The 144,179-nt window shown below is 45.5% G+C and overlaps 4 protein-coding genes across 5 annotated transcripts in view; 1 reads left to right on the top strand and 3 right to left on the bottom strand.

Moving 5' to 3' along the window:
- Positions 1 to 34,089: 34,089 nt before the first annotated feature.
- On the bottom strand, positions 34,090 to 45,992 carry LOC139050867 (tubulin beta chain-like). Of its 2 annotated transcripts, none has more exons than XM_070527667.1 (6): positions 45,834 to 45,992; positions 41,605 to 41,713; positions 40,707 to 40,814; positions 37,697 to 38,141; positions 36,813 to 37,249; positions 34,090 to 34,402 (listed from the first exon to the last, which is right to left on the bottom strand). In XM_070527667.1, exons 1-6 carry the CDS (start codon positions 45,888 to 45,890, stop codon positions 34,221 to 34,223), a joined length of 1,338 nt encoding a protein of 445 aa, XP_070383768.1. In that variant the 5' UTR covers positions 45,891 to 45,992; the 3' UTR covers positions 34,090 to 34,220. The 2 variants fall into 2 exon arrangements, with proteins under 2 accessions (XP_070383768.1, XP_070383767.1); XM_070527666.1 differs by having other exon boundaries at positions 40,707 to 40,817.
- Positions 45,993 to 46,837: 845 nt separating this feature from the next.
- On the top strand, positions 46,838 to 104,770 carry Arp6 (Actin-related protein 6). Its single transcript, XM_070527736.1, has 11 exons — positions 46,838 to 46,959; positions 48,542 to 48,659; positions 54,339 to 54,407; positions 58,760 to 58,883; positions 62,985 to 63,120; positions 78,726 to 78,881; positions 82,010 to 82,130; positions 84,434 to 84,557; positions 89,566 to 89,641; positions 101,257 to 101,319; positions 104,487 to 104,770. The coding sequence occupies exons 1-11, from the start codon at positions 46,883 to 46,885 to the stop codon at positions 104,614 to 104,616; spliced, it is 1,194 nt and encodes a 397-aa protein (XP_070383837.1). The 5' UTR covers positions 46,838 to 46,882; the 3' UTR covers positions 104,617 to 104,770.
- Positions 104,771 to 106,485: 1,715 nt separating this feature from the next.
- Positions 106,486 to 112,604, bottom strand: LOC139050904 (mitochondrial inner membrane protein Mpv17-like). Its single transcript, XM_070527737.1, has 2 exons — positions 111,973 to 112,604; positions 106,486 to 107,571 (listed from the first exon to the last, which is right to left on the bottom strand). The coding sequence occupies exons 1-2, from the start codon at positions 112,125 to 112,127 to the stop codon at positions 107,196 to 107,198; spliced, it is 531 nt and encodes a 176-aa protein (XP_070383838.1). The 5' UTR covers positions 112,128 to 112,604; the 3' UTR covers positions 106,486 to 107,195.
- Positions 112,605 to 141,900: 29,296 nt separating this feature from the next.
- Positions 141,901 to 144,179, bottom strand: part of LOC139050467 (mitochondrial inner membrane protein Mpv17-like) — an 8,218-nt gene continuing 5,939 nt past the window's right edge. Inside the window, exon 2 of the mRNA XM_070526884.1 lies at positions 141,901 to 144,179. This exon is cut by the window's right edge and continues 30 nt beyond it. Within this exon, the coding sequence (XP_070382985.1) occupies positions 143,762 to 144,179 (418 nt within the window). The 3' untranslated portion in view covers positions 141,901 to 143,761.

Consider the following 144,179-nt stretch of genomic DNA (forward strand, 5'->3'; position numbering starts at 1 on the left):
TTTGCCGCAAGATGGCTCTCCGTGTGCGGAAAGCGCAGAAGAAATGCAGCGAAACGCACTTCGCTACTCGTGTAATTGCGACTTCTGTAAGTTACATGTTCATAATTACCGATATACACCACAGTATAACTTTCCACGGCTCGTTTCGAAGGCAACACCGCATTCACTAGAGGCGCGTTTGTACCTCTTGGAAGCATCGAAATCGTGGCTGAGTGGTAGCGTCTCCGTCTCACACTCCGGAGACCCTGGTTCGATTCCCATCCAGCCCATCTTGGAAGTTGCTTTTTATTTATGGAGTGCCTGCCGTGATTTATTGCTCACGGTCAACGCCGCAAAACGCCGACACCGACGCCGACACCGACACCGACGCCGACGACACCGGCTTTTCTGCGACACGAGCTCCTTAACGCTATCGCGTTAAAACGAAGCCGAGTTGATGCAGCGTCGACGAAGCCAGGGCAGCGTTCCACTGCTGCGCGTGGGCGTTGGGCGCAGGCCACTACAAACACACTAGCGTTCCTGCTGAGCTGCTCTCTATGTACTAATCTGAATGGAACGAGCCGCAAACGTCAAGCTAACTTCCCCAAATATTTCAATCGGCAAGACTATAATGCGGATGGTCTCCCGTCGGTCTCATCTCGAGCTCCACCGAGGTGCAAAGCCTGCAAGGCCGCTGGCGATTATGTGATCGAACTAGTCACATTACTCCACCTTGCAGAGACCGCAGGCGATATCCAAAGACCCAACTTCAAGAGCCCGCTGTCATAGGACATATTACAACATCCTTTGAAACGCCACCTAGGGGTCGAAATTTAAAAAGTTCTACTTTTTCCTCATCGCGCCAGCGTTCCGAGATGCCTTGAGGTGGCTACTGCCAATGGCGCCCCGGACTAAGGTCCCCCACCTTCGAGGCACAACTGGTATCCAAGATTGTGCAATAAAGTTTATTCAAATCAAGCCTGAGGTGCCTTCAGCGCAACGCTTGAACTTGTTATCACTTTCAATGCTACGTCATCCGTCGAACTATTCGCCCACAATCCCTAGCAGATCTATAGCAAATTATTGAGCACTTGTACTTACTGGCCCGCCTTAATTGGGTTGTGCAAGTAAACACGTCTCAATGAAAGTCGCACGCCACAGGTGAAACGCTTTCGTTTGCTTTAACAGCTGCATAGTCCTCACGTAATTTTTGAGGAAATAATTCTCAATAACGTCAAGTATTCAAGCAGCCATTGCGTAGACTGCATGAATGCACTATGGGTGTAAATCGAAGCATATGGCACATGCCGCCACGAAGGGTAAACAAGGCGAAATTGGTTTATATCGTGCAGCAACATTGTGAAGATGGCGCAGGCATCGCAGTCCCGAGCAGGACTGGGAATTCGACTGGATTCGAATACCTGCGTCTCAGCAATATATCACGCTGGGGAGTTGTTCCAAACAACCGCTGCGGTAAATGTGACAGAAAGGAGAACACACGGCATGCGATGTTCCAGTGCTCAGTACATAAGGGAGGCAGGTACTCTGTACAACGTCACTTTGGCATCCGTGCTTGCGGGTGGAAATTGAGCGAGGGTTCTTTGCCCAACTCTTGATAACGGTTACCTTGTGTGGTCTGTAGCGGTGAGTCCACGACCAACCTCAACGAGCGGCTTACCCCGCACTCCAGCAAGTGCAGCTAACGGTGTCTAACTATACCTCGAAGGGCAGCTCGAACAAGAAGAAGCATTTTTGTGACTGTGGCACAGCCGGTTATCGACTAAGGAATGAATAGCTGGAGTTCCCAGTAGCTCCACACGAAGGCTCTCAGGAAAAGCTGACGCCATGACTTCCTGGCTGAATATTAGCAGCTCAAGCTAGCTAGCGTTCTATGTTTAGGAAAGATATTGTCTGCAACCTCTGCGACACCTAACCGGTCTCCCCTGTTTATGACCACCCTCAGCATGCAAACCATTCCGCTCCGGTTTCTAGTGTTGATAAATGTTGTGTGCTTATAGATGCGCAGTTTTGTACCACATTATTATTTGTAAAGTCATTTCTACAGTAAACCTTCCCTTTTGTTGGGTTTTTGGCGTTTTGGGACTTCTCTTTTCACTTCCTTGGCCCTGTAAAAAAATCGTAGCTTGGCTATTTGGTTCATAATCCTTCGGGAAAAAGTACTGCGCGAAACAGGCAAGGACGAGAAGGTAGAGACACGTACTAGCGTTAACATCGAGGTAATTTTATTTCCGTCAGAGTGGTCGATATAAGCGCTTTACCCCTTATGCACGATGAGGCGGTACACATTCACTGTGGCAAAAAAAAAACAGGAAGGTGAAATATTTACAAAATGTTTGCGGCACCGGTGACATACTTCGCAAGAACCTCTCCTGGCTAGCAGACAAATAAATTCACTTAGCACTCAACCGTTTTTTGTGGCCTTTATAGGCGATGGAAAACGTTTCCATCAACTCTCTCGCAGTGGCACATTTGATTCCACCAAGAATATTGATCCTCCGAAGTCGGCGGAGTGCACATGCAGATTCGACAATGCGCAGGCAAGTGTGCAATACCGTTTTTTATTACGATAGCAGGACGCCCCAGCTAACTTTAGCCAGGCTTTTCAACGCAAAAACAATGGATTGAAACAAAGAAACACTGCGCAAAACACGATTTTAAGACCTATAGCGTTCGGTCGCCAGAAGTCTGACGACCAAACACCTTGGGTCTTACAATAGTATCTTGCATCATGTTATTTTAATTTTTTTTCTTTCGTTGAACACTTAAAGTTACTTTGGTCACCCTATACGGACGCTGTAGGTGCATTTGTGCCGTCGCCGACAGCGTTGTTGTGCTGTCCTGCTATCGACTACGCATGCTCGGTCGTGGTCCACGCACGATGTTTAGGCCTCCAGTGACGAGCAGTGAGTTGGGCTGAAAAAAGACGACGAATCCAAGTGGACCAACCATCGCGCTTCGCTCACTTGGCTCTGCCACAGCCGTGCCAGCGTACCGGCTTGCATCGCTGTCACGAGCACTGTGCGCACACATTAGCCTTACTGCTCAGCAGTTGTATGCGTACCATACCGCGGCACACCCGCTGGTCTGAGCGGAATGGACCGTAAATGTCAAGCTAAATTTATGTTATCCTTCCTTTGGGCGCTGACAAACACCTATAGTTCTTCTTTGGTCTCATCTCGCACATCCACGAAATCAGACGCCGGCAACGGCAACAGCCATGCTCCAGATCGAAGGTATAGCCTCTGACTCCATCACACTTGGACGCAGAGGCACTCCCCAAGGCTCGGTCTCGTCCCCACTCTTCTTTAACATTACGCTCCTAGGCCTTCCGGAGCGGCTGGAGTATATACCCAACCTACGCCATGCTACACACCGATTATGTGACGCTCTCGATGGGCACTAATACGCTCGGGGGCCTGCAAGGCACCCTGAAATTGCAAGCGGAGACGGCAAACAAATATGCAGAGCAGAGCGGACTTGTCTGCTCGCCTCAGGAGTCAGAGCTCCTTGTAGTCCGGCGGCGCCGCACCAAGAAGGTAGCGCACAGGGCACCCTACAGAGACAGGTTATAAAGCGCTGCAAAACCCTCAGAATCCCGGGACTCCACATACAAGCTGATGCAAAGTGCAGCCAGATGTTCCAACGCATCTCCGTAATGGCAGAGCAGGTCTTACACATTATTCCAAGAGTAGCAAACAGACTGCAGGGCATGAAAAGGAACGGCATGGTCGGCCTCGTTCAAGCCTTCATCCTCTCTAAGTTGACGTTTGTAGCGCCGTACATGGTATTGACAAAAACCGACAAAGACAAACTAAACACCCTCCTTCCAAAAGCCACAAAGCAAGCCCTTCATCTCCCTATGCCTATAGACAGACTTCGCCGTATGAAGGACTAAAGAAGGCCGCCTCTCCAGCCAGAAAATGCGCCTGGCCATGACCCAAACCGGTCAGAAAGTTCCTAGGCAAATGAGGTGGAACTCCCCTACTGATGCTAAACCACCCATACAACTCCCATAAGAGTGACGAAGTTACGTCAAGCTCCACTCCTTACCGGAAAATACGCACCCTTGCCGACACCAAGGGCTGTGCGGAGCAAGAGCCAAGACCCTGGGCAAAACTTACGCGTCCTTCCTGGAGGTGGTCTACAGAGATGCAGCCGCATACCGTGGCAGAAGAGCCAAGACCTTCGTGGTAATGACAGAGACGGACCTCCCAGTCGGCGCCTCCATGCCAGATGCAACAACCCAGGAAGCAGAGAAACTAGCCGTAGCAAAGCCCTCACCCAGTCTAAGAACACAGTCATTAGAACTGACACGGTAGTGTACAGTGTCAGTTCTAAGTGTACAGGAGCTTTACGTGTGGCAGGGGAGGTATTCTGTAGGAGTCGACCTAGTGGACTGTCCATTTCGGCCGCTGCTGATCGGCTGGGTCCGCTCGTCTCCTCCTATCTCGTACAGCTGCATCCAGTCAGCAGCGGCCGAAATGGACAGTCTACTAGGTGGACCCCTACAGAATGCCTCCCCTGGATGGCAGCGACGACTCGCCTCATACTAACAGCCAGGCTCGCTCACGCCTCCCTGGAGGGCAACAAGCTCGCCCACTGCAAGACCCGGGAACTCATCGACCAGGCCACGGAGGACACAGAAGAGCTCACTTCACTCACAACACACCCGGAACTCACTCAAAACTACAGACTCAATCGCCGAACACTACCACCACCGCACCCAACTTCGCGAAGACGCAAGAGACAACTCTCAGATTGTTGCAATCCAACACGTTCCCACACCCAACGTGGCTACACCTTTCCTGTTACCAACACAATATACCGAACAACGTCAATACTGCCAACAGCTAGAAACACTCCGGCACATCGTCATAAAGTGTAAGAAAAACCCAGGCTTGCCTCCTCTACTTCCTACCCCCCAACCCTTATAGGAGCACTCACAGGCGCTGCTGCCCAGCCTCCACCTATCGGACTAGATCGTGTTGATTGAGAGGGCAATCGTATCCGTGACGGCGCATGGATTCCTGTAAAGAGGGAGCCATGCGCACTCATGCAAATCCAGTTATCCTGGTGCTCACTAAAATATTTGCTCGCTCTTTCTCAGTGCTCTGTCTTCAGCTAATCGTTCGAAGGCGAAGCATTCGTGCTCGCTGCCAAATAATCACAAGGGGAGCTACAGTAAATTATTGAGAACTCCTCCTTATTTACCCGCCTTAGTTGAACTGTAGGCGCCAACACGTTTAAATAAAGGACACACGACAAAGGTAAAACTCCTTCGTTTTCTTTCTCTGTTTCATAGTTTTCATTTAACCAGAGGAAAGACTCTCAAATAATTTCAAGTATTTTTGCAGCAACTATACCTAGGCTCTATGAAATGTTGTATTGATGTAAGTCGATATTTGCGGCGCCTCGCTAAGAATTCTTGGGCTTTATTCATGAATGTTGCGTTAAGTGTTAGTGTTATTAATGCCGACGCAGTGGAGGAAATAAATAGAACATTTGCATCTCTAGCACTTACGTTATCACACTACGTATTGCTTGAATAAACTTTCCTTTACCACCAACAGTAAAATGTAGCTCTTCGTGTGCAATGCGCATAGGTGAACTGCTCCAGTCTAGAAGTAAACTGAGTCGCCGCACCTTTTCGTGTTGTGCTAATGTTCTAATGCCCAGAGAGGAACGCGAGGTGGCGTTGCCGGGTGTGAACGTGTCTCGTCGGCTCCGTGAGTTTTTAGTTGTAACGCCTGTCTTTCTTTTGTTATATCATAGTGGCTCTTTCACGCGACATGCGTGAAGATTTCCGCAACCTTTCAAGAGTATTCTTGAAGATCGAGGTCTGTGCACTATTTTATAGAACGCACGTTATTGTGACTTTCCTGGTTCCTCGCCTACGAGGGCTTGGTGGCTCTCCGATGCCGTAGTAGTTCGCACGCTTCGTGCGGGCCTTATGAACCAGTTTGAGATATTGGAATAGGAAGATCTTTCTCCGGGGAAGACGCTCAAGCGGCGGCAAACGCACATATGCGACGCCGCATGTCAAGATTCACTCCGTAAGGGCGCCATCGACGCCATGGCCAAGGCTGCCGTATGGAAACAGATAATCTCCAGGAATAACAAAGTGAGGCCTCCCAAGTTACCCGTAGGATCATACAAGGCTATCTTTCGCATTCAAGGAGGTTGCGACGCTTCTCGCTTCAGCCACTTCCAACTGGCCAAGCTTCCCTCTACGGCAGCCGCTTTTCCAGCCACTGGGGAGCTGCGCCAAGACGTCCGACACCATCAACCCCACCACCAACACAGTTACCTCCAAAACGGAAAGCTACGATCGCCTGACGAAATATCTCGCCATCAAGTCGCTCATGGCCGACGGCCAAAAGCACGAAGTCGCGTCTTGCAGCGTTCAACACTCCGAGACGTGCAGAGGCATTATCTACATCGACAGAGTATGCCTCCAAGAAGTTATCTACGAAAGAGACATTCTGCCCATGCTTCCTGAGTGGGACCCACAAATGCATTTTTATGCGAAGCATATTACTAGAGCTCAACCCAGCTCCTCAGGCGCGGCGGTGTCGCCTTCAATACCACGTGACACCGTGACGTCACGACAGAGGAGAAACGGGGCTCCAACTCGCGCCGTCGCTCGCGGCGTCGCGGCGGTATATAAGCAGCTGCGCTTGCCTCTGCTAGACACTCACGAGGTGAGATGCCTCCTGGAGACAGAGCTGCTCGTTGGAATGAGAAGCGAAGGTTGCGGCGTGCTACAGAGGCTGTTTCTAGGTGGCTTTGCTACGGCGCAGCGACTACGCGCCCCGCATCGGACGCGGTGAGCGTCGAGCAACGCAGCGTTCGGCGCGACAACGAAATGTGCGCCTGAGCCGACGCCGACGACACCGGCTTTTCTGCGACACGAGCTCCTTAACGCTGTCGCGTTAAAATAAAGGCTAGTATGCTTCGCATCCTGGGCTTAACCTTAGCTAAGCCACAGCCATTTTTTAAAAGCCAGACGAATGCGAAATACTTCCGACTCGTGACTTTCTTGGGAACTAAAGTTCCTTTTTTGGGTGAAATATGAAATGCCGATGTCCCGGTGCAAAACTTTCCGACAAGGAATGGAGGCTTGCACACGCTGTTGGAGAGTTGGACATCTACCGGACGTGTGCCCTGCGGCCACTGAGGATACTTGCCATAGATGCGGAACTGTGAATCCTCTGGCTGGTCACGAGCGCATTCCCAAGTGTGGAATGGCCGACAGCCCTACTTGTGACACCTTCGACTGTGAGGGCACGATTGAGCACCTCCTTTGTGACTGTCCCCGTTACAAAGCGCCAAGAAAAGTACTCGTGACCGCGCTTGAAAATCTGGACAATCGCCCCTTTACAGAGGAAAAAGCTCTAGGACACTGGTCCAGACGGGCTTCGGTGCTCAAGGCCTTAAGGGCTTTGCTGAAGTTTTTAAGGACATGGGAATTGTGCGACCACCATTGAATGTTGTAGCACGTAGTATCGCGTTACTGTGCGATTTTTCTGGTTTCCACTTTTTTTCTCTCCTTCTTCTTTCTCCTTTTATTCCCTTTACCCCCTTCCCCAGCACAGGGCAGCCAGCCGGTACTTACACTGACTAACCTCCCTGTCTTTCCTCCCCTTTGTCTCCTCCTCCTCCCAAGTGTGTACTGTGTAGCGGAAGTGATGAGACAGGATCCGTTCAGTGTGCACTACGACATAATTCCAATATCTCACTCCCCAAGGCTGACAAGAGTCCTCCTCCATCCAGGACCAAGTCTCCTCCTTCGCCCGAGAAGCAGGGACCTCTTCCAAAGAAAAAGCAAGATGTAGATTAGCCAGAGAATACCTTAATAACTTGAGATTCGCTGATGATATTGCCTTGCTTAGTAACTCAGGAGACCAATTGCAATGCATGCTCACTGACCTGGAGAGGCAAAGCAAAAGGGTGGGTCTGAAAATTAATCTGCAAAAAACTAATGTTTAACAGTCTCGGAAGAGAACAGCAGTTTACGATAGGTAGCGAGGCACTGGAAGTGGTAAGGGAATACATCTACTTAGGGCAGGTAGTGACCACGGATCCGGATCATGAGACTGAAATAACCAGAAGAATAAGAATGGGCTGGGGCGCGTTTGGCAAGCATTCTCAAATCATGAACAGCAGGTTGCCACTATCCCTCAAGAGAAACGTGTATAACAGCTGTGTCTTACCAGTACTCACGTATGGGGCAGAAACCTGGAGGCTTACGAAAAGGGTTCTGCTGAAATTGGGGACGACGCAACGAGCTATGGAAAGAATAATGATGGGTGTAACGTTAAGGGATAAGAAAAGCTTGATCTGAAGCTTGAATACCTGTTCAGCGGTGGCGTAGAGGTAGAACACCCGCCTCGCGTGCAAGAGGTCCGTGGTTCGAATCCCGGTGCCGGCAATTTTCCACCGGATTAATAAAAAAATGCGCGTGTTGATAAAATTGCATAAACAGGCCTGGAGTGTGGCCTGATACCGGTGACCAGAACCGGTAACGCACTCCCTCACCAGAGCAGGATTGGCCACCCTGGTGCAGTACTTGGCCACAACCTCCTATATGAACAACACAATCAAACCCCGGCCCTCAGTGCCCTGCAGCTGCGAAGCAACTGACCACGGCGGCGGTCAGACCTGCGACGCTGCAGAGGGTGCTAAGAATCACTGGCTCCGGACAGGCCGCCATTGGAATATGAACCTGGCAACGTTTAACGCTAGAACGTTATCTAGTGAGGCGAGTCTAGCAGTGCTATTGGAGGAATTAGAGGGCAGTAAATGGGATATAATAGGGCTCAGTGAAGGGTAAGGAAACAAACGCGGGTAAATGACATCCAAGTTGAAATCAAGAAAAAGAAATGGGCCGGACATGTAATGAGGGGGGAAGATAACCGATAGTCATTAGGGGTTATGGACTGGATTCCAAGGAAAGGGAAGCGTAGCAGAGGGCGGCAGAAAGTTAGGTGGGCGGATGACATTAAGACGTTTGCAAGGGCAACATGGCCACAATTAGTACATGACCGCAGTAGTTGGAGAAGTGTGGGAGAGGCCTTTGCCCTGCAGTGGGCGTAACCAGGCTGATGATGATGATCGGCTGCTCCCTCCAACCACAAATCAAGCTTTCCTCAGGTAAGCTGCGCATCGGTAGCTTCCCACAGATTATGTAAACCAAGGCATCCTGGAGCCCCCATCTATGCCCTCCTACAGCAGTTTGAGGAAGAAAATCGTGTTCTGCGTAAACAAATTCTCGACCTCCTAACCCCTTCACTATGTACAACTACTACCACTCCATCTCAACCCTCTACTGACCTCTACTAAACCCTCAACGCAGGCTTAATCGGCAATGAAGCGGCACAACTAAGTGCTCGAGCTTTCACGAACCGAGCGCAGGCTAGGGGATGACTCAGACGCCAATAATCTCCCTCCAGCATTCACCTCCTAAGATCCCTTACAGATCCCTAAGATCCCTTACATACCACGGCATTGGCGGGCATTACCACCTAGGTCGCCGAACCCTCCCACCTTTAAGGATTCGGTCGTCACGCATATACGAGGTACTATGGCGTAAACTACAGGCTCGCATTTTTCTATATACTGCGTTACGTCCCAAAATTCACTCGGGAATGTACTCTACCTCAACCTGCAAGTTTTATCCTGCTAGCAGAGCGGACCTTCCCCACATTATGTGGCAATGCAAGAACCACTCCCCTCCCCCATACATTTGTAGAGTTTCAAGTAGTACGGAGCTGTGGTAGGCTGTCATGAGCAGCTACAACCCCGAACTTCAGGAAGCTATCGTGAGGTGGTAGAGGAGGCCTATACCGCGAGTAGGATAACCTCCCTCGCGTTCTCCTGGCAACCCCTTTCCCTTTAAGATGAGATAAATAAACTTGTTTCTCTCTCTCTCATGTCCAAGAAAATTTCCCTTTTTCCACAGTTTTTCAAGGGAGAATTCGTGTCTGCATGGTGTAGAACTTCTAAGGGAGCAGTTCATTCTCTTTGTAACCTTCGGAGAGTTGATTTTCATATTTCCCGGTGCCACTTGTAAATCGTATTGGTGTTTGTGGCGCGCCTCCAAGAACTCTTCATCCTCGACCTTAATGTTGACTCCAACCATAAAAAATTTATATACGCTTTTTTGTGTTGCTATCTATTGAGACCTATCTATTCACTTCCTTTGTCATTTCCACAAAATAAGTCGCTGGGCTATTTGATGTATAGCGCTTAGCAAAAAAAAAAGAAAGATACTACTCAAAACAGACAGCTAAGAGAAAGTGCAGACACGAACAAGCGCAAACACTGAGCTAATTTTAATTTAATTTTAATTCAATCAGACTCGTCAATATGAGCATTTTTGCTTAGCGCACATGCAGCTGAGGCAGCACAATCCCAATGAAAAAGAAAAAAAGAAATACAATTCGCGAAACAGGGACTAGACGATTTCGTCGTTGCGACATGTCGCGCAGGGTTTCCTCTACATCACTGGCGCTTACAGAATTCCGACCAACACGTACGTGCGCGGGAGCTGCCGCCTACGCCAAGACCGGTCTTCGACTCATTTCCATCGAGGTGCCCGACGCCAGTACGTGCTCAACCAAAGCCAAACTTGCGCCGTGCGTCTTCCGAACGGGGTGACTGTCGTTCTTGCGTACGTTGCACCGCACGCGTCTGAGACTGAGGACGTCGATTTCGCGACCAAGGGGTTGCTTCACGTAGGCCACATATGGCCGCTCGTCACGCTCGGCGATTGCGACAAAGATCCAGAGAGACACCCTGACTTTGCAAACGCGTTGCAACGCGGCCTAAACTAGTTGCTTGCAGATACCAACAAAATGCTAACGACACAGTGGGAGAGTTGCGTAGATATCGTCTTCCGAAACTGCTAATCTCGTCGGGTACATCAAAGTCACGGCCAATCGCTATACGGACATCAAAACGGTGTTTGTGCAAATCGGCAATCTTCCTCCTCCTGCGTCCACCCAGTAACCCTGTGCGCATTCTGCAGCCCAGTGTGCATGACTACACATGTCATGTCTGCAATAAAACAACGGTTTAAGAACGCCATCGCTGATGCGATGGATTGGATTAGCAACGGGTAAGAAAACGCCCTAGCAAGGCGTATCTTGGTGCCAGAAAATGGCCAATTCGGTGCAAGAAAATGCGCTTTCGCAAGATAATTACGTGGTTGGTGCAGCCAGACCGCCTGTAATTGTTTATCGAAGGCTTTCACGATCATTAACGAAACGTCCAGTTTGCCCGAAACATATGTCGCATAGCCAATTTAGAGCGACAGCTTGCTTTGGCTCTTTTGTGGGACTTTCGACGTGATAGCCGTACGTTTTACACGTACACGGAAATGCATGTGTACAGTAAAGTGAATTACATTTAACGCATTCACTTTGATTTCACCGCTCACTATCTGCCGATTAGTTCTTGGCCAGTTCTCCAGAATGGTAAAGTGCCACTACCTACGATACCAACACAAGATATTAATGTGTAATGTCCGCTCACAGAATGATTAATTACGTTTCACGAATTTTTCATTTACTTTATTTTCTTTGATGTAACTTTTCGGTATGCGCCGCTGAGGGTATGCCCGTTGTTGACCAATCCTCCAGAACCGGTATGTCCCACTTTGACACGAGACGTACGGAATCCCTAAATGTTGCTTAATTGATACGTGTGGTGCTTTTCTGTGCGCGCACCTATCGTCACCAAATCGTACGAATCGATGTCAGCTGCAAGGGATTTAGTGAACCGATTTACTTGGCTCTAACGATCCAGTAGCCTTTATCCCAGCCTGAGAATGCAGCGCTTTCAGCATGTGCAGTCTTTGTAACACGCTTCCAAACCTCTCGACGAGTGACAATGTATGTACCACTGAGCCCTAGCACCTGACTTCTATATCACTAGGCTCAGGAGTCTGAGCAGCACACAGTTGTACTGGTAATATTGCCCTTGGTTAAAACAAGTCACAGTTTCGCCGACAGACGAAGCATTGATTGCGATAGCAAATTATTAGACAGCTATACGAAGTAAAGTAAGTCCTTTTACCAGCGGCGTAACCTGCTTTAAAGATTTGCTTAGTAACTGAATTAATAGGCACGTTTCCACAAGCGCACGAACACATCTCACTCGATTTCCGCGGACACTAGTTATCAGAACGCTGGCGTGATGAAGAGCGGCAACAGCACCGAGTGAATTCCATTCTTCATGGCGCCTCTCTCTGTGACGCGAACTATGCGCGCGAGAACGCAGTGCACCCAAAGCCATCAGTTCGCCCAGGCCGGTCAGCCTGCGAACCCAGCGCAGATTGCCTCCAAGATTGGACGCGCGCGGCCGCACTCCGCCGTCGCAGTTCGAACAGAAGAGGAGATGCGCTCTGACCTGCGCACTTATCCCGCCCCCACCTAGCGCGCACATGTCCCCGTTTCCTTCCATTGCTTGCGTGAGAAGACGACGCGCACCTTCCCCGCTTTCCTATATTGCGATCGTGAGAAGACACCGCCGCATTCAATTTTTCATTGGGACGTCCTCCAGAGAACGCTGAAAAAAGATTTGCCCCTCACACCATATGGAATTAACTTTCTTGCGGTTAACAATGACGGGGGTGTGCCCTATGACATGTTCGTGGTATTAAGCATGCATAGCATGTGGAAAACAAGAATGGCTGTCAGACATGCAGATCCTATTGCAAGATCGGTAAGAGAAAACTTCATTGAAAGCATTGCCTATATCCGAGATGTGTACCAGTCCCAGGGCGAACAGCCAACATGGTATCCTGTACTTATGGACCTAGTGTCATTAAAACGTTTTTAGCAATGTCGCGTCACCAAGCTACTGGTTGGCGCTTTTAACATTTTTGTGTTGGTTTCTCTGTTTTGTGTTGTCACATTGGAAATAAAGAAAAAAAAATCGAGCCACCGTCCTCCTCGGCTCACCCTCGCAAGCTTTCGCTCGCACCTACAGCATGTGGCGCTCGGCCGCGATGTTACCTAACTTGGGCTTTATACAGAACATCACGGCGACGCCGGCGGTAATTTACCTGGAGTGTCCCGATAATTGCTATCGCAACAGAAAAAACAGGAACTGTTTCTTAGCAGCAGCTAATGTCAGATGAAAGAGGCAAAAAGCGCACAATATGCGGAGTCACGTCTTGAGCGCCGGTTTCCTGGGGCAGGACTGTATGCAAATATGTATATAAAAGAACTCGCCATTGTATTTAGCGCCAAATATGCGAAGAAAACCTTGAAAAGAAATATAAACGACAACCAAGTGCCGTATAACTTCCCATTTTTGTTCGAAAAATGACTGATACGCCAAAACGATTTACGCTAAAACGATAAAATCAATCCACGCTGCAAATGTTATTATACGAAATTATCATAAAGCAAACACGTGATAAACTAGCATTAACAAAATCCCACGGCGGCCACCATGTAAGCAGGCCGGCCCTCGAGGTAGGAAAGAAAATGAGGCTAGGAACAGATATGTACAATATAAGGCAGTAACATGACGTGAAGGGCCATGAGATCTACTGTTGAGACATTGACTACCGGTGGCTGTCCTGCTACAATATAATACAAGGGTATACGGCTGCAATACAGGTATATAAGAGTATATATAGTAGATAGGCCTATATATATATATATATATATATATATATAATATTCACAGTGAAATAGACGCGCGTATACAGCGGTTTATTGACGTTTCGGCCGGGGTCCGGCCTTCGTCAGAATACATTGCATGGCGTCTGCACAGTTAATATACATGTGCCTATCAACCAAATTATATATATATATATATATATATATATATATATATATATATATATATATATATATATATATATATATATATATATATATATAGTCTTTATTGTCGATTACTAGTTGTTTATGTCTAGCCGTTTATAAGTCATTATGACTAATAAAACTTGAGCCCCTCGGTTTCATTTCTTCTCGTTCACATATACAGGGCGTCCCAACTAGCGCGTACCAAGATTTTAATATATGCAAATGCCGCATGGCTGGACAGAACCAAGGTCATGTTGTTTGCCGTCGCTTGGAGATACCCAGGTTACGTTTTCAATCCGCCTATTTAGATAATTAGCCTTAATTATTTATCAACTTCTGAAATATTACAGTTAGATTAAACGTGTCAATGAGACAGTTGTAGAGCAGCATGAAAAATCTCCCGATACAGCTTTCTGTTGCTCAATACGTGCTACACCCGCCGTGGTTGCTTAGTGGCTATGGTGTTGGGCTGCTAAGCACGAGGTCGCGGGATCGAATCCCGGCCACGGCGGCTGCATTTCGGTGGGGGCTAAATGCGAAATTACCCGTGTACTAGATTTACGTGCACGTTAAAGAACCCCAGGTGGTCGAAATTTCCGGAGTCCCCCACTACGGCGTGCCTCATAATCAGAAAGTGGTTTTGGCACGTAAATCCCCATTATTTAATGTAGCGTTCCTAACTAGAACAGCAACAGAAATGACATCATCTAAGTGAGACGGGTGTCGTCCGCCATTTTATTCCAACTTCTTTCTTCTCACTTCTCCCCTAGCACCTTCCTTCGTCTTCTTTCATGCGTCCAGCGCAGACCGCTTCACTCTTCCGGATTTCTTTTAATTACACCTCCTGGGGTAATACTTGAATACGTTTCCAATAGCGGCGCACTCCGTTTGGCCCGAGGCTCCGGTGTACCAGACATTCTTCAATATTCCATGCTGGCATGCAGTCTTAATAACTTGAAATGGTCCGCAATATTTTGAATTTGAGGGCACAGCTCCTTTCCTTACAAGGACATAGTCTCCAGGCTGTATGTCCGGTATCTGGCTACTGTGCCTTTTATCAAAGTTTCGCTTCATGCGGCGCTTGTAGATCTCCTGTTCTTTGACAGTTTTCTTTACTTCCGCAAGTTCGAGGTTCTCTAGGAGACCTAGCTCACGATCTGCAGGAAGTATGGGCGCTGTACCTGAAGTTACAAAATGAGGGCTGCAGCCTAAACTCGTGGTGTATGATCTGTTGTGATGCTTCACAGCGGCCTCGAGACAGCACTTCCAGCCACCGGCAAAGTCTGGATACATCTTCAGATACTGAAGTCGAGGTTTTGACGGAAGCCCGTCTGGTCGGGAGGCATCATGAAGAAGGGTAAAAAAGAAGGACACCGACCACTGAATGAATACAAGAAAAGACGTTTCGGCTCCCCTGACGGGAGCCTTGTTCACAATCTGTTCACAGATTGTGAACAATCACAATCTGTGATTGTTCGGGAGCCTTCTGTGATTGTGACGGGAGCCTTGTTCACAATCTGTTCACAGATTGTGAACAAGGCTCCCGTCAGGGGAGCCGAAACGTCTTTTCTTGTATTCATTCAGTGGTCGGTGTCCTTCTTTTTTACCCTTCTTCATCTTCAGATACTGTTTGATGTCTCGTATGGCACGTTCCGCTAGGCCGTTTGCTGCCGGGTGGTATGGAGAAGAATACTTTATCATGATGCCGTGCTCCTGGGCCCACTTTGATAATTTGGCACTCCGAAAAGCCGGCCCGTTGTCGCAGACGAGCGTCTTTGTGTGTTTAAAACACTCAGCTTTGAGGAGGTCTATTACGCTGTTTGCGTCTTCATTGCCAGCTTTAGCCGCAATCGTCCGTGTGCACTCATCTATGGAGAGCAAGAAAGCTTGCGTTCGCTTGACTCCTTCCCCCTTCTTTTTGAGCTCCGCGAAGTCCAAATGAATTACTTCGAACGGGATGCTTGAATATTCAGGGTTTGTCATAACGTCTGTCGATTGCTTGAATTTAACTTTGTTCACCTGGCAGAGGTGGCATGTGCGGATGTAATGGCTGATGTCGTTTTTCATGCCCGGCCATGTGAATCTCATGAGCAATTTCTTATAAGTGCGCCAGAAGCCATCATGTCCACCCGATCCAGGGGTGTCGTGGTATAGATGAAGAATCCTTGGAATCATAGTTGGTGGTACGTGATACCTTCCATTGATAAACTGGAGCTCTTCTGTACCTTCCCATAGCTTAATATGATTGATGGTATCTGGATTATTGCTTGATTCCTGTACAAGTAATCTTGATAGTGCGTCAGCGTCAGTGAGGAGTGGGCCAGGACGGTGCGAAATTACGAAATCAAATTGTTGCAGATAGTTCACCCATCTAGCAATGCGGCCTCTTGGCTGGGCCATGCTCAGAAGTTGAGTCAATGCTTGATGGTCCGTGAAAAGTATGAATTTGGCACCTTCCAGGTAAGTACGAAAGTACTGCACAGCTTTTAAGACGGCCAGAGCTTCCTTTTCTGTGGTACAGTAATTGATTTCGGCGGGTTTCAGGGTATAGCTGTAGTACCCCACGACGTAGTGTTTGGTTTGATCAGCTTGTTTGGATGGCTTCTGGTATAGAACTGCACCGGTAGCATAATGTGATGCGTCCGTGTTCAGCACGAAAGGCAAGGAAAAATCCGGTATTCGCAAGATGGGGTCCGACGATATTAGTTTTACAAGCTCACGATAGACAGCTTCGCACTTCTCGTCCCAATGAAAAGGCACGTCTTTCTGAGTTAAACGTGTGAGGCACCTTGTTCTCAGTGCGTAGTCTTTGATAAACGCCCGGAAGTGTCCTGCAAGGCCAAGAAAAACGCGCAGGGAGTGCACATCATAAGGCTTTACCAGCTTGGAGATTCTCTCTACCGATTCTTGCTTGGTGCTTTTAGTCTGTCCATCAAACACCCTGCCAAGAAATACTACGGTATCTTGAAAGAACGCACTTTTCTTGAAGTTGACTTTGAGTTGGGCAAGACTGAGGGCATGAAGAACTTTTGAAAGATGACTACGGTGTTCGTCCTTTGTCTTTGAGTAGATGATGATGTCGTCGATGTACACATTGCAAAATGTGCCCAGGTAAGGTTTCAGAATGTCCGTCATAATCTTCTGAAACCACGCAGGGGAGTTTTTCCAACCAAATGGTAGGCGGTTGTACTCAAACAAGTCAAATGGGGTTATGAACGCGGTGTACTTCTTCGTTTCTTCACTTAGTGGAATCTGCCAAAAGCCCTTGCAGAGATCTATTCGTGAAAACCAATGGCAACCACCGGTTTCGTCAATGATGTCGTCGATTCTCGGCATTGGATAAGGTATCAATTCAGTTTGACGATTGAGAGCCCGGTAGTCTGTGCAGAGGCGGAATGTCCCGTCTTCTTTAGGTGCAATAGTGATAGGAGAAGCAAATGGGGATACAGAAGGCCGGATGATACCTGCGTCTAACATTTCTTGCAACTCCTTTTTCAGCCACACCTTTTTATCTCTGGACATATTATAGGGGGTTCTACGAACCACTGTTTTATCTGCGAGCTCGAAAGGAACGACATGGGATTTCATTGCTGGAGGGTAGCTTCCTATGCATATAAGCTCTGGGTACTTAGTCTTGATGTCTTCGTGGTGAAAAATTAGCCTTGATACACTAGGTTCTTCACCAGGGTCTTCTGTTCTTATCGTGTCTTCGGCCATTACCTTGTCATCCCAATAGAGGTTCATCTTAAGTTTTTTCATGTCTGGACGGGACAAAAGAAAATCGTAGGTGACATTGGGAATGGCCAATACGTCACTGGTAATAGCATTTCCTTGAAATTCAATAGCCAGGGTTACCCATTCGCTATGCATGGTCACTGACCCATCGTAGGCTTGGACACGCAATGTTCTACCAGCGTGCAGACGACTGGCATCCACTCGAGTCTTGTTGATAATAGATACCGAAGCTCCACTGTCAACGAGAGCCTTCACTTCAATGCCATCTACCTTAATGGGGGCGTACAATAAGCTTGACGACACCAAATATACTGTCTCACTGAAGCTCTTTTTCTGGGGCTTGTGATGCACGGTAGACAGATTATGTGGAAGTAGGTTGCCGTGAACTGCGGTAATTGGTTCTTCACCATCCTCACAGTCATGATTTACGCTTCCCAGAGATTTGTTTATGAAGCTGTGTTCACATTCAGTTGACGGCAACGACTCTAGATTGGAATCAAGTTGCTCTGTTCTACCATCTGGCTGTCTTCTCGATGTAATTCTTGGCACTGAGGTCTGTAGAAAGTTCAGAAGGTCATCAAACGTTCTTGGACCTTTGAGCTGGACATGACAACGGATCTCGATACACAACCCTTGCGTTATCAAAGCTACAACAGCAGAAGACGACAGCTTCGGTTCTGCAGAATACAACAGGCGACGCTTCTCAAGACAGTACTCAAGCAGAGAGCCACCTGTATAACTGAACCGCAGTGCCGCATCCCATCTTTCTACTGCGTTGCCTTCGAAAGCCCCTAAAAAGTTGCTTTTCCACAGTTCCCAACATGTTGTTCCATAATCCATGAGTTGCACGTCATACCATTTTCTGGCTATACCGCCCAAATAGCGGCGCATATGCAAAATCTTTGTGTCGTCGGAGTGCCACAGATTCTTGTCACAGGCGTACTCGAAAAAACACAGCCAGTAGTGTGCATTTTGCGATTTTCCTTCAAAAACATCTGGTTCAACAATACTTCGTGCTGACTGCTCTCGACTAAGCGCTTGGACGAAAGTTCTCATTATTTCGATCTGTTGTATAATGTTCCTTTGCAGTTCCATAACACTCAAGTCTAGGCTCACCTTCCCGGCAGGCGTTTCCTCTTTGAGGGTGCCACGTCGTATGGGTTCCAGAACGAGTTCGCTCAGTGTCTGCAGTTGTAGATTCACTGTCACCGATCCTGTTTGCACGAGGGCTTGGCGGCTGATTGCAGCTTGTTGCAGTACCACGTTGATCAGCGCGGTAGAACTAACTTCAAGAGGAAGGTCCGTCGCTGGCTCACCGTGCACTTGGTATCGGGTGAACACAACAGACTCTGATGACGCCTGGTCGACGAAAAACGTCACCCGCATCGCTGGTCTTCGAAAACTGTCGGCTGCGCCAAAATGTAGCGTTCCTAACTAGAACGGCAACAGAAATGACATCATCTAAGTGAGACGGGTGTCGTCCGCCATTTTATTCCAACTTCTTTCTTCTCACTTCTCCCCTAGCACCTTCCTTCGTCTTCTTTCATGCGTCCAGCGCAGACCGCTTCATTTAATACGTGCTACATAAAAGTGTTTTTCCGAGCGGGAAAGAATCCCGCGAATACACGCAAAGTGCCACGCAACTGGCCGCTCTGTAAATCGACATAGGAAAAGCAGCGCTCCACAATATCTAATAGGCAGTTTGCGAAACGCTGGCCCGGGAAGAGTTAAAGTAGCGAGCAACACGTATCAAATCAGTAGTAAATTCCATGATGGTCTCCACGCTTCAGCGCGATGTGTTGCGCTGAGCGCTTGCTCTCATTGTGGCGGGTCGTCTGCGAACGGCCATTCATGGCTATCGTAGCTGTCACTGTGTGACGTCTCCGAAAAGCTGATGCAGCTGACACCTGTCGTCCAAAGTTATTGCGTCAGTGGTCCGGCGTGGCTACGATTAAGCTAAGCGTCTGCTCTTCAACGCCGGTGTGTCGGAACGGAACGAAAACAAAAACGATATTTTTGACCGCAACGAAAACGTAACCGAAACGTTATTTTCATTGGTTTTCGGTTCAACGGGAATGGCGGCAATCCGAAACAACCGATGTCAGGCAACGTCAGCATCTCTGGGCTCCGCATATCTCAGACAGGGTTAGTGTGGGCAATAGCCGGTCGAGCACCCCACTTATATAAGCTATACCGCCCGCTGCGGTAGCAGATCCGCATGGTAGCAAAATCCAGGGCTTGCGCGCTGAAAAGCTTATCGTTTCGTTTTCTGCGGGCACAACGCTTTGTTAGCGAAGTTTTATCGTTCGTTTAAGTTCGTTTTATCGCAACAGCGGTCTCGCATTTAGGCGACTACAATCGATGACGTTCTACTTCTAAGATCATGCTCAGTGCCTTGAGACAAGGCACTGAGCATGATCATCGAGAACAATCAATACTATTTTTCGTCGCTACTCTGATTTGAAAAGCTTTGCATGCAAACAAAAACCGTTATGAACCAGTGCGGTTCATTTTATTATCTTTTATGCGAAGCATACTAGCCGCACAACCACGCTCTTCCTTGCAGCGCCGCGCGCGGCCGCGTAGCTACCATGTTCCCGATGCTCGACGAGCGTTCGGGCTGGCATGGGCCGCGTGCGTTCGTAGACGGCGCCGTCGTTTTCGCTGCTGGCCGCGTCTGCATCCGCACGCTCGTCGCTGCGTGTCTGTGCAGGAGTCGCGGGGGGGCGTCGACTGCGGATGGACGCCAGGCCAGGCGCAGGTACTTGCCAAAATACCAAAAAAATGTGTTAAAAGGTGTAGGTTTAACTACCCTTTATGGCCGATGCCCTGTACTAAAGTGTTGACTCCGATGATTGGCCCCGAAAAGACTTGATCCTGCACAGAAATGTGGCGAGAAAATACGAGATAAGCGATGTTCAAACAAAGAGCCACTACTTTACTGATCACCACAGCGTATTTATTGGTTTGAAAATAAAGGAATAAGCAGAGTAACGCATGAGTTGTTTCTTCGTCTAGCCGAACCAAATATAGCCAAGCAACAGCAGTTCACCAGGCTAAACAGTGGTTCAACAACTAAAATAAAGGCTAGTATGCTTCGCATCCTGGGCTTAACCTTAGCTAAGCCACAGCCATTTCTTTTTTTTTTCGTTCTGGAGCAGAACCGGAACGGAACTTTCTTCAATTGAACTAAACCAAAACCAGAACGAAAAACATTTCTTTCCGACACCCTGGGGCCGAATCTTATAACGGTTCGGTTGGGGAACCGTTCCTTTGGCCTCACCTGATTGGCCAAAATTTTTATTACGTCACAGGTCGTCAGAGGCAGCGGGGCGGTATCGCAATTTTCGAATACGCCACGCATCTGTCAATCATCTTCAAAGCGAACCGGTCGTAGGAACCGGCGAAGGGGTAGTCCGCTTTGGGTTCCGTTGCTGTGGCTTGGCTTTGGCTTGTGACCCTGGCCGCACGCGCCGGCCGCGCGACCCCGGAGACACGCGGGCGTCGCGCGCGCGTGCGTTGGTTGCTTCGGAGGCTATTACTTGCCTTCGTCGTCTGCTTGGCGTTCCTCTTTCGGTGTCGACCACGGCTGGAAGCGCGATACGCGTTCGAAGAAGTGACGGATAATGAGTTGCACCGCCCTTGCTGGCTTTCTAAGTAAACCTTTTGCAGGCTACGCTATCAAATGTAGGGGACTCAGGTGCAAGCGTACGAGTGGCCATTCCACGCAGAGGAAGGAATATTGCGCGCTGCGGTTCATCGCCACTGGCCTGCACCTCCCAGAGGTCGGTCGGACGTGAAGCATTCATCGGAATGACCTAGATCTCTGCTGCCGTCACCGTCCACAAAGTTGCTCTCGCAATTACTGTGTTGGCCGGTTGAAGGGCTGGGTCAGCTTTCCCGTGACCTCAGCTTCAAAGCCAATGCCAAGGAGATATTTGCATGGTGAGATCGAATTCTCAGTGCTATCGCCAGCGTGAATAGCTTGCAGATCGCCGTTCAGCAGTCAGAAGGGTTCAACCTAGGCTGGTTCAGCGCTTCCTTCGTTCGGCTGATAAAACTATACAGTCAGGACGGGAAGATATTGTGGAGATCTCTTATTTGGCTGCCTTTTTTTCTCTGGTTCGGGAGTGCCGCACTTTGTTACTCAATTTTACGGCGCAGCGCGCACCGTCAGCACCACACTTGTTCGATTTGACTTCGCGCAGGCAATGCAGGGCCCGGGTATCGTAATGTTCGATTTCAAGTTCCATTGCTTTTATCACGCGACGCGCCGTGGGGCTTATCGCAGGGACAGCGGCAACGCGGCGGCGAGCGAGTCATGTCCGAGCCGATGACGAAAGGCGAAAAAAGATGGAAAATTGATATAGTCGGCTAGTAAAGGTGTCCCTAAGAACCAGTTCACGGTTTTGTCGCGCTCGCTACTTGAGAAGTGCCGGCAGTGCGTTCCTGTTGCATGCATCCTGCGAGCTCCTGGTAGCAGACGACATAGCGCTGCGCTCTGCCAACTCATTTACGCTTGCGATACCGCCTGTCGGCTGAGAATAAAAAAGAATGACATTAACAAATTACTTCTGCATTGCGTAAACGCCCGGCACCACACGTTTATACTTCAGAACTTGGCGTATAATATCAAATTTATATTTTACATTTATTTAGCAAGCGGAAACATTCTGCAATTCCTCGATTAGCTCGTCATATAATGACGTACACTTCAGAGGTGGCACCCTCTCATCTATTGGTCGCGTCCTCCCCTTCTACCACCGCCGGCTTGGGAGTGGCACATCTAGTGACGTAAGCGGCGAAGCGAACGGTTCGTATTCCGAACCGTTATAAGATTCGGCCCCTGTTCACTGATTTCGTTCACCGGCATGCCTTGCGCGCCTTCCCCGGTGGTGCCACGGCCGCTCAATGGAAACGCACTTGTGCGTTCCATTGAGCGGCCGTGGTGGTGCACTGCTCGTGATGTCACACGAACGTCATACGTCATCTTTCGGTTTCATTCTTGTGGCCTTTTTTTTTGGTTATTCAAAGTTATTTTCAAATTTGAGAAACAATTCTACTATCATACACGTGGCTGATAGTAGAATTGTTTCTCAAATTCGAAAATAATTTGAAATAAGCAAGAAACCTAAACCGGGAACCTAAAGATTCCATCACCTTGACATGGTAAAAAAAAATCGCCGGAGTTGCCCTTTACTAGCTTTAGCACGCCGTGTAGGGTCTGTAATGTAACTGGGTGCTGTTTCTGGTGCTCTTTCTCTCCCCCTACTTTCATTCCCTACCCCCTGTGCAGCGCGGTTGAGGTGTCCTCTGCTGAGAGACAGTTACTGCGCTGCACTTTACCCCAACCTTTCCTTCCCATCATCAAGAATCTCCTTCTCTCTCTCTGTAATGTCATTGCACAGGCGCGGTTACGAAACTGCGAGACAACTACACTTCCCGTACAGAGACGCACGAGTAAAGTTAAATCACTTTCAGATTTGGGCACTGATATTGTTTCGCACTTTTATTCTTTAAGATTCTGAGAGCGTTTAAGATAAAGGCCATGGGCTGTGAATGTTATATTTTGTGGCTTATGTTTGCGAGCCGTCATTCAAAATATTCTAACGAATAATTTAGTTAAGAGCGCAATATCCTGCTTGAACAGCCTGGTGGTTGAATAGTCATATATGACATATGTACTGCTGGAAAAAAACAACATACATATTCTTAGTATTATGCCGTCGCCGGATGACAACTGTGCCTTTCCGTGGGTATATGTGTTTATATGTTGGTGCGTGAGGACTGGGACATTACTTCCGTTGAAAACGTGCTGTGTTTCGTTTCTTACATGTTACCGTCCCGGAGGAATTGTGTCGTGATTATGACTCAGTGTTCGTATCGTCTCTTGTCGAAATAAACTTTTTCTAAACACAACGAAATTTCGCCTGGAGTGTTCGTAAAACTGATATCGCAATGAAAGGACTTTCATGCGAGCCGCATCAAGTTGTAGCACGACGAGTTCTCTAATGATTCGCGACGCTGGCTTTATCACTCGCCAAATTGCGACGCGGCGGCTGCTTATACGCACTCCGATTTATTGATTGATTCATGGGATCCAAAGCGATAAAGCGCTATGAGAGATGCCGTTGCTCCTGATTAAATTTGGCCAAGCAGGGGTCTACGCATAGAAATGCACACTCGGCAACAAAAGTTTGCAAGACACGGCGAGATTTGCCAAAAAAGAGCTCCTACGCAGCCGTGGCACATAACCTGGAATTCAAGGTTTCCAAGCATATTATTTCCACTCGTTCTAGGCAGCGACCCATCAACTACCAAGCGCCGCATCTTAACAGAGCACAATGGAACATTTGTATGGGAACTTAATATTGGGTAACGTGAACGTTTTAATCAAACTGCAGAGTATGCCGTTCTGAAAACTGCACGGTGGATTACGAGGGACGGCACAGGGGAGAGTTGCAGATTAATCTTGACACCTCAAGTTCTCTACCATGCCCGTAAAATGTAAATATACGCAAACGTTTTTCTTTTTTTCTCTTTTAATTTCGCCCCCATCGAAACGCGGTCGCTGCGGGCGGGAATCGATCCCGCGACCTCTTGCGGAACGCGATATATATATAGCCACTGCAATGGCGGGTCCCGAAAATTTTTCTGGCTAACGGACGGTTTGCAAAATAGTGAGCGCCACCTGGCGCACAACAGGCAAAGCTGCAGTGCTCTGCGTGCGAGAGTATGTGGTTAGAGAGTGAGTTTCGTTTCTCGGCTGCTGCCTGGCCTCTGCCGCGGCAACCGCGTGTGTTCATGACGTCAAAAATCATTGAAGACGCCATCACTCCGTTCCAGTTTTCGTGCATGTCATAGACCTCCGACTTCTCGAAGCGTACCACACAAACTGATCGCGTGTGGAAATATCTGCTTTGTATAACTGCCACTATTCTCCAGGCTCATCGAGGCTCGGCACTGAATGACAATTAGGTTAAAGATATCGTATATTTGGGGCTGCTGATGCCAGCACGGGACTGACGCGTGCGAAATACACTCCTTCAACAAAGAGCAGAGTGCGCGTCGTCGAAACACGCTGCCGATGTGTCGCCGAGTGTCCACATTTGGTTTCGCAGACTGGCCGCGCGCAGCGACCACCGTGCAAGGCGGCTAGCCTTATTTGCTCTTTGCTGCCGACAGAGTATAGAGAACCAACTCTGCGTTCATTTAACCGCGACATAATCTTCCAGACGCTAAAATACTCATGAAAATAAACACTTTATGGCCCGCTCCGTTTTCATTACAAGCGCCGTCGGCTGCTGCTTCGACAACCGGGAGCTAGGCCTGCCGGCTCGAGCGTTCGGCGGCTGCCGACAAAGTCAGCGCGCCGAGTGGGATGTTCCGCTTAGGAGAGTTTATCCTACTAATATGGCCCATCTGGAACAAAGCAAAGCTTCACGGAGCTGCTTGACTTGTTACGACGGTCCTTTTTTTCGCGCACGACAAATACGGGAATGTCTCAAACGACGCGCCGTTCTTTCGACGCACTAATTGCCATCGATGAAGACGGTAGGCCTCGCTCGCTGGCCGTGGGTATCGCCGGTTGCGAAGAAGCTTCTGCTAGGAAGTGAACGCATAGTTTTTTGCTAGCTCTTTACCTCATGCATCGGTATTAAAAGGCTAAATGGGAAATACATTTGCCTATCTGTACACCGTCGGCAGAAAAGAGCAAACCAGCCGAACTCCGTCGCGGTGGTCGCTCCGCGCTGCCCGTCGGTCACACCAACTGCCCTCGAATGGTGTGTTTCGATCACTTCAGTGGCGTAGTACTAGGCGCTGATTGTCATATGAGGCGCACTTTCGACGTCACTTTATAATATTTAGTATAATAACATGTCAGCGACAACTGAGTGACACCACGGCGCGTTCGCAAGCGCTGTCCGTCCCCGTCCATCTTGAACTTTCCCTATTCCGGCAAAATGCGGCTGCGTTTAAGGGTGTCTCGAAGCTTGCAGGCCGAAATAACTTCGCAGCTCTGGCATATGACAATTCAGTAGCAGATAATAGCGCGATGAGAACCGGCTCTGCGAGGAGCGAGCAAGTTGTGTGCTGTGATGGCATCTCCGGCCGTCGCTTATCCATGCTGCTTTCCTCGCCGGATAGCTCTTCTCGGACGGAAACCGAAATACACACGTGCTCCGTTTGCTAGTGAAACACTTTGTGCACAATACGCAACACAACGAGCCGTCCTTTTCACGAAAATACCGCGATCAAAACCACCACAAACCGTCGTCTCAAGGCGCGCTATAGCTGCGTTGGTTGTTCGTCTGCTTCTCGTACCTAACCATGTATAGGGCGCTCGTGACAGCCGTGTTCGCGCATGCGCAACAGTATTTTTGCAAATTTTTTTTTTAAATTCTACAGTCATTGTAATGCGGCGACAGGCGCCGCGGTAATCAATCTTGCTGCGCGTCGTGCTCCCCTGCTGAACCATGGCGGGGACCGTGAAACTTTTCCCGAGGCGTAAATCACGTGACAACCAGACGGCCGGAGGTGCTTTACGCCTCGTTGGACCGTCGGCGAGACATCACGTTGACATAGTTTCCTTTTGGCTAAACGTCTATACACGCTCTGCAATTCCCGAGCTAGTTCTTGCAAGCGTCTTTCATCGACGCCGTAGTGCTTCACCTGCTCATCAAGTATTCGTCTCGGGTGCGTAAAGCGAACGAATGATAAATGCAGTACGAGCGTCCGGCCACCGCCCGCAGGGGGGGAGTGCGTCATCGCCAGCCTTGCGAGCTGCCCGTTTCACAAGCTCTGTGCGAAAATGACGTTCCCTTTATATCGCCCGGCGCCACGGGGTGCTTTCCCGCGATGATGCTGATGATGAAACTCTACCATGGCTCCTACCCACTAAAGGGGATAGGCCAAAAATCGGGCGGCAGTATAGGCAGCTAACTCTTAATTGAAAATGAGAAACGCGAAGTAAAATAAAAATGCCAAAGAAGGTTTTGGAGTAGCTAGACTAGTATGCCAGCGAGTAACCAGACTAACGGAAGAGCGAACTTTAAAAGAGGATACAATCAAGGAGAGAATAAATATAATGTTAATAAAGAATTTAGAGAAATTAATGTCAGTGAGATGAATGCTGATCTGATAGGCAGAATAAAGCTACAATAATTAGCCGGGTAATCGTTTGTTTCAGTTAAAAAAAATCAAACACTGCGCAACAAACGTTTCCGCGGCTGTAGCACACGGTCGAGGCCACAAATGATAATGTTACCGGTATGCTTAATCCTAATCCAATTTTGTAGAGCAGGGCTTTGACTAATACCTTTCTCTAGTCTGAATACCTCTGGCATGATAAAAAGTAGTAGTGGTCAATTGATTCAGTTTTCATACAATTGTGGCATAGAGAGGACATCGTCTGACCAGCTCTATATAAGTAGAAATTCAATTGCGGGATGCGACAACGTAGTCTCGTGTACGTGACTTCCAAGTGCCAAGACAGACACCAATGTTTATTCCAGCGAAAACCAAGATGCTGAAAGTCTGGAGATGGTATCAGGGATAATTTGCTTAATTCATTTTGTAGGTGATAGCTTTCAGTACCTCGATGCAGAGAGATAATTAAGTTGTATGCAGTATAATAGGAATCAAAGGTGCACTTAAAGACGTTCTGGCTAATAAATCTGCCATTTCATTTAAGTATAAACCGCGTTGTCCAGGAACCCACAGCAAATTAATTTGTTTTTTTTTGCAATGTTGTAGGAACTAAATTTTGTAACACATTTAAGTAGTTGTATTCGTTGACAAGGAAAGCGACGTACAAGTCGACAGAGAATCTGTAACTATGACAGCTGACAATTGATCAGTGGGAAGCTTGTGCAGCGCTAGAACAATAGCCAATGATTCTACAATGAAAATAGACGCGCAATCCAGAAGGCGAATACAAAAGTGCCGTGTAAGAGAAAGAGAGAAAATGCCTACGCCAGCCCTCTTGTGTGACAGTGAAGCATCAGTGGCTATTATATTACTCGTTTCCAGATGAGAAAGGCAATCTTGTAACTGGGCATTTAAATATTGGAATGGCACTCGTTTAGCATTTGATGGAAAAATATTGTCAGCATTCAATCTGGAGGCTTTCTTTGGATTATATCATTGGTTGAACATGTTGAATTTGCACATTCAATGGTTTTAGCTGAGCCTGTACAAATACAACCTGAGGTGTACGTAGTCGTGACCAATGGTTATTAAAAAATGAATTTATTTCATTATTGAAAACATACATTTATTTTCTTTGAGGAGAATCGTAAATTTTTAGGTACGTTTGGATTGTACGTACCGTGAATCTACTATTTAAACGTGGTGCTCGCGCTTCCATATATAGAACGATGTTTGCAACAAACTCAGGGAGTCTAAAGCACAATCACAGAGCTTTATTCCCTTTCTAATAGTATCAGAAGCTGAATTTTATAAGCTGGGCAGCCGAAAGCTAGACGCGCCTTAATTCCATGATAGGTCTGACATTCATTTTATGTATAATAATTATAGTATGTCTTCGCAACCCGTACATTCGGTTACTGAACTTATACAACCATCCCACGGCACGAGTTGCCTTAGATGCGTCTTTTTCAATGTGGCTTTTCCTGTTTGGTGTCGCATCATACGTGATCCCCACGTATTTAAGAGAATCCACCTGGGGAATGAACATTTGACGATGTGTGAGCGAAATGTGAACGGGAATATTTAAAGGAAAGAGGAGTAGTGCACTTTTAGTGACGTTCAGAGACATATGTACATTCGCTATCGAAGATTCAAGAGTACATAAGTAGTTTTGTAACGACTGATAAAGTGAATGTAGATCATAATTAGATACAAAAAAGCGATGTCATTGGCATAAATGTATACATGAATGTCCTGAAAGAGAGGGCTGGAGCTTAAAAATATATTAAATAAAACAGAAGATAACACTGACCTTTGTGGTACTCTGTGTTGCTGCTTATATCTAGACGATGAACGTCCACTTTGAAAACAGTAGAAGTATGTGTCCCTTCAATATTTCAAAAGCCATGCCTTCATGTATTTCGGAAACCTGTAATTCTCTAATTGTTTTTTCAGTATGCCATATTCCACGGAATCATAAGCTTTAGCAATATCTAGGGTCGATAATACTGAATATTCCTTTCGGCAACGAGCAAGTTGTATGCGACACTCTTAAGTCTACGTGCGCATGCCATATCGAGCACCCAGATCTAGGCATTTTTACTGGGGCTGAGTATTAGGTTTTCAGAAATATAGGTCATCATTCAGTAATTCAAAATTCTTTCTATTAGTTTAACCAAATTAAATGTGAGAGAAATTGGTCTAACAATATCTAAATCATATCCACTTCCCTGTTTTTGAAGTATCGGAATTACCTTAGCAAATTTCCATTCTGGAGGTATCCAGGCATTTTTAAACAGTAATTTACGATATTCAAAATTTCTGGCGGGGGCAATTCATACAGAATTCTTATCATGGCTGCGGTAACTCCATCTGGACCTGGCGCTGAAGAAGGCAGAGAGCAAAGAACAGCCACCAATTCTTGTAATGTGACGTTGCTAAATTCCTGCAGCGGTAATGGATTCAAAAGGTATGGTGGAACTATTGAAGCGAATCTATTTTCCAGTCCCTTTCCAATATTTCCCAGTAATTCTGAAAATTCCCATGGCGAATGGACAAAAGAGTAAATATTTGCTGGAACTGGAATCATCTTTCGAGAGAGTGAAAATCTAAAAAAGGGTTTTTTTGGTTTTTGGTTTAGACAGGTAAGTATTCATATCATACTCATCTTTGGCTTTAGCTATCATGTGCTTGAAAGGTGCAGCAACAAATTGATAGTCAATCCAATTGTTTGGACATTGATTACAAAGAAGTTGCTTCCAGGCAGCTTTTTGTGTCCAGTGAGCCCCTGTGCATTCTGAATTCCACGACGGACTGAAAGTTCTACCTATTTTGGAGTTTACATTAATAGCTGCATTCTTCAAGGAGGCCTCACTACACAGAGGCCTCATTGCTCTAGTATCTTCTTGCATAATTGTATGGGAAAGCATCATAGACTTGAAGTACTTTTGAAACTTGTCAAAATTTACAAATGTGGTATTTTTTTATTCTGAAATAAACCAGAGGGAAATCAACCTAAAAAATAATAGGAAGGTGGTCGCTGTTTGTAGCACAGTCTATAATTTTCCACGGGGATATAGTTGGAGATGAGCTGCAAAAAGTGACATCTATGGGTGCCATTTAGACTGGCCGTGAACAAACGCAGCAACTCTTAAATTTGCACCAGACAGATTATTATCAAGAGCCCATTTGCGCAGGCGTTTTCCACATAGATCACCTTTAAAAACCCCCAAGACACATGGTGATCGAATTCACCAGTGAGTACTACGTATTTTCTACAAGAAGGTGATGCACTTTCTAGAGATTGGGCGTCTTGCATTTCAGGCTGGGATGTATAAGGTAACCAAGGAAAAAAGGGAGCAGTCTGGAAGTGTTATGCCTAATGCCAATATTTCGCATTGAGTAGACATACAGTGATATGATATCGTGGCCCTGTGAATAAATTTACTTGAAGTCAAGAAAGCAATGCCAGCATCTCTGGCAGGTTGATCCGGAAACGAAACAATCAATAATTTTCTAGCAAATATTTTTTAGCATTTGAAACCCATGTTTCCGGTAAGATAATTATGTCTGGGGAAAAATGAGAAGAAACATACGACGGATCTGTAGCAGCAGGAACAATCGAACGATAATTTCACCGTAAGATTTTTAAAGAGCGTATGTTGAAGATAGAACGGTAGCGGAAACTCCTGATCCAAAATACTCTCTTTCAAGGAGCGTTTCTTGAAAAGGTTTTATTATTTTTCGCTTTTTCACTTAGAAGAAATGTTAACCCTTCACTGCCATTCCCGAGATAACGTGTTCAACTGTAATGTCAGTCAAAGATCTAATCACATGACTGATAAAAAAAACTACATTTCTCCAATGGTGTGCTTATATGGGATAGTTCATTTTTTAAAGTCGCATGTAGCACATAGCCCAGTTTGGCCTGTTCCGTTGGGTTACTTGCACGATAAATTTCAACATCCAGGCAGGCAATTAAAAAACATTCATTTGACTACTGGCCACAAGTCCCGTCCCCATATCTACGCAGAAGCGGTTTGATGACCAGAGTTGAAATGCAATGGAATTATTTGAAGCCATAGACAATCAACACTTTATTGTAACAGGACGTGTTGCACCAGAGCTCAACTAGAAAAAAGCAAAGGCGAGCACATGCACACAACTTTTGAACCCATGGTTATTGATGGGACCAAGAACGTAGTTAATCAGTGCACCAGCAATACTACTGAAAACTTGTCTGCCAGCCTAAGAAACGGAGTATCGGCATGGCGGAAAAAAACATTCACGCACAAGCTCCCCTGGAAGTTGTCTAAGTATGCGTAAGCTTTGTGCGAATTGCTCATCTCCATGCAGCCCGCTGTCATTATCAATGCTATGAAACTTGATCGGACCAGTACAAACCCTTATCAACCCTCAACAATCGTCATCAACCTTATCGAACATGATCCGACACTTATCAACTCTTATTGGCCCTTATCAACGTGGATGTCCAGTGAAGCTGTTGCAAAACCACCACATTTACTGAGGGGTGTATTCTATGCTTTATTGATGGTTCGAATGCTTATCTTGAGCTTGTTCTTTATTGAAACATATGAGGTTGTGTGTTATATGGGTGATTTCAATGAATGTATGCACTGTTCACTTTGATGAGCACTTGTAACCCCTGCCTTACTTGGGTATGAGCCATTAAATTTTTTCCTTGCTTTAGGGGGTGTCTGAGCTATTGCATTCATCTTATGTGACGGATGGACAGGATTTTCATTGCATGGGCATAGAAATGCCCACGCATTAAAAGGTACTGCATTGGTTGTATTGAGCTATACGAAATGTCAACGAATAACAAACGTGCAGTCACTAGTCCAGCGGTGTGTCTCCTTTCGTTCTGTCCGAGTCAGTAGTTTGTGCTTGCCACCTTTCTTGTCTCGCTCTAGACGCCTTGGCATGTCAAAGATGCAAAGAGCAAGTGAATTACGACAAATACCGCACACAAACCAAAGTTGTCGGTCACAGAAACTTCGAAATGCAAGCGAAACGAGAGTAACCAACCCTGGAGTAGCCCTCGATTCGAATCATTGCGACTCTGCCTGCCACATGTCTCCCTTGCATGACGTGCAAGTGTCCATATTGCTCCATGTTATTTACAAGTTGGCGTCTCATAGTTGCCAAGTCTGCTCAGCTTGCTGACTGAGTCATTGCGCAGAGTCATCATAGCCTCCGTAATCGGGCATTGCTCAGTCTGCTCTCGAAGGCAACGGCTACAGCTGTATGCTTATAACAGTTACCGCGTAGTGGCAACTTGTGCGTCATGTGCTTACAGCCGTGCAATGATAGGTTCGTGATGTAGTACTCACGAGACCTCGCCCCCCCCCCCCCCCCCAAGCTTGGTGAGGTGTTTATCCTTTCCAACCTTCTAGTGCAAGGAATTATTTTGACGAACTCCATGGAAATGTGGCCAGCATGTCTTGTGGCGACTCCCCAGGGTGTGCTTAGTACCTGGTACAGTTAATGCCACTAGTTAGACATGTGGGGCCGGCATTATTGTCATAGCATTTGTAATTACGAGTATGAATAGTTTATCAGGCGATGCTTCTACATGCCACTGTAACAAGTACCATAAATGTTTTAGGGGGGCCGCGCAAAAGCCTTGTGCTCGTGACTGGCAGGTCCTTGGTTCGAATCACAACATTCATCTAACAATAAGTGCATCTAACAATCTATGCATTGAAGCGTGGCTGATTGACTACACCGACAGAACACAACTGTTTGAAGCTGAAAATATTGCGACGGTCCACAGAGTAGGCAAGCGACTGGCGATAAAACTTCTTGGTCACAAGCCATTACAAAGCACAGAACATCTACTTTTAAAGCGTTGTGCGTGGCAACAAAAGATCTAGTGCAATTGCACATCCGCGAGCGATGTGCAATTGTGCAAAAAAATGTGCAAAAAATGTGCAAAATAATCAGATGGCCACCATGCCAAGGGACGTTACCGAGTCGGAAACACGACTTCGAAGTGATCGGCAAATAAAGACGAGAATTAACACACTGCTAAAGATGAGAAGGCACCGATCTTGTTTGAATTCAGAAGTGGAAAGTTTGGACAGCATGGAACGCATATCTAGCCCCACTTCTAGTACAAGCACTGTATACGCTGGTCGCGCAGTCTGGACAAGGCATAATGAGCTCGAATGGTGGTTACACACCCACTGAAGCGGTGGCCAAAGCACGACAATCGCATAATACAACCAGCCACCTTCTTAGGGATATCTGCACTGAAAGATGTTCATGCATGGCCAATAGAGTGGGCATAAATTAGAGCCAGTCGTGGTGAATCGGTGTACACAACATGCGAGAACCTTGCTATGTCAGCAAGGGCCATATACTCCTTTAATCACTGCAACGAGCGCTACTTGCTCCGGTTAAGGTTAGGGCGTTGAAGTCTTGTCTTCGGAGGTTAGAAATACAATGCTGGCACACAAGTGCCTTTTTTTTATCCTCGAGGAAAGCCAGGCAACACAAAGGGCCGGCAACACCGGCAGACCATGTGCTGCAGTGGTCTGCAAACTTGGCCACTCAGATTCATTCAATGCCTCGACGTGCTAGTCGTTACTTTTCCTGCCTACAGCACACATTTTCCCTCAACCATTACACATTTGCAGCAGGAATGCAGCATGGTGCATTAGGAATTGCCCAGTTGCATTTCTAAGAGCTGATCGCACAGTAGAGCGTTCTGGTTTCATTCATGCTTTTTTGCTTGAGATGAAGTACAGCACCCAGGCTAAAGAGCCACCTCGTCTGTCTAGCAAACTGCGAAAAGGGTCTGAACTTCACAGGTCTACCTATTTCAGCAAATATGGCCGAATACATTGTAGATCTTCACCTGCTCAGCAATTTTAGTGCCAGACAGTCTCTCCAATAAGTGAGAAACTAAAGCACTTTACATCCACACTAACAGGGCAATCTTGCCATAAGTGTAATTCATCAGTACGAAGGTTTTTTTAAAGTAGTTTAGTATACCTGGGGCACTCTGTGCTCCTACTGGGGCTACCGGTTGCATTTTCACAGCCATAGATCCTAATTAAAAGCCATAAAATAACCAAATTAACTGCTTGCGCAGCAGCCAGCCCTACAAAGCATTGCAAATTGAATTTGCATGGCAAACTGGCACGTAGCACTTTCTTACAGGGCCATTTTCAGCAGACAAGCGTGGTGCATAGCAGGCACGCTCATGATCGTGCCTGGCAAGAATTTTATTGGTACATGCCTTGGAAAGAGCTCAAATTTCCAGACTCCTTCGAGACTGCAGTAGCAGTTGAGGCTGAAGCCAGTGACAGCAAAATGTGCCGAAACAGGCGAACACAACGGCGCAACACTGCAGTAGGCTTGAACAAAATAATTTATTGAACATGAATGAAGCAAAAAAAAAAATCACTGGGAGAAATGAACAGGGGGTGGGGGATGCCGGACACCGGCGAAAAGAAAGGTAAACACAGAACAAAAAAATTGCGCTTAAGCTTCGGCATCGGCCTCTGGCTCGTCGTCGAACTCTCCCTCCTCGTCTGCGGTTGCCTCTTGGTACTGCTGGTACTCGGACACCAGGTCGTTCATGTTGGACTCTGCCTCCGTGAACTCCATCTCGTCCATGCCCTCGCCAGTGTACCAGTGGAGGAAAGCTTTGCGGCGGAACATGGCTGCACAGAGAGGGGGTGTACAAAATGGCACAATGAATGCAAGTCCGCATGGGTCAATACACTGCTAGTTAATCAAGGCGAGGAGAACCAACGGCAAATGTAAGCATGCATTGGATTTTGGGAGAATCAACTTTGCTGTGCCAAATTGTCATTCGTTTGGAGCCCGCACTCCGAAAAGTGCTACATTGCAAGTGTAAAGAACACGACGAGAATTCACACAACGCAGAAATAAACCAACTGGCTTTTGGAATCAAGCGCGGCTAGTATATAGCCAAGGGTCAAACCCACAATACACAGTTCAGGAAATTGTGTAGGCAGTGTACTAATACAGCAGGGCTACAGGGAAAGTTTTTTTTTAAATGGAAGGTTAGTACAGCTGGAACCACTCCTAATGCAACTACTTGTGCAGAAACATGCATGCAGTCTCTCCACACTCGCATTTAACTCCCCACCAAACTATCAGTAAAACCTTGTTCGTCCACTTTGGAAGAAAAAAAAAAAAAAACCACGGAAAAAACTACACTAACCGGAGAAACGTACGAACCAAAGTAGCTAAAAAATTTGTCAAACTATTGATAACATCTACGTCGTGCCGAGCGTTGCACAGACGTGTGGCACGAGATGCCGACGCACATGAAGCTGGTGGTGCCCAGGCGGCCCAAGACCGTTTTGCTTTGCTATCAAGTGGCATTTTAAGAGGGCGACGGGAACCGATAATGAACTAAATTGAGCTGGTGGGAGACGCCAGACGACGCCGAAACAAAACGCCCGCATGCAGCAGGGGACAGCAGCACGTTTGGATTATCGATTACTAAAAGCATGCAATACAGATAGGTGGAGATGCTTATCCAGATAGGTTTTTGGCAGCGATAGCTGTGAATGCTGCGTGCGACAAACCTGGTGGAGATTTGCTGGTACCGAGTGCAGGCGAGTACCTGCACTCTGTACTCGTCTGCGTATTGAGTACCAGTACCGATACTCAGTACTCACCTGAGTACCGAGGGGCAGGCGAGTATTGGGGTGAAGCTGTCGCATTAGACCGCTATATACTGTTCGATCACACACACATTTTCTTTACAGGGGATCTAGCGGTCGGAAAACACGATCGCAGCTTGGCAACGTATGCATACTGAACGTTGGCCAAGAAATGTTTTCGCAATATGTATGAACCAGTAAAACATGAGCATAGTTATTGAGTCATTTATACGTCCTCGATTGTGAATGTTGGCACTGGGAAAGCCTACACGCTTAATGGGAATGCATGAACGGAGTTCTACTGCATATGCTTGTAGTGCAGCTATGCCATACAAAATGCAGATTATGCAGCTGCCAGAAAATGCAGCAGACAAAGCACGGCAGCAAGTGAAGTTCCCTGCATCAATAATCGGGCCGCACACCCATTTTGAGAAGAGCGAGCGAACAAGCAAGGGAGGGAAAGAAAAGTGCTGCAGCACGCTAGCCCAGCAGATTATCTTCCGTTTCTACTTTAGTACTACATACCTTCTACACACAAACGAATTTTCCGACACCGATGTGGTCACAAAAATGCCTGCATGTTGGGCTGGCTGACAAACCGCAGCACCACAAAATGAAAAGGAAGGAAAGAAGCCGGTCCAGGTGAGAAGTGCATTCGTCCGTCGCAAAGTTCACAAATTCACTCCGCAATGCAGCCAGGTGGAACTGTTCACGTAAGAGCCTTTGTCGTACCTACCAGAATGCGCATTTAACTGCAGCCTGGGTGTGTCATCTGGTGCCAGATATGCATTTGTCTATGGGTACGATACCAAGGACGAGCACCTAGCCACACCTGCCGGCTAGGAGTAACTACTTCTATCTCAGCAAATGCTGGGGGTTGGTGCAGCCAACAATATGACTCGGTGGCCGTACAGCATTCGTACGATGGGGCTACTACTCCCCAAATGAAAATCCAGACAAGTCCGGTCGTGTGCTTCAACTACTGGAGACGTGCAGCTGCTTGAGAGCCGTTGAGCAATCTTGTTTTGGTTATTGTGGTACCACTTCCAGTGGAGAAATTAGCAATCCGGCGATTTACACAAGCAGTCTATGCTGTATGGTCAGAAACTGCACACCCAAACCGGCTACACATGGTAAAAAACCCACAAATGTTCTTGCCAGTTACCTTTAAACAAATCAAGCACACAGGTTCAGACGTGCACCAGCTATTCATCAAACACTGTATAGTTGCACAAGAGCAATAAGTCATCCAGCACACATTGTGCCAGTAGCGACAGCAACCTATGACGGCATACGATGAAAATTTTACTGCCACAGAACACAAAAACAAAGCTTACAGTGGAATTGCGCTAAATGTGGCAGCACAGCTGGTACTGTCACGGCAACCCTCAGTAGACTGCACTACACTGTAGGGAGCCTGAAGCCTCACACCCACCTGTGAACTGTTCAGAGATTCGCTTGAAGAGCTCCTGGATGGCGGTGCTGTTTCCAATGAATGTGGCAGACATCTTGAGACCACGGGGCGGAATGTCGCAGACAGCAGTCTTGACGTTGTTCGGGATCCACTCGACGAAGTAGGAGGAGTTCTTGTTCTGCACGTTGAGCATCTGCTCATCAACCTCGCGCATGCTCATGCGGCCGCGGAAGATGGCTGCCACCGTGAGGTACCGGCCGTGCCTGGGGTCGCAGGCGGCCATCATGTTCTTGGCGTCGAACATCTGCTGGGTCAGCTCGGGCACCGTCAGAGCGCGGTACTGCTGCGAGCCACGGGCGGTGAGGGGCGCGAAGCCAGGCATGAAAAAGTGCAGACGAGGGAAGGGAACCATGTTGACTGCAAGCTTGCGCAGGTCAGCATTCAGCTGGCCTGGGAACCTGAGGGGATAAAAGACCAAACAGTGATTGGTTAGTGAGATCGAGGTGTTGAGAGAGACCAAAGAATAAAGCCAACAAAAGTAGACCTCCAAATACAAGCTTTGCCTGGAAAAAATATTGCTAAGCAACCATTTTGCACAGTAATGAGGACAATAATGCCATTTAAATAAGTTGGAATTAAACGACGAGTTGGCACCCATCCATGCATCTTGTATTGCTGTGCCTCGCGGCTAAAACTTAACAGGACCAGAATGAAAGATGGCCACACCAAATGACCTCTGCACCATCCAGTTATCTTTTTAGTGCAGTGCTGGTAGGCTAATTCAGAATAGTTGTCTCCTCGATTTACTATCCCAAACCTTTTGTCTACAGTTCCTATTTCTCCGAGATAAATAATGTATGGTACCAGTCACCAAGTAGTCTTGGTGAGATTACTAATGGACCCACCTAAGGCAGGTTGTGACGCCAGACATGGTTGCAGACACGAGGTGGTTGAGGTCTCCGTATGTGGGCGTGGTCAGCTTCAGCGTGCGGAAGCAGATGTCATACAGAGCCTCGTTGTCGATGCAGAAGGTCTCGTCTGTGTTCTCCACCAGCTGGTGGACCGAGAGGGTTGCATTGTAGGGCTCGACCACCGTGTCGGAGACCTTTGGCGAGGGGACAACCGAGAAAGTGTTCATGATCCGATCCGGGTACTCCTCGCGGATCTTTGAGATGAGCAGGGTGCCCATGCCCGAGCCGGTGCCCCCTCCGAGCGAGTGTGTTAACTGGAAGCCCTGCAGGCAGTCGCAGCCCTCGGCTTCCTTGCGGACAACGTCCAGCACGGAGTCGACGAGCTCGGCACCCTCTGTGTAGTGGCCCTTGGCCCAGTTGTTTCCCGCGCCGCTCTGGCCTGGAAGAACAGTGGAGGTTAGACAAATACAATGGGAACAGAAACTTGCAGCATAGATGTATGTGCGTACAGTAAAACCTCGGGCAATTCCAAATGCACGGGACTGAGTAAAATGTCCGAATGAACCAAATGTTGAAATATCGAGGGTATCAAGAAAACAATAAGCAAATGCTTACTAAATCAACCCGCTTTTATTTACTGGATAGATCAGCAAATGCTGTTTCTACTTCCCACAAAAGCAGTGCAGAAACTGCAATTGCCGTCATGTCGCGACTGATGGGCGCTTGCGGCGGCCTCACAATTTCCTTCACAGCGTGGCATTTCACTACACTACACATATATATATATATACACATATATATGAAGCGAGTCTGGTACCAGACTTATGCGTTTCTGCTCTAAACAAAGAAATGACGATTGCTGCACATCACAACAGAGTTCTGAACCTGAAACTCGCAAAAGCAAGAGTAAATCTAACTATTTCGGCCTGCCTAATGCTTCATACGTTGTTTAGAGGTACAAGGCAACGTATTATTGTTCTCGGCCTACTTCATAGAATGCCGATTTTGCAGGGCAAATGTTAAATTTGGTTTTAGAGCTGCAAAGGTATGTTCGGCAGCTTTTCTTTACGGATGTTCAGATAGAGTGATGATCAGTTATAACCAACATATTTTTCCTTGCTGACAGCGTATTCGAAGCCTCATCCTGCAAACCCAAAAATCAGTACTATTTTACATAAATATCATGCAAAATGCTTTTATCGTATTTTGCCGACGAGCAGTCCCACTGACCAAAGGGGACTAGTGCGGTTTAGAGGGGCTCTAGCTATTGATGCATTTCAGGCCTGGGTTGCCTTTAACATCTTTCACAAGGTTCAAAAGAGTTGTGCTCAAAACGAGATTTTGTGCCACCTATGTAATGCAAACCTTGAATTTTCAGGCTCATTGCACAGAAATGTGCGACAAACTAGGTCAAAAGAAACCGACGCAATACGTTTGCATTTACGAAATGAGGTTCAAATTTTTGTTCACTTTATGCAGGTTTTTGGACATTACTTCCCCAAAATTATTTGCATTGCATTTTTCCTGGGTCATTGCTTAGGTCACGTAGACTACATAAGTGACAAAGCTTTATTCAATTCAGTATTTAGTTGTCATTGTTGTTGCTGCTAGAACCTTTACCACATTTGATAACAAGAAAATAAGTGACCATGTTTTGCAGCATAAGTAGCTGAGTAAGTTAAATAAGACATGCTGATTGAGAAAAAATAAGCACTTAAATGCTGGTAAAAAGAAATAAATGCTACCACCTGAAATGCACTCAATTTCAAACCCCTTTATACCTGAACACAAGAGTTCATGTGCTTCATGAGTTCATGAGCTTATATCCTCAAATGAATCACTGAAGAGGGGATGGCACCAAACAAGCATTGGAAACAATGCTGTCACAGCAAAGAGCCACTGGACAAATGAGCACGGAGTCAATGGAGTTTCTGGCTTGCCTTTAGCGCACTGTTTTATCCACACTGCGTTATCTCGCAAACACCACACACTGAAGTAAAGCAATGGGGCATAGTCTACGCCAAGAATATGCTACCAGCTGTGATGCACAAAACCATGCCAGTTGGAACAGCGAAGGGATACTATTTAATCACACTTAACTTCGTGGTTGTATTTACAGTCTTGAGAAACTCAAAGTCCTTCCATGTTGCAGTAATAACTAGATTATTAGAAGACCAAATGAAAGTCACCGCTCCCTTTATTTGAGAGACTGCGGAATTTACAGGATGCTCGTCACTAACTAACGGCTATCTAGAACAGGGTACTCAAAACCTATGTCACGGCAGGATGGCAGGGGTCATCCCCCGCCTCATATGTCTGCGTTTTCAAGCTTACCAAGCCTCTCATCCCAGGGTACTATGTTTGGGGGGCAGATGCGCAACTAAAATGTGGCGCAATATAAAGCTACCTCAAGAGAGAAAAAAGGAGAAAACAGAAGGAGTGTTCTTTCCAACGTCTCCTTTTTTTCATCCGCATGTCATTTCACACTACGCCAGCATTACCTCCATTAACTCTTCATAGGAAGACTCGTTACTTAGATGGGCAATGTACCAGCACATGTTTGCCTTCATTCAAGCTAGGATCATTTCGTAGGTTGGATCTGCTGAACATAACAGTTGTGTTATCGATCACTGCACATTCCGATTGTTTTATCAACCGTTATCAGTGGTGTGAGCACACATTGTTCTTTATTGCAGCACTGATATGTACTTGAAGGACAAGGCATGTAGGACCAGACGATTTGTTGGCTCATGCTGAACTTTCTACCTCGAGCTTTGCCAAAGACATCTATTACCAATGACAGTTGAAGCGTATGAACTGCAGTCTGGGCATGATCACTGCGACTGTGGTATATTGTAATGCCCAAAGCTAAAATGCAACTCCCTCAAATTTAATTGACACTCATTACCTCATCTTGTCACAGAGCAAGGTCACGTACAACTTGCACTAAAATTCAGGGCGGCGTGATGGCCACCTTTGACAGCGCCAAATGAAGAGTACGTACCGAAGACGAAGTTGTCTGGCCTGAAGAGCTGACCGAAAGGTCCAGACCGCACGGAGTCCATGGTTCCGGGCTCCAGATCCACGAGGATGGCGCGCGGCACGTATTTGCCTCCTCCACCGAGAAAGCAGATAGACAAACTCACAAACCAGGCACGAGAAACATAGCACAGAGCAAGAGTACGTTAGGACTGGCCAGAATAGAGTACCTGCACTCTCAAGAGCTTGACACAAAAATTCAGGGGGAGCTGCAAGGTGTCGGAGTATTTTGGCTACGCAAGCAGCAGCATACAGTAGTACTAACGAGGTTGCCAACTCAAGAGGGAATCGGTCATTCCCAAGAGCCACAAGCAGTACAACAAAGTTGCACAATCGTTGGTTACCTCGTATCCCCATTCATATAGGAAGAGTGCAGTAGTCTCTTGGCTACTCTAGTTCTGGTTGATGCCAGAAGCCGAGGGGATCAGCGAGAGGAGCACAGTACGTTGGCAGTAGTTAACATTGTCGGCAAAAGCATTTACTACCGTGCAGCTACAACTACCAGCACAGCATGTGCTATGCGGGGATGCAGGATGCATGGAGAAATGAGAACTGTGCAGGGAAATACGTTGGGGGACACGAGGGTAGCATCCCCACACACTCTGGCACCAGCACCTATGGCAGCTGCAAGCATAACACTTGGGCCAGCATGGGAATGATGGGATGGTGCATTTGCCTAAACCTCTGCCTGCTGGTAACGAATGACACTTTGCAGCAATTATGCCACGTGCACAGACTGAACTGCACAGAAAACCAAGTGGCGGAAAAATGTAATACAAAGTGTAAGAAATGGGGGTATGCAAATCGCAAGGTGATCTATGCTGAGCAAGCAAGCAGGCTATCAAACAAGCCACAAGGCTCACCGGAAGCCTCATTGTAGTAGACATTGATGCGTTCCAGCTGCAAGTCCGAGTCCCCGTGGTAGCTTCCAGTGGGATCGATGCCGTGCTCATCGGAGATCACTTCCCAAAACTGCAATAAAGTCATTTCGTATACAAGTCTTGCATTGAGAAGAAATCAAAGTTGAACACTTCTTGCAGTTCGTGCTACAGATTTGAGAAGAGGCGTGATCGCTACATTACGTGCAAACCAATACAGTAACAGCTCAGCATGGTTTATAATCTAGAATGCGAGAAAGCTCTAAATGCCAACATTTAAATCATTAAGATATTGAAGAAAATTATTGCAGCAACGCCCCCCCCCCCCCCAAACACACACCTGAAGTGGGGGACAATGCAAGCCAAATATGGAAACGGGGCAAACGTGCCAGCGGTGCTTCGTACCTGATGATTCAGTTACACGGTATGCAGACCTTGCAGGCTGATAGCAAGCTAGGCACTCAAGTGCAACGAGAGGCAGCAGAAGTACAGAGATACGTGAAAAACAAGCTGCCTTACTAACCCCGAGAAGAGGCAGCTATGTCAGCAACAGTGTCGACACAGTTTCCTTGAACACGAGTGCTACACGGCAATCTAATCAGTAGTCGCTATCTGCACAGAGGACTACCAAGCTAGATTCACAGAGCCTTGCCCGTAGCTCACTGGCCGACTATGCATCGTATTCAAGCACACTGCTATGATTCATTGGGAAGCCCCTTGTGCAAGCCAACCTTGATACGTTCAGCGTGAGCAGCTATTTAGTTCATTCAGGGCAGAAAGAAGGGACACGCAACACTTGCGCGAGACAGAAAAGTTTAATAAGCACAGTTAAAGGAGTACAAAGATGAAATTTGCAACTTAATTTTATTGCGCTTAATGAAGGCGTCAGACTTCGAAAGCATACAAGAAATACTGTCAAGGCTCTTATTGCCAAGTAGCTTTTCTACAGCTGCTATCAGTTCCTAGGTGGTGCATGTTTTGATGGGCGGGCTGAGCAAGCTAGCTGGTGCCGATTCAAGGCAAAATGTGTGAACGGACAAATATGCCAGGAAGAAAGCACAACATGAGCGTTACCGTCAGCTGAAGGTTCATTTTATAAAAGATGGAAAAAAAGAAGCCGGCGGGCCCTCCCTCTCACTTCAGGAGAAAGCTTCTGGAGCAAGGTTACAGCCATACAGGATATGTCTGGCAGTCACGCTGCTCCAAAACAGTAGTCGTGAAGTGCTAATAAACAGGGTTGTCTTTTTCTAGTTTAACAGAAATTTCTTGACAAACATTTGCGACACAGTATCTAGCTGCCTATGTCTTTGCAACTCCCAGGGTTGCTTCGTTAACTTGGCATGTACGGCAAGAGTGAGGAACATAAATGATTGGTCATGGGATAAGTATTATGATGTGCCTGTCATGTAGGTCATGAAACGGCTGCCCAAGTCTAGGTGCTCTTGTGGTCCCCACACAATGCTGTCCGTAACATCAATTCCTATAAGGCGTGGGATCTGCCTGCTTTTTTTCGGTGCAGGGTTCTTCGCATGTAGCGGGGAGTCTTAGTACATAAAAAATCATTAACAAAATGAAACTTCAGTTGATGATGGCATGCCCACTGTTCTTTCCTCTAGGTCTGGCTTTGAGACAAATTATCACGAGGTAGGCATCACCACAATGCAGCAATGAAAATGGGACAGGCTTTGGCATGTATTCAGATGTGCTTTCTTCTGGGCTGAACGAGTATAACAACATAGCACAAGCAAGCTGGAGCAAGTGTGAAGTTGTTTGACAGTAAAATTCCCTCACAAAGTGGTTTGGATTATAGAAGTTTCCTATGTCATGCTTAACTGCAAATGTGCTGGCTTGCACTTTACTTTCAATTTGTGCATACTTGAGCCCAGTTTACAAAACGCCCTTGAATTTTTCGAAAAATTTGCACTTTGAAAGGAAACAGCCACATTCAGCTGCATATTGCCCTCGAGGTGCATAACTCAAAAGGTCCCACCAAGGTAAATAAGATGGAACATTGTTATCATTTGCATTTAATGCTTACTGAGCATAGCAAGGGCTGCAAAGTAAACAGCATAAATTGACAATGTGCTGAACCTGACAGATGCCTTGCAAGTGGAGACATTTGAAATGAAGTACCAAGAAATAATTTCATACTGTGCATTATCTATCCAATATAAAGTTGAAGGCAATAAAGAGATTACCCGAGCTGTAAATCCATTAGTTGGCACTTTGGGGCATGTTTCATAGGGCCATATTTATCTTGAAGAGAACCGATCAAGTGCTACGAGTCAGGAAAGAACATAATGCGAGCCTGAATTTTTCAAAAATTCAGTAATGCTTCCAGATTTTGTGTTGCCAAATTGAAATAGAGGACTGCACCAGAAAATTTAACGTGAGCAACGTTCTGGACGCGTGCCACGCCCGCTAATAGTTGCAAACTCCAACGTGACGCCTGAAGTCTGCATCTACAACCCTCTCCGCTGGCGTTAGTACGACAGTATGAACAGCCGTTTTTGTTCTCAAAAAACGTCGAACGTCGATCAACGGCTGCTTTGTTGATGGAACTTGACGGGTAATTAGACAATCGATCGGATATTGCGACACCCCTCGGAGGCGGAGCACGTCAAAAAAGTCCCATGGCATTTAGGGCCATGTAAGCCGAGCAGGTATCTGAAGCAGCAGCAAAGCGCGATACCGCCTACAATTGGAAACTGTAAGCCGTATCAGCGGCAAAACAATGGCTATCAAGACCTAAAATGAAATTGGTATACAGCACGGCACAGGTTTACGCAACATTTACGTGCACAGGACGAAATGGAAAGCACGAGAAACATGTGAAAGGTGTTCATGAAATGAACTAGTTAACCGCTTCATTCACGACACGCGTCATAAACTTTTACACCGCTGTATCCTAATAATGCTATTCCAACTACCACGCCCAGCCTTGCAACACCACTGAGCTCGTAAATGAGCTTCTGCGCAATTTTTTTGGTGTGGTTAAAAGCAAAATTCGCACCGTTAAGTACACAGGTGGCGGTTAGACACGAATTCCCGCGCAAGGAAGACTAACGGTCAAGCGGCGGGAAGCCGATTTCAATATCTGCAAGACCGCGACGCCATTGGTCAAAGAGCCAATTCACGGAGCCAATCAACGGCACGCAATTTGAAACATGCCGGCCGGGGCGGTAACAGCGCGCGTTTTCTTGGCAGCAGACGAGATTTTTTTCGCTGCAGGAAGCATCCGAGAGCCCCTTATAAAACGGCGCAACGCCAAACCAGCTGCCTACGCATCGCCTTGTAAGGAGACAGACCGGCGTTACTAATTTAGCAGTCGCAGCCAGACAAAATGGACGCCAAACAAGGAAATACGCCGGGCGGCCGCAATGGCCGATAGGTACTGGTAGAAAAGGATGGCTCTACGAAACGTAACCGGTTTAAAGAAGCGAACGAGCAGACTTGAAAGAGAAAAGTTAACGACGCAAAGAAAGCTGAAGTTAAAGATCGTTCCGCATGAACAGTAAATGGGGTGCTCTGGCGATAGAGTGAGATCGCCACTCGAGAAAACTTGCACGATACACCTATCTTAAAAGCAATCGCAAATCGAAAGGCGGACCCTTTACGCACGGCAAAACGGGCGTGTCAGTTACACTAATGGGGACGTACACGAGCCTGTCACGGACTGTGCATACGCCTGAGCAAGATCTGGCTCCATGCATGCGCCTAGGAGTCAGGCCTACGCATGAAAATTGCAATTTCACGCGGCATGCCGCTTTTTTTCGTGAACGATAGACCGGCGCTGTCCCCAATTAGACGGGAGCGAACACCGCAGGGGAACTGCCGAGGCCTAAACCAACTAGGCACGAAGGTCGTTCCTCTCTTGCACCGAGTCACGACGATGAGCGCGGCTGCAACGGTCACCCACACAACCAGGTCATCGCGCCGGCATTGTCAGCGGGTGGGGTTTCCGCTCGTTGCTTTGGCAGTTTAAGCACAATACACCGCACACAGCCGATTGCTGGAATATTTGCACTAGGCATGAAAAAGCTTGAAAATACACCTCGAGGCACACTAGCAATAAGACCCCATCCGGTCTCGATCGTGAGGCACGGCATGGTTTTAAAAGGAGGGGCGCTTTTGACGTACCGCTAGGCCTAACCGCGCCCACACCCGGTGCACCTGCCCACTCATAGAACTGAATTGGTAAAAGCTGCTGGTACCTTGGCGCCGATTTGGTTTCCGCACTGGCCGGCTTGGATGTGAACAATTTCCCGCATCTTGTTGTCAGATGGAGGGCAAGGAAGAAAGAACTGATGCTCCACGTAGTCTACCCGAACGTATAGACTGAGTGCACTGGGTCTCAATGGCCCAACTGGCTTTTATTGGTTCGACTAGTCTCGGCAGCCAGTCAGCGAGCTCAGATAAAAAATGCGCTTTGTGATTGGCGGAAATATTTCGCATGACGAGGCCGCGACATGTCGCGTGGTGGTGCGTGGTGGCTGCTGTTTCGTTTCGGTTTCGAAAATGAAAGAGCGCTTTTCGCGCGTACCTCTGCGCTGTAAATAGAGGTTCATGGCGAATTTGGCAAATCCCACCGGGGCGCCCTGGGACAACGATGATTGGATGAACTGGCGAACTGATATTAACTGTATGGCAAACTGGGACGGCACCGGTGCGATTTAGTGAATTCACCATATGATCGGGGGACGCAAGCTCCATCGTGGGTCTTTTGTGCTCACTTTGGGTTCTTTTGTACAACCCACGGTGTGCGTTTCCCAACCTAAAACTCTCAAATCTTCAAAACAGTATTTTTTCGTTCATAGGTGGCTTTTTCTTTTTGCATTTTCAACGTTAGGCGCTGCCGTTCAGCCACCTTCTCATACAAGCAAGGTTCGCCTAATAAAATGTACTCGATGTGTTCACTGTGTAAAATGCGCACAGTATATTTTTTTTTATCCAGTATGACAGTTTGTGACGGATTATGAATTAATGTTTATAACGAGACAAGCAAATCATGCTCTTTTGAGCAAGTACGGTGAAACTATGGTATAAGGTATAATACATACTATGGTATAATATATAATATGGTATAAGGTATAATACTTTTGACAAGTTAAACGATGCACATTTAATTCCTAGTTGTCATACGTCAAGTTTTACGTGTAAAGTAATTCTGACGAGTGTATGGTAAAATGTTTTTATGTGGCTCGTCAGTTTCGGCAGTGTCTCAACTGGCAAGCAGGCAACGCTGTGGTTCACGCATGTCACAATGGCCGCGCACTGTTTGGTTGTTGACAACGGTGGTGGGTCTATAAAAGCCGGTTTCACGACGCAAAATGTTCCCAGGTTAGTGGCCAGGCTAGCCGTTACAAAAATGGAACGTGTAAACCTATATTCTCTGTGTATTAATGTGCGGTTGACGCCTTCAGCATGGCCATTTTGGCTCTGTTACCCCTAGTATCCCGACCGAAGGGCAAAAGCATCGCTTATCCATTACTATTCGGCGATATTTCTTCTAATCAAGCGCCTGAAAACAAGCGATCTGCGCTTGCTATTTACCTCGCTTCTAAGTAACTGAAGCGCGCAGTTTGCTCAACAATTGTCTGCTGGTCACCAAGCACCAGAGCTGCCACTTTCGCATCAATATGCAGTTTGCGATTGAGCTACGGTCGCCCATCCATTCTACTTTGTCTGGGCTTGTTTGACTGCATTGAAATCATCCGCACCACTTCACAGCAATGTCACGGGCTGGGGTGTTGTCACCGTACGCTGCCAGCCGCTAAGCATGAATTTCTGTCGCATTGTGCCTATTGAAAATAAAAACTTTTTTTTTTTTTACGGGCGCTGTCATTTTTGTTTTTATTTTGGGGGGGAGGGGGGATGTTATATGCGATACTGGATAGAACACAATTTTTATATTCCACTAAAACTAGAGAGGCGCACACTCATTTCAGTGCCTATTGTGTAAGCCTGTCCCGAATGTATGGTAGCAAAAATATAAGCTTTATAAAGGCCCCATGTACATTAGGAGGTAGACGTCCCCAGCCAAAATTTGATTATTGGCCCAACATTTTGAAGCCAGCTCAACACCTTTAGGGCTGACGACAGTTAAACATCTCCTATCTATAGTTACTTCTATAGAAGCAGACAAGCTGGCTTCAAAATGGCACATACAATAAAATCAACGAGAGGAAGATGGGGAACTGAGGGGCCCAATTTTTTTGTTAAATGCAACCATACGAAACCAATGAAAACATAAGAGAAATTAATTGCAGCTTTAATTGGAGTGTAGAAATGATAAGCTGAAGGGAAATGAAAGTGTGCAAAAAAGAACAACTTGCCGCCGGGTAGAGCCGAACTCCCCTGTTTCGCGTAATGCTAGGTATCTGGTACAAAACAAGTTTTGGTTGAGGACTCCTAATTCTAGTACTCGGTCAATGCATTTGTTGTCACAAGATGTCAGACCTGTCGTCATCCGCGTTCTCTCGGCACCATGATGCAGAGCAAGGTTTGCCAATGTCGTATAGCAGTAAGGTTGCGTCTGAATGTGTGTTGCTCATAAGAAAACATGAGTGCTGTGCACATTTCCTCTAGCTGTGCTCACAAGTAGCAGCTGCAGTAATATCGGGAGCAGTGCGAGTCACTGCGTCATGACATCATGACTCATCCATCTCCCGGGTGCTGAAATTGGTTTCTAGGAGTAAGACATCAGGAGTATATTTATCGCACAAGCACCCTAATGTACATAAGTGGTATTACAGGGAGCAGTAAATAACTTTTTATTAGTAGATTCTTCATGGCGCTTTGACACTTGCCAGTACTTTTTCTAAAGTTTAGAGTGTTTAGACTTGCATATAAAAAACAAAGTTCTAAAATTTAATCTCGCCGCTCTTTTAACCTCGTTTGTGCATGCAAAACCTGCTTGCAGGGTGCTTCCAAACTGCATCACTAAAGCCAAGAGTGAGCGTCGACGCCAGTTCATTGCCGATCAGTTGGATGACTGCAAGGACATGTCGGGCCTCTTCTACCTGCTGCCATTCCAGAAGGTTTGCATGGCTTGGTTACGCCATCTCATGTGCATGCTCCGATGGAGTCCTTATGCCGGTGTCACACACGGGCATTTTCGATCGGCACCGATCGCAATCTGCATCGAATGCGGCTACGCGGGCACCTTCTGTCACCATCTTCCCCACTCTGGATCGAGTGATGCTGCACAGGATCTTTTGATCACCGTGAAACCCTGTCTAGATCAAGTGCTCCTACACAAGCACTTTCGATCACAATTGAGCATGATCTGGATTGAGCTCGATAGTGCTGCTACAAGGGAATCTTTTCTTGCAAATGAGTCTGATCTAGATTAAGCTTAGTATGGATTGATAACTGCTACGCAGGCACTTTCAATTGCAACGTTGTTGCATCTGGACTCAGTCAATAACGATTCACACATTGTAATCAAGGTTGTCTATTGCGATCAAAGGCCGGCATCCGCATTATGTTTTATATTGCATATTTGGCAAATTTGTTGAATGCTTTGGGCCCACTTAGCAACACATGGTATGCCAGAGCTCACCAAACCGGAACCGAACTGAAACAATATGTTTTCTGCCACCCTGAACCCGATCTGCAACATTTTAGAGGAACTGTTCTAAACCGGTTCAACCACCGGTTCAACCCAGGGTAACTTTTGATTGGATGACCATGTGGTACACTGCATTGATGAGAGTAAGGGACGTCTGTTGTGTCAATTCAACACAGTGCACGGAGTGTTATGTCTGTAACAGTCGTGTTGCTCACCACTGTGATCTCATTGTCTAACTCAACTAGACGCATTGTCGGGACCTATTAGCGGCATATTTACATTTCACACTTCAGTAGAGATAGTATAGGGGCAAATTTCTCGACTCCTGGTTTTACGAATGTCATCATTGCAGTTTATGCACAGCCTCATGCTCTGCTTGAACCATTGCTTGAAGAAATTGAAGTTTGCACCTGCACCATGTACTGATTTGTAAATATTGCTGGCGGCTTCCGTATGAAACGCTAGCTTTAGGGCCTAGTTGACACAGGTATGCATGGTGCATAGCTATCACAATTTGCATTCGCCCATAATCTCAAAGCACTCGATAACACTCGATCCCTACCTATATTTCAATTAAAGATTGCTCACAAATGGATGGATGGTGCGTTAGCATCTCTTGCTCTCACCTCGTGTGGCTATGACTGGTTTGTTAGAGATTCCAAAGCTCTTACTATCAAAATATTCAAGTGCCTTTTTTTTTTTCTCTCAGAACAAGGCTCAACTGATATTCCTTACAAAATTTATAAACACAAAACATTCTGGCATCGCTCTGTAATTCTAATTGCTTCCAATTCGTTCAGCTAACTCCCCTTTATTCAAAAGGAGGTCTAAAGATTCCCGTTAAATTCAACATTCATTTCAGACACTTGCGTGAAACTCATTTACGACCAGTTGTTCCACGATCAGGTGGGAGCAACTTCTAGTGGACACCAGATTTAACAATTGAGCGTGAATGCATCACCAATGCATAGGCGTTTTCGCAATATAACAGAACCCCAACTCGGGGACTTTTGCAAGTCTCCACACTATGAAGCTTTTGCCAAAGTCCATCGACCTCCAAGGGGATTTGCATGTCATTAAGACAGCAACATATATTTGGCCTCCCATTACGAATCTTGTTTGGAAAACAATAACTTTCATCATTTCACATCCGCGCGGTGGTTGCGTAACAAGTGTTCTACGCTCCGCTAGTCTGCTAACCACACTAATTTCTGTAGATTCACTGCCGATGATTGTTTCACTAGGCTCCAGCAATTAATGGCTGACCACAGTCAAACTAATGACATGCCTTTCACCATTGGAGAGATCAAAAACCCTGGGTAACACCCGTTCTACTCAGGGGTGGGACAGGCTCACTCTCCGCATGTTAGTCTTTTTTCATACGCAACCAGCATTTCCTTTTCCATGCTTAATTCTTGTTTAAAACTAATACCCGTGTCACACGGGCGTTTGGAAGGCCTTCCAACCGATAGTCAGTTGACTCAAAGGTCAAGTTCGAGCTGCCACATGGGCCGTTTCGAAGGCCGCCGAGTCGATAGTCTATCGAGTCAACGGAGCACCTTACAACTCTATCGAAATCTCGATGGCCTTTGAGCAACGGAAGCGGAAACAGCGCGAACATGCCTTCTCGTTCACATTGTGCTCGTACTCACGGTTAGAAAGAACAAATCAAACCAAATGCTCTTAAAATACTATATATGATTGTTGTTCATTATTCAATAAACTGTTTTTGTCACTTGACATGTGCGAACACACACCAGAACGGCAGCCGCAACGAGCGGCGCAGACGTTGCCGCAGTTTCGCTACTCAACAACTTAAAAACCAAACATATATGTATGGCAATTAATAAAAAAAATTTTTTTAATGTATAACCAAATATAAAAGAAATTAAAGTGCTTTTAAATGGTTTTAATGTTGTTTAACTTTTCGTGACATGAAAACGAAAATAAAGATCCGCAGCGCCACAGAATTTTCCGAGAAACGCCTGAACCACTCAACGGCCTTTCAAAAGTGCCGTGTAGCAGCGTGACAACTCCTTTGAGTCGATAGAGTTCTGGCGTTTCAAAGGCCGTTGACTGGAAGGCCTTCCAAATGTGCCCGTGTGACACAGGTATAATGCACTTCCCTATTTGTCGACGAGAAGGCAGCATTATTCTTGCAGCAAAACGTGACCCGACCCCGAATTCACTCTCATCGTGCTGGCCTAATCTAATGGTTTTCATTTCTGGCAAAAATTTTCGGACTGCTTTCAAATTCCAGTAAATATTATTTTATACACTCTAATCATGTACCCCAGCTTAAACAATTTGGTTTTACACATGGGAAGAGTCTACCCCTTGCCATAAGAACACTTGGCGAAATTAAAGGGGAGAAGTTACACACTTCACTCATTTCTCTCAACTTCAAATGTGTCTCGACAGCATTTCGCATCCCACGGTAGTACTATAACAGTTTTTCAAATCTCGTAACTACTATAAAAACATCTGCCATCAGTTAGGAAAGTGTTTCCCGAACTGTCGTTTGCTGCTCTAGCGCCAGGTGTAAACCACACCTTCCAATTGAAGGTGTCGTTTACACCTTCAATTGGAAGTCCTGAGGGCTCACCAATAAGTCATCTGCTATGGAATATTTATTATTCATTGACCTTCAAAGCTCCCCTTACCACCCGCTGTGTCAACGCAGGAACATGCTGGCACAGGTAGTTGTGATTTCCACTACCAACCACTCGGATCAAGAAGCAAGGGCACTTGTGTTATCTCCAGCTGGGCGCGCAGTGTAGGATTCACCAGCACAGAAAAATCATGCTTCCTATACTTACCCAAAAGTCACGCCAATGCTTCTACCCAAATTTGCAAACCTACTGTTCCTTCAAATAGCATCACCCTCAAATGTCAACAAAGAAACAAAGATCCTCGGCATTATTTTTTATTCAAACCTAACCCCTACAGAAAACGGAAACTACCTCCTAAAAGAATCGGAAATTCTTTGCTCCTGTTTAATTGTTATTTTCAAAATGCGCTACTCCATATCCCCAGTAGACGTCTGTGTTGCCCCTTTGGCGGCCGACATTTCTGATCTCTTGCTTCACCTGAAATCTTGCCTCCGTACAACCCACACTCCTAATCACTATCACAGGTGTACAACCCGTGCGGAGTGCAACCATTTGTGAGTCGAGTCCCATCGCCTCAGTCGTGTCCTGCCTTGTTTTCTTTTTTTTTTTCATGCTCAGTTTTCAGTTACTTGCGAACTAGCCCAGCAGCCCGATTAACTATGATGTGACATGTTCTCTTACAACTACATGTAGGTGCCTTATTAAAATAAAATGAACATAATACATGGCTAGTTAACAGCAGAATAGATATTCATTTTGCATGCTATGGACAACGAGTGCGGACAACTTCAAGAACTTCACCTGCCATAGTGACTGTGGCATTGTGCTAACAAGCCCGAGAGTGCAGGATTGAATCCCGGCTACGGCGGGCGCATTTCGACGAGGGTGAAATGCGAAAAATGCCCATGTACTAGGCCTTGGGGGCACGTTTAAGAACTTCAGGTGTTCAAAATAAATCCGGACTCCCTCACTGTGGCATGCCTCATAATCAAATCACGGTTTTGGCATGTAAAACCCCAGAAATTCATTTTTAATGCCCCTTCAGGAATCCAATGAAGGAAAAAATTTGGAAGACTGATATCGGGGTAAACCACTGAATAGACACACAGGGTGCTACAAAGCTCACTGAACGTACAAATTCCAACCCCGACATGCAGCTATGTATCGCACATCATTTTTGTGATAACATTTGCAAGTTAATGCCTGTGCGAAGGAAAACGGTCTTACACAGCTAGTAGCCAAAGGTCTCTCTAAAAGCATTGCACTTTCCTCAACAGGAGGCATGCAAATGCCTTTTTCTTTCTTCGAACCCGTTTGATCCCAAATGAACTGGTTTAGTATGCTCTGAATCAATTCAGGCCATTTTTTTTTTATCGAGAGCCAAACTTAAATCGAACTGAAAAGCGTGAACTCAAACGGAGCCCGAGTTCAGTCCAACACCCTGAGTAGCAGTGATTTTTGCCGATTGCAGTAGAAAAGTTAAATCATGACCAGGCTCGATCGGGATTGAAAGTGCCCATGTGACATTGGTATTGGGCCAGCATCAGACTTGGTACCTTGTCTTGCATATGAGCACATCAGTAGGGTCTGTTGATGTGCTCATAGATTTCTTGTAACTAGGACTGTGTGAATATTCGAAACATTTGAATAACAACTCAAATTACACTCTATTCGATTCACTCTCCGAGTTGAATAGCCACTGTTCGTAAATACGAATAGCTTTTTAAATATTTTAAATTGTCAAGTGAACACTGTTGAACATGAAATTGGAGTAAAAGGGCAACACATTTCATATCGGTGGCCATAGTAGGCATAAAAATGATATGTTACATAGTTAAACACGCTATGTCTCTCAGGAGCCTGACTTTTCCTTCTGAAATGATATCACTCACACTCCGCAAGGAGCCCCGGGTTTGTGAACAATCTGCTAATTTGTGCGCCTAGGGCTCCATTTCTGCTTTTATTAAACACTTCATAACGTGAAGTGTGCCCCTCATTAAGAGAAACTTTCTAACTAATTTCTAAATGGCAGGTACGACTTTTCATTATTCAAAAACTATTCGATTCAGTCCCAAAAACTGCCGTTTGCACACCCCCTACTTGCAACCTTCAACTCTTCCACATCCTTGCAAAAATTGTGGACTGATCCCAAAGGTGGTGTGATCTAAAATGTGGGCCATTCACTCTGGCATGTACCACTGGGAATGCGTAGACATTGCAATGTCATGTGTCATACATGACACGTTTCGGTTGTTCATTGTAGATGAGTTCTGTCTGAATATTTTGTTCCTTATATCATATTTGACACCTTCGAATGGCGAATTCTCCAGCTGAGTACGAATCGAACAGAGGGGAGCGTTCGATTTGTATCCAAAATTCCGAATATTCACGCAACCCTAGTTACCTTTATTGTAGCTTGGCAGGCCTCTTCCAGATGGATGACAATCTCGCGCTTTCTTTCACCTCTTGTGGTTCAGCGTATCCTTTCCGAATTCGTTTGTTTGACCATCCTCTCGTTTTCGTCTCTCCTGCAGGGATACCTGGTCAACTGGGAAGTGGAGAAGCAGGTGTGGGACTACATGTTTGGGAAGGACGTCTTCAATGTAAGCACCACCACTTCGCAGCTGTATCACTCAGGGCAGCTGGGGAACTCGTTGAGCAAACCCACCTCGGCGGCTTGGTAGCCGTGCCATTTTTGTTGCGGAGCGTCAGGTTGCGGGTTCAAACCCCAGCTGCCGTGGCCGCATTCTCTGGGAAGGTGCGCCAGAGCTTTATTACTACAATTACCAGAGGTGAATTCTGGCACTGCGATAAACTTCAGTTGGCATGGGTGTAATGGTTAGTACTTTGTTACTGCTTGTAATTTCTAATGTTCCTGCACCTTTGTTTGGAGTACTTTATCTGCCTCTATAGGCCTAAATGTTGAAGCAATCCATCTTCAAATGGAGAAGCCAGTAATAATAACAATATTATTACTATTAATAATAAGTAATAATAATTCTGCACATGCAGAATTAATATTAATTGTATTTACAACGTGAAATATGGTTGAAAATGACCAATTTGCAAAGTCACATTAGAAAGTTTAGAAAAATACGTGTACTAACCATTCCTCCCATGCTGTCTGAAACACCCTGCTTCCAGCTCCCATAGACACTAGTGCCACTCCTCCCTCAAGTCACTTTTGTAGGAAAGTATGTGGGATGCCGGATGTGAAATGCTGGAATTATGGTGCCCATTAAAGGACCCCAGGCGGTGAAAATTCATCAGGACCGCCCCCCCACTACGGCTTCTCTCGTACGCCAAGAGTTGCAGTACACCAAAAAATTATTTGAGGTTATTGTTAATCGAAAGTAAAAGTGAATACAATTGATTTCGATCAGCGATAACTGGATTCCATCTTCGAAGTGTGGCCTAACTGATTACTTGATATACTTGCTGGAAAATTTTCCTAGAGGAGGCCGGACGTAGGCGTTTTCGGTGGGAAATAAGGAATCCTTGACACATTCACTGTCCCCTTAGTGCTGCCCTGCAGTTATTGTGGTCGTGATTACATACGGTTGAATCGAGATATGATGATGTCACCTGCAGCAAACTGTGGGCCACTATTTATGGTTTCTCAGCAACCAAAATGTTTTGCCAGTAGTCTTTGAGAGAACAGTCTGCTTATAACAACTTGTGTCCTGCTCAGTTCGGCTTCAGCTAACGGGATCAACTGTAGGGTGGCAGCATTCTGATGAGCTAGGAAAGAACAAGCCAGGGTCATCAGTGGTCTCAGTGGTCTTGACATCATCTTCTTTGAACTTAATAGTAGTTGATCCAAGCATGTTGTATGTGATGCAGGCTTTACCAACAGCCATGATGGCGGCTTGACGAATTCGTAGAGTTTTATTCAGAGAATAATTAACACTCAATCACCAATTTCTGCCACTGAACATACTGCAGATCATTTTTAGAAATAAAGCATCTTTTCTTGGCCTTTGTTGAGTGCTGTATCAGTAATTTTGAGGGCAAGTCCAACTGTAATGATCTTCTTATATATACAGTAGCGAACACATTTTTTGCAATGAAGGCATTAGTTGTATCCGGGCTGAACTCTGCATGTCAACTCTCCCAAATAATTCACAATGTTTACAAATCTGGGCTGGTTGTGCAATTTCACGGGTGTTGAAAAAGTAAATCCTGTTCACGAAAAAGTCTCACTCATCAGTTTCTTAACCTTCTGTCGACTGTCTTCTGATGGTGAAAGAATGCAAGAGGGCGATCGCTTCAAGCAAGTTTATACATATGCAGTCAATGAGAAATTTTTTGGACATGCCAGATAATTCGGACGCCTTTGTGGCACTGCCTCATACCCCACGGAGGCAATGTTTAAAGACGACTGAAACTTCTGATGCTGAAACTTTTCGCTGTCTGATTTTTCGCACTTTTCGCTGTGACCACAGGCCTGAAATGATAATCAAAACCACCACCAGCCGTAGCTGTAGCCACCACAGCAATGCTACACCTAGCTGCTTTGACATGCACTACCAAGCTTCTTGCGGTTTGGTATCATGTTGGTCATTGAAAGAATTCGCTGCCATCAGCAATGGCACTGACTCTGGATTTTTCGTCCCCATCAATGGCTTCGAAACACAGAAAGTACTGCAAGAGTAAACGTAGCACACTGCAGGGTCCTGAAAGTCAGCTTTGCCGCAATACAGCGGTGTTGTGCAGTCAAGCACACTTAATGTATTGCAATGAAACGTACCAAGAGCAGGAAGGGGCCACTGTCATGAGGTGCCGTATGTATTCTTTAATTGAACGCGCCAGCACTCGCCGTCTTGTGTCGCAGTACGAGCACCGATATGCCTTGTAAGTGTACTGGCAGGGCTTGTTTGGATGTGCTTGTGGGGATATGAGCCCTTGGGGGCAGCAAGAGGCATGCATTTATTTTTTCGTGCTGCGCGATTTTTTGGACGTTTTCGCGGCCGCTAGAAGGCCCATAAAATCGGCCATTGGCTGTATGCCAACAAGTTCCTGAAGCAGGCGAAATCAGCAGCAAGGTCGCTTGAAAAGTCACTGGGATCGAAGCACAATATTTCATTAGCAGTGTCTACTGTTCGATAATTGTCGATGGTTGTGTGCTGTGTTCCCCCCATGCCCCCCTCTCCCTGGTTGTGTCATCAGGGTTTTGCAAATTGTAATGTTCCCAGGTTGTCAAATATGCAATTAGGGCCACCATTTGCAACATACGCGCTCGTGCTTACCAAATCAAGTTATAATTATTCACTGAGGGCCAGTTTCAGGATTGAAAACCTTGCACCAACACAAATGTATGGCCGCCAGCCGAGACCTTAGGTCACGATCTAATTATCTGGAAAATTGAATTAGCCAGAGTCAAATGAATGAAAATGTGCTGTAGTAGCATCAGGAACTGGGTAGCAGCCATGTTGCATAGGCTATCATAAAAGATGTAACAGTTTTCTGTCAAAGCCACTGGCGAGCTACTAGGCAGCACTGCAGAGTGGTGTCTCACAAAGGAGGCGCTTGATGTAATGCAAATATATATTTAGAGTACAGCTCCCAATGGCCCGTTCTAGCGGCAGCGGTGGCATAAACGTGCGAACAAGCACGACATTAAAAGATGAACGAACGTGGAGCGGCAGATGAAAGGCACGAGCCGTGAATGGGAGCGGCCCCTTCAACCACCTGACTGCTCTATGCATATCTGCTCTAAGCCAGACAGCTCCTTTCATTCTATCGTCTGCTCACGTCAGCTCTTGCTCGCACTTGTTTGGTTTGCTTGGTTTAGTTTCTTTCACGCTTATTTCAGTTGTCAGGTTTTGCTATTGTTCTGTAATCTGACTGTGTGCGCGATGCAAATTGTGTACTACCTACTTTCGGGAAGCCAAGTGGCACCAGCGATTGCACTGGAACCTTCGATGAGTCCTGTATAAAAGCTGACGCACTCGACCTGCACATCAAATTTTCGACGATTGCCGGCTCTGCTACATGTCTCTCCCAAATTCTTTGTCTCAATATATCACGCAACGAAAACTGTATAGAGCTGCTCTCAAATTGCGCATCAGGGAGTATCATAACTGTTGGTGAACTTCTTTTTTGCTTCTCTGCTTCACTGCAGCACAAGATTCATTCTACATGTATTATCTTGCAGAATAATGTATGCTGTCGTGAGAGATTGAAGGAAGGCCCAAAAAATGAGGGGGCACATTGAAAAGAATAGAAAAAGTAAACACCAGTTGGTGTAAGGCATTCAGTGTTACAGTGAATAGACAAATTAAGTTTTAAAGGGAGCTCAGGATGGCCATAAAAGCATAGCCACATTGGAGAGACATTATAATGAAAGGACTGAGGGAACAGGCATCACTGCTGCATGCTCATGCAAGGGTCAAGATCAAAGAAACGGTACAGAAAGGTGAAAGGGAAATCTTGCACTAGTATTCTTAGTTGCCGTCGGCGTGGCTTTCTTCCTTTGCCGGCCACACTGTGTTTCCATTTTGTGTTTATTTCTTGTACCTTCTGGAGCATCTGCAGAATACAGAAAAGTCTTGCTTAGCTGAGGATTGTAAAACATGCGTCTGTGACCCACAACTTGGTGAGATGAAGGTTCTTAGTAGAAGTAGTAAAACAGGTGCGCAACTGATATGGGAAGCATTTCTAAATATCACAGAGTGGCAGTGATTGTGTCAACCATCCGCCTATCAACTTTTTATAACCGAGAGAAAGCTTTTTCTTAATGTGCGCGGGTAGACACCTTCAGGCTGGTAGCCCTGTTTCGTGCGTGTGCGCATAATTCATTACATGTTTAGCAGCCCATGCCAGTGAATAAACAGTGTGAGTTTAGCACGAGTCTAGCACTTGTTCTTCACAGTGCGAGTTTAGCAGTTCAAACTATCACATGTGTCTGTCTTTAGCGCTACTTTCTGTTGCAAGTGTGTTTTCTTTTTCACAGTGCCAATTTGAGGAGACGTGCCTGATCCTGACGGAGCCGTTCTTCAACTTCCCCTCCATCAGGGAGAGCCTGGTGGAAGTGCTTTACGAGGAATACCAGTTCCATTCCCTCCTGCTCACTACAGGTGAGTAGGTAGGGAGGGAGGGGGCGGGCTGCCGATGAAGTTGTGCCATGTCTGGATTCACAGGCTTCTTTCTTGTTTTGAATCGAAATGATTCAATCAAATCAATTCGTGGTCCATTTTTAAAGGGACACTAAATCAGTTTTGCCTGATAATGTGTTCTTCGAAAGCACTATTGTGGTTAATTTCACTATACAAGCTTGGTTATCAGAAGGGAAAATGAGTACCAAAGCTTCATTTTCTATTTCACGTCAAAGCCTCGATGTCGCTGCACCACTGTGATGTCACAGATTTTAAAGTGAGCAATAAATCCTGCTTATGAAGTGAATGGGATGGCTAAAAAATTCTATATATGTGGTAATTCGATAAAAGCAACTGCTCCATAAAGAATAAAAAAATTGGTGCTGAAGTAGCACATCGCCGCGGAAGTCTAATATGGCAGTCACATGGCACATTTTTGATGCGATCAAGTCAGATCGGGATCTAACGTCTAAGATTGGGATAAAGCTGCGGGGGAGGGGGGGGGGAGCCAATGGAGTGCCCGTTCGGGTGACTTTGGGCATGCATAAAGAGGGGTTGAGTAAAATTTGTCTGCTCCGTTCCTCACTGCTTCCACAGCGCGGCTGCTTGCCACTGATAACATGCAGGCTCAGCTTGGAGCAAAAGGGTAGCCCAACGGAGTGGGTCGCTTGGCGTGAATGAGCCCCCTGAATAAACTAAAGGCAGCAACATTCTTTTATATTGAGATCGGTCCGGTGGAGGCCAATGTCCCCAGCATGCTTCCCAAAAAGGGAGGGAGGGGGTTCCCTTGCCAAAGAACTTCAGTACAACCTTCCCCCCTTTCGCCCCTCTTACCCACGAAAAATTACTTTTCTGCCAAAAGTGGTACGGTCGTGTGCCCATACTAGCCACCCTGCCTGTGCGGCGGGCAACAGGTTAGGGGTCATAGAAGGCCATGCATTTCTTTCGTAACATCCAATTCTTTGTCTTCCGATGCCTCATGTTTTTGTTTCTTGTTTACTTGTGTATACTCATGTTTTGTCGAGCTCTTGTTCGCTCTTTGCTTATACATAGTATGCACGTACGTCATTCAACGATACTCCCCGACTTCCGGTTTACGGCAGCGCCATTTTGGGGAACCTATAGGCCTGTGTGCGCGCCTGTTCATAAGGTACCCCAAGGTGGCCGAAGGTAGCGAAAGCAGACGACAGCAGCGGATGTGACGTCACGTGCATGCTATGTATTGCTGTGTGCTCCGTTTTGTTTCTTTGCTCGCTGCCATTTTTTAGAGCCTTTTCCTTTTTGCATATGTAATGACTGTGTCTGCCTTCAGTCTCTCTCCACATTCCACAACGTCGTCACTCGTGCGCACTGCACAAGTTGACAAATTTGTTAAAAACCACTCCAACAGCGGTCCCTGGGGTTGTGTCAGTGGTTCAGAGTTCGAAGTGGCTGAGGTGAGATAGCATTTACTTTTCGCATTCCCCTTCGTCCGAAACAAGCTGCACTCCGCCTGTCTTTTTGACAGCCGTCTCTTTCCCTAAAAGGGATGCCCTATGGTTTGTATGCACAACAGGAGATGACTTTGCCCCGTCTAGAACTACCCTCGCTTGACACATTAGTGCAATTCGCCTTCCCAGTGCATTGCCGCTGTTTACAGGAGTGCAATGTGCTACCTGTCGCGTTCATGTAAACACCCCTTATAAGTGCACGAATTTGGTGTGTTGGCGAGAGTTTCTGCAATTCTGGAGAGCTTTGCATGATAGCCAGCTTACGGGGGTCTGAAAAAAGGTCCATTCATTATTTTCTGTGTGAGACCTATTTGGCCAGACAGCAGCACCAGTAGCCACAGTCGGCAATGTTCAGGAGTGTTCACTAAGAAAGCATCGGTTTGAAAAAAAACTCCGCTCTTAAATGAGACATGTACGTGATATGTGCATATGTGCTTCTGAGATTGGAACTTTTCCACTCCTGTGTGTAAGATGGCTGCCCTGCAAAACTCTGCTGACCCTCAAAAATCTTATGTACAGACTTACAGTTCTATGAGAAACGCCGAGTTGTCATGTTAAAAACCTGCTTTGGCTGTCATTGTGCCTCAGGTCATTATTTCTTTCCTTCTCCGCGTACTGTATTCCGAGAAATTTAGTACGGTTGTGCTTTCACCCTGGTTGTGGCTAACTAACATTGGTGGATGTATGCTGAGCCGTTTGCTGTCAAGAAGAAAACTTTATTTGTTATCGAGGTAGCGTTCCTCTATGGTGGATTGGAGACATGGCTATTTATTCCTCCTCTTTTCTATTCTGTATTTCACATTTTACCTCTGGCTTCATTTAATTTCTTCCATGTTGGTCTTCTTTATGAGGCGAAAGCTAACGCCGGGACTGCGCTCATCAGCCATGATGTTTTTCTCATTTGTAGCATCGGCTGAGTTCACTTCACTTCAGCTGTTACTCTCTGGTACTGAAGTTCGAATCTACTTGAGAAACAGCGCATCTTAAAAAAATTTTTTTTTTATTTCTTTGTGAACCCACAAAGCGCCCAGGAAAGCCATTCGCTTCAATAAAGATCACCACGTGGTTAAAGTTAAATCAGGTGTCTCCCATTACGGTATGCCTCATGATCAGATTATGGTTTTGGCTCGCAAAACAAAATGAAGTTTAGTTTAGCTCTTAATTTACCGTATTTACTTGCATAACGATCGCACTCGCGTAATGATCATACACCTGAATTTTGTCATTAAAATTCGATTTTTTTCTTTCCCGTGTAATGATCGCACCCTGACCTTGTCGCAGCGATATGTCATGTGCCAATTCTAGCTAATGATGATCACGCTTACCATCTGTCGAATGCTATATGAACGACTCTTGAAGGCGTACAAAGCGATCTGCACGCACCCAACATTTTAAGCAGATGCCCCATTTTATTCCTTTCATCACTTTCTGCACTTCCAAGGTGAAAAAAAAGGTACAACCAAATTTGCCTCGCTTTTAGTATTTGTAGGCTTCATAATGGTTTTGGTCAACAACAACATACAGGGTGTTTTTCAATTCTTCTTGTCTGCACTCATGGGCACGCAACAAATCGTGAGCGGTAACAATAGTGGCCACGTTTACACTGATACGTGGAGCCGATGAAACACGACGTGAGCAACAAAACTCATGGAACTAATCCATATTCAAGTACATTGAGCTTTATTCTTTTTTGAATCGTGGCTGGGGAAGTGTTCAAACTTTTTTTTCTAGTTTCCTATCGGTAAAGAAAATGTTGGGCAACATCCAGTGATGTTCAGCAAATACAGTAGATTACTATAGAGTAAATGTGTCCTAGAGCAGGCCACTCTTAACCCGCCGTGGTTGCTCAGTGGCTATGGTGTTAGGCTGCTGAGCACGAGGTCGCGGGATCGAATCCTGGCCACGGCGGCCGCATTTCGATGGGGGCGAAATGCGAAAACACCCGCTTACTCAGATTTAGGTGCACGTTAAAGAACCCCAGGTGGTCAAAATTTCCGGAGTCCCCCACTACGGCGTGCCTCATAATCAGAAAGTGGTTTTGGCACGTAAAACCCCATATATTATTATTATTATTAGGCCACTGTTAGCAGCATAGTATTTCTTACAGTACAATCTAGAGGGAAATCTAGCATTACCATTTTTATGAAAATACGTTCCTGTGATGCCATGGGAATGCCAGGATATGGAAAGTTTAGCTTGTCTTGAACATTAGTGGGGCCTCAAACATGGTAATGACTGTGCAAATAGACGATAAAAACTTTATTTGTTAAACTAACAGGTGCAGCACCCTTAGTTTGGGTTGTTTTGTAAGATATACACCTTTCTTGTAATTTAATTAAGTGTTAATAAAGCGCTCACACAGTTGAAAAAGGAACCAAGTTTGTTGAGTTCACAGTGGACTATTCGCCTACCGGCATGTTTTGCAGCCTTTAGCTCCTGCTTTTATTTTTTTTGCGTAGATGTATTATGGTTGCAAGATAAACACACTTGTTGGTAATCAGTCATGTCCTCTCATTCTTGTCCCATTTTTCACACTGTTTTTCCACCGTGATGGGGTAGTTGCTCTACGTGTTTGGCTGCTGACGTTGTGCAGCGGGTGCTCTGAGTGCCCTCAAGTACCGTAAGGAGCGTGTGCGGGAGATAGCCTGCGTGGTGGTGGACAGTGGCTTCTCCTTCACCCACATCGCGCCCTTCCTGCGTGGCAAGCTGATCAAGGCCGGTATCCGTAGGTGAGGGACCAGCACGCTCAATTGTTATTTGTGTTTCCTGCGAAGGAAGTAAGTGACCTTGAAGCAAACGAAATAATTGGACTGGGCTCTGCAATCCGGCAACGCATTACGGGTGCCTCTACACAAGCATAATTTATTTCTTTGTCTTTGTGTAAGGGTTACCATGTAGGCTCATGTAGTTGCCATGACTCTTACAGCGAGGGGCTGCTCGTAGATCTGCTGTTCTTGGCAGTGTGTGTACAGGTTGCATCACTGTGCGTTCCAAATTATTCCCTTGAGCCACCGGAGATGTTTAACATTGATTCACTGGTGGCACCTAACTATGTTATCCTGTTTGCTTTTAAAGAAAAACGTATGGGTTGCAGCAGCTCTCTGTCTAGAACAGCAAGAGCAGTTGGTGACAAGGAAGGTAAGTATCGTATAAACCAGAATACAGGCTGACACCTTAGCTTGAAGTGAGAAAAAGACAGAAAAAGGAAACGAGAAGAAAATTGCCGAAACGCATTTATTTTCGAGGCATCGCTCATTAATCATCTGAACTTGCAGAAACGTAGTCGAAAGACAACCATTTGTCACTAGCCGCCTCCCACAGTGCGTCGCCCTCGGTCACATCGAGCGACCTCTCTATAAAACGTTGACGACGTTTTGCATGAGTTGCAAGCCGACAGTTTTAGTTTTTCTGCCTGCCAATATTGCATGTTATTTTTTTTTTCCAAGAAACTGGCTCTGGGAGGCCATGTTTCTGTGCACGTCGGTAAAGTACACAACTTTCATCTTGAATGCCAGGGGAGGAATGGGGAGTGAGTGAACACACGTTAACAGGATCAGGGACCTGTCTGAGGGAGACAGGAATGCCCGCCTGTCTGCCCTCTCCCCCAAGCACACTTGTGTCCTCCTTGCACGCGGGCCATGCACCTTGTCTTGGAGGTAACCTGCGCAAAGACCGAGCCGAGATGTGCTTTAATGTGCATTGTGTTCCCGTGTGTCTAGAGTTGGCAGTTGCGTAATTTCAAGTTTCCGAAGCACGGTGGAAAGCTTCATTGTGACAGTGAGTTTGTGGTCATCAAGTGAGATCTGTTCATGTTGCCCAGCTGCACGTGACACTGATAAAACTACATACCTGATTTCATGTGGTTGTCTCTTTGCCATCGCCATCGGTGCTCAGCCTGTCTGGCAATACTGACATTTTCTTTTGCTGCTCGGGATGAATGTCTGTATCTTTCTTTGCAGTTTCGTTTTTCATTTGTGTGCGCCATCTGATGACGGCTGCGGGCACTAAGCGTGGTCGGCCGTGGCGTCCAAGATTTATGGCGCCGCACGTCGCAATGCACGCAAACCTCTGACGCTGTGGACACGTCGATGCATTGCTCTCGGTGCAATCTGCACCGCGTGCGCTGGCGCTCATAACCGCGCTATTATGACTTGCCCTTCTTAGGATTTGTTTATAAGTGCTTACTGACAAGATACTGTCCCCCAGGAATGCTCTGGGAATTTGTGAAGTTGATTTTACTGCTAGAACTGAAACCTCGAATTAAGGAAATTAGCGATTTAATGCCACAATTACAACTTCGTTATATCGAGGTTTGACTATATTTTCCAATTTGCTTCGGTCTTGAAATCAAATAGTCTCTATTAGTAAATATGTATATCTCTCGAGCAGTTTTCAAATACTTGAAATTGTCAACAGTGTGAGACAAAACATGAAATTGTTGCAAAAGTGCGATAAATTTTATCCTGGTGGCCATAGTAAATGTGAAATGCGACAAGTTATTTAAAGGTGCATGCTATACATAACTCGGTGAGCCAGATATTATAGTGTAGCTCTTAGGCACCTGTTCCTGGGTTGAGCGTCGTCCCTCGGCATAACTGTGAACGCACTCGTGCCACTGCGCGCCATTGTCGTTGTCGGCTTCCACAGCTGGCTCCAATGCTGCTCATCATGCCACTGTTCCCATGTTGACCCTCCCTCTGCAAAGGCACTGACGGCAGTGGCCCACTGCCAGTTGGTGCGGTGATTTCAGTGCTCAAATTCTTCTCCTCATTCTATCGCAAAATGAAAACACGTATACAGCTGCGCTCACATTTCACTTTAGGGAGTATCGTAATCTTCCGACATTTTTTTCAAATAAACCACCATCATCTGCACACACTACAGTGGCCTGAGTACACAAACAAACTGCTTATTTGTTCCTAATGCTTCCTTCAGGCTTTTGAGCAACAGAATTTCATTATGTGCAGTGTATTGACAGATGCTTGCTAAAGTTTTAACACACTGTTTATAATAATATAATATGCTATTATACAGCAGACTCCCTTTAAGATGAACTTGAAGGGATCATGAAAATTTATTCGTCTTATCAGAATAATTGGCAACATGACCAGGCACTTCCAAATATCTTACTTCAAAACGGTAAATGAAGTAGACTTAAGGTGGGGGAAAAGTAATATAAAAAAGTATTTATTTAGCTGAACTTAATAGAAAACTGTTTTCAAGAGGTGCTCTTACTTGGTTTCATCTAGTTCATAATGGACGTTTGGCACTTCTCTGAAAATCGGCGAGCAGCCACAAACAATGTCATCTCACCTAGTGACCTTAAGGGGAGACGCGGGTCGAAAAACGGCGATTTTCATTAAAAAAGTCAGTTTTATGTTTTCGACTGTTTCAACAAGATTGATCCCTCCTCTTTCATATATAAAGAAATCAGAGCCGTAAATGATCGGTAAATGATAAATAAACTCGGTGAAAGCACTCGAGGTGGCAAAAAAAGGTGCAAATCTGGCCCATTTTCCAGCGCATGATGCGTCAAATCGCGGCGTCGCAAGCCATTGGGCTTGTGCAAGGCAGTAGGCCTACACTTTTTCTCTCCGAGGTCGGCTTTGCCGCGTCACAATCTCCCCGGGAAGTAATAATAAAAACAACATTTCTCCTCCGAAACCATAGAGTTTCTCACTATAACACCTAGAGGGTAATCTGGCGCCACCGTCTATGGGAGTTTATTAAGGGGGCACCGTGCCGTCATGGGAATGACGGTATATGTGTCTGCGAGGCTCGTGTTGGCTGGTGTTGTAAGAGGCTTCGGCTAAAACGTGGATATGGCTACACAAATAACGCGTTCTCAAAGTAAAATCTCCCCGCAGGGGCGTCTGCGTCAGCAGGCGTTTGGTGTGTGGCGACACCACGGACCCGAGCACACGAGGGTTGGACCCTCCCGCGTGTAGCCGTGCGCGGCTTAGCCGTGTCTGGGGAAAAGGGGATCCTGGGGGTTGAGCCGATGCTGGGTGTTTGGACCCTTTAAGGCCCCCCCGGCGGAGGCAACACACCCCTTTGGCCTCTGCTTCACATAGACGGCACCTCCAGACTGACCCACCTGGAGGACATCGGCAGTCGCCTTTTCCTGTCTCTCCCTCCTCAAATCTTCGTCTTTATCTCTCACTTTTTTACCTTTCCTGTCTCCTTCTCTCTTCTTTTTACTTCCTTTCTCCTGGCGGCAAGGGTTAACCCTGTGTGGCTATCCAACCTTGGGTACACCATATTCGGTTATAGTGACGGCGTACGACTGGCGTCGTGCAGACTTGTATGCAAGCTCTGCCGCGTCCCCTCGTTGGGCTCCGTGGTGGGCGGTCGGCGCTGTTGCCGAATATATACAATTTTTCATGGAAACTTCTTTCCCCTCCCTTGCTGATCGCCCTCAGAAACGAGGGCGCACCGAAGATGTTTTCAAGTTTTTTGGACGTCAAACCCAGAATTTTCCCCGCTCTCACGTTATTCATTCTGAAAAGCCAAACAAAGTAGTCCGAAACATTTCTCCATTCCTTGTTTCAAAATCCCTGACTGATGCTTTTGGTCCAGGCTACAAGGTGTCGAGGATGGCAAGCGGCGACCTCCTCTTGGAGCTCCGCGATGTAAAACAATACGAGAAACTACCGCAACTAGTTTCATTTGGCGAGACCCCCATAACAGTAACCCCACACCGCACAATGAACACCACCCGTGGTGTTGTGTCAGATGATGATTTACTTGAGCTGACTGAAGCGGAACTCCTGGAGGGCTTCAGCGAACAAAATGTGATCAACGTCAGAAGAATAAAGATGGGGCGGGATGGTAAGGAAATTGCGACCAAACACCTAATTCTCACATTCAATTCAAGTGTCCTGCCCGAATCAATCGAGGCCGGGTACATAAAGCTCCGTGTCAGGCCTTACGTGCCCAATCCACTCCGTTGTTTCAAATGTCAGCGCTTCAGCCACAGCTCGCAGAGCTGCCGCGGCCGCCAAACTTGTGCTAAATGCAGTGCCACAGAACACACCACTGAAACTTGTGAGAACGCTCTCCAGTGTGTAAACTGTGATGGGGAGCACGCCGCGTACTCACGGTCGTGCCCATCCTGGAAGAAAGAAAAAGAAATAGTAACGATCAAAGTGAAAGAAAATATCTCATTCAAGGAGGCACGCAGGCGGGTTGCATACCTGCCAAAGAAAAGCTTTGCCGAAGTGACGCGTCAGGGGGCAGCGTCACAACGGCGTCCGGCGCCTGTCCGACCCACAAACAGTGAGTCGGCAGTTACGCCGTCTGCCCCCACGGTGGTTGCAGCTAGCGCTGCTCCGCCAACCGAGCAGAAGGGACCTTCTACCCCGAAGTTGGGCGCAGCTGAGGCTGCTCCAACCACCCCGGCCCCTTCCAGCGCTGGCCACAGCCGGCGCAGCCAAATTCCCCAGGGAGCCCCATCGACCTCCGGGCCGGTGGGCGCAGCGGTCTTGCCCTCCAAGGCGGGACTCTCCCTGATAACTTCTCGCTCACAAGAGCACGTGTCCGGCGCCTCACAAGAGGCAATGGACACTACACCTATCCTCTAGGGGCGCCAAGCGCCTAAGGAGCGGCGAGGTTCACTCGAACGCTCCAGAAAGGGCAAAACTCTCGTTACAGGGCCTCGAAAGGGCTCTGTAATTTAATCACTGTAATTTCCATAAACACTACTTCTGTTTCTGTACACACAGCACATATTATCTCCCAATATGGATACACAAATAATTCAATGGAACGTCAGAGGTCTTCTCAGAAACCTTGATGACGTGCAAGAGCTCATTCAAAAACACAATCCAAAAGTGCTGTGTCTACAGGAAACACACTTAAAACCAAAACACACAAATTTTCTTCGACAGCACATTACTTTCCGCAAAGATCGCGATGATGCTATGGCATCATCTGGCGGTGTTGCCATTGTAATTCAAAAAAGCATAGCGTGTCGATGTTTACAGCTACGAACAGCCCTCGAAGCAGTAGCGGTTCGAGTTGTCCTGCTGAACAAACTCATCACTATTTGTTCGATTTACGTACCCCCGCATTACCAACTAAACAAACATGAATTTCAGTCCTTGATAGATCAATTGCCAGAACCTTATCTTGTTCTTGGCGATTTCAATGCACACAGCAGCTTGTGGGGAGACTCTCGTATTGATGCGCGAGGTCGTCTCGTTGAGCAGTTCCTTTTTTCTTCTGGAGCGTGCCTTCTCAATAAGAAAGAACCCACATATTACTCTCTTGCAAACAGAACCTTTTCGTCAATAGATCTTAGTATAGTTTCCGCGTCTATACTGCCCGAACTCGAATGGGAAGTTACGAGCAATCCTTACGGGAGCGATCACTTCCCCGTACTGCTAAGAACATCTAAAGAAAATGAATTTCCTCCACAAGCTCCTAGGTGGAAGATACATACAGCCGACTGGGAGAAATTCCGAACACTTACTAACATCTCGCTGGCTGATATGTCTTCTTTAGAAATCGATGCAGATGTGGAGTACTTTACAGCCTTCATCATAGATGCCGCTACTAAATGTATATCACAAGTAAATGGATTGGCAGGCAAACGGCGTGTCCCCTGGTGGAACGATGATTGTAGGATCGCTCGTAAGAAACAAAATAAAGCGTGGGGGTTGCTACGCGCCTCCCCCACTGCGGAGAATCTTATCAATTTTAAAAAAGTAAAATCCCAAGGCAGGCGAACCCGCCGACAGGCCAGAAGAGAGAGCTGGCAGAACTTTTTAACAGGTATCAACTCGTATACAGATGAGGCCAAAGTCTGGAACAGGGTTAGTAGAATAAGAGGGCGACAAACATACTCCCTCCCCTTAGTAAACACACAAGGCGAAACCCTGCAAGACCAGGCAGATTCACTTGGGGAGCACTTTGAGCGTGTGTCAAGCTCAATCAATTATTCCCAGTCCTTTCTTAAACATAAAGAAATAATAGAACGTCAGCCAATCATACGGAAATCCAGGCAGAATGAACAGTATAACCGGCCTTTCGGTATTGCCGAGTTGAGAGCTGCCTTGAACACATGTAAAAGCACTGCACCGGGACCAGACAGAGTCATGTATGACATGATCAGGCACCTACATACTGACGCACAAGTTACACTTCTTACACTATACAATACTATTTGGGCTTCGGGATACCTCCCATCCACATGGAAAGAAGCGATTGTGGTTCCTGTCCTAAAGCAGGGAAAAGACCCTTCCTTGGCGGCTAGTTACCGTCCGATAGCTCTAACTAATTGTCTGTGTAAGCTTTTTGAAAAAATGATAAATCGCAGACTTATACATTTCCTTGAGCTCAACAATATACTCGATCCTTATCAGTGTGGATTCCGAGAAGGGCGGTCCACAACCGATCATCTTGTGCGCATGGAAGGAAATATCCGCGATGCCTTCATACATAAACAGTTTTTTCTATCGATATTCCTCGATATGGAGAAGGCATATGACACGGCATGGCGTTACGGGATCTTACGAGACCTGTCGGAAATTGGCATCCGTGGAAATATGCTGAACACAATTGAAAGCTATTTGTCAAATCGTACCTTCCGAGTAAAAGTCGGCAATGAACTCTCACGTCCCTTTACGCAAGAAACTGGTGTACCCCAGGGAGGCGTGCTCAGCTGCACTCTCTTTATCGTAAAGATGAACACGCTACGTGCTTCACTACCACCTGCCATTTTTTATTCCGTATACGTAGATGATATACAAATAGGCTTCAAATCCTGCAACCTTACAGTATGCGAAAGACAGGTACAGCAGGGCTTGAACAAGGTTTCCAAGTGGGCAGACGAAAACGGATTTAAGGTCAACCCCCACAAAAGTGCTTGTGTTCTCTTCACAAGAAAGAGAGGCCTGGTCCTAGATCCTTGTGTAGAACTGGGCGGACACCAAATTCCTGTCAGCAAAGAACACAAATTCCTTGGTGTTATTCTTGACTCTAGGCTCACTTTCATTCCTCACATAAAACATGTTAAAGAAAAATGTCTAAAAACAATGAACCTACTTAAAATCCTATCATACACAACATGGGGTAGCGACAGGAAGTGCCTGTTGAATCTTTACAGGAGCCTAGTTCGGTCGCGAATAGACTATGGAGCCGCAGTGTATCACTCTGCCGCCCCGAGCGCGCTAAAGATGTTAGACCCCGTACACCATCTGGGAATCCGTCTGGCCACTGGGGCATTTAGAACAAGCCCTGTTGAAAGTTTGTATGTTGAGTCCGACGAGTGGTCACTCCATTTTCGGAGAACTTACATCAGTTTCAACTATTTTCTGAAAGTGCGCTCTAATAAGGAACATCCGTGTTTCACAACCGTTAACGACTTGACATGTGAAACACTTTTTCATAACAGACCCTCTGTGAGACTTCCTTTCTCACTGCGTGCAAGAGAACTTAGCACGGAAATGGATGTCCCAGTTCTCGACCAACGCCTAATGCCTCCAGCTAAGCTAGTACCACCCTGGGAGTGGCAGCTGATAGAATGTGACACATCCTTTGTACAGGTCACTAAACATGCGTCAGAGACACATATCAAAATGCACTTCCTGGAGCTCCAGTACAAGTACTCGTGCACAGAGTTTTATACAGACGCTTCTAAGTCGCATGCCGGGGTGTCCTACGCAGCCATTGGCCCATCCTTCTCGGAATCCGGTGTACTGCACCCTGAAACAAGCATATTTACGGCTGAGGCCCATGCACTACTGTCGGCTATGAAACATATCAGAAAATGAAATATTCAAAAAACAATTTTATTTACAGACTCCTTAAGCGTGGTAAAAGCCTTGAAGTCACACTGTAAACACAGAAACCCCGTAATTATTGAGCTCTATTCCGTCCTCTGTAGAGCGTATATGTCTAACCAGCATGTCATTATATGCTGGGTGCCTGGACATAGGGGCATCGAGGGTAACGTTCTAGCAGACCAGATGGCGACATCAATTTCATTGCATACAGTCAGTCCTACTGCTTCAGTCCCTGTCACGGACCTGAAGCCTTTCTTAAGAAGGAAACTGCGAAACCACTGGCAACGTAAGTGGGACGCAGAAGTAAATAACAAACTGCACGTGATAAAGCCACAGTTAGGTTCTTGGCCCTCCGTAACAAAATCACGGCGAACAGATGTCCTATTCTGTCGCCTCAGAATAGGACACACATTTGGTACACACAACTTCTTACTCACTGAAAATGATCCTCCAACCTGCGGTAGATGCGGGGAGAGGCTGACCGTCCTCCATGTCCTCCTGGAGTGTCGGAAAGCCGAATCTGACAGAAAGAAACATTTTCCGTTAGCATACCGGCAGCATATTCCCCTCCATCCTGTAATGTTACTCGGCCCAGAACCGCTCTTCGACACTAACGCAGTCCTAAGTTATCTGAAAGATGTTGTGTTGCATGTTGTTAGCCCAACATGTTCGTAGCGTCTCCTCTCTTCAGAGGATGGCGCTGCGATAGTTCTTTCGTGTAGCACGTGCCTCTAGGCCCTTGTGTTTCAAGGGCTCTGGCGAGGCAACAGTGCTCCAGGCATTTTTACCATCTCATATATTTTCTATTCTGCATCATTCTTTCACGATGGATTTTAGTGTTCATAGTATTCGTCATCTGTCATCGCCATAATTTTATAACAAGTTAATTTTACGCACTTTACAGCAAATATTTTTAGGCCACTTTACAGCCAAGTCACATCTTCCATAATACATCGTCAACATTACCACTTGTCATGGCGCTCTTTGGCCAAACCTGGCCCTCGCGCCACAAAAAAAAACCACACATCATCACACATCATCAAAGTAAAATCTTCATAAAATGTTTCCATTCACGCATATTACATCTGTACTCACCATAGAGTTTCTCACTATAACACCTAGAGGGTAATCTGGCGCCACCGTCTATGGGAGTTTCTTAAGGGGGCACCGTGCCGTCATGGGAATGACGGTATATGTGTCTGCGAGGCTCGTGTTGGCTGGTGTTGTAAGAGGCTTTGTCTAAAACGTGGATACGGCTACGCAAATAACGCATTCTCAAAGTAAAATCTTCATAAAATGTTTCCATTCACGCGTATTACATCTTTACTCACCCACGATGCATGACCAAGCGAAGAAAAGCAAGAACAGACGACCAACTGTTTCAAAGCGAGCGCGAACCTTGTCGTCTGTTCTCCAACTTTAGCGGCCCGCTGATACTTTTTACATAACATGTAGTCGTACACACAATAACAAGTACTCATTGTTAAACAAAACATGTTTTCGCGTAATTATAAAGTTAAAACAGCTTTTCACGTGCTGTTCTAGTAGAAATTGAATCATTGTGACAGACGAAACGGTGGTTGCCAAGCGCGTCTTCAAGGTGTCCTGTCTCTACGAAAACGATGCCAATCCAAATCCACAATATACCGGCATTCCCATGCATACCACAGCGCAGCAGCGCCAGATTTCCCTCTAGGTAATGTAGTGAGCAACTCTATGGTACTCACCCACGATGCATGACCAAGCGAAGAAAAGCAAGAACAGACGACCAACTGTCGCGAACCTTGTCGTCTGTCCTCCAACTTTAGCGGCCCGCTGATACTTTTTACGTAACATGTATTCGTACACACAATAACAAGTTCTCATAGTTAAACGAAACATGTTTTCGCGTAATACTAAAGCTAAAACAGCTTTTCACGTGCTGTTCTAGTAGAAAATGAATCATTGTGACAGACGGAACGGTACTCGCCAAGCGCGTCTTCAAGGTGTCCTGTCTGTACGAGAACGATGCCAATCCGAATCCACAATATACCGGCATTCCCATGCATACCACAGCGCAGCAGCGCCAGATTTCCCTCTAGGTAATGTAGTGAGAAACTCTATGGCCGAAACCAAGCGCTTTCGCTGGATTTCTAACTCACGTGGTGCGATTCCAGCCACGCCATTGGCTGCTAGCGCGCGACGCGGCCGCGGGTTGTCTGCTCTTTCTGCGACGCGCCGCTCTCTCGACGTGTTCCCAGGCTTTCCGCATTTTTCTGCTCCTTGTTTCGATGGATCCCATGAAGAAACGCGATTTTCGATCTCGAAAGTATCGGTCGAAGCACAAGTTCAAGGGGACTCGCCGCAAAGTCAAGCGGCGTGCAATGGAGACGTCCGCGGCAGCTAAGCCTAACCTAGGTGACGGCGACGCTTTCGACGGTTCAGAGCCGGCCGGCCGCTCAAGTTTCGTTGACAGCGCAGACGAATTCGTCAGCGCATCGGAGAAAAAGTAGATAATCTTCGACAATCAAGATAGGAGCGGCGAGGAGACGGCAAGCACCTTTATCTGCGAGATCGGCGTCGGGAACGTGAGCGCCGCGGCATGTCCGGGGTGCGGACGGCGCGACCTTTTTATCCGCGAGTTGGCCAAAAAACGGAAACGACTTGCGTCGTTTTTGGGGTTGTGTTGCAACAATTTGCAGCGTGTACCACGTCCGTTATCTCGTCAACGTATTCATCGCGGCGTGCATCTCCGGTAGACGACGCTAACGGTGGAGCGCGCCCTTCGGCCAGCCCAAGAGAGAGTTTCGCCGTGAATATCAAGGCAGTAGTTGCAGCGCGCGCATTTAGAGCTGGACACAATCAACTCGTCCGATTTTGTGCAGTTCTTGGTTTACCAAAAACGATGCACCATAAATCGTTCACCGCCATAACAAAGAAAGTGCATCTCGCTGCTACAAAGGCAGTGGCTGAACTTGGAGTTGGCTCGGAAAGTAACCGCACAGGAAGTGGGTCAGCATGGTGCTCACGAAGACTCTATGAGAGAACATATGGCGCAGGTGAATTGTAAAGTAGTGCACTGGATCTAGATACCCTGGCCTGAATTATGTGCAATTTTATATAGATTTCAGAACTACAACACAAATAAAGAACTTTTATAACTTTCAATCATGTTTTTCTCAGCTTCATATTTTTGGCCAAACATGGCTTTTGTGCACGACATTTGATGTACTTATTGTGGTCCAATCAAGACCAAATTTGGTGTGCATCATCTTTAAGATGTGTAGAATGCACTGGTCTAGGTTTTAGTGCAACCAGTTTATTTTTAAGAATGGAAATGTTCAATACCCTTGGGTACCAGTCACTGAAAACGAAGCATCAGATATGAAATTCTCTCAAAATGTTGCCTGTCAAGGGAAATGCATTATCTTGGTTATTAGCACTCACTGGAGTGTTGGGGACAAGAAACGCCATCTTGCACTGCTATATCATACCAACTGCTAGGTCCAGTAGCTGCACAAACATGCACTGTTTCTCACTTATGCATGGCACTTAGGACATGAAAGCATCGAGCTATCCTAAATCTAAAAACAGATTTGTAATGAGGATATCAAGCTGTATAAGTGGTACAATTTTCATTTGCCTAGCAATAATATTAAAAAAAAAAGGTTTCTGAGGAGCGTCTCCCCTTAAAGATAATTTTGTGCCTTTGTGCTGCTGGAAAAAGTTCACTAGCAAGTTCAAGCAGGCACTTGGCCCCTCACAGGTCATTGGTGCAAGCTCCGAGCTAGTGAAAGTATGAAGGAGCACGCTGAGTGTGCGGCAAAGCAGCGCAACCTAGTGGAAAGTCTAGGTGGCATTGAGCGGGGAAGTGGGGAAGGAGAAATAAGGGGAAGCATTGCGGAGGCAGAGGCACACTAGGTTGACCTCCTCTGGCAGTTGCTACAGGTTTCGTTTGCGATACGGATGTACCAGGTTCGTCTCGTGATAACATCGTCCTCGCATGCCGTACACTGTGTGTGAGTGAAAGCATGCGACGGTGAGCCCACGATGGCGGCTCAATCTCACCTGCGTAAAGGGAAAAGGGGGAGCGCGCTCTCGTCCATCGTGCGCGTGGCACCAAGGAAGGGAGAAAAGGGGGTGTTGTAGGTCGCACAGGCTTTATCTTGAACAAAATTTGGTATGGGGGCATAGTCTAGGTAGGCCGATGGCTTGTACCTTTGCATGCGCTATGTTCTTGCCGCTCAGTTTGCATTGAAGCGCTAGAGTGCACAAAGGTCACTTCGCTCGCTGCTGCTGCCACGATCCCACACGCCAGCGTTTTGACAGCAAGCGTCCAAGGTCATGGAGTATGATGTGTTCATGTTTGCCTGTGCACGCTGACACCATGCTTGTTAATGTAGTTAGTAAGAGAATGTTTACGAGAGGACGTTCTACACTGGTGGCTGCTGCATAAGGCGCGGCCGCGCGAGCCTCGTCTTGAATACGGTCTGCGATGTGGACAGTCTAGGTGCACCGAGGGCTTATAGCTTCGCATGCGCTATGGAACCCAGATGCTTGCACATCACCCGCATTCACGAAGTGAAATGTCACTGTCTCTTTTTATTTCCTTGTCTTGTTTTTGCCTTTGTCGATGGGCGATGTGCGCTGCAGGCTTCTAGTAGGGTGCTTTGATGCCTGCTCCCCTGGGCATGGCGCATCGAGGCACCCTAGCCTCCAGGATCGGTAGAGGTGGCGGTATTTCCGAATGTTCATCATAACCGAAAAGCACGTCTGATGCGGTTCGTCTTGAGGGGATCTTTTTATGCACTGAGTCTGTGAAAAAACAAGCATACCTATGTTGTTCATTGTATGCAAAAATTCAACTTAACTGAGTTCGTCTTAATGTGAGGTCACCGTAGCAGCAAACACTGTTTTATAATAATGATGAAAAATAGCTCCTTATTATTCAAAAGGTATTCGGTATTCAATTGGTTTCAAGCACTATTCCATTCGTGTTCAATTCAGTCTGAAAAGTTTACTGTTTGCACACACCTACTCAGGTTGCAACTTTACAATTGCTTGTAAGTACGGCGGGGCGTTGCATTTCAGGAGGTGCCAGACGTTTGTGCGCATGCACGAGTAAGAGTGAGTGCAAGAGATAAAATGTAGGGACTTCTGCTCCTTGAATATATGATTCTGCCTAAGCACTACAGAGGAGAAGTTTCCTTGCGCATGTCGTATGCGTTTGTCCCTAGGCTTGCCGGCATTGCAGAGTGGGTAGAGTTTGTTTACGCTCGGACGCTGCCTGCTGGTGCGGTGCAATAGGTTAAGCAGCGGGCACTGATGCCCCATTTGGCAGCCACTGTGTTGGACAAGCTGTCTCGCACCTGTGGCGCTCGTGCTAAGTCAGTCATGGCGAATCATAGCTTTCTGTATACTTACGGCAGTGTGCCTTGAAAATCACATCAAGGATGTTTCCGTGGGAGCAGTAGGGACCGTAGCTTAGCAACCGCGCTTGAGCGCAAGTGGCTGAAAGGCCGCCGGTGATGCTTGACGCCCCTGCAACCACTATGAGAACATGCCGCGCTACCCTAACGCTTCTTACGCTAACCTAACCTAACTAAATGCTAACCTAATGAAACGTGTTTGAAGTAGTAGCTTAGCGCAAATAAAACCACGAACACAAGGGAGACAGACAGTGTTCGTGGTTTTATTTGCGCTAAGCTACTACTTCAAATATGGACGACCAACTAGCCCAACAGTCAACTCTACTATAATGAAACGTGGCCAAGACGAAAAGACAATAATCCCCACAGCGTAACCGCTGTGAGAATACGCCCTGCCACCCTAACACCTTTTACGCTAACCTAAGCTGACCTAACGCTAACCTACTCTAACCTAATGTTAACCTAACGTGAGCGAGGCGCAGCGCCAATAATCCTCATGGCATGACATCAGGCAGTGGCACTCTACTACGGTTGCTAAGGCGCTGTGAATTTATTTCTTTCAAAGGGTACGGCTCAGAAATGCTTCTGAAAAGTCGTGGACAGCAGCATACAAATAGCCTGGCCCAAGACTGAAGATGCTGCACCAGGAGAACAGGCCTGGCCTCTACTGCAGCCCCTATTGTTCCCCCGGGGAAAATCAGTGATGTTTTTTTGAAGGTAGAGCACTGTAAGGCATGACAAAGTTATAATCAGGCATTAATGACTCAATACCAGCGCCGTAGGCGCGAGAAAATCTGTCCGACATACCTTCAGACACAGCGATCACCAAACAGGGCGTCCATGCCCACTGTTCCACCTGCTTCACCGAGCTGGCAGCTACCATCGGAGCATAAACAAACTTGACCCCACTCTGCAATGCCAGCACACATAGGGACAAACGCATACAATGTGTGCAAGGAAAGTTCTCCATAGTGCCTAGGCAAAGTCATATATTCAAGGAGCAGAAGTCCCCGCATTTTCTCTCGCACCCACTCTTACTTGCACATGTGCACAAACGTCTGGCGTCTCCCGGAATGCCACCCCCCCCTGTACTTCCTAGCAATTGTAAAAATGCACTCAGGTCAGTTAGATTTCTGTGGTTTCTCTGGATTTCATCTCCATGTATTGCTGTCCCTAGTCCAATAAGGGTGGGCACCATCAATGCCATGCCACCAACAGAATTGGTGACCGAAGTGCACAGACTTTGTGGCCTAATGCAGAGGGCCACCCACGTGTATCGACGTGACAGCAGCTAGGCATGTAGGTGAAATCTTGAGTAACCCCACTCGTTAGCACATTCTGTTCTTCCTCACCGGCTGTCTTGTGTATGATGTTCTGTTCTTCATAACTCCCCTTTGTGTACTGTGCTGTGTCTGGAATGTGCTCATCGTGCAAGTGCCAAGGTGCATTGTTATGTCCTATATATAGTAGCACTCTCACAGCATGAATGAGGCTTGGAATCTACCACAATGCTCCTGCAGCTTAGGCGAGCTTCATGATATTCCCAACTTGAACCGTTGAAGCATGGCACGAATTCGTGCATTGTTGGCACGAAATCAGTTGGGTGCAGTCGCCATGTTGACATAATCACTAAATAAAAATTCACTTCCTTGAATGGACGCTAAAGGTAAATCTATGTTGAGCTGCAAATATGGAAAAACCTGAGGTGGGCGACAACGCCACCCTGTTCTCATGCTAGATCATCATGAGTTTAGATTGCTCCTGCTCAGACCTTGTTAATTTGTTATCGGTAATGACGAACTGTGGTGTATTTTAAAACGACCAAGAACTGAGCTTAGTTTGGAGAAAACTTACTGAGTACGAGAAAATAAATTGAGATCCCCGATACCACAATAGTTTACAGGCTTCTAGGGTTTCAGTGCAACATGAAACTTCGACTGTTTAAAATCGGACTGTTATGGTTAAATTCACAAAAATAGACTTTTGAAAAATACTTTATCAGTCTAAACTTAGTTACTCTTTCTCTATAGTGTTCCTTAAAGGCTCGCTTTTTGCTATGTGCCATGCATTTGAAGAATCAAGCTACGAATGTGTGCAAGAACAGTGATGACCAGGTGCACACACATGCGTTTGTGACAGGATAAACCTGGGAGGCAAGGCGCTGACCAACCACCTGAAGGACATCGTCTCCTACCGGCAGCTGCACGTCATGGACGAGACGTATGTCATGAACCAAGTCAAGGAGGACGCCTGCTTTGTCTCCACTTCCTTCAACGAGCACATGAAGATTGCCCAGTAAGTGCGGTGGCGATGCCGGGTGTATTCATCCAGCAGGGGCGAGTTCGTTTGTGTTTATGCGCATCTCTGCACGTTAACCTTTCCACCTTTACCCGCCGTGGTTGCTCAGTGGCTATGGTGTTGGGCTGCTGAGCACGAGGTCGCGGGATCGAATCCCGGCCACGGTGGCCGCATTTCGATGGGGGCGAAATGCGAAAACACCCGCTTACTCAGATTTAGGTGCACGTTAAAGAACCTCAGGTGGTCAAAATTTCCGGAGTCCTCCACTACGGCGTGCCTCATAATCAGAAAGTGGTTTTGGCACGTAAAACCCAAAATATTATTATTATTAACCTTTCCACCTTTGTGGCGAGAAACACACCAGCACAGGAGGGGGGGAGGGGGTGAGGGTGGCAGGGAGTGATGAACTGCATGGGCCATTTTATTTTTCTGGCCCTGTTCGAGCCTGAAAGTGGCATGCCGCTGGCCAGCCCGAACCTGGTTCGATAATTTGAAACCTGGCCAATCCGCTTTGGTCCGACCCATTGGCTCTTGAGCCTTAACGAAGCATGGCCGAGTTCTCTGTTATGGGGAAGATACTAGTTGCACTGCACGTTATTTGCTAGAGGCAGATATCACTGCATCAGGTTTCCCGCTGGAGTTGCTGTAAAAAAAAAAAAAAAGTTGCAAGGTGAAAACTGATACAACCTCTAGTTGAATTCGATAAAAGACAATTTCTTCCTGGACTCATAAGCTATCATCATCATCATTGCACTCATCATCATCACTGTGTTTAGAATCGGCCCACAAAAGAAGCTAGAGGCTAGAAACGGACACACCTGATACAGAAAGGCAGCAGTATGGTGGCTAGAGGTGTAGGCATGCTGGCCTATATGTCTGAAGCGTAGATCCCCACATGTCCGCATCACGATGCAAAAATAACACTTCGCTCAGCTGGATGTTGGAGTGGTGTGTGCCATCTGCTGCATGCGACAGACAGCGCTCAACAATTAAACCACACGTAGTGATAAATTATGATCTATAGCTGTCAATTTGTTCACTGAGAAGCTACGAGTCTCTGTTATTGCATGTTTAGAAGTTGTTTAAAGGGACACTAAAGGCAAATATTAAGTCAAGCTAAAGTGATAGATTAGTGCTTGAGAATCTCTAAGGCATCTATATTATCGCGAACAGAGCCTTAATAACTGAGAAATTGAGGTAAATGCAGGTCATGATTAGAGACTCCCCCAGGAAATTCACATACTTGCTAGATGACGAAAGCACTCCTCAGTTAAATTCTGTCACTAGTACTCAATCACTCCTTGCTCAAAACATCCATGTATTGTACTATAAGACGAAATAAAATGCTGCTTGTCCAGTTCTGTTTCATTTTTAGACAAAAGAACTCACTGAAATTACCCTTGACAACGACAAGGGCAGTCGAACTGCTTCGTTTTCTCTCGACTCAAATTCTGTGGGAGGAATCAGTTCTGCTTTAAGTTAAGTGCAACATCCTCGTTTTGAATGGTTTTTACCCGCCGTAATGGTTATTATTGTGCTGCGAAGGATCGGGGTCGCGGGTTTGATTACTTGCCACGACGGCCGCACCTTGATGGAGTCGGAATGCTTAACGGTCACTTACTTAGGTTTAGGTGCACGTTAAATTATCGCAGGTAGTCAAAAAGTAATCTGGAGTGCCTCACTGCAGCGCCTCTTGTAGACCGTGTCTTACTAATTGCTTCTGGACTTGCAACCTCATATTAATAATTGGTTGCACCGAATCCACGAAAGAGACTATGTACTACTAGTTCACTGACCTACAACTCCAAAGTAACTTCCATCTTCTTCAAAACTGCTGGACCGGTAGTACCAGATTCTTGTGTACGAGCCAGAAAAATAATTCCAGCATTTCGTCTCTTCAAACAATAGCAGAATTTTCTATCCAGCTTTCCTCGCATTGCTCACAGCGGTATTTGAGGCACAAATTACAGCCGATAACTGCGGCAACAATATCCTCAAACACTCGTCTGTCTACACAGCATAGAGACAACGATGCATGCAGGAGCACCGTTATACTGACAGCAGTGCGATTTTCGCGTCATGATGTGGAGAAGTGGTGGTCTACGCTCGGTCGGCGCACCAAGCCTTCTAGCCGCCACAGCAATGGTAACTCCCCAAAGAAGATACTGTATTCGAAACACTGAAAAAATAATGACATCTTCTGTCCACCATGCTCATGCACTGAAGTGTCATTTGCGTGCCCTCACTACGCTTTCCGAATAGCTGTGCAGCAATATAGCGTATTTGCTCACATAACGATTGTTCTTTTTTGTTTTCCTCCGGAAAAATTTGCACAAAGTTTGGGGGGTGCTTTCATTATGTGGGGTAAAATTTTGATAGATTTCTTTTCTGTTGCCACCTCTGAAAAATAGCAGGCACGCGGTATGATTCAGAGTCCGATACAGCGTACAATGTACCAGAACGGCAGCCAGAGCCGAGGCGTTTTGCCATGCCGCAGTGCCTGGATTGGACGCCTGTGCACACCAGGCGTTCAACCTGGCGCTACCTACGACACGGCAAAACGCCTCAGATACGGCCGAATCATACTGCGTGTCTCCTACTTCACGGCACCAAGTTAGGGGCACGATCATTATGCAACAAAAAGAAAAAAAAAACACTTTTTGATTGGAAAAGCAACGGGTGCGTTCGTTGCGTGAGTGCATTCGTTATGAGAGTAACTACAGTATAACAAAGGCATAGTGTTTATGATGGTTTAGCGACTCAGTGTTTCAGAATATCACTCAAAAGAATGATTCAATTACAGAGTAAATTTTTCTCCATTCTGTTTTATGTCCACATCCCTATCATCAACATTCCAAGATTTTGCAGCATCTGCATTGGCACAAGGTGTTTATCTATGAGCCATGGTCACTCGAAACTAATTAGTTGGACTAATTATTTGGTAAACTACAACACATTACTCAGCTCGCTTAAATTAAATGGAAACTAGTAGCGAGTTGCACTATGCCTTAGCGCACAACCGCGTTTACTGTTGACAAGCGTGCTGTTTATGTGCTCATGCCCAATCTAGCCTCTAGGATAAATAAGCGGAAAAGAAAAGAATTGCCCTACTCTGCTCCTCCCAGGAAGCACGGTGCAGAGAACACAGTGGCCCGAGACTACGTCCTACCCGACTACACAGTCATCAAGCGGGGCTACATCCGACCGCTTGAAGAGACCACCGGCAGACCCAAGGACAACGAACAGGTGTGCATGGTCGTCTTGCAGTGTTCTTTCACTCGGCGAGCGAGGCTGTATCTGGTGGGCTGTTAAGAAAGCATGTTGATAGATGTACTACGTCAGGCCCTTCTTGTTTGCATACGAGGGCTGGATTGCAAGTTTTGCATCCGTACGAGATGCCAAGCCAGCAGGGATAAAGCTTTGCAGAAACAATGAAGTTCTCATGCGCTTTTGTGCACTTTAGCAGCTCTGTTCAGCCTCTCATAACACTCTCCAGAAGCAAATTCGATGTTCTGCAAGCTGCATTGTATATCTACCGAATGCTTCATAGGTAGGGGAGTCACGTATAAATTGCTGTTTGGATAGAGGCATCAATTTGTTCAGCCTCAAATTTGGCACAGAGGTGCGAGTTTGGTTCATTTTGTTTAATGTCATGCTTCGATGCAGTACTTGTCTGTGTTCGTCCAACAAACTAGCAGTTCGCGTCATCTGCAGTGAGGCCGAACGAAAGGGGCAGACTTTCTCAACAAAAGAATGGTGACATTATTTGTTGCTGTTAAAAAAAAGCATGGTGTACATCCTGTTCCATCATGGCAGCGATAGATGTCACCACTGTTCCTTTCACTGAAAAAAATTACTTTTAGTCCCTCATCACCGCAGGTGATATGTATGTACACATCTAATTCGGTATGCAAAACATGTCAACTTTGTGTATAAACACAGTATACTAAATAAAATGAGCCACAAAATGTTACCTTCGTGCGAGATTTTAGCATGTACAAGCTAGCATCACCGAGAAGAACCATTTTTGCCCGACTGCCTTAGTTATGCAATATTTCAGTGCGCAAGGCATGACTGCACTATCGGTGAAAATGCGAGTTGTTTCCGTGCTTCCTTCATTACTGCGAGGAATCAGTGATTGAAATGGTGGACCGCGTATTTTACTGAGTAATCACCCACTCGATGAAAAAGATTTGTCAAAGCTGAAACTCTCTTTTAGAAATAGGCAGTCACCATTTACTGTTGCTGCACTATCAAATTTTGAGCTGACCCCTTTTTTAGTCCCCCCCCCCCCCTTTTTGCAAGAACCATTGATGTGTGCACCTCGCTTTTAATAATGACGCGCTTCTCTGATATAGCATTCCATCTTTGGCTAACCGTTGAGGGGCTCACTGAAGCTCCATGATTAGGGTGTGTCACGTTGTATCTTGTGTTGTCATGCTACATGGATGATGAGAATGTGGTTCAACTGTGACTGATTGCCATGTCCATCTGAGCTCACTACACGGTTCAAAATCACATACAGTTAAACCTCGATATAATGAACTTGAATATAATTGAATTCTCAATATAGCAGAGTAACCTTTTGTAAACTTCTTGTCCTTAGAACACCATGCATCTTGAATCTAAATGTAACGGGAGTTTCTTTATACATTATTTCAATACGGTAGACTGCCGTTAATTTGACCCTGATGGGTCTGATGCAACTGATCGATGAAACTGATCGGCGGGTTGAATTAAACAAGCTGCAGAAAAGTGACAAAACGCACTGTCGAATCATTTGACAGCGTCTGCCTATGTCATAACATGCCCTTGAAGCAAACGTACACGTGCCAACTTTCCGTGTGTCCAGAGTAGAAAACTAACGTAAAAATTACATTGAAGCTCTTAAACAGAGCAGAAATTTCACGACCACCCGATTTTGTAGCAAAAAACTAAACATGGGCAAGGGTCCAATATGTGTTGCACAATGGCAGCCAGTCTTCTAAAGTCAGCTTCGCCGCAGTACAGTTATGCAGTATAGCTTACAAACTTCACACTGGCGGTTTGGGTTTTGTATCCGACTATACTGCACCACCAATTTATAGCGCAGCTCTTAATAGCCCATTCCTGCAGTGAGCGTCGGTGGTGTCAGTGTAACCAATCGAATGAGCATATGCAGCCTGCGCACCCTGCTTTAGAGGCGATCTGCCATGCGTGCAAAGACTGGGCGAGCGGAGATGGGCACGGCATTGGGCACTGTCTTTCCGCGCATTTAGTGCTAGAGGTTGCGTAATCTCTAGTTTCGGAGACGCATTGAAGCGAGAGGGACACGAAGCATTTACCCTTGCATTGTCGCACGGCGGGCAACACATCGACACAGCATGGAATTGCATGATGCATACCTATTGCCTTTCTTTCATATGTGACACACTATGTACTTTCGTCCTGAATGTGAAAGCCGAGAGAAGCCTCTCTGGCACTTGCAGCGTGACTTTGTCTCTATGAAATGGAGTATGTATAATGTTTTTTACACCATCCACGTCATCCCCTGTCCCGTTTTTTCACAGCTCCTTCGGTTGAGCAACGAGCGGTTCACGGTTCCCGAGCTGCTGTTCCATCCGACAGACATTGGTGTAGATGAGATGGGGATTCCGGAGGCGATAAACTATGTCGTTGAGACTCTGCCAAAGGGTGAGCACGACTGCTGCTCGTTTTATTTCTTCTTTCACATCTGCTTATCTGCTTTTCCTGACAGCACAGGGGGTCATGTGATGAACTGGTGGACACGCGCTGCCATGAATAAAGTTTAAATGCAGACAGGGAAGCCTAAAGTGAAATGCCTCTTTCGGTTAAAGCAGTTTCTGACCGATGATTCGGGCTTTGCGAGAACTGCCTTGAAGCCTTAATAAGTAGAAAGCCTGGGATAACAGATTAGCCAGAAAATTCTGCAGTACCAAATGCCCTCAAGCTTTGAGTGGGGTGGGGGGAAGGGGCATCAAAGAAGCTCAGCATGTGGGTAAATACATGCACTTTAAAAAACTCGAGGTGGTCAGAAGTAATCCAGAGCAGTGCACTATAGGCCATGTGTTGCATTCAGACATAAAACCTCCTAATTTGATTTGAAAGCCCTACGAAGGTATTTGCAAATGTACATTGGTGTAAAGGGCAGGGGTGTTTGAAAAATGAAATTTCCCAAGCGAATCAAATGCAAATATCGGAACAGAACAACCCCCACACCTTGAATGTTTTCGCATATATATAAGCAAAGTAATCGTGGAGTCTGCGTGGTAAGAAATTTGCAGGTGTATGCCAGCCTGAGCAACTGGCACATCAAGGACAGCGAAGCTGCATATAAACAGGCTCTCGCACCCTTTGGAAGTACTAGGGGTTCATTCATTTGCTGGCTTACAGCCTCGCTCATATTCAGTGGTGGCAGGCTGTTCTTAGTGCCGCTTTCTACGTAGATGGCATTACAGCGCCATGGAGGCGGCGTTCACCATCTCAGCCATTTTAACTGCTAGCCGACCTCCATTGTGGAGCCCGTATGATGCAACATGAGGTGCAAGAATTACCGATTACTAGTTAAAAACAACTGCACATATGTGTTGCTGTCTATTGGAATTAGATCTACACAAGGGAACTTTTATTTTGTAATAATTGTTCATTACGTTTGAAAGCAAATTTGTGGCTTCAACACACGTCATGTTACGTTGACATTTCATATCAACCATGCTGCCACATGAAAACTGTTGCTAAACCCCCCTAACAGCTTCACTGTAAGTGAAGGAGAATAAAGAGGCTTGTTTACCTGATGCATATATGTGATGCCAGTTGCAAAATTATTTTAAAGCTAAGCTTTCTTTCCTCTTCCTTCGACTTTTGGCCTGCTGCTGCTGCTGTTTTCTTGAATACCATGTCGAGGGTGGTTCAGAGCATAAATATGTATGGCAGGAGCGTGGCAGCGAGGAAAATAAATGCGAGAAACTCATTTGGACTTTTCCATTACATCACATATGCACATTGACCTCTGGAGCTCCCTGGGTGCCGTCACATTAGCCTGATGGCAAGTGTAGTTATCTGTGACCCCCCACCTCAAATGCATTGCAGAAATTTCAGTGCCTACTGTTGCACTTACGTGCAAGTCCAGAGGGGACATAGAACTGTAGAGGAGGGGGGGCGAAGGCAGAGAATGGGTAGAACTCGCGCAGTTGCGAAACGAGTAACAGCCTTGCCACTTTCGCAGTTCCCATACATTGGGGGTGGGTGGGTGAGGGAAAAGATGTCGTGAGAAGGCAAAGGAAATGAAGGTTGCAGGTAAACTGAAGATATGGCATGGTATGCTTCTGCTATTTCTGAAAAATGAACACTGTGCAAATTTGTCAAGCAGACAACTGACACAGGGCATGCAGATGCATAGCCACATTAAAACACCGTAGGGTCTAGGTGACACTATGGAAGCTCTCGCACATCAAATCAACACTTCTGTACCCGCCGTGGTAGCTTGATGGCTATGGCATTACTTGAGGCCCCCGGGTTCAATCCTGACCGTGGCAGCAGCATTTCGATGGGAGCAAAATACAAAAGCACTAGTGCACTTAGGTGTACATTAAAGAACACCAGGATGTAAAGATTAATCCAGAGTCTGCAACCATGGCGTGCCTCATAATCTGATTGTGGTTTTGGCACGTACAGCCCCATAATTCATTTAAAGTTTAACATGTCTGGGCGACAATGCAATCTGCCATGTCAGGCATTGATAGTGTTCAACTCCATAAGGATTATGAACAGTGGCACACAACAGCGCCTTAAGCAAAAATGTCTCCCTTTGTGTTCTACATAATACACACGCAAGGTGATGTTTAACATCAACTCACCACTCTTGTATTGGACTAAACGCTGATGAAATTACACATTTTCCGTCCACATCACTGCAAATTATTGACCAGACTGACCATTTCAGTTGCCGCATCCCCCCTAAGGCATAACACAGGTTGTGTATTACAGTCTACTCTCATTACAACGTACCCTGATAATCCGACAAAAAATGTGTTTTATCCGACATCCATAATATCCGAAACGTCTCACTTCCGAAATTTTTGTCATGATGTCTAACAACTTTATTGCAAAGAGTGAGTGACAAACGCCCAAAGCAAAAACTAGCAAAAAAGTCACACTGTCGCCCGAAAGATGAAGCATCGATTGTGATAGCAAATTAAGCAAGTGCAGCAGCAGCCGCGAGTGAATTGACCTTCCTGCCGTGTCTTGCTTCAACCCGAACTAAACGTCGAAAGCACAGCACATACGAAGCTATCGGCACTGGATGCACTTTGTCCACATCGCAGATCGCTTTCAGGATGCAGTGGTAGAGCCGTAAGCAGCAGCCACCAGAGTCGAACCTCCCTCTCTCTTGCCTACCTCCCCTCCCGAGTGCCTTGCACACAATAGAAGACAGCATGTTTCCACCCCGCCTTCCTCCCTTGTGCATGGATATTGAGCCGCGATCATCGGCTGACCTTCGCAAGTCAGTTGTCAGCCCGTGTCAACACTGCAAAACTATGTTTATATGCCCGATTTCGAAAAAAATTGCCGCTCATTTCGTACACTGCGGCCAATAGTTCATTGTAGCGTGGTTCATTAAAAGCAAATTTCGTTGTAATAATAAAATAGTAGAATGAACTAAGGCTTAAATATGGTCCATTATATCCAAAAGTCTGTTCTACATGGGTCCATGGTAACGAGGGTAGACTGCTGTATATGTATGCTGTAAGACCATTGTTGTACATGAATTGAAGCAGTGTTCTGTGGTATTGTTCTCATGTACCCAGCGATAATAGCTGGTCGTGGCACTGTATCATAAGCCAGCTTGCAGTAGGAGACAGGAGTTCCACTTGAAAGCCGGGACATGTCCATACTATACTCACAGACAACTTCTTGTGGCTTTGAAGGGAAAGCTAAGGGAGCGTGGCCACTGGAGGTGTGTTAACACGCCAAGTAACCTGGCAGTGTTTTACAATGCATTTGGTCGCTCAGAACAGACGCTGAATTGACGCAGCTTCCACGTGCAACAGTTTTGCGCTTGCCCAGACGCTGAAGGAAAAAGCCGCGAAATAAGTAAACCATTACACTCAGTGGTCATGATCATCATCAGCAGCCTATTTTATGTCCACTGCAGGACAAAGGCTTCTCGCTGCGATCTCCAATGGCCACCCCAATTTGAAGTCTGATAAGTTCAACTTCCTGCACCCTGCTTAGGTCACCTGGGAGGGAACAAACACATGTGATTAGGGTGCTTGTGTGCTGCCGGAGGGAATTTTTTGGATGCAGAGTTCATATCTGGTTACCTTAGGAGCTTTGAATGGGAAACAACTGCTTTCAATTATCATGTGCACCATGGCAGTGACAGTAATGAAACAAAAAAAAGGACGCGTCAATGTTGTGCTCATTGAAGGAGAGAATTGTAGTGACTTTACATGACCACATGTTGTTTTAAAGGGATGCGCACATGGCTGAACTTGCCAAGCTAAAGAAAATGTTTTCTTCAATTGAGACAGCAGATTCGTATATAGCCACCTGAAATTGAAGCGTCTTTTACTGAATGACTGAAAATTACTGGGTAGAAGTTACTCGTGCATTTGCACAAAGACTGGTGCCTCTGCACAACCTTGGTTACTAGCACCAGGATCATTTGGAACAGTCATCAGTTGGCATCAGTCTCTCTCCCTGCAAGACTTTAACAAGTTCCTTTGTCCCTTATGTCTGAGCAGGAATGAATGCAGTCAACAACTTATATTTTTGGATGCCCAATTTCGGATGCCTTCACGTGAGGCACTGTCACAGTACCCCATAGAGTCAATGTGTAAGAACGTTTGAAATTTTGGACACAAAAACTCTTCGCCTCCAATTTTCCGGACTTTTCGCCATGACCGCAGGTCCGAAATGGCAATTGATCGAAGCTACCACAGCTGCCATTTTGATTGTCTTGCCGCCTCGAACAGGCACTCTGGCACGCAGATCCGCTGGCAGCTGTAGCCACCACTGCGGCAGCACTAGGCCTAGCTACTTCGACGTTCACTACAAAGCTTCTTTCTCTTCGGTGCTGTGTTTTTCAGTAAAACAATTTGCCGCTTTTAGCAATGGCGCCGTCTCCGCCTTTGTAATCCTCGCCGATGGCTTTGAATCCCGGAGAGCACGACGCGTTGCATTATGCTGGTTCGCGAAAGTTAGCTTCGCCTCAGTACAGCCGCATATGCGGAGAAGCATATCAAGAATGGGAAGGGGCAATTGTCACGGGACACAGTATGTATGCCTTAGCTATACACACGTGCACCCGCAGGTTCCTGTCACAGTACGAGCACCGATACGCCTAAGTGCATTCGCACACCTTCAGAGCTATTTCGGACGTGCCTGTGGCGATTTGAGCCCCTTGGGGGCGGTAAAAGGCATGCATTCATTTTGTCGGAATTCCCAAATTTTAGGACGTTTTCGTGGCCCATATGAAGACCGAAATCGGACGTTGGCTATATTAAACAATGTTGCATAGTGAAGTGCTCTAATCTAGTACGAATAGGATAGCAAGGAGTATTTGATTCGTATTCGAAATTTAGAACATTTGCACATCCCTACCTTTAGGATTTGCTCTACACTGGACTGTGTTTGTTTCTTGATATATGCACTCCTTTCTCCTTTCGGTGACTTGCAGAAATGCGACCGCACATGCTGAAGAACGTTCTCCTGACTGGCGGGAATGCCTGCTTCCCTGCCTTCGGGGAGCGAGTGTGAGTTCAAATTATACTCTGCTTTTAACGAGAATAGCATTCTTAGCATTGTCAGACAAGTTTTCGTTCTGGCTATGTAGCTATCTAACTATCCCAAAATGTGGGCTGATCACAAAGATGATGCAGTCTAAACTTATGGGCCAATCCCAGAAATCAATGCAGTCTGTGGGGGCCATTTGCGTGGGTATGTGCTGCGGTTCAGAAAGTTTCGTTGAAGCTAACCTCGTTTATTTATTATGCATGTGCCTCTGGGTATTCGTAAACTACATGGCAGTGGCACAAGAAGATGCAGCATGTTCAGAGGGAATTGTGAGAGAGTACTCGAGCTGCGGTTCACACCTCGTGCGTGACACAGTCGGGCTATTTGTGTACTTGAATAGTCATTGTAGGTGACTTCTGCCCAAATTTCGTTTTGTTGATTCACTGGTATGTTCAGCGGAAGCATTGTTGCGAGCTAAAAATCTGAAATTTGCAACTTGAGTCTTTGACAACTGTTATAGCTTGTGCTCAAGCACCCCAAACACAGCTGAAATATCCAAGCTGTGGTTGGAATATATTCGGTGTGCAAGAAAAAAAACATTAAAATGTTTTATTGAAGCCACAAAAAAAAGAAAGAACAGCAAATAGCCATTACGTTCAGGCTATGATCGATATAAAACCAACTGTTAATTTGTTGGTCTGAACAGATTTTCAAAATATTGCCTGTGACAAGTAGCACATTTCGGTCTGCTCAGGTGGATTACCTGAAGAGGTGAACATTAATTGTGTGATAAATAGCTGTGTCCAAGTGACAAAACAAAGATGCTCACTGATTAACATTGAAATTTATTCAAGGAGCGATGCTCCAATTGCGAAAATGAAGCTACGGTATGTCTGCATTGCGTAAATTTAAAAACTAGCACCACTTTCAAAGTGTCAGTCACCAAAATCTGTTAATAAACACATTGACTTTACAGTTAATCCTGAACTATGTGATGCACATAAGTGCACCTAAAAGCACACTTTAAGGACCAATACAATCGGCTTCTGTTAATTCGACCTTAACAGCACCGACGAAATTGTTCAATTAACCAGCAGGTTGAATTAAAGGATGTAAGAAAAACACCAATACACATTGCTGATTTATTTATTTGGTGGTATTTGCCCGATTCTAACATGTCCCCTAATCAAACGTACGCCCACTTTCTATGTGTCCAAAATAGTAAACTAAGGTAGAAATTACTTTAAAATTCCTAAACAAGGTACAAATCTAAGCAAGAATGATTGTTGCATAATGGCGGCCGGCTTTCTAAAGTTAGCTTCGTGGCATCACTTTCTTCAAGTCAGTTTTACGTGTTATGCTGAAAAGTACGCAAACGTTGCGAAGGTTGTTTTGGTTCCGTGACCGATTGCATTGCATATGCAATTTTAGATCCAATTGTCTTTCAGGAAAAAAAAAATTCACTGTCGATTACAATAGTCCCTGATGCGAAATTTGAGCGCAGCTATATACATGTTTTTGTTTCACAGTATATTGGCTGGTGTGGACAATCTTGTCTCGTGGCACGTTACCAATGAAGCGACTGCCTTGCTAATCGGGAGATTGCGATAGGCAGCACATAGGTGAAGCATGGCCATGATTCACGGCAGCTGCCGCAGAAAACCTCTGCTCAAGCAGCTCTTTGTTTCCATGCAGACAACACACGCTACTCTGGCGCCATCTCCTAGCCATTGTCATCGCAAAGTCCCTCGTGCACTGCACTCTGCTTTCTTCGCTCTCGCCGCTTTTTTCATTCCCCACTGCGCTCCACATTTGCTCTCATATTCCACCGAGCTCGGTTACGAGGTAGGACACTGACGCTCGCCACAGGAATGGGCACCTAGGAGCTGCACTCTAAAAAAGAAGGTGTGCATTATAATCGGGTAAATACTGTAATCAAACATTGTGAGCTATGGTTATTACAGTCGCCCACTGATTTTTCAAACTCTAAACATTCGAACAGGCTCGATTATCCAGTCTGCTTTACGGCGCTGCCATTCTCCCCATAGACCATAATGTAAAACAACTGCCGAGAGTTCAGACGCCTTGCAACCTCTCGTCTAATTTTTCGGACACTCCTTGAGCCAACTCGATCGAGAGCACCATGCACCAACTCTGAGCGGTGCATGGTTCGACTTGCTGAATGCCATTTTTGTTTTGAACGGAGCTCCATGAAGTGGTGCTACTGCAAATCCCCGCTCATCATCATCGTTTCTGCCTGGTTTGATAGAGTGGCTCTACAGCAGTTCCGGTTTCAGCTTAGTAAGCCATGTCAAGGCAATCCGGCAGCTGATTTGTTTCTTTCTTCGTGCATGATGCTGCGAGTAGGCCACTTTTTTCGTTTGTGCGACTGGTGTTGGCGTGACGGCGTGGTGATGTTTGCTTTGTATGCTGTGTCGTTGCGATTGTGCAACCGACAGTGCCCGCGCAGACTGCGCTGGGGAATGCCGTCAAGCAGGTGCCGGGAGGCCTAGGATTTGTCGCCTTCCGATGAGCCCCCTACTGATGCCGAAAATGTTCTGCCGAGACCTGCACAGTGGCTGCTTTGCGATTCCGGACACCGTCTCATTTGACAGTCTCACAGGTGTTGATACTTCTGTACTGACATGCGCAGAACTCGACAACGCCGAAATCATTCGTCAGGTTTCTGGTGCGCAGCTGGGCGATGACTTTGAGTCGGAAGATGACGCACCATGGTGCCGTCGCATGCGGAGCTTGTACGAGTAGTGACTGTGCTTTCAGCCACCTATAGTGACTGTACTACCCTCTCCAAAACCCTCTCCGAGAGGCTTATCTAATTGTGCGTAAATGGAACAGCATGCAACAGCGCATTCACGATTTCTTCAAGCCTACTGTCGAGCCTGAATAAGTGCGTGGAAATAAAGGATTTTTTTTTTTCTTCTTAATCTGCTTTTTCGGACATTTCCGCAGTCCCCGTGAGGTCCGAATAAACGGTCAGTGACTGTACTTGAAAAATCTTCCTAGGGCAGGCTGAAAATAAGCATTTTCGATGAGAGATTATGTGTGTTCAACGCATTCACTGTCCCATTAGCGCTGCCGAATTATCCGGCTAAGGCCAATTTGAGGATCAAAAGAAGGAAAGTTTGGGTTCATAGAAATGAATGAGCACTAGCTGGGACCTTCGGTCGAGATCGAATTAAGATCAAATTACCGTATTTACTTGCATAATGATCGCACTCGTGTAATGATCGTACCCCTGAATTTTGTCGTCAAAATTTGATTTTTTTCTTTCCCTTGTAACAATCGTAGCGATATGTCATGTGCCATGTCTAGCTAATGATGGTCGTACTTACCATCTGTCAAATGCTACGCAAACGACTCTTGAAGACATACCAAGCGGTCTGCACGCACCCAACATAATCATGCAGATGCCCCATTTGATTCCTTTCATCACTTTCCGCACTTCCTTGAAAAAACTTGCCTCGGCTTTATTATTTGTAGGCTTCATAATGGTTTTGGTCAAGAACAACAACATAAAGGGCGCCTTTCAATTCTCTTCGTCTGCACTCGTGGGCACGCAACAAGTTGTGAGCAGCAATGATAGTGGCCACGTTTACACTGATACGTTAGAAGTATACCCTATTTATGTGCCGATGCTTGTAATGCAGCTAAGATATTCGCCCACCCTTAGCGGAAACATGCTATATTAAAATAGCAGTGAAGACAAATGCCGCAGTTTCCACAGCATGCCCATCGTGTGTTTCTATGTCACTGGCAGCTAAGTGCGCCCATCTGTGTTTCTGTCTCGTCAAAGTGGACATGGCTACATTATAATGTTGCAAACTTGCCGATATTAATGATGTTATTCATTAGTGATATGGAAGAAACTGTTTCAATGCGCATAATGTACTCACGAGAAGAAAACTAATCTCGTTCGGTGCATTCGGCTTGCTCCGCCAGTCGCCATTTTTGTTTTCGTGTCCCGCACCGACAGTGGCAGCCGCCTGCTTGTTTACCCATTGTCATCCTGCAGTAAATGCGGGATTAAAAAAGAAAATGTTTCTTTTCGTGGTATATTAACCTGCATAATGATTGCACCCCTGAATTAGCGTCAATTTTTTTTACAATAAAGTGCGATCGTTATGCGAGTATATAGGGTAACAGCTGTGTTTTGAAATTGGTGCTAGTTATACAATTCTGCTAAGCAAATGTGACTTGACTACTGCTCAGCTTCGATTTAGCAATTGGGACGTGTGCCCTAAATTCAATAACGAAAATTTTGATCAACTCTTTCGTTACCACGCCTATTCAACTCGATCACCAGTGATCGATGCTTCAAATCGCTGATTTCAACATGTTGCAATCATTTCTCATGCACTTCGTGCAATCCAGTGCTTAGTCTAGGCAGTGCACTTGTAGAACCAGTTTAAATTTTCCCGCTCTGGCGACATTCTGATTTTTGATGCACCTTTTTAAGACTCCCAGCAAGTCAAATGTTGAATCATATTGTTGGCTTTGTTATCTGACGGTGTTGAGTGGTGGTAATTACCCGAAAATGATGCCAGCTATTCACTAGTGAGCGTTGACTTGGAGTGTAGGCGGTTTTATTCCAAGAAAACACATTTCTGAAGGTCTGTGGCATGTCCAACATGTATACCTGGCCTTTACAGCCAGGTTGCAGCAGTTTTGGTGTCGCTTCTCTTGTTAAATCTGCCAGAGGGCCGCATCCGGTGTTACTATATCGCTACAACACCAGTCGCTTCGGTCGCTGCCATGGCATTGTCGTGCCACGCGACTGTGCCGCGCGGAAAGTGTTCTGCTCAAAAGTATTCTGCACTGTATTCTTAGTCCAAAGATGACAGTACCTCTGCTTCAAGTTCCGATGTTTCAAGTCAGCCCGGGACGTCCGCAGCTGCTCACCGGTGAGCTACCTTTACGGCCTTGAGCAGTCACCGACGTCCGGCGCGCTTATCTGCCAACCTTTGTGCACAAACTTAGAGCTATTCTTGTTATCTGCAGGGTCCGTACGTCGCTAGGCCAGGATGTGCTGCCACCGGCTGTGAAGAAACTTCAGTTCACGCCCACAAGGCCGCCTGGAGCACACCTCGGCCCAGCACTTCGGAGCAGTGCAAGACATTTTACAACGGCGCGCAATTTCTTCCTTCTGTTCTTCACTGCAGAAGTGATACATACTATTTGCAAGAACACGAACAAATATGCTTGGATGCATGTTTTGGAGCTTCCAAGCTGTGCTGAAAGAGATGGATCATGGAAAGAAGTGACTCCCGACAAACTAGTGAAGTTCATTGGACTGCTCATTTATATGGGCATTGTGAACATGCCACGCATCCACCTTTACTGGAATACCAGTAGGATTTTTGCAGGGCTTCTTCCGCGGAAGGTTTTGCCAAGGAGGCGGTTTTCTGCACTTCTGCGCTTCCTAAGTGTCACTGATCCGGAGCGACTACTGTAGCTTCGCACGGCAAGCTGCACCGCATACTGTGGCTTTTGCAACACGTGAATACTACTTCAGGAGAACTTTTTCAACCTTCGCAGAACCTCTCTGTAGATGAAAGAATGGTCAATTCGAAAGGAAGATTGTGTATTCGGCAATACATGCGGGACAAAATTGTTAAGTGGGGATATAAATTGTGGGTGCTTGCCGATTCGCCGACTGGCTATTCCGTTCAATTTTATGTGTACGCAGGCAAACGGGAAACAGCTAGTGCAAGTGGACTAGCATTTGATGTGGTGACGCAACTGTGCAATAACTACCTCAATCAAGGATACGTTATCTACATGGATAACTTTTACATGTCTATGTCTCTTTGCTCACTTGCTAAATCACAAAATCAAAATCCTCGCTTGTGGCATGACACGTAAATATGGTTGGTGCTTCCCATCTGAACTGAAGGACGTGTCGTGGGAGAAGGCAAAGAGGTGATGCTCGGTGGCTCCGACGGAACAACATCCTCTGTTTGCAATGGAAGGACAGGAAGGTTGTCCACATGATGTCTACAGCGCACACTGCCAACAGGCATGTTACAGCCACAAGAAAAGAGAGAAAAGGGGGCGTGTGGACTATCATCCCAATTGAGAAGCCACTACTGATTGACGACTATAATTCTGGGATGCTTGGTGTTGATAAGTCGGATCAGCTGATTGCATCTTATAATGTTTTGATGAAGTGCGTGAGGAAGTGGAAAACACTCTTCTTTCATTGTATTGACATCGCTGTTGTGAATAGCTTCATTATTTTTCAAGAGCACCGCCAGCAACACCTCTCGACACCAGAATTTCAAATGAGCGCCCACTTTGACCAACTTTTCGGATGGAGCTCACCCAGCAGCTGCTCGAGCTTGAAGATGAAGAGGTGGCCCAAGTAGATCCTGTCCCCAAAAAAGTGCCGCACCATCCGCAAAAGATGCCAAAAAGGTGAAACTGCAGGATGTGCTACTAGGAACGAAAAATTGAACAAAAGACGAACGTTTTCTGCGAAAACTGCAGAGTGCACCTGTGCCTCACGAAAATGAGGAACTGCTTCACCGCATGGCACAAGTGATGAAGCTGTTCTCAGTCTGTAGTTTTTTTTATGTAGCTGAAGAACGGCGTGGTACAGAGAATTAATTTTTTAGACGGTGTTCCTGAGTCATTGATCTTCAAAATGTATATTCTAAATTTTCTTTGTTAATAATGTGTATGTAGATATTGTGCCTTTTCTTTCTCGATTTTATCAACTCTCCACGAAGAATGGCACTTTTCCCAATTTTTGTGTGTTCCCTAATAAATGTTTTGGTTTGTAACTTTAGGTTTTTGGAAAGAACATTCCATTATGTGCAATTTGGCATGCTGCAGCGTGTGCTGGAGTATTATTTGTACTGGCAAAAAATTTCTTCCAAGACCTATGAAAAATGGCCATTTTCTCGCGGTAATGAAAGAGTTAAGGAATTCTTTTATTTAGTCTCCTGGACTGTGCAATTTGTCGCACAAGTAACGTCCGGCTCTTCAGGTAATCTACATAAACAGGTTGAATAGCGCTACATGTGCTCCACGTCATATTTAAAGACGTGTTTGAAGTAAAAATAAACAAACACATGGTTTACAAGGTATCTACATAAACTTTCTCCTCCTCTTGCTAGAGAAAGACTTAAACACTATAAATGATAAGTCCTCCCATTAGCATGTTTACTGAAGCATAATATTCTTGAGCTTCCCAGTTCACGTCAGGCACCTCTGCATCTTTCTTCGGATCCAGATAGATGGCGCCGCTTCCCTCACTTTTGGCATGTTGTAGCAGGCGTATTTGGTGTTCACTGAGCTGCTTGGTTCCTCGCCATGTTATTCTCTAATGAGGCGCACCGCACTGGGCTATCACCAAATATGAGCAACAGGTTTAGGAAACCGTCCCAAAGGAGTACTGACGAAACATCTTCAGCATTTTTTTTTGTTGTTGTTGCTGCCTTAAATAAAGTTCATGGACATGTCATCATCAGCCTGGTTACGCCCACTGCAGGGCAAAGGCCTCCCCCATACTTCTCCAACTACCCCGGTCATGTACTAATTGTGGCCATGTTGTCCCTGCAAACTTCTTAATCTCATCCGGCCACCTAACTTTCTGCCGCCCCCTGCTACGCTTCCCTTTCCTTGGAATCCAGTCCGTAACCCTTAATGACCATCGGTTATCTTCCCTCCTCATTACATGTCCTGCCCATGCCCATTTCTTTTTCTCGATTTCAACTAAGATGTCATTAACTCGCGTTTGTTCCCTCACCCAATCTGCTCTTTTCTTATCCCTTAACGTTACACCTATCAATATTCTTTCCATAGCTCGTTGCGTCGTCCTCAATTTAAGCAGAACCTTTTTCGTAAGCCTCCAGGTTTCTGCTTCGTAAGTGAGTACTGGTAAGACAGCTATTATACACTTTTCTCTTGAGGGATAATGGCAACCTGCTGTTCATGATGTGAGAATGCCTGCCAAACGCACCCCAGCCCATTCTTATTCTTCTGATTATTTCCGTCTCATGATCCGGATCCGCCGTCACTACCTGCCCTAAGAAGATGTATTCCCTTACCACTTCCAGTGCCTCGCAACCTATTGTAAATTGCTGTTTTCTTCCAAGACTGTTAAACATTACTTTAGTTTTCTGCAGATTAATTTTTAGACCCACTCTTCTGCTTCGCCTCTCCAGGTCAGTGAGCATGCATTGCAATTGGTCCCCTGAGTTACTAAGCAAGGCAATATCATCAGCGAATCGCAAGTTACTAAGGTATTCTCCATTAACTCTTATCCCCAATTCTTCCCTATCCAGGTCTCTGAATACCTCCTGTAAACACGCTGTGAATAGCATTGGAGAGATCGTATCTCCCTGCCTGACGCCTTTCTTTATTGGGATTTTGTTGCTTTCTTTATGGAGGACTACGGTGGCTGTGGAGCCGCTATAGATATCTTTCAGTATTTTTACATGCGGCTCGTCTACACCCTGATTCCGTAATGCCTCTGTGACTGCTGTGGTTTCGACAGAATCAAACGCTTTCTCGTGATCAATGAAAGCTATCAATCAATCAATGGACATCTATCACAACTATCAACTATCACAACTATCAGTAGACAACTATCAACTATCAATCAATGGACATGTAAACCATAGAAAAAAATACTGCCAAACCTATTTGCTATAAATATTTTTTATAAATAGCTTTTCTACGAGACAATTACGCTTTCATTTCTCTATATGTGTAGCATATGCCGTGACGCCATGGCATAGAAGGTGGGCAGTGGGCGCAGGACATTGTGGCATTTCGCGCTCCCTCCAGCTCATGCAGTCATCTGCTATGTTGCTACATTGAGCTGTGCTATGAGTAGTAGCATGCAGATGACCAAGGAGATCGGAGAGAGTGCCAAAACATTGCATTGTCTTGCCCCCCACGTGACCACCTTCTACGTCACGGCGTCACAACACATGCACTTATTGGGAAACGAGACCAAGATTGACTTGCAGAAAAGTTATTTTGGTTAGACTTCCATTAATTCAGCTCCTGTGAAATTGTTAGCGTAATTGCAGAACAGTTGTGTCACATGTTTTCGGCCCTCTGGAGACTTGCATGCATAGCATGACGAACTGGCAGAGCGGTTAGTCTAGGTGTAGGCCACCATCCCGTTTGTCATGGTTGCACAGCTGTTCGAGAAATGCATGATATCAAACACATTGGATTGCCAGAAAACGACATGTGTTCTGTATACAGCAATAAAAAGTTTTATTTATTTGTAATTGCCAGAATCAGAGGCATGCTATGTCTTTTGTTATAAAATTTGGTGTACATTTGGGAGCAGATTCTTATTTTGCTACAAACCCATAAATACTGCATCTATTAGAATCAGAGGTGCGTTGCTATTGGAAAAATACTACAAAATGAAACAGTGGTGCATTAGACACTTTTTATACCGCTTCTTTAAATTCAGCCCATAGAATAATCCGGCCAATTTTGTCAATCCCATGTGAATCAAACAGAAGTCAGCTGTGTAGTAAATTATTTAGCGCCCTCTGAGAATTGCCAGTATTTTTTCTGGGGTTTCGAGATACAAGAATTTCTCTTCCTGCAAAATATGAAAAGCAAGAAATGTCACATCAATTATCCTTTAACTTTTGTATCGAACGAAGGCAAACATAAAGTCAATGTCTAAGACCTGATACCTGGAAGTCTCTGGCATTTTCGCTTCAAATTTTCTGAAGCACTTCCTGCCATGGTGGCTCAGCCATAGTGCCCACGTTCTCACTGATGAGCAACGCAAAAAGAAACTTGCCTATCTACTTGAACCACATTATAATGCTTGGTGGTTATGTAAGCAACATGACAGCGTCAACGTAGAGACATGCAAGCATCAACTGCCAACTGTTTGATGACAATTCCAGGCACATAGCAAAGGAGACTTCTTGGGAAATGACGAGGTTCTGAAGAATGCGGGGATCAAACAAGCCTGATTTTCTGTTACAGCCCTGATAAGGATATCGACAATGAAGCCATGGAAAGCGTAGCGGAAATTGATAAGTGACACTCAATTGAAATGTAAATATTTATTTATTTATTTATTTATTTATTTGAAAATACTGCCAGCTGCTTTTTAGCAGCCAAAGCAGGAGTGGTACATAGAAAATACAAAGGGATACTGTACAAGCAAAAAATGTCAAAATAAAATTCGAACACAGCAAGCTCACACACAGTGCTTCACAGATCATACTTGTCATATTATATCAAAGGAAATCATAGCAAAGGAAAAGGGAAACGAAAGCGAAGGAACGCACGGCTTGCCACAGGTGGGAGCTGAGCCCTCATCTTCTGCATTATGAGTGCAGTGCTTCACCAAGTAAGATAAGGGAGTGCTAGCCAACATCCCTCGGGGCCAAGGCGGCAAACGTGGGACATTCTTTTAACTGCAAGCATCACATCATACTTAAGCTTAGCAGCAGGCAACTGGCCAGTCTTCTATCTTTCCTATTTTACCTTTTCTATTAACCATTGCAAGTTACCTTTTCATCCAGTTTCACTTCCCCCTTTTATTGTTTGTACAATTCAGTTAAACATGAGTAAGGCGATGTCTGCCGTATGCACAACAGCCCATTTTTATTCTTGTGTAAGTTTCCTTCGCATGATTAGGGTCCCCTGTGAGTAATCGACCTAAGTAAAGGTACGCCTTCACAGACTCTAAAGGCTCATTGGCAATCCTTAACTCTTGTTCCCTTGCCAGGCTATTGAGCATTATCTTTGTCTTCCGCTTAATAATGTTCAACCCCACTCTTACACTTTCTCTATTAAGGTCCTCACTGTAGTCACATTCCATACACTTGGGTTGTTGTCGCAGCAGACGCACACACACTTTACACATTACATGCACATACTTTGTGAAAGCCTTTTTTGCTGTGCACCTAAACCATCATTGAACAGTGGATAGATAGTTGGTGATTGTCTGTCTATATACTCTCTCTGTTTTATACTGTTTATGTATGCCAAGCAGAGTAGTGTCTAGCAGACCTAAACTGTGACTTGTCTAAGAAGTTCTTGTGGAACATATTATACTAAGAATTAGGTGGAAGTGCCAATTTAGTTGAGACCGGTAACATATTTCAAAACTCTGTTTTCATTAATTTTACTGTAAGAAACTGATTACTGGAAGGAAAAATGAAGGCCAAACTTTCATTTTGGGAATTTTGTGCTGAAACTGCAGTGCCAATATGTCAGTGTGATTTCAGGTATTTCAATGCATTTTCTCAAATTTGGGCCATTGTAGCACAGTAATTATTCTCGAAACTTGCTACGTTCAGTGCTTGCTTTCATTAAAACACAATTTAGCCCATGGTTACCTATTCAAGATTAACCAGGCCCAAGCAGACATCAAAATCCATGACACAGTGGCACGCACCTTTCTTCTTTGGGTGTTTTCTGGCTTATCAAGCTTCCTCCGATGATAAGAGTGGCTGTTTTGGTATTGTGGGCATGTAATTTACTAATACATCTCAAATAATTTCTCTCCCTAGTGTTCCATTGAACACTAGGTGATCAAATTATGCCACACCTATTTTGCCTTCTGCTATCTCTTGCACGCCCATGTTGCAAGTGGCACTTTTCTTCTATGACGCAGGTACACCGACCTGCGCTCCCTGTGTCCCGAGATCTGCGAGGTAAATGTCACAGCTCCAGACAAGTAAGTCTTTTACCAAGCCATTATTAGCACATGTTGCATTGGCTTCAAGCATACCTGCCACAATGGGTCAGTACAAAAATCGTTGTGAGGCTATCAAAAGAACCTAAAAAAGAAGCCTCGCCTGAGCCACCAAGGTATAACAGGCTAGGTCGGTACAGTGGAACCCCTGCCCACCGCGGTGGCCTAGTGTGGTGCTGAGCTGCTAAGCACAAGGTCGTGGGATCAAATCGCGGCCGTGACGGCCACATTTCGATGGGGGCAGAATGCAAAAATGCCCGTGTACCTTGCATTGGGGGCACATTAAAAAGATCTCCTTGTGGTCAAACTTAATTCGGAGTCCCCAATTATGGCGTGCCTCTTAATCAAATAGTGGTTTTGGCACACAAGACCCCAGAATTCAATTCGACAGTGGAACCCCATTGAAAGTGAAGGGCCTGATGGAATCCCGAATTTGTTTCTCGTTCGGTATGCCTTATGTACTTCACGATACCTTACTCTTATCTTCAATAAATCACTAACTTCCGGCATAGTACCTTCATCATGGAAGATGGCTATGGTGCTTCTGTTACATAAGCCAGGTAGTAAGCAGCATCTTTCTAAGTACCGGCCGATATCTTTAACACCATATTCATGCAAAATACTAGAGCATGTGATATACAAACTCATTATGGAATTCCTTGAATCAAATAACATTCTCTCTAATGTACAGCATGTATTCAGACGCGGTTTTAGCACCATAACACAACTTGTCGAGTTCATGCATGACATAGCTTCTAACCTGGATAAGGGATTTCAAATTGACGCTATATTTATAGATTTTTCCAAAGCTTTTGATACTGTACTTCACTCATAACTACTGTCCAAACTAAATGCCATTCTTAACAACCCTCAATTAGTGAACTGGAGAGTTTTTTGTCTCACCGCACTCAATTCGTAAGCTTTAACTCGATCAATTCCTCGCTGGTGGATGTGTCATCAAGCGTCCCTCAAGGCTTGGTCCTTGGTCCTCTACTTTTCTTACTGTATATTAATCATTTGCCACGTGAGATATCATCTAAAATCCGAATGTATGCAGACGATTGCATATTGTTGACATCATTTCATCTCCCTCTGAGCATGTTCGCCTTAGTGAATCATTCGTCAGATTTTCTAAATGGTGTGAAACATGGCAAATGAATATTAACATCTGTAAGACTGTCGTTATGTCCTTCTCTAATAAAGCTAACCTGTTCCTTTTCAGCTATGAATTTAATGATAATTTAATTCAACACGTTTCTGAATATAAATACCTTGGTCTCACGTTCACCACTAACCTGTCCCGGTCAAAGCACATTGATTCCATTACGAGTAAAGCTCTACAAAAACTCTGTTATTTACGTCATATTCTGTCTAATTCTCTGTGCGACACTAAATTACTGTTATATAAAAATATTGTTCACCCTACACTTGAGTCTGGTAGTATCGTTTGGAATTCATACAAGCATTACGAAATAGACAGAGTTGAGGCCATCCAAAGAAAAGCCATTAGATTTGTCTACAGACGCTATGACCACCAGTTCTCACCATTGTCAGTCATGTCCTCACTAAACTTAACATCTCTCGCCGAACAGCGACACAATTCTTTAAAATTTTTTCATGGCATTATTCACTCATCTTCATGCCTCTCCAGTAATAAATATATCACCGTTGCAAAAATCTCTTCTAGTAGGAGACATCACGCGCTTAACATTACACCATTTTTTGCACGCGCTAATACTTTTAAGTATAGCTTTTTCCTGAAAACAATTTAAACGTGGAATTCGCTCAGGAACCAACCGTTCTCTCCCATTAAATGAATTCTTGTCTGTGCTCCCTCAACATTGCACCTACACTTTCTTTTTTTGTTGCCTATTGTATTTCTTGTATTATGGTGTATTATCCACTCCTGCTATAGCCCCACTAGGGGCTGCAGTGTGTGTAAATAAATAAATAAATAAATGAATATGTTCCTGACTTTTACGTTTTCGCACTGGTACGTCACCTTTTCGCAGTCCTGACTGTAAGCCCATTGACTCCTATGTATTTTCATATGATACATCACCATTCTGTGATGTTACCACATCTTACATTGTATTTGAATGCGACGGTCACTTAAGTTTATCAGTGCAGAGAAAAATTCGGAAGTATGAAACGCTGGACATATGCATTTGTCACTCCCGATAAACATGTCATTTTCAGCTGGCTCCGTAAAGTCAACTTTGCTGCAACATCGCCGCAAAGAAGCATCCTTTCGTAGCGCGCTATACTTTAGAGCTGCAAATGCCAGACAATGATGAAACTCACAGAAAACCCTACGTACATAAGTAGTAATGTGAATCTGATGTTAGACACCCAAAAGCCACCTTTGCAAGCCGTGTTGGAAGGCAGTGGCTGCTGTATTGTTATTACGTATGCTGAAAATGTGAGCACAAACTCCCTTTCTTGATTGGCCCATGTGCCATGGTGCTTGAATCATTGCAAGTGACGGATAAAAAGAAGTACATATTGTACAGGAAAAGTAGTTAGGCTGACCTCATATGTTGTCTTCACAGGCTATCTTTTGCATTTATTGGATGTTCAAGGTATATAGAAAATTATCTCCGCCTTTCCTTTGGCTTTAAACAAATGCTCTATCAAGCAGTTACTTCTGTCGCCTTGGACAAGATACCAGTCCATATTGTGAATACTCTGGTGTGGTAGAAATGGTCGAGCATTTCTTCTAATAGTTCCCGCCTGTAGAGATGAAAGAGCACTTTATCAATGTCAAATGGACATAATTTTTACAAAACCGCTAACACTGAGAAGCACTTCAGGCCCCATGCCTTGCTCTTCTATGTAGCATCAAACTTTGAAATTCCCGTCATATTTTCGAGCCATTGGCTTGTTTGAGAACCTCTAGGAATTGCTTCACACATACACACATGATGATGACGATTTTATTTTTATATTGCGTCGTATGCAAACATGAAATCCACCGTTCTCGCTATCTAATTTTTATTTTTTCTTTCTCTCTTCTGCGTTCACAATCACATTACTTCTATATACCCCATCCTCTTACCTGTGCGGAGTAGTGGACAAGCAATTATACACAGGAACAGAAATATCTGCATTTCATTAAGAAGCATTCTCACTCTCTTGATTGGTTGCAGTCCCATCACATATGCATGGCACGGTGGTGTCATGGCCTTCCAGGATCCCGACATGAACAAGCTGATTGTGACCAAGAAGCAGTACGAGGAGAACGGCACTGCTTTTTGCTTGGAAAAGTTTGACTCGTGACGTGCTTGTGTGTGATTTACTTGGCGTATTTCCGTTTCTACAGCTCCACAATTATGGATGTCAGTGTGGTTGATATTATGTGTATGGTTGTGCGGAATGATGGAAGAGTGTGTTGAGTGCATGGGACCATAATAAAAAGAAACTCATTTTTTTATTCTTGCTTACTGATCAACCGATGAGCCGGCTATGCTGTGTACCAACTGTATGTGCGAGGTCATAATGAAAAACATCTTGTCTTCTGCTCACCAGGCAATCTGCTTGAGCAGGGAAAGTTGAGCTAGGCCATGTGAATTCATTGTGGCCAAAAAGCGCAAGGAAACGTACACTGGGAAGAAGGGACAGACTTGCTGCCACAAACACAAGAAACAACAAGCAAAAACTAGAAATCATGACATATCCAGCAAAGCCACCACCTTTAGCAATAACATGATTGGAGCCTAGCCTATGCACTCATTCCCACTTTGATATTGCGATAAGCCTCAATATTCAACCTAGTGAGAGAATGCTTATTCTTAGCCAGCTCTGTAGTTTTCTGTAGCTTGAGCAGCCTATGTTGCACTTTATGGGCAGCTTTTTTTCTGTATGAATGAGTGATATGATCAGGCAGTGGTGATATTTGACATTTATTGTCAGTCAACTGACCGGGAGGAGGTATCTTAGCTGACAGGTATACATTTGCCCATAGTTTTTGCTTATCCATAAGAACGTTAAAGAAGGGCAAACAGAACTCGGACAAAAAAGGCACGCACGCACTCAAGCTTTCTCTCATGCTCTCATAGCATGTGCTTTCATGTCTATTCGCCTGTAATTAATGCTATCATTGAACTTACGGAATCCTGTTCAGGGCATCAAATATAGTGGTAGCCACTGTCAGTTGTGAAATAACTCAAGTTGCTCTCAGGGCACGCAGCTCATTTAGTTCACTGCTATAGTCGATGTTGGCGTGGAGTAGAGCTAGAATATTGGGTTTCTAATACTCAGGGTCTCAAGTTTGAACCCTTGTCCAGGCTGCTATATTTTCGCACTTAGAGCGCCGGTTTATAGTGCCTAAATTAAGGCTTCACGTGCCTAAAAAACTGGTCTCTGTATAGTAATTGTGCTTCAGTAGTTAAACATGTGTAACACATATAGATAGTGTTAGAATGTTCAGGCACCGCTCACTCTATGCGAGGACCATAAAAACCAACCTTTCTCCATACGTGGTTCTTTCCTTGTCCGTTATTGCGAATCATGCCAGCAGCACAAGCCCATTTCTGACTCAACTCACACTTTATTTAAAAGGAGAATTAAAAAAAAAAGTTGACAGTCATTTTAGCGTATGCTAAAGAAGATAAAGGCAAAGGCCTTCGTGCTCCTGACACATTCATTACATTACTTGACATTTTTATTTGAATGCATTCTTCCTATTGTACTTTTCTCCCACCAAAGGTGGTAGGTTCGAGTGTCCTAATTAACTCTACCTTAATTAACTTCACCCTAATTAACACCAAAGGTTGTGGGTTCAACTCCTACCAAAGGATGAGGATGTAGCAGTGTAACTATTGCCTGCAGAGCTGGTGAAGAAGGCGGCGGCTCACGAGGCAGGGAGCTCAAGAAATTGAACGTGCTGGTCTGCACGACCAGAGTGGCCATGGTATCAGCCGCTTCTGAGATCCCGCGCTCTAGTGCTGCCTCTAGACAAAGAGCTGTCTCTAGGCATTGAGACAGCATCATAAATGAGTGTGTGTGTGTGGGGGGGGTACCTGAATGATTTTGTGGCACATTTTTGATGAATTGTTACCAGAAGCTATAAAGGCTGAGCTGAATTATGTAATTCTGTAACAGAGAAAAAGTATTTCACTGACTTATGCACCAACCCAATACGAAATGTCCAAACATGGTGCAAAATAATTTATTTGGCTTTTGTAGACTACACTAAACTTAACATGCAATCAAAGCACGGGAAGTGCAACAGCTTTGAATGGCCTCCAAGACTGATACAGCAAATGGTAGAACATGATCTCAGAAGTCAGTTTCGTCATACTGATGTCATCATCACAAGGTGTCTCTAGCAAAATGGAACAACTTGCTCCCAAGGAGAAAGGCATGGCAAAGGCACAATTTGTTTTGCCGCATAAAGCTTTCAGCATCAGAATTGTAGCTGGGCGTCAGTTAACCACAAATGCCCATTTGCATTTTTAACTACGGCAACAAACTGGGTGCCAGAAATGCCTCAAAAGTCGCAAATGACATCTATACTCTGTTTCATATCTAGCATGCAATGCTGCGAAAGATACGGTAACTATTCTGATTTAATTTGTGACTAAGAAGTGGTGCGTCACATATCGAGACGTAGGTATGCATCATGTAATCTGGTGTAAGATATGTAATCTTGCCTTTGGCCCAAATGTGATATACTCAACGCGTGAAAGAAGTTGAATCAAGTCACGAATTACATCTAGTGGCATCATTGGCAGACAATTTTGCCTAAGAAAAAAAGCTGACTTTGATCTAGCTGGCACTGACTTTTAGAAAACTGTGCCTGCATCAATGGCCAACAAATCACTGCATTCAAAGAATGATCGATTCCACTATATCTTCTACGTCCTGTTGGCCTTCCAGGCCAAATATGTGTTCCAGACAAGCGCCACACAGCTCGCAAATGGCACTCGGTAACTGAGAGGAACGAATCTGAAGTTGATTAGCTGTGCCGCGGGCCAGAGCATGTAGTTCGCCTTCAGGATGGGCAGGTAGTCTGCCCGCACCGTCTGCTTGATGCTCCCCCACGAGCGTCGCTGAAGTGCGCCGAGAGTCACCAGAAAACTCGGCAAGAACACCGGGGTGAACAGGGCTTGGTCGAGGAACACCTTTTTGACGACCAGCGCCCGCCCACCACCACTGCCGACAATGCGTTCGAGCGTGAAGTACCAGACGCGAAGAGCAGGGCCAACAAATGCAACGCCCATGATGAAGAACCTGCAAACATTTGGAAAAGTTTAGAAACTTCAGACGTCAATAAAAAAAGACAAAATCTTTTTTTATTTACTAAACTAACATTTGTTTGATGTGTCACTAAAAAGACCTGGAATTCTTTTTATACTGTAGACTTGTTGTATTGTTTATTGTTATATACGCTTAGTTCTGTGAATATTTCCTTGTTCTGGCTTGCTGTGATGTTTACTTTTGTGAATTTCTATATATATATATATTTTTTTTGACTGCACGGTTTGCCATACAGCATACTATGATGAAGTAAATGCATGCAGTCTTTTGTGGAGGAGTTGCATAACTGGCCTGTGGAACTTATCATGCATAGTTAACCGTTCATAGTCTGTGGACTAGATTGTCCATATCCTGGTGTTTCAAAACACTTTCTCTCTCGTGAACTTTCGTCCTCAGACCCAGCAACAATAGATGGCAAGCATCTATGGCAGGCGTGGAAGCAGAGCACTTTGGTTACTTCACAGGGTCAGTTCCAGTGGACTTTGATGGCGAAATACAAAGTCATGTAAAGTTTATAAATCTCTTCACGTATAAGTGTTGCTTTTTTGTTTGCTTGTTTCATCTGCAAGCACTGGGCAAGTCGACGCTAATCTCAACAACGTTAATGTTTGTCAAGTTGTGGACAGCTATGATCGCAACATGCACGACCTGTAGCTCAAGTAATAAAGAGTCTCTTGTTTCTGCCACATAGCTGCAGGTGTCTTGAATACCGGGGTGTGTCTAGACAATGAAGGTACCCCATCCTCCTTTCCTCTGAATAGCTGCATCTGTGTAGACCACAGTGTACCCTGCTGACGCTGACCTCTAGTGCAAAAGGTGGCTGTTTACGAAGCTTTGCTGCCTTATTGATGGTGATAGAAATACAGCACCACAGTGGTGGGTCATACAGCTTCATTTTAAAAATCCATCAAAGTGATTCCTTGACTACGGTGCAGTGCTACTAAGCGTGAAATCGTAGGTTTCATGCCCAGCCGCAGTGGCCACATTTCGATGGGGGTGAAATGCAAAATCGCTCGTGTACCATGCTTTGTGAACACATTAAAGAACCTTAAGTGGTCAAAAATTAATGTGGAGCTCTCGACTATGGCATCCTTCATAAAGCACTGCACAGTTTCCCAAAGTTAAACACGATAACCAACTAATTAACTTCCTTGCATATGTGCACTTATTATAGCTGATCTCCAGTGGGAAAAGAAGTTGAAGAATAATTCGTTTTGTTCCCAGGTTTAATCCCTCGGCCAGGACAAACTTCTCTTACACTGCAAAGCAAACCCGTATGGGTTTCAATTGCAGCTTTATGCTACCGTTGGGGGATGACAATTTCTCCCTTTCAGGAGACAAGGGTTTTGTTCAAAAGCCTGGCAAGAGAACAAGAATTTGTGATTGGCAGTCAGGCTCTGCGAGGTGCATAAGAGTCTGTATTTATCAAGGCCAACTTATCAGAAGGGACCCAGATTATGAAAAGGAAATGTACACAAGAATAAAATGCGTTGGAATGCACATGGCAGGCATTACGAAGTCGTGACTGGCAGCTCGCTGCCATCGTTGAAGCGAAAAGTGTACAATCGCTTCATTCTACTGGCGCTAACGGGGCAGAAACTTGTGGAGGCTAACAAGGAAGCTTGTGAAGAAGCTAAGGACCCTGCAAAGAGTGATGGAATGAAAAATGTTAAGTGCAATGTTAAGGGCCGGTAGCCAGCAGTGTGGATCAAAAGCAAAAGGGGTAGCCGATGTTCTAGTTGACACCGTCTGCTTGATAAAATGAAGAAAGAAATGAAGTCAAGTGGGACGTGTTTTTTTTTATAAATGTATGTATTTATGAATATCCTACCTGCATTCAGAAAGGCATTGGGTAAACGGGGAACTGGTTACATCAATGTAAAACAAGCATTATCCAACAAGGCAAAAAAGAAAGCATTGAATGCACAAAACAATAGCACGCAACATCATAGAGTCAATGCAAAAAAGTATAAATGGTATGAAAACTAAAAACAAGTATGCTCGAAAAGATACTATTATTGCACTACTGAGTTGGCATACAAATGGAAAAATAGCCACACGAATACGTGAATCACCACAAAGTAAAAACTAATAATAAGAGAGAAAAAGAAGACGGGCATAAATTAAACTCGGCCACATACCATAGGCTACAAGTTCACAGGGAATGTATAGTCTGCGAGACCACGCATGATTTTCTTTAGAAGAATAGAATAATCACACTATAAGTACAGACTATACATACTACAAGATCAATGAATAAGGATATAGAAAGGTACAGAATAAAAACAAAGGCACAAAAGTACTAGACGGTCCAGATGGCAAAATATTCGAGACAGAGCTGAAAAACTGCGATATATCCAGTGAACATCTTCTGCCACACATGAAAAGAGAGGTAATCTCGGGTAATCTCAAAAGAGGTAATCTCACGACCACCTCCAACTGGGACAGCCAAAGGCGTGAACCGCACTGCACTTTTTTGCTGGGAAGCATGCCGAATGAGACGGCCGGAGCAAAACCTGCTAGCCCACGCAGTCTCGGATGCCATGGTCCTTCGATTTTTTTATTGTATATTTACAATATTGTTTACATTGTTGCACTTGGTGTCCGCATTCTATTGCTGGTGGATGACTATTTTATACACAGAAATTACATGTTCATATAACCAGAAGTCCTTCAACACTTGCATAAATAATATTTTAAAATGTTGTTACGAGTGGGACATGCTAAACACAGAAAAGCTGTATTCCTTTCTTTCAATGAAGAAAGTGGCCACTTGGATAGAGTTATAAATCAGTTTCTTCACCACTACAAGAAATCAACAGCATAACAGCATATTCAACAGTAATTTCAATATTCAATAATCAACAGCATATTTAGGCATAACCCTGCCTGGCAGCTTGTGGAATGTTATAAATATATGCATTATTTATTACACATTGGAAACTATGTCACTTGAGTCACAAACTTTAAAATGCCCTGTTCAACACAAAATTACTAGCCTATTACTCACTAATGAGACCTAAATTTGAGCATGCTTATATTGTTCCAGACCCACAGACTAACACTAACATCAGCAACCTCGAAAGAAATCAAAGAAAGGCGATCAAGTTTATAATAAATTTTCTCTCACCGACTCTATGTAGACAAATGAAATTCAGGCACTTCATATGTGAAGAAAAGCATTTAGACAGAAATTCCTTTCCTTACACTTAACAAATCTGCATTGATTTTATGCCTTTCTTGTCTCTATAGGGAACCACTCACCCAACCCCACTGAAACCACAGATTAACTCCACATTTCGCAAGACCAGACATACCGTTTAGGTTTTCCTTCTTCCCACACACAATAATAGACGGGGACCTCTCCGCAAACTCGCCACATCTACAAGTTCATGCTTCAAGTTTTTTTAAAGCGAAGATTCCTTTGCGAATGCTGCCAGAATTTCCTGACCATGGCTGTTGTATTACCTAATAGGTGTGTGTTTCATGTCACATAGCACATGCGTATGAGAGCATGTGCATGTATTTGCGATTAGGCCATGGACGCATGAATGACAGAGAAAAAAATACTAGTCAATTTTACCCCCGTCTTTCGCATCCTGCTTCTCTCAGCATTCATCTGTCCTCACCATTCTTTCCTTGACAAGCATCACCTTTGTCTTTGTGACATCACAGCGTCAACGTCTCTGTGTGAATTCGCACACACTGTTTGTATCTCGGTCTACATTGTGAACAGTGTAGCACATAAACGTGTACAATGAATCACATTAAACATCGCATAGACGACAATAAAGACCACTGTATGCACTTCGTTTAGTTTTATAAAATTTAAGTAACTGCTTCACAAAAGATTTGCTTCACAGAGATTCCAACATGTGTATCATTTCATAATGCTTTCATTGTTAAAAGCTTTTGTTATTAAGTAAATAAAACAGGCTGAAGATGCCGATTACAGGGCAATAAATAATGCTGACGTTTTGCAGTATCGTGAAAGGAAATGAGCTTATCATCCTGGTGTGCCAAAGCATCACAGTCCTTGGCCTCAAAGTTACATCTTGCACATGCATTATTAAAGCAGACTTTTAAGCACGGTTTGGCTCCATGCATCCTGCCCACACTACGTCTCTTGAGTTTGGTATAAAAGAAATAAAAAGTAAAGAGATTTCTATTTTTATACGCCACCTTATTTGAGAAAAAATATGCCTAAATGGTAAAGCTACAAGATTATGCTTCTCGAGGGGAGAAAAAAAAAAACACTACCAATTTGCTTTTTATTCTTCATGCATGCAGTAAGAGTCATAGTCATGCTCACTGTCATTCTTTAAAAACATGTTGCCAGTTTACACGGTACAGAAAGGAACAACTCGAGCGTACCTCGCTGCTCGAGGCATATCGATGCTGGACCGGCGTTCGAGCACCTTCTGGGCGATCAGGTCACCCGAAAGCATTACGGTGGCCGTGGTGATCAGCTGAGTCTTCGCCGGGTGATCGCGCATCACACGCGCGTAGAGGTTCCACGCCTGCCGCATTTCCGAAGCTTTTGCAACGCTAACGCACGCCAAACAACACAATCGCAAGCTTCGTACGGACGGCAATCCGTAAACCACGCCGTAAACTAACCCACGAAGTGATTCGTTTTGATCAACCGCATTGGCAACCACGTCTAGAGACAGCGGGATGGTTTATAAGAGTTCTGAGCTCCCTTGGGAGTCCCGGGGTCGCCGTAGTTATCGGAAGCGCCGATGTCGGACGGTAGCGATAGCAAAGACACGGCTAGGCGCGCTGGCTCTTCGGGGGTTTGCACGTGTTTGTTCGGATCAAATTTTCTGCCCAAAGGCTCCGCATTGCATGAGGTCAACGCGGCGGCTCCACATGACTACATTTTCAGAGCACCACATGACTCGGGCTCCGGCGCACACTTTGGGTAGAGAGAGGAGGAGTTAAGCATAGAGAGCAAACGCAAGACCACATGGCGAACAAGCGAACGGTTACAAGCAGTTAGAAGCAAAAATTAAACCGGAAGTCACGTGGCCTCACGCATATGACGAGAACGCGGGTGTTTTGAAAACAACCCGCTCAAGAGTGAAACATCGCTCGATGCGTGCAGCATTGCCTGCGAAGCGGCGAAACAACAAAGCCATGGGTGCTCCTGCTGTAACGTACAAAACCAACTAATATAACACAAATGCCTCTGCGTGTCTATGTTGAGTTGTGGTGTGGAGTGCGTTTGATGTGCTTCGAGTCGGTGTGAGCAGTCGCGCACGATAGTGCGCGTCAGTTTGTCTAATAATTTACGAGATATCTGAGTTTGTCTAATGGTTTACGAGATATAACGTAACTCTTATACTTTCTCAGTTAAGGTGCGCAATCATTTGTTGCAATTCACCCCCAGTGTTGCCGAACAGCACAATGTCATTTGCAAATCGAAGGTTGCTGAAATATTCACCATTGATCATCATTCCTAATGTTTGCCCTGTCTAACAAATTGAATACTCTTAAGTATGCGGCGAAGACCATTGCAGAAATTGTCTCCTTGGCAAACCTATTTATTGATAGGTAATTTTCTACTTCTTTGTAGAGAAACAGGGTAGCCGTGGAATCTGTAGATATTTCCCAAGATATTCACGTGTGCCATCTGTAATCCTTGATTACGCAGAACCCCAATGACTGCTGTTATCTCTACTGAATCAAATGCTTTTTCATTATCAATAGAAGGCATATAGAGTTGTTGATTGAATTATGCAAATTTATCAGTTACCTGATTGAGGATGTGGACGTGATCCATAGAATATCCCTTGCTGACGCCAGCCTGTTACCTTGGTAGACTAAATTTGTTTCCCTGATTCTTTCGGAAATTATCTTGGTGAATATTTTATGTAATACTGGAAGCAAGCTAAGGGGCCTGTAATTTCGAATTCTTTGACGTTTCCCTTCTTATGGATTAGTATAATGTTGGCATCCTTCCAGCTCTCTGGTACACTTGAAATCGTGAGGCATTGAGTATAAAGGGCCGTAAGCTTATCAAACATAATATCTCCTCCATCTTTGGCCAAATTGACTGTTATTCCGTCTTCTGCCGCTTTGCCCCGAGACATGTCTTGCAAAGCCGTTCTAACTTTATCGCAAGTTACAGAATGAGCCTCTGTAAGCTGTTCAGCACTACTTCCAATGGAGGTTGCGTGGCTGCTCTGGGTACTGTACGTGTCAGTATAGAACCATGTTGCTTTTACGATATCATAGAAATTGCTGAGGACATTACCCTGCTTCTCTTTCACTGCATACACATTGCCCTTTCCTATGCCAAGTTTTCCTCTCTCTGATTTCATGCTGTGGCCATTTTTTACTGCTGCCTCAACCTTTAGAACTTCATAACTCCGAATATCGCTTGCTTGTTTTTTTTTTTAGAGCATAGAAAATGCCTTCTAATTTTGTTATTAGGTCATGTGTTACTTGGGAGAGCTTACCTACTGGTTGCCTTCGTGACTGAGCTCGCACTTCAAGTGCTACTTCTGAAATCAGACTAGTTACGGTTTGATTCATTTCCTCTATATGAGCTTCATCTTCCTGTTCTAAATGTGCATATTTTTTCGTGAGGATCAGCCTGAACTCACCCGCTTTGACCCTTACTGCGTGTAGGTTGGCCTGTTTCTTCTTGACTAAGTTTGCACTTTACCTCTTCACATTGAGAGCAGTCCTAGACCTAACAAACCTATGATCACTGCCCTTTGACCTGCCTAACACTTCTACATCCTGCACTGTGCTGGAATCAGCAGAGAACATGAAATCTATCAGATTTTTTGTTTCTGTTTTAGGGGGTTCTTGTTCCTTGTCTCTCCATTATAAACACCATTATGAGTGCTTCTAAAGTATTTTTTCGTTTTGTGAGATAATCGTGGCGTGCATCCTATAAAGTCGTCTTTAAGTTTGTTTACGTCAGCTGGTGTGGCGGTAAAGATAGCTTTAGAGTGCTAACGAACAAAAGCACTTGCGATAGTGCTGTTCTAATTAGTTCGGTAACAAGAAGGGGGCCGACAGAAAAAACAGCACACTGTGCTGTAAAAGTTACGAACAGGGATAAGGTTCATCAAAAGGATGGTCAATGTTTCGATAGGGGACTTATCGAAAACAGGGATTGCTTCAGAAAGGCTGACCATTGTTTCGATCAGGGGCCTTTCGAAAACAGGGATAAGATGCCTCAGAAAGGTTGGCCGACGTTTCGATAGACGGACAAAGATGAGATGCTTCAGAAAGGCTGACCAAGGTTTCAATCGGGGGCCTACCGAAAACAAGGATAAGGTGCACCAAAGAGGCTGGCCGACGCTTCGATAGGGGGAGTGATAGGGTGCCCCACAAAGGCTGGCCAAAGTTTTCAGAGGGGGACCTATATACATAGCCCACCAACACACGCAGAATTGCTTCGCGACTGACCGTTTTAGGGATTTTGCATGTATTCGAGGGCTTATTTCGCGCTCGAAAGAAAAAAGAACACTCTTACGTAGCACGTATTGAGCAGCAGAAATCTGTATCGGGAATTTTTCATGTTGCTCTACAATTTTCTCATTGACACTTTTCATATAATTATAATATTTGAGAAGTTGAATAATTAATTAGGAATAACTATATATTTAGGCGGAATGCAAGAAAATAATCTGAGCATATCGCCAAACGACGGCAAATGACATTAGCTTGGTCCTGTCCAGCTACGTGACATTTGCATACTTTTAAACCTTGGATCAAGATAGTAGGGACACCCTGTATATCCTATCAAGAAAACTGGCTGCAAGCAAATGTGTATTACGAACTTCACCCACCCCACCAAGGGCACTCACCTACGTCTTCAATGGCGCAATCACTGAGTAACCTAGCCAGCAATTCAACACTTCAGTCTCTGACATGACGGTTACTAACTTTGCTTGTCGAGCTCAATACAAAATGCGACCTTCTTTTGTTTCCTGGGGTGAAGAATTACATTAACAGACCGCGATTTTACGTCGTAAAAGCGGCGAGGGAAAAACGAGAGAGGAGCTACTGGGCCATCAAAACAGACGAGTTTGAAAACTGTTTCGAAGAATGAAATCGCAGATTGGACAAATGTATTAAGTGTAATGGAGAGTACCTTGGAGGTGATAAGGTTGTTTTGTAAAAAATAAATACATAGCTTTTAAAAAAATAATTGCAGTTACTTTGAGGTACCCCTTCCTGTGTATATATACATATATATAATCACAACCATGTGAAGCCAACAGACAATGAAGTCAAGGAAGGTACCGATGTAATTACCTGTGGTTGGACTGTAGGGAAAATGGTAGGCGACCCGAATCTTTGACTTAGGCGTCTTAGTGGCACTCGCACCTCGGATTTGGTGATCTTTAGGCTAACTTTAGGTAAATGCAACGCACAAATTCAACTCGGAGGCAACTGTTTTCCGTTAACTAGCTGGTTAAATTTGATGCCACCTTATGTGTGACGTCATTACTTCCGATTTCTACTTCCGGGTGTCCAGGAATTTCGCCGAAGTCGAACTTCTGTGGTTTGTTGTACGGTGATCAGTGATTTCTAATTAGGTCTAATCATTCCAGACACTTCAGAAACTCAACTTGTAACTAAACTTATGACCCGATATCATACCTGTAATGAAGTCCATGTATCTTGTTCTGCACCTTTTTTTCGATTTTTTTCCTATTCATATTGAACTTCCTCCCCGGTCGTCTCAGAAGGTGAACCGGGAGTACTGCGCAAGAAACAAGAGTGTCACTCTACGCTCGTGCCACTAATAATCAAGAAAAGGGAAATGAAAGTGGTTGATAGGATAATTTGACGCTGGCGGAAGCTGAACCCACAACCTCGGCTTACGTGTGCGTTGCACAACCAATTGTGCAACGACGACGGCTATAAATCCGTCGTCTAACTTGGGTATTTATTTTTTATTATATTGTAACCATATAACCACCGGAATGTTAGCCAGCGCCACTCAAATCCATGGATGGTGGATGTGGAACACCTTTTTTTTTTTACCAGATGGCGTCACGTAACACGTTAACTTACGACAGCAGGCATGTGGCTCAAAAGCCCTCGTATGCTACCTAATGACACCAAGGCTGCCAGATTCTAGAACTTCGACATCAATGAACAAGAGAAGAAGGGAAACCGAGGGGCTCAATTTTTGTTGACCATATTTACATTAATCTAACAATGAAGCCAAGGATTACATGGAGGAAATTACCTGTTGCTGAAAAGAAAATGTAGAAAATAATTAAGAAAATGGGAATGAAAGTGGATAAAAAGATAACATGTTGCCGATGGGAACCCAACCCACAGCCTCCACATTATAGGTGCATAGCGCTACCAATTCTTAATTACATTTCCGTTCCAACCACAGGTAATTTTCCCCGATGCTTTCCTTGGCCTCATTGTCTGTTGGCTTTGTATGGTTCTCTAAAGGCTAAATGAAGTATGTTGAAGTTGAGTATGTTGTTTGAAGGCTAAATGAAGTATGACTGAAGTATGTTAGAGGTGCTAAAAGCAGATTACCGCATTCCCAGTAAAAAACAAATCGCATTTAAACCTTGCAGTGAACAGCTTCATATGAAATAAATTCTGGGGCTTGACGTACCAAAACCAGGATATGATTATGAGGCACGCCGCAGAAGGGGGGGGGGAACTCTGGATTAATTTTGACCACCTGAGGTTCTTTAACGTGCGCCTAAATCTAAGCACACGGGTGTTATTGCATTTCGCCTCCATCGAAATGCGGCCGCCTCGGCCGCGATTCGCTCCTGCACCCTCGGGCTTAGTGACGTCAGAGCCAATACGCCACCACGGCGAGTATATAGCTTCATGTGCTGCCACACTTTTTTTTTCTTCCTATTTTGTTCTGCATAAGGTGGCGACGGTGTTCTGCGATAGCAGCAGGGTCAGGGCAAACCTCTCTGAAGCAGGCTGCATCCCAAAGAGTTAGCTAAGCGCTTGTGCAAGTTTACTGATTAACTCGGAAACTGACTAGCTTCACGTAAAACTTGAAGGGATTAATGTTCAATCTCGGGTCTAACTCCAGACTCCCCCTCTGTTTTGATTTTGGGGTCCGATGAATCTGGTCACATTAGTATTTATTTTGTATTTGTGCCAATAGTGACAAGGCAAGAGAGTAGCGGCGTGCAAGTACACCTTAAATGGAACCTGCGGGCTAGTTCATCAAAAGCCTATAGGTATGAACATCTCTCACACCGGATAGAAGACGCGCTGCCAAATGCCGAGTTGTCCCTGCTGCTTTTCCCCTGGATGGGTCATTCTCCACGCTTCTTTCCCCCCAACAAAGATGGTCTGTTAAATAGCACGGGGAAGAGCAGAGCTAAAGTAACAGGCGTGTTTTCTTCAGTGTGTTTGCAGCTGCAGTCTTTACTTGTCACATGACTAAAGGTTGCGATGTTGTAGCATTTTTCTTCTTTTTGTCTACATGACCCTGCAGGTGACTTTTACTGCGTGCATGTTCTTGCCATGTTTTGTTGTGTAAATTGAATATCGTTGATGGGTTCATGCTTTATAAGTCTAGATGTTGCTTGAAGTAGTGTAACGGTGAGGTCAATGCAGGGTCACACACGGTCACACGGAATACACAAGGATTATTTTTGCCTCACATTGTTGCATGTAATTATTTGCAGCATACACTTCCAGCATCTTTGGAACATATGACACGAAGGTCAAGGGCGGCCTGGCGGCCTTGCTTGCCAAGGCGAAGTAGTCTGTAAATCTGCAAATAGTATCTTTCGATCGTAGCGTAAGACCTGCATTTTAAGAAAATTAATATATCGCACAATAAGAAGAGTTAATTCAATATCGGTGCACTTGTTTTCTTTTTTGCACTGCATGATTCAGGACTAGCGGAATTGCTTCAATTTTTTTTTCTGTTCATGCAACATATGAGAGTGCAGCTGGTACAAGAGCATTATTAAGCTATCTGATTAATGCAAAAGTACAGATGAAAAGCAACACGTGAACATACACAATATGCATTCAAAATTTTTTTGCCGCCATATGTAAACAAAAATGTAAACTAACATGTAGATAGCAGATAGCTAGCAGATTTCGTTCAAACGGATGTATTGCATGCGACTGTATTATTTCTTAAATGTGCTCGTGCACAAAGGCTCATGCAGCTTTACATAAAGATTCATGGCTACATGCATTTGAGATTTTTTGACTGCTTCCATCTGCATGCATGATTTTCTATGTACAGTTCCCTGTGTGCATTCCCATATGCATGCTGGAGGCAGTACATTTTCATAGACATTTCAGTAGACTGTTTAACAACCCCAGCAGCGAGTGTTCATGAATAATCGAAACATAGTTGGCAAAATGTGGTTTATATAGCTGGAATATAGGGTGTCAATCCCGGCTATTTTAGCCAATCTGGGCAATGAAAATAAAAGATTTAAAAATAATACGGTGCAAGATATACTATTATAAAAGGATTTACGGGTCAGATACCTGACGGCTGAACACCACAAGTCTTAAATTCGAATCTTGCTGCACCTTTTCTTTTACATTATTGTTCGTTGTACAGCTTCACTGAATTTATGTTAGCTCGGACACCCTGTATCGACAATAATCGACAGATAGTGTTAGGCTAAAGTCTATGGATTAGCTATCGACTGGCCTGCAGGAATTGTCTAAGTCAGTCTAGGGGCTTATGGCGTTACACTTTTTGTAGATTACTCTATGAAATGTGCGAGTCTATAGACGCTATAAACTGTCTATAGATTAATGGAAATTCATGTTTGTACACAAATGTCCGCAGAATGTTATAGAGAAAAGTATACGAATATACAGTCCCACTTTGGCAGACTGACGTCTGTAAAATGCCTGTGATAGTCTATTGACATTTGCTTATAGACATATCTTCAGTCTGCTAAAGTAAAACTCTATATAGTTCTATTTTTATAGACTGAAGTCTATGGAATGTCTATAGAGTAATGTCTATATATAGTCTGTAGACATTTGCTTATAGACACTTTATAGTTTTCAGTCTACAAAAATAGAACTGTATAGCCCTTTACACTTTTGTCTATACACATTCTGCACACATTTGTTTACAAAGGTGAATTTTCACTAGTGTATAGACAGTCTATCGATTGTCTATAGACTCAGCCATGTTAAGACAAGTATAAAAAGTGTAAGGTCATAAGTCTATAGCCTAATCTAAAGAAATGTCTAAATACGGTCTGTAGGCATTTGTCTTAGACATTCCATAGACTTCAGTCTACAAAAGTAGAACTGTATAAGCCTATACACTTTTGTCTTCTTAGACATTCCATAGACTTCAGTCTACAAAAGTAGAACTGTATAAGCCTAAACACTTTTGTCTATAAATTTGTCTGCAAACGTGTTTTTATTAATCTTAGACAGCCTATAGACCCATACTTCTTATATACTAGTGGATAAAAAGGGTGTGACCATAAGTCTACAGACTGTCTAAGGACTAGTCTAAAGAAATGTCTATACAGAGTCTATAGACTTCATAGACTAGTCTATAGACGTCTATAAACTTTTTAGAAAAAAATTTTAGGCGTGTGCATCCGTCACAACGCTTTCACAGCACGCTCATTTTCATGCGTATAAATGGTCAAACGCAGAGGTTCAACTCAACATTACTGCCTCGTACTATTACACGCTTGAACAATTTTAGGGACCACATCGCATCCGTCTCAAACCGCGAACCTTTTCGCGGTAACCAGAATACGCTCTTTGGTAACAGTGTATAACGATGTTCCACATGTACTCTCTGTAACCTTTGTTTTGTTACCGGTTTATTTGATGCTATTTTTTTCTGTATAAATTTTGCTCATTTACTCAATGACCTTCAGTCGGACTGTAAGGTATAACGCATAAATTAGAAAATGGGATTTTACGTGCCAGAAGCACGATCTGATTATGAGAGACGCCTTAGTGGGGGACTCCGGATGAATTTTGACTACCTGGTGTTCTTCAACGTGCACCTAAATCTAAGTACACGATTTTTTTTTCATTTCGCCCCCATCGAAATGCGGCCGCCGTCATTATGAATAAATAAATAATTTTCATGAAAGCATAGTTAGCGGAATTGTGAAAAGCCCAATTGTCGCGAGCATTGTTGGAAAACAAATAACTGACCAGGTTTCTGGCCGCTTGCCTCGTAATAGCATCGCTGCAAAAAATAAATGGGGGACTGTAGTATAAAGTACGTATGCGGCCACTGTTCTTGCCTGCACATTACGGTTCTATAACTAGGCTCCTTTAAGCTCCAGGACGACGGCATGCCTCATAATCAAATCGAGTTTTTAAACGCAAAACACGAGAATTCGTTTAATTCCACTTAGTCGCGCTTTCACGTGCCTTAGCAAACTCACTCGCTGGTTGATGCACTCAGACATCTTACTCGCACAGTGCCACACACATACCTCAAGGAGAAATGTATACGTTTACAGTGTTTCGACTATATCCGCTACACTATCTGTAGTCAACTTCCTGCAGATCATTCTTTCTTCCTTTCATGGAACTAGCATTCTGGGTATACTTCAAGCGATTCCCGGTGTCTAAGTCCGGATCTAACCGTCTTTCTACCACACAAGCTAGGTTAAATTATGTGCCACTTGGCAGCTGCCGTTCTTCAATTAACCTCTTTGGCAACAACGTGGGTCACTTAGTGTGTCCCACTGGTTATGTGCTGGTCTTCAATAGCAAAAAATAAATGTGCTACCGGGCACATGGCGCTCCCAAAAACGTTCTTGTCTTCGGGGAAATAACTTTCCCCTCGCTCTCACGGACACCCACGGGTGCGTAGTTCAGGTAGCCGCGGCCACACACACTAAGACTGTCGCGTTTCATTGGCGCGAGTACTTCACATCTGGCGATAGGATGATGCCGTATGATGTAAATAGCTCATTTCTTCACACGACATGCACCAAAACCGTGACCGACTACCTACAGGGAAATAGAGCTGGCCCGGTGATGGGAGGGCTATATGTGTAGTTTCACAAGTGCTCGTGTGTCGTTGAGGATTCACTCCGTAAGACAGCGTGTGTCGAGGACATCAATGTCTTAAGCCCAAGCGACACAGGTGATCTCTGTGAAATCTTCACACCGGTGAAATTGCGTGCACAGGAGAACCTTGCGGCTGCGGTGCGACGAGCTCGTGCGTGAGGAGTTCGGCTCTGTAGGTATGCTGACATGCTTATAGACTGAGTGTCGTGGCGGGCCTTTGGAGGGAGGGAAGGAAGGATGATAACTCAACGCATTTTCATTGACAGCTGATTAGTGGTATGCCTTGTGTGCCTTGCTGCCGTAATTGTATGTCTAGATGTGTGTCACATCGTTAATTTTGGTAATCATTTTGGCAGTTTGCAACAAAGAAGAAATGCCGCTTAGATGGCGCATCATTGGCGATTTCAATTACCTGATGAGGAAGTGCCAGTTAACCACGTGCATCAGCAGCATTTTACGTACGGGCCAGTTGTGGCTGCTCGCAGGGTAATAACTTCCGCGACGAGTTCGACCTTTCACTTCTTGCGTACCCTGTAAATAAACAGGTTTACCATTGGTGCAAGCTGCAGTGAATGGCTGCATCGACGCTGAACTTCGAAGCCCCACACCCTTCAGCCAATGCAAAGTCCGACGACTTCGTTGTCCGGTCGACCAGGCGTGCAGAAGCGTGTCAACCAATAACTATGTTAGGGTTATACTTGCCGGCATAAGAGCGTAGAAGTGAGCGATGCCAGATGCAGTTTCTAATGATTATTTCTTAGGAACCAAATGTTTTCAGGCCACCTACTGCGCAACATAAGTTAGCTGATCTAAATATTAATGACAAAATGCATAAATATGATAAAATAAGAATGACGTAAAGGCGTGAATATGATAAATTGAAAAGAAACGTTCAATCAGTAACACTTATTGAAGTCGCATGTCGAGTTCACTGGGTTTAAAGAAACACTGTATCCCAAAGAACCCGCAGAGTATTCTGGCCATTGCCCAAAAACAAGGTTTTCAAAAACCGACCGGCTGTCTGTGGGTGCCAAAGAAGCTTTTAAAAAATTTATTTCTCGCAAGTGCAAAGGGTGTGATGAAGCATGTGGTCAAATAGCCTCCTGCGGGGCGCCATTCTCAGTCCTGGCTGTCCGCACGGCCAGTGCGATGGCGACAGTGTTGGGTAAAGGCCTCACCACACCTCTGTATGTGTAGAAGGCACGCGTGGTTTCTTTGGGTGCTACTGGGGGTCCTGACGCGAAGCTCGGAATCAAGTTAAGTGCTTGAGAATGGGACTGAAATGTAATCGTAACCACGAAGGTGGGCCAGCTTATTCTAATCAGCACTGCAGTGTCCAGGAACCGATTGAAATATTACGCGGTGACCATTTCTGGTCTAAGTTCCGATGAATAGACAAGGCTGGTACAACTAAAGCACCTGCGGAGGCTGCTAGTGACGTCCATCAGTGCAAAGCACGTGTACAATGAACATGTAAAGCAATGCACTGGATTCCTGAGAGTTGTTTTCAGAGGTATGCTCGTTTCGTTAACTTGGTAGGTACCAAAATTGGCATACTATGACAAGACTGTATGATGAACAGAAACGAGTGGTCATGACAGGAATATCATGATCTGTGTGTCATGTAAGTCATGAAACAGCCACCTACGTCTTGGTGCCTTCATGGTCGTTTCGTTAACTTGGTAGGCTCGCCGCACACTGCTTCGCATAACATCGGTTCCCGCAGGGCGTGGGATGTGCCGGCTTTCTTTAACTTTGAGGGAAGAAGCTAATATTGCTTAAGTATTTTTCAATGACGCACAGGTATGTTTCCAGTTGATTGTATAGCGAGTGAATGTCAATATCTGCTGAAATGAACGCTGTGTCATCTGCGTATAGATATCGTACTACAAAATGGTGATATGGAATGAAACTTAGTAGGAAACTGAATAATATCGTATGCCATGGCATGAGCCTAGCATCATTACGCTGCAGTGCATTGCGCGATAGGCTTGAAGAGCAGCGAAATGCTCTTTGCATCTTTCAACTCTTAAGAAACTGTTTCACGCAAGTCATCCTTCTATCAGCCGTTACAGGAACTCTTTTTTTTTTCAAATTGAGGTGTTCTTGAACGTAGGCCAGAAAATCCAGGGTGACTCAAATACCGTACGCGGTCCCAGTCGGCATGACTGCGTCGTCCAACATGATCCTACCCATCCGGGTGTCGCTCATCGTAGTGCACGAAGTCATCGATGTGCCCGTGGCCTAACTGGCGCCGTTTTGGAAAGTTATCTTGTAGTCTAGGACGACAAAATGTTGAACTAGTTGGTAGGAACTTATGTTAGAAAAAAAATGTATCCGACCCTTAGCGCTGCCTCTCCTCAGATTTCGCAGATACGTTTGGCGGTTGGCGATGCCATTCCTGAGCATGGGCAGATAATTTCTGTGTCCACCTTCTTTTCTGCAAGGGGCGAACTTTCAGGCAATAGTCGGCGTATGTGTTTTCTCCATCGCTCTTGTCTCCGGGTCTGCGTGCCTATTTCCATGATATGGATCTCGTACGTGTCACCCATGTTTACCAGAAATTCAAAACATGCGACAACCCACTGGTGAACGGAAACAAGCGTCATCTATATACGTATAGGGCGTATATACGGCATAAGGGCTACACTCGTGTCATACTAGGAAATGTGGTTTCGAAGTTGTGATGCGCAAACCATTTAGAATTGTCGCCTGGCTGCAAGCGATTTGCAGTAAATGATTGAGACTTAGGTAATGTTGAAGATCCTAGCAAGAAAAGGAAGCAAAATGTGGTTTTTCATTCGTACAAAGATTAAACCGAAAAACTGGAAATTGCTGTTGGCCAAAGTGTCAATGGTGTGTTCCACCGACAAGTGAATGGAGGCTAGCAAAGGGTAGGTTAGTAGGACAGTGAGAGCAGATAGTTTATCTGTAGATAGAAATTAAGAGTAGGAGGAGAAAGCTATTTACAGTTGTAGAAAAGAGCCGACTATGTCGATGTATTTTATAGGTCGTTTGTCTTCTCAATGCAAGGCGTGTTTGTCTGGCGGCTCTGCACAGCGTCACTATTTACTGAAGAAAACTAGAGGGTCCGTACTTTGAAAAATAAGACAGCGCCCGCAAAACGACCGAACAAATACAAAACACAGGCGATGACCGGAAGCGTTATGCAGAGTTATAGTTGTCAAAGAGCACGACAAATTCGTGCTCTTACTCAACCGACTAGCCAAACTTCACAGACAGCAGATAGTTCTAAGATAGCAGATAGGTGCACCTGACGTTCCAGTTGAGTTTAAAAGGAAGGAACAGAGCAGGACGTCCTGTAATGCGTAGAGCGGGTAACCAGTGATTTTTTTTACAGTACTAGATTATGTTCCTGGGAAAGAGAAATACCGTCGAGGATGACCGAAGATTACGTGGTTTGAAGACATTCGAAAATTTGCATGCGTAGGATGAGATCAGTGGAATTGAGACGGGGTAGTTGAAGATAATAGTGTTGCCCGATCACTGGGTCACTTCAGATCACACTGTGCTCACACTGCAGGGCCCATAAAATAGGATGATGATGATGATGATGATGATGATGATGTCGTAGGCAAGAGTAACCTTCGAACGATGCATGACTTTTCCGCCACGAGAAAATGCCTGGTATATACGCCAGAGGCGTTATGGAGAAAGCAGGTACCATTTTTCATATAAGATATTAAGCTCAATTTATTCAGCATGGCGTAATGACACGCGCACTTGTTTATCTTTCTCCAGTGACTGCTGTTAACCGGCTAACAAATATTAAACGTTATCGCTCATCTCAAGGCGCGCCTGCATGATTTGGAACTTACGCGAATGTTATTATTCATTCTATCTGTTCTGTAGACGCCACCAGTACGCGGTTCAAGAACCAGGAATCGACCCTGACTACATGGGACCTGTTCCGCAACACCTTCCTGCCAACCTTCACGAGTGTCCTGCACAAAGAGCGAGCCCAAGCGCTACCTGAATCCCGGAAAGAGCTCCCGAACGAGAACATCGCGATCTTCACGGAGGAGATAGTTTGGTATTCTGCTACGCCGGCGCCTACATGTCTGAAGAAAAGAAAACTGTGTTCTTGATGTGGGGTGTGAAAGAACAAATATTCGCCGGTTTGATACGCAACCCGCCCAAGAATGTTGCGCAATTTGTTCCGGAGGCCACAGCGATCGAGAAGGCGCTTGAAATGTGCACCAGGCAATATAACCGCCATGCGCTGACAACAAACTGCGGCGAAGCTCAAGCGCTGGGCGCCTACCCCCTGCATGAGACGATCAGGGTGGTCGTACAGGAAGAGCTGCAGAAGTGCCCAATTACGTAGCGCCACGTGGCGTCGACAGCTGACACGGTTCAAGTATACCTTGAGCCGATGCTGAAAGCGCCAGAAGTACTGGCACCGCCGCAGCCCCAGCCGGAAGCACAGGCTTATGCCACCGTCAAGATGCCACCCCCCCCCCACCCGCGACCACACCAGGGCCCAGTAACGCCACAACTCTGTCGTCCACTGCCGCCGCCAGCACGCACGCCCGTCACCCAGCGCAGCTTAACGAGCAAGACGGTCATTTGGCAAGCGCCCGACTACCGCTCGCTCTGCCATCACTGCAGGGAAGCCTGCCATTTATACCGCCGATGCCCATACCGAGGCTTGGGGCTGCGAGGGTTCGTTGTCCGTGCACTGCGCCCACAGCAATGAGAACGGCCACGTGATATCGCCGACTACCTCGCCGCCACTCGGTGGAGCTCTCGCCAACCGTCCCGTTCGCCGTCACCAGGCGCGTACCTTTCACTGCAGCGCCGACCATACACTGGTCCAGCCCGGGGCGGGTTCGCCAGCCCAAAAAGACATCTTCGAGCGCCAACGTTGGACGAGAGAGCGCCTTGCCCCCCGGCCCCCCGCCCCCCCTGTATCGGCAACTGGGGGTACAAGAAGCCTGCGCATACAGAACAATACAAACACATACCTATCCCCACTTGGGAAGAGCACAACGCATGAATCCCACACTACATGCCGGCGCTCGTCCATCGTGCGGTGCATGGCCGCCACTACCACATCTGACGTGGGAACGCACAAAAAGACCACAAGAAGCAAACTCGCCTGAGATGCTTGCCTACAATAGGGAGCGATGGGAGATCCTCCTCGCCTGGCCGGCGCTGGGGGCCAAAGGGGCCTCCTCTTGGACCAGGCGGAGAGAGTACCCAGGATCACTGGGGTGCTGGAATAGGGATCCACCCAGCCGCTTTCCTCGCATCGTAACCTTCTCCGTACCCCCCTATTCCCTCTGAACAATAAATAAAGATTTTCCACCTCCTTCTCCTCCACCTCCTCCTCCAAGAAACTACCTCGGCGACATATAAACCAGACGCCGCCCTCCCGACGAATCCTGAAAGCAAAGATTACACCGACACAAGAACAGAGGACACGACTTCCCAGCCGCAGGTCAACACGATGCAGCCGTGACCCAACGTCAAGACTAAACTGCAACGCAAGACAAAGGATTATCGACCTCTACGTGCTTCTAAACGGCCACGCAGTCACAGTTTTAGTGGACACACGAGCCGATTACACCGTCATGAATGAACCCATCGATGCCCAGTTGAAATAAGTTAAGACTGCATGGGAAGGACCTAAAATTCGTACAGCTGGAGGACACCCGATAACGCGGACTGGTATCTGCATGACAATAATTACCGTTCATGACTGGGTCCACCCTGCCATCGTCGTTCGTCTATAACAGTGTTCACGAGACGTCATTCTCAGCATGGCTACCTAAACCAACACGGCGCAATCTTCGACCTGAGATCAAGCCATACCGCCGGAGAGCTCTCGTAATCACCATGCCTTGAGTGTGCTCGGAGATCAAGTCACCATCCCGCCTCGCTCGAGCATTGTCATTTCCGTCGGCACCGAAGTGCCCGCAGACGTAGAAGGCGTCATCTAGGGTGACCAACGTCTACTGCTCGACCGTGAAATTTTTCTCACAAGAGGGATCGCTTGACTGCGCGGAGGAAAAGCGAAAGTGACGGTAACTTCAGCGAGCAGTTCAAGCACATCAACAGAGGCACGACGGTCGCATACATCGACTAAATTTCCCAAATCAACAATGCGCTCGTCCTGTCGGATTTTGCGGCATCTACCTCGATGACCATAGTTCCCGAATCAAACCTCGACATAAATCTAAACCTGCCTATGTGTAAGCAGCAACAGCTGAAGGGTCTTTTCCGACGATACAAGACTGCTTTTTGACGTCATCAAGGATTCGTCAAACACCAGTTGCAAAGCATCGCATAATAACGAAAGAGTGCAATCGACGACGACGCCAGAGCACTTACCGAGTTTCGACTAGGGAACGTGAAGCTTTAACGTAACAATTGGACGAAATGCTTCGCGAAGACACCATGCAACCGTCGAGAAGCCCGTGGGAATCTCTTGTATTCTTGGTGAAGGAAAAGCACGAAACCCTACGTTTCTGCGTCGATAATCATCGACTAAAAGAATCACTATACCTCCTGCCATGAACAGACGGTGCATTGGATCGGCTCTGCGACGCTAAATACTTCTCGTCGGTGGATCTCAAGACTGGCCACTGGCAAATAGAACTCAACGAGAGGGCTTGTGGGAAGACTGTCTTCAACAAACCGGGCGGCCTCTGTGAGTTTAAGATCATGTCATTCGAGCTGTACTCAGCGCCGGCAACGCTCCAGCGCGTGATGGGCTTGGTCTTAGCATGGTTGAAGTGGTAAATCTGTCTTTCTGCTTGGATGACGTCGTCGTCTTCGCATGGAATTTCGACGATCACCTTAGGCGGCTTCAGACAGTATTAAAGGCGATCAAGTCATCCGGAGTCACCCTGAAGCCATAAAGGTAGCGCTTGCTGACGAAGAACTTCGGCTTTTAGGGCACGTCATCAGCAAGTCTGGAGCCCGTTCCGACCCGCAGGAGACACCTGCCTTCGCTAAGTTCCCACTGTCCGTCGACATGAAGGCACTGCGCAGATTCATTGGCCTGTGTGCCAATTACAAGTGCTTTGTAAGATACTTTCGAGAATTGTGGAGCCATTAACCCGTCTCACGAAATCTGACGTCTGCATTAAATGAGAAACATGACAGCAAGATGCATTTCAGGAGCTGAAACGACGGCTGCAGTCACTACCGCTGCTTTGACACTTCGACAAAGATGGCAAGACGGGAATCCATGCCAACGCAAGTACTGTAGGCTTCGGTGCCGTACGTGTTCTTGGGTGGATTTGAAAGAATAATAGCTTACGCCAGCCGATGACTATCGAAAGAGGAAGCGAATTATTCTACGTCAGAAAAAGAGTGCCTCGCGATTATTTGGGCTACGGTGGCATATCGGCCTCATATGTACCTATATGCACGACTAAGTGGTAAGCGACCACCACCACTCGTGTTGGCTGGAAATCTTAGATGATCCTTCCGGTCTCCTAGCACGATTAAATTTCAGACTCTCGGCATTCCACATAATTGTAGTCATGAGTGCGGAAGGAAGCATTCTGATGCCCATTGCCTACAAACCCACTACCCCTACAATCGTCACTTACAGCGCATACATAGACGAGGGACAAAAAATGACGACGAAGACAAGCGCTGACTTCCAACTGATTTTTATTATGAGAAACATACTGGGACACCAAGACAAAAGCGCCCCCTACAACGCAACAACCCGGCATGAGTATGCATTCAAAATTCATGACCTAAGAGGAACGAGAGCGCATGCGCGACCTCAAAAAAACCAGTTCTTTGTGGGTTAATGCAATTGATGGCTTGCTAAATGCGTCACCGTTGGCAGTCGCTGCTGCTTCGATGATAAGTCTGGTGCACTCATTAGAATGCCTAGCTCAAAAAGCCTTTCAAAAAGCTCAAAAAGCTCAATGCCTTTCCTCAAAAAGCGGGACACAGCTGCACTGTGCGCAATGAACACCTAGAAACCTTCGCGCCCTTTATGCACTTTATTGCTGTGTTCTTGTAACCTGACGTTAAGACATCTACCTGTCTGCCCTGCATAAGACCGACCGCATTTCAGAGGTATCTTGTGCACAACACCTTTAGAACAAACTGTATACTTTTTTCTATGATTAATACTGCAAATCCTAGGTTCCTTACCAACAGGATTGGTTCTGACACAAAGCTGGGTAAGTTTTTTTTTTGGAGCAGGGAATACAACGTCAATACCTGCTCCTTGTCCTATTTTTTAAAGTATGTGGGAGATTCCATGAACGTACGGGATAACAGCTGTTTTGTTTGTTTGATCATGTACCTGAGGCTCAAAGCTCTGAGGATCGGTGCTAAAGTTACTACGCAAGTTCTCCGAGACCGAGACAATAAGGTTGCTCAGGTACCCTGCCGCCCTCAACCGAGCTATCTGCGAACTGAAACTAGGTTCTGTCAAATGATAACAGGATTTGGTTAGTGTATTATGCAAACAGGCCTGAACGATACCGTTCTTAATGAGTTTTGAATGGGCAGATGCATAGGATAACAGAGGCTTGTTGGCTCGCGGCTCGTACATCCAGCATACATGTTGCCGGGTAAAAGATAACTTCAAATCTAAAAAACTGAGTGACCCATTCACCTGAAGCTCATGTGTGAGTGTGAGCGGAGATAAGCATTCTTCAAACAGATCTAACGTTTGACGAACAGAGGTCGCCACACCGCTGTCCTCACAATTAAATAGAACCAAAAAATCATCGACATAACGAAATGCTTTTTCGATTTTTGTATTGCCCATTCGTGACACGGCGTTCCTGTCTAGGTACGCCAAAGATAAGTCGCTCAACAAGGGAGCGATACATGACCCTATACATATCCCGCTTTCTTGAAGGAAAACATTTCCATTCCATTCGGCGAAAGTAGAGAAAAGGTACAGTTGAAGCAATTTTATAAAGTCTGAAACAGACACACCGCATTCATCCTAGAAGGCAACGTCACCATTACTACTAATGGCTTCTTCGACAACAACCAGGAGCGCCTGATGCGGAATAGAATAAAACAAGTATTTCATATATCTATGGACATAGCCTTAAATTTAGTATAAATGTAGTATAAATTTAGTAGAAAGTTAATGTATAACCTCGAAGGATCCTTTAACCAGAAACGGATCATTAACATCTCGCTTCTTAAGTGACACTGAAGCCATCAGGAAAGAGAATATTGCCACGTGCCTTTTTCCGAAATAATGACACGGAAGGGCGTTTCTGGCTTGTGGGCTTTCGCCGAGAAAAACACCCGAAGGGCCAACCCTTCTTCGCTGTCTACAGATCGTGCAAGAGTGCCCAGAGTGCCTCGTCATTGCGCACAATGTGGATGTATTCCGCTTTTTGAAGAAACCACTATCTTAGCTAGGCATTCTAATGAATGCACCAGACTTATCATCGAAGCAGCAGCGATTGCCGACGATGACTCAGTTAGCAAGCCATCAATTGCATTAACAGACAAAGAACTGGTTTTTCTGAGGTCGCGCATGCGCACTCGTTCATCTTAGGACATGACTTTTGAATGCATAGTCATGTCGGGTTGTTGCTTCGTAGGGGGTGCTTTTGTCTTGGTGTCCCAGTATGTTTCTCATAATAAAAACTAGTTGGAAGTCAGCGCTTGTCTTCGTCGTCGTCTTTTGTCCCTCGTCAATGTATGCGCTGTAAGTGACGATCGATACCATGGAATACCAACTAGCCTGTACCCAAACCTTGCTTCACCCCTACAAACCCGCCACCGCAAGGCGAAATGGACGACGACGCCTTCCTAGCAACAATAAATGCAGATGGCTATTTGCCGAGCAGCAGCGAGGACCCAGAGCTAAGAAGCCTTGCTGCGTACTTGGAAGACAAGACTGACTTTGTCCCGAGCGTATTTAGGCGTGGATTACCGTTGTTCTTCTTGCAAACCTACTTCCTGGTGAACAACTTTTCCACAGCTCGCGCAAACTACATCCTCGTTGTGACCGCAGCACCCCGGTGAGGGGTCCGGCAGGCTTTCATTTTGTTTCCTTATCATATTGCTTTTTTTTTCATCAGTATGTTATTCACCCCGGAAATCTGCGAAGAACCAGTGAAGGACCGGGAAAAGTGGCGCCGCCATTTATATGCTTTTCTTTAATTACGTGCGCCAGATAAGAATTAGGTGCGGTCATACAGTGCAAAACATAAAGCGGTTCTTTCACTGAAGACAGATGAAAACACTTTCAAGGCATTAACTTCGACGACAGTGGTACCCGGGGCTCCAGATTTGGCTTTGTTCTGGGACCGAGAAAACAAATCGGCCAGGGTTATCTGTCTACTGGGAACAACTGTGAGCGTGTGGTTGTTTTATTCAGGGTGTCTAAGTCCTGCTAAACAAGAATCATACATCATATAGACGAGTCTCAAGTTTGCATCAGCCTTTCTCGCCTGCAGAGTTCAAGAGCTAATACTGTCTCTTATAGTATTCGAACGAAGCGAATACTTGCGAACTACATGAATTTTTGCATCGACACTACGCGATTCATATTTGCACAGACCTAGTAAAAAATACCAGTCTGCTGAGAAGTATGAGCGCACAGATTTTCAAAGGGCAATTTTCATGGCCACAACCAAATTATCGAACGTTTTTCCCTTTTTGCGTAAACGTCACATTGCAATTTAGCGACACAACATTGTAGACGTTATAAAAACAAGTTTGTCGTAAGTATTCCCAAAATTAATATACATAATTAAGTACAACATATTAGTACAGCAGACGCACAGAAATTACAAGTGACATCTTACAGTGAAGTGACATATAGTCTCAAACACACAAGGCACCTCATTTTCTATGCATCACAATGTCTATAAATCAGCAATAAAAATGAAAATATAATGACCATGCAGTGCGATCATTAAGTGCACAGCACAAAGTACATCGCAAAAGAATAAACTTTCGAAGCATAAAATCAAAATTTACAGTTGTCTTGCTAGCTGCCATAGAGCTTCAAGCTCCTCAAGTTGGCCTCGTTAGGCGAAATTGGATGCTGCCTGAATCCTCCGTAAGATAGCTTAAAATAACATGACGCCTAACTACGATACAAGAAAATGCCAATGAATGCACGGCTAACCTCTATATTTGACGATGGTTTACGCAATGACTGAATTTCAAAAAGTTTTTTAGTTGTTAATTTATATTTAGAGCCTTCTCTGAAATTCCGACACGTTGGCTAGTTACGTACTTTTACTTTTTCCAATTGAGTGATGAAAACGAAAAACATGATTGCTTTACGCAAATTTTCAAAACCTATCACACGGAACACAAGACAGGCACCATAAATATAACGCACGCGCGCACACGCCCACACGTGAGCGCACACACACAAACACAAACGCACACACAGAAAAATACATTCCTTGATAGCAGAGTCCGGCCAGTGTGGCATCAAAATCATTATTTTTTTTTTACTTTTAGGTTTTTCGTTCACCCGCCGTGGTTGCTTAGTGGCTGTGATGTCGGGCTGCTAAGCACGAGGTGGCGGGATAATTCCGGCCACTGCGGCCGCATTTCCACGGGGGCGAAATGCGGAAAGACCGATGTACTTCAATTTGGGTACACGTCAAAGAACCGCAGTTGCTCAAAATTACTTCAAATTACCAAGCTGTTACCTCCTGGGGAGTGGCAGATGGTGGAATGCGACATATCCTTTCTAGAAGTCACAAAGCACGCTCCAGAGGTCGAAATCCGAATGCATTTCCTAGAACTTCAGTACGAGCACTCGTGCACAGAGTTCTATGCAGACGCTTCCAAGTCACATGGCCGGGGGTCGTATGCAGCCGTCAGTCCATACTTCTCGGAATTCGATGTACTGCATCCGGAAACAAGTATCTTCAAGGCCGAGGCCTACGCACTATTGTCGGCTGTGAAGCAAATAAAGATTAAAAACTCCAAAAAGCAGTTATATATACAGACTCCCAGGTGTCGAGAAAGCCTTGATGTCACTCTGCAAGCATAAAAATCCCGCACTTATTCAGCTATATTCCGAGCTGTGTAAAGCTTATCTAGCCAACCATCATATCATTATATGCTGAGTACTTGGCCATAAGGTAATCGAGGGTGACGTTCTGGTGGACCAGATGGCCACATCAATTGCAGCACATTTTGTTAATCCTACCGCTTTCTGTCCCTGCCACAGATCTGAAGCCTTTCTTACGAAAGAAACTGCGATACCACTGGCAACGCATGTGGGATGCTGATAACAAATAACTGCACGTGATAAGGCCACAATTAGGTTTTCGGCCGTCCACAACAAAATCACGGCGAACAGATGTCTTGTTCTGTCGTCTCAGAATAAGACAAACATTTGAGACCCATAATTTTCTACTTTCTGGGAGTGAACCTCCAACCTCTGGTGGGTGCAGGGAGAGGCTGACTGTCTTCCATGTCCTACGGCAGTGTCGGGAAGCCGAAGCTGATAGAAACATGTTCCGTTGGCATAACGCTATCGTATCCCATTTCACCCGGCTGTGATTCTTGGCAAAGAACCACTTTTCAACGGCAAAGCAGTCCTCAGCTTCTTGAATGATGTTGTCCTACATGTTATTAGTCCAACACATTTGTAGCGCTCCCTCTCTTCAGAGGATGCCGCTGCGATAGAAGAATTGTATAGCACATGCCTCCAGGCCATTGTGTCTCAAGGGTTCTGGTGAGGCCGTAGTGCTGTGGCCAATCTTTGGTTCTGACATGTTTTATATATAACACTATTTTCGCAATGTACTTTAAGGCTCAAAGTACACGCCATTAGTCATCGCCATAATGTTATTAAACGTAGATTTTACGCACTTTACAGCGAGTATTTTTTAGGCCCCTTCATAACCAGTCGCATGAACTTCATAGAATCCATCACGCCACCGCGAAATCACCAACACTGACATGACGCTCTTTGGCCATACCTGGCCCTTGCGCCAATAAAAACCACACATTCATTCATTCATACTCCGCACTACGGCGTGCTTCATAATCAGATGGTGGTTTTGGCACGTAAAACTCCACGACATAATTTTTTTTTTACAGAGAAGGGCATGCAGACTTTTGTTTGACATGCGGATCAATCTTTATAAACTTTATTTCAGATTATTGGTTCGTTTCCCGTTCAACAAAGTGTTTAGAAATACTAACAATGAAAAAGTTGAAAAAGGGCGATGCTTCGACGAAAAATACGTAGGTGGACAACAAGTAAAGACGACTGTTTTAAGGAACGGCGTGGAACTGGAAATCGGGTTGTGCCACCAGAACAGAAAACTCGGCCGTGCACACACGATATGTTAAGTTGGATGGCGGCGTGTGGTTTGAAACAACGCAAGTACCAGCAATCATATGCATCTTGAAAGAGCTATCGCGTATCACGGTATGCGCGACTGCGAAATGCCGCTGAAAATGCGAGACTACCCGTTTCTTAAGCTTCGTAAAGACGTCCTTATCACAACTTATACTTCTTGCCTACATACGCACTGTTTTCCAACTGTGCAATTGAAAGATATATAAAAGGAATGTTTGCCATGCCCAGTGTTAACGAACCTGCCCTGGCGCTTTAACTTAATGACTTCGCGGATCAAGGACCAGCCGTGACTCCCTTATTTCCGTTCTCATGTAGTAGTAAAGCATCTGCGCACTGAGTAATATCAGTACCGTAAAAACTGCAGGTGGTCGCTGTCAATGTCGGGCCCCCATTTTATTACTCGAAATATCACAGTGTTATGACGCGGCCCTCGCGTCAATATGAGCAAGCAATATTTGTATCTTTTAAAGCAAAGAAGTCTGGCCCAAATCCGTAATGTAGAGGAAGTCCTGCACAACGAATGCTCGGATCTCATGTCACATTAAATCAGAGCTACACGGCAAACACATAGGTGTTAGGAAGATTCGCAGCAAGAAATATCAACTTTAACGGATCTGTGCAAACTCACAAAGTAGCGCAGATAACTGTCTAAGATGCTTGACAGCCAGCAACTATAAAGACACTCGGATATTCGTTTAGTTTGGCTTTAAATTGTTAAAAGGTGTTGCCAAATCCTTGAAAAGTTAGTTTAGCAGACCCTGGTTTCTACATAGGGATCGTCCAAGCATACAGAACTTTACCTAAAGATTAGCTATTAAAAACTTGGAGGAGGCTGTTGGGGCTACACCAACCCTCCACAACAGAATGGTGTGCAAATTTGTAAATAACCAGACGTTTCAATATTTTACCCAATGAGCTTCGCGGGACATATACAGGTATGGGAACTGGGTCTTTCCACTATCTTTAGTTTCAGCTCTATACGGTCATTGTTCTGAGTGCGAAGATTCTTTGTAAATACGCTTACAAACACTACCTCCCGTGGCACTCCAACAGTTGTATGGCACGAAAGCTGACAATAAAATTCCAGGACGAAATGAAATTCTCAGATCAAACTTCTCACCTCCGGCTGTCTGGGTGGTTGGTACACGTTTTGCCCATCAAGGAGGTGGCCAGGCGACATGGGGTATCGAAATCTAAGCGCATTGTGAGCAAAGATCCATTGCATACAAAAGCGGAGTTCTCCACAAAGGTTCAAGGTAGAAGAACTGTAATGCGAAAACAATGGTGGCCTCCAGCCGAAAGCCCTAAAAAGCTGCGAAAGAAAACGAAGTGTTTCTCAAGAAAAAAAAAATACGGAGAGCTGATAAAAGGTATTGGTCGCCGACGTTTTCGCATAGCCACATAACAGCGAATAATTTTCTTTTCTGAAAAGCGGTGTTTTCTTTCCTAGAAACACGTGTGTGCTTGCTCGGTGGCTTCGTCGAAGGTTCCCATGGTTGCCAATTCTCCAATGTATGAATGTAGCATTCAAAAAATCTGTTTACATAGTAGAACCTGCCTTATAATGATAGTGAATTTCATTTTGTCTTTATTATAGGAATAGTGCAGAAAGCAAAGAGCACACTGCTCGACGCGAAGCGGGTCGACATAGCTTCGTATACAAGATTTCTACGAAGATGGTGTAGCAAGTATGGTGCAATGCACTATTTTAAATTTTATTTGTTTCGTTTTATATAACCTATAAAGAGAAATATGCTTCATAAGAATAAGTAGTTTAAGTTCTAACTTCGCAGAAAATCTATACTTTTGCATATTTCAAATTTATGTACCAAGGCAGGACCTCGCTAGCTGGTCACTCGAACTTTGATGTATTCTGGCAGCCCCCCCCCCCCCCCGCCAAAAAAATAAAAGACCGACAAGGAACACGCACAAACAGGACAAACGCTAGCTTCAATTTATCGCTTATTGTGACACCCAGCGTGCTGGGGCCAACACAGCTGTATAACCAGCTGTGGGACAGGATGCGCTGGGTTTGAAAATTCGATGCTCTGATTTTTACCCCGCCATCTATGACGTCGCGCTCTTGCAGGAAGTTCTTTGCGATTGATTCGTTCAGACTCCACCATGGCATTAGGCAGGCAATGTTAGTCGTCACGACAAGTGGCATATGGAATAACGAGAGTCTTAGATTGCACGCTCACAAAAATTATATTCTGGGGCCTTGCGTGCCCCACGATTTGGCGCTGAGGAATTCCGTGTTGGTGGACTACGGATTAATTTTGATCGTTAGGGGATTTCAACGTTACCCCAAAGCACGGGTCACGGGCCTTTTTGCAATTCGCCTCCATCGAAATGCGGCGACCGCGGCTGGGATTTCACCCGTCGATGTCGCGCTTGGAAGCGCAACACCATAGCTGCTCAGCCACCTCGGTGTGCAGCTTGCACGCTTTAAAACGCAATCTAAAGACAATGAACTCATTGCAGCCGAACCATGAAGTGATAGCGTAGCTAAGCAGCGGCGAGTCCACATGTCTTCAAGTGTGTCGCCATTCTGAACATGTGTCCCATTCACAAGAAGTTGCCTGCCTCACTGCTCAAGCTATCTTATAGTCGCTTGCACTCAGTGATAAACAAAAACAACAATACAATGTTTTACGAAATAGAAATTTCCACATCTTGTTCAGAACTGCCGTTCAACTGTTTGTTTACTTAGTGGCGCCGCTACAAGCTTCTACAAGATCAGAATTGCGCTAACATTGTTAATGGCGTCATTAACAATGTTATTGCCAAGAAAACTCGAGCATTTTTGAAGCTGCGATGAAGAGCTGTGGCCGTGATGAGGTGTCTTCTCTCATGTCTGTCACTGAGAATGGGCTATTACGTTTCTACAATGTTGCGTACTGTTTCCATTGAAACCGTTTAGCAATCGTTTAAAATTCAAGTGGGCTGTTATTTCTTGGGGGTACTTGACCCTTACATTTATCTACTAATAAATTGTAGCCTGTAATTAATGAACTGACAAAATAGCTCTCAAAAGGCACAATGACGGACAGAACTGAGATTCTGCGAGAAACAATACAGTCTAGAATATGTGCCCTACCATGTAGCTTGGCAGCTCTTCAGTGGTTCAGTCGGTATTTTAGCGTTGAGAAGCGTATCCCACTTCAAAAACTTCCTGGAATATGGTGCCCATAAAGTATGGAACAAGCCCATTATTTGTAGTCGATTAACCAAAAATTATAGACGTAGGGAAACTTCCGTATGCATAGGCAGCTGCGGGAAGCGTGACAGCGATGCTGGTATTGTTTTCACAATGTGAATGAACTGCGTGTCATGGCGCGTAATAATAAATATTCTTCAGCCTGTTTCGTCGTAGGCTGGAGCTCCGGTGCTCTGCCATTCGACACGCACATTACACTCGCACAAACTTGGGGGCAGACAGAATTTATAGCACCCTCATTAAAAAAAATAAAAGCTGCATCTGTCTGTCTGCATCTAATTCAACTTATCGCCTAATTTTAAGGTAATATTTAAACCGAGCTCGTCGGGAGTCCAGGAACAGTGCCCTCTCTATTACGTCAGACGAGAATGTCTGGTGACGAAGTGGGTGACGATGTTTGAATGATGGCACGTCGTAGGAAATACTAATAAGACATGTACTGGCTGATACTTGCCAGGCGAAACCTGCTACGACGTTAACTTTGGGCTACGAGTACTGAGCCATGATCATGAGCCATGGTTTTTTACTAATGAGCTTTGCACACCCTTGAGAACTAAGCAACTTTCCATTGAGATCAAGTTATTGAACCATAAATTTGAGCGCAGTAATATCCTATGACAAAGAGCCAAATATCAGTGGGACGATTGTTTTCTTCGAGGCTACGACAAATACTAGCGCGCATTAACCTCCTTATGAACGAATAGAATGCGTTATCATGTACTATGTTGAAGTCACCTAAGTTGATATATTTGATGGACACGTTCATGCTTCATGCTTATAGACTCAGTGACGGTGTTCAAAATGGGAGGCCTGTATAAACAACACAAGGCGGCAGGCTTAACACATTAAGCGATGCGGTTGGAGCTAACGTTTAGTAGGATTTCTAGCTTCAGCTATTCGTCACCTTTGAAGGGCCTGCTGTGGAATCCACCACTGCACACCTAATGAAAAACAGCGCACAGAATATTCAGCCGAAAGTTCGGTATTTTGTTCCTGTCTGTGGGCACTACCGGTTTATGCTCAGTGCACCGTTGGAATTGTATAAAACGCAGCAACTACAAAAGTGATTATTCGTTTTTTTTGGCAGCAAAAGCTATTTAAGTTTGCAACTCAGAACATTTGCCTCTTTCAATAGCGGCGCCGAGCAGGAAGCATGACATTTTTACTGAAGATCCCGTGATGAGCATCGCCAGGATAGAGCGGGTGAGGGCCACCCTTTCCTAGACACGGATTGCCGATTATCTTTCATAGCATGCAGTTAAAGAGGCTCGGGGATTTATGTTTATGCGGCCATAACAATTTCAAGAGTTGTTCAAGTGATCTTTATCGCGAGCAATCGGCAAGCTGCAATGGCTATTTACGAACGTTTACTTTTGCTGGATGTGTACCTGGTTCGTGAGGCTGTGAATGTTGCACGTGTAATGCTAGCAAGTGTCATCATCACCAGTCTATGTCAGCTGCAGGACGGAGGCCACTCCCGGCAAACTAACATTACTAGTGTTTTGCTCCAGCTGTTCCCCATGTTAGGATTGCTGAGTTCTTAATTTCGTCACACCAACAAATATCGGTGGTGTCCCAAGTTTACGAACCTCAAGATGGAAGAAAAATTCTGCATACTTACGCAGCATGTGAACAAAGTTAAGCACTCGGATTATCGGCCAGTTTTACTGCGCTTGGTTGCAGACTGCTCGTGAATTACGCAATTTGGTCAGATCTCGCTGGCCGCGTAATTTCGACACGACTGTAGGTGCTCTGCGTAACACGTGATTCAACCGCTTCTCAGATAACGCTCCTTTCTTTGGAGAACATATATTCTTGGAGAGAGAGAGAGAGAGAGAAAAAACATTTATTTATCATCAGTTTGGGCGACTTCCTCGCAGGGTGGAGCCCTTAGTTCAGGGCCCCATTGGCTCGCGCCACTCCGCGTGCCCGCCGGATCAGCCGTCGCTGCTCTTGCGGGTCTGAGCTGGTCAGCGCAGTCTCCCAGGAGGAAGGGGAAGGTGAAGGAATGGGGGAGTAGCCCGGTGGGTGTGGGCACTCCCAGGTGCAATGATATACTGTGGGTTTTGCTCCACAATAGGGACAGTATGAGGGATAGTGTGTGGGGTGGAAGAGGTGAAGATAAAAGAGGCAGGGAAATGAATTAGTTTGAAGCTGTCGCCACGCGACGGCATCTTCTCGTTTAAGGGAATTGTGTGGTGGAGGGAAGTGTCTCCTGGTGTCTCTGTAATATTGTAGAGTTTCAGTGTAGTTCATTGGTTCTGTCGGTGCGTCGTCTGAGTTGGACAGCTCTTCCAATGGCGCCCGGTTAGCGAGCTCTCGGGCTACCGCATTAGCGCGTTCATTACCATGGAGAGAGGCGTGCCCAGGTGTCCAGACGATACGCACCCTGTGTAACGCTGTGGGGTGTAATGATGTAAGGATGCGGTGTGTGTAGGGTGTCACCTTCCCTTGTGCCAAAGTCCTGCAGGCGGTCTGAGAATCAGTGACCACTGTGATAGGTCCATCCGGCGCCGGCATGGTTGAAGCGTGTACGATGGCTAGGGCGATAGCAGCCTCTTCCGCCGTGCCACTGTCCACAGTGTTGAGCGTGGCCGAAGCTCTCAGAATGTCTGCACTATCTAGTACGACCAGACATAGGGCGCGTTTCTGTGGGTAGCGGGCCACGTCGGTGTATAGGACTGGAGTGTTTGATTTGTCATCGCCAAATAGGCGAGCCAGGGCTTGTGCTCTTGCCTTTCGTCGACCTTTATGACGGTCAGGGTGCATATTCCGGGGAATTGGGGCCACGTGAATTTTGTTGCGAATGCTAAGCGGAAGAAGTGTGCGGTTTTCCTGTTGTGGTGTTGTTGGTATTCGGTATCCTAGCCGGGATAGAATGTGGCACCCTTGCATTGTTCGTTGCAGACGTTGCAATTGGCTGTTAAAATGACTTTCAACTAGTTCGCGGATGGTGTTGTGCACACCCAGCCGTAGTAGGAGCTGCGTAGACGCATGTTGGGGTAGTCCCAGCGCTGCCTTTAATGCCGTACGGAGGAGGGTGTCCATCTGGTGCATCTCAGTCTGAGTCAGATTATGATAGGGGAGGTGGTAGGTTAATCGGCTAATTATGAGGGCTTGCATGATTCGGAGTACGTCTTTTTCTTTAAGTCCTTGTCGGCGGTTTGTAATGCGCTTTATCATGTGCGTTATTTGGGTAACTTGTTGGCGGAGCACGTGTAGGGTAATATTCTTGGAGAACTTATTTCTTTGGCGAATTAATATTTCCTATCTTAGTGCCACGCTTTGCAGCAGGAGAGGTCCTCCGCTACGGGCCTCTACCGCAATTTCTCTCTAAGGCAACGTAGGGCGATGGTGGCGAAACTTTAGATCTCACGAATCAGGGATATCACATGAGTACGTCTCGGCACAAATACAAGGAATATTTTGGGAATATGAGATATTGCAAGGCATGCAGAACCGTCACTAGTATTCACGACAGAAGCGTCAACTCCAGTAAAACACTCTGGGACTAATCAGTAGAATGTCACACGTTCCACTTCCAAAATAACAAAGTATGCTTACCGCACACCATTACGCATGCCTCACCGGCACACTTTTGGGACTATACATACCATCATGATGCGCCTGTTTGGAGGCAACAGTCTCACTTTTCATTGACTGTAGATGGAACCCTTTAAGTGTCTCAAACTGAGTGGTCAACCACTCTAGTATACGATTTATTAAGGACACGTAGCACACACTGGCTTCTGAATCATTGGACGAACAAATACCCTTAAACAAGTCAACAAGGATTTATTTCTATTTAAACTCCGTTTCAAGAACGCATCCTCTTATAGTAACACTAACGTCTTATAAGTATGTGCGAGCATTCTAGACATCGAATGCGCATAAAATAATCGCTCCATTTGATTCACATTCGATTAGAAAATTCGCTGTCGGAAAATGTCCAATATTCGCTTGTGTTCAAACAGAACGGATAACAACGCCTATTGGATTAAAGGCGACAGCAGCAGATGCTACACAGAGTGCCACAGTTTCTCAGTGAGCACATGAAGCAGCCAACTGTCTACAATAAGTTGTTTATTATGTGCAAGATCCTCAGTTGGCTCGCCGTCCAATTGCGAAGGGCCATTACATCTTTGTATCAAATAATGTAAATAAGGCATCTTTTTTTGTCAGATGAACCTCATGCTAGCCTTATATTTCAGTATGTTTAGAAATGACGAAATATTTATTTGAGAAAACAATCGAAAGACGTTTTTCGCCATTATTCGAAAGTCGTTTTCGCCATTGCACTCTAAGAAGAAAATAGTAGGGTGTAATTTTACGGCAGTTCAGAAAGGAATTGCGTGTATCGAACTATATGTGCAATCTACAGCGGCTGTGGTTTTTGCGCCGCTAGGAGCTGTTCCGCTAGACTATAAGGAAAGTCTTCGAACTCTACCTTCAAGCTTGTATTTGGTTCCTTTATGGGAAATTTGATGCTAACCACTTCTTTCATAGTAACAGCTTGCTCGTATTGTTTTGATTCTTGTTTAACTCGGGAAGCGGACGTATATTGTCATAATTTCACACTTAATACTGCTCTAGTTTTATTGCTACAACAATTAAAAGCTCTGAAACTTGAGTCGTTGTGACGTAGAGAACTCGCAGACGTATACTGTAGGCATCAATCACAATACACCTTTCAATACATGGCGACGTCACTGTCACATATCGCTCACTACGGGAAAATTGCAATATACTTTCCCCACTCATCGTCACGCATGACAGCATATTGATAACATGATGTGCTGCACATAGACGATGTCTTTTTGACAGCTCTAAAGTGCCTCTTGAACATAACTCGTGCTTTAGGTTTCGCTCGCCGGAAAACAAGTTTACTGGCATAGAACGCGGGCGTGCGGTGCCGTACACATATGGTGTCCTTTTATTAAACCCGATATGAATAAACCAGAAGATATGCAAAAGAACGCGAATTATCTACAATAAATTTATGTTCACTGACTCGCCAACCCAATTACTAAACAACGCAGGGATTCTGCCACTACAGCATGGAGTTTGATGAGCATCCAGAAAATTCACGCATCAACTAATTTACCGCGCGATCGAGATACGCAAGTAAATACGCCTAAATTTTGGACACAAAACCAGCAAGACGCAGGTATTCAAATATTGGTGGTTCCACACCGACTGTTCAGGCTATTCATTTGTAGCACGAACACCGAGAGTCAAATACACTGAGCCCTTCATTAACAGAGCATCATTGGATGAATTCATCTTTACCATCTAGGATGTTTGCAATCTGAGACCTGCTAACACAGTGAAAAGTGCTGTTTAGTTCTGTGTTGTGTTTTGAGTGCTAATTCTTTTAACGAGTACTTTCGTATGTCTGTGTCCTAATTAAAAAAATATACTAATTTTCTTCATATAGATGACCCTCAAGCTAAGATCCTGTACAGGGTTAACTATGTATAAATAAATATTTGTCATTTCATTCTCTGCATTCCCGCAGTGGAAAGGCTATGGCAGTTCGTTTCCAACTGATTTTCACTTCAATTATCACTGTGCCTCCGCGGTCGCAGAGGCTGCACGTATTCCGCTCATCAGCTGCCCGTGCTTGGAACGCAAGCTTTTAAGTCCGCGAAATTCGAAGTCACTTCTCCGGGGCCCGTCCTCGGCGTCCTGTTGGCTTTACTGGCCAAATAAGTGTTCCACACGATGGCCACGGAACTGCCGAACGGCTGTCGGTAGCTGAGGGGCACAAACTTGAAGTTGACGAACTGCGCCACGGGCCAGATCATGTACATGGTCCCCAGGATTTGCAGATAGTTCGCGCGCACTGACTGCTTGATGTCGTCCCACGAGCGTCCCTGCAGGGCGCCCAGAACCACCATGAAGCTTGGCACAAACAATGGGCCGAATATCGTTTGGTCCAGGAGCACTTTCTTGACCACCAGCGCAGTGCCGGCACCACTGCCGACGACCCGTTCGAGGATGAGGTACCAGCCACGGACGACGGGA

Source organism: Dermacentor albipictus, chromosome 10, assembly GCF_038994185.2.
Source record: "Dermacentor albipictus isolate Rhodes 1998 colony chromosome 10, USDA_Dalb.pri_finalv2, whole genome shotgun sequence".
Classification (NCBI taxonomy): domain Eukaryota; kingdom Metazoa; phylum Arthropoda; class Arachnida; order Ixodida; family Ixodidae; genus Dermacentor; species Dermacentor albipictus.

Excerpts from the sequence above, each read along its gene's own strand:
- LOC139050867 (XM_070527666.1), bottom strand. The coding sequence starts at position 45,890 with ATGCGGGAAATTGTTCACATCCAAGCCGGCCAGTGCGGAAACCAAATC. Across the intron at positions 37,250-37,696 it reads GGCGTCACAACCTGCCTTAG|GTTCCCAGGCCAGCTGAATG; the intron begins GTGGGTCCATTA and ends TTATCCCCTCAG. Across the intron at positions 34,403-36,812 it reads AATCTCTGAACAGTTCACAG|CCATGTTCCGCCGCAAAGCT; the intron begins GTGGGTGTGAGG and ends CTCTCTGTGCAG.
- Arp6 (XM_070527736.1), top strand. The coding sequence starts at position 46,883 with ATGGCCGCGCACTGTTTGGTTGTTGACAACGGTGGTGGGTCTATAAAA. Across the intron at positions 54,408-58,759 it reads TTGGGAAGGACGTCTTCAAT|TGCCAATTTGAGGAGACGTG; the intron begins GTAAGCACCACC and ends TCTTTTTCACAG. Across the intron at positions 63,121-78,725 it reads ATCAAGGCCGGTATCCGTAG|GATAAACCTGGGAGGCAAGG; the intron begins GTGAGGGACCAG and ends CGTTTGTGACAG.
- LOC139050904 (XM_070527737.1), bottom strand. The coding sequence starts at position 112,127 with ATGCGGCAGGCGTGGAACCTCTACGCGCGTGTGATGCGCGATCACCCG. Across the intron at positions 107,572-111,972 it reads GATATGCCTCGAGCAGCGAG|GTTCTTCATCATGGGCGTTG; the intron begins GTACGCTCGAGT and ends AAATGTTTGCAG.